Source organism: Myxine glutinosa, chromosome 7, assembly GCF_964187855.1.
Source record: "Myxine glutinosa chromosome 7, kmMyxGlut1.1, whole genome shotgun sequence".
Classification (NCBI taxonomy): domain Eukaryota; kingdom Metazoa; phylum Chordata; class Myxini; order Myxiniformes; family Myxinidae; genus Myxine; species Myxine glutinosa.
Genome location: NC_136267.1, coordinates 82,825,587 through 82,965,695, shown reverse-complemented (window position 1 = coordinate 82,965,695; position 140,109 = coordinate 82,825,587). Strand labels below are relative to the sequence as shown.

General features: G+C 43.2%; 1 protein-coding gene across 1 annotated transcript; it reads left to right on the top strand.

Moving 5' to 3' along the window:
- Nucleotides 1-36,216: 36,216 nt before the first annotated feature.
- LOC137431359 (thyroid hormone receptor beta) lies at nt 36,217-110,716 on the top strand. Its single transcript, XM_078781929.1, has 8 exons — nt 36,217-36,267; nt 38,026-38,223; nt 46,188-46,291; nt 56,273-56,420; nt 72,936-73,141; nt 94,128-94,274; nt 103,196-103,454; nt 108,524-110,716. The coding sequence occupies exons 1-8, from the start codon at nt 36,261-36,263 to the stop codon at nt 108,763-108,765; spliced, it is 1,311 nt and encodes a 436-aa protein (XP_078638055.1). The 5' UTR covers nt 36,217-36,260; the 3' UTR covers nt 108,766-110,716.
- Nucleotides 110,717-140,109: the final 29,393 nt, after the last annotated feature.

Below are 140,109 nucleotides of genomic sequence, written 5' to 3'. Positions count from 1 at the left end.
TCATGTTGGAGGATTTGTGCAAATCTAATGTCCATACCTTAATTTTTCTATGGACAACGGTCATAGAAACTTAGGATGTCGGGTTGCCTCCAAATGTTGTTGTAAAAACAACATTGGTGAGACATGTCTGTGTATCCCTTGGCCCACATGCCACAGGAAGTTTTGATCCCAGTGATGCTGAAGTTTGAGGACTGAAAATATAAAAGGAAACCTGTGTACTCAGGTGCGAAAAACTCAAACTGGAAAATTCAGGCAACTCAGGAAAACTCAACTCAACTCTCAACTTCAGGAAAACTCAACTCAGGAAAACTCAGACCAGAAAACTGTGGAAACTCAGGTGCGGTGCAACCTGTGTGGTGCGATGGGGCACACTTTCTGCTCCTACCCATGAATCTACACCACAAAAATGCGTGAGGGTGCTCAAAAAGTTTAGTAACGAAGGAATCTTACAATCCAGGTGTAGGACTTAGTTGGTTATCATTTTATAAAGCTGTTGGAGCTATATGTTTATCCCATGTTCATGGGGTAACAAGTGCTAAATTGAAGAATACAACATTAAGAACGGCAAAGAATAGCGAGCAATAAGAAAAATTTATGTATACATCCAATTTTCTCCCAATTTCCCCCAGGTGAGTATTAAACAATGCAAGCGACTATTAGGAATGGAAGTATGCATCAAATAAAGGTCATAATTGGGTCATAAAGGTGTTATTTGCAATATTGCACATCACGTCACAATTGAAGCCATGTCTGGGAGAAATCACATACAAGGCACCAAAATAACACTTTGTAAACAATCCATATACAGGGCCTGGTGTTGACTTAGCGGTTAGGGTGCCGGCTTGGGATCCTAGGATCCTGGGTTCGAATCCCGGTCTATCGCTGAATTAACACCAGGGGGGTTGACTCAGCCTGTCATCCTTCTGAGGTCGGCAAATTGAGCACCAGTTCACTGGTAATTCCCTGCGTGTCGCAAGAGGCAACTAACAGGGTTGGCGGCAGGAAGGGCATCCGGCCGTAAAACATTGTTTCAAAAAGGGGACCACGGTGCCCGAAAAAGGCCAACCCCTGCTCTGTGGGGAAAAAAGGCCTCTAAAGGTGGTTGGTAAACAATCCATATACAGTCCACATATAATGTGATGGCTAGAAAAATCGGACAGGCAATGGGATACATCATTCATGCGTAAAGACTCATTTAAGGAACCTTATTAGCTAAAAGACCATTTTGTCCTAACCTACCTAGAGGCCTAGAAAGTCGAGATGGCTCGGGTACGTTAGTGTGCGGGGACACATCAAGCATATAATTCCTCAAAGGATGTCGGGTTGCCTCCAAATTTCTTTCCGTTTAGTGTTAAACAATAGTTGTGAAGGTAATCATACGTTGGACAGAATTTACTGAATCTTTTGTGGTTATAAGAACGTTTTTTTTACATCCAGTATGTATGCTACATGAAATGCCATGATAAGTTAAAATTATACACTTTAACAATAAATTATACACCTTGTTCATCCAAGGTGGAAACCCCCCTTGTGGAGGGGGTGGGTGGGGGAATGATGTCACTACAACTGCAAAAGTCGCAAATGAAGTCGCAAAAGTAGCACATTAAGTCACGTGATCCTTCATCCCCCTGGAAAGTTTGGTTGAGATTGGATAAGTAACGACTGGATGCGTCGCAGTCAGACAGACACCAAATTGCGTACTTTAGTATGATGTCGAGACGTCAAGCATTGCTTATTTGTCTCTTGTTACTTACTGTACTGGGACCTCGTTGGTAAGGACAATTTTAGAAAAGGCCTATGGGGCTTTCCATTGGTCATTGGTCCAGATCCGGCCTGTCAGTGGGATAAAGACCACAGGTGATGTGTAATAATATGGTATCACGTTTGGTTTTGAGTACAGATAAACTACAAGGTTGTGTTGTCTCCCCCATTTTGTTTTCCTTGTGGTGACTGTATACAGGTGGTTTTCCTGTATACAGGTGACTGCTGCAGTTCAAGTCCTAATTAACATATTATCAAATATGCTGATGATACAGTAATTAGTGGGATCCTATTGAATGACAACCATGAATATGTGAGCGAAGTTCAGAAATTTGTAGACTGGTGTCTTTTCTACCACGTTAACTCTCCCCAAGCTCACTTCTTTCCAATTTTCCTGAGTTTGCTTCTGCCATCCATTTTGTCCACCCAATTGTGCTCCCCTCATCCTCCTCCTTTTTCACATCCCTCATCTTCAAAGTCTCTCTCTATTTTGTTCCTCAACCCTGCTGTTGCATGTTTCCATCTCTTCTTCTGCTGTTAGTTTTGTTCTGTTGTGTTCTGATCTGTTCTGTGTTCTCGCTCCTCCACGACCCTTGACTTTGTAGAAAATAAAATAAACTAGAAAGAGCAATCAGAGATTGCAAAACCTCGCCAGGACGTGTTTTCAGTGTTTGTTTTTAAGGCTTTTGTGTTAAAACAAATATGGCGGCCGAACCACATGACCGATGACGTCATCATTTTTTTTTCTCCACCAATTTATTCCTAGACGACGCTCGTCATTAACATATGTTACTCCCGATGGAGAGTTCTTTACAATGAGCGATGTCTCAATTTTTTCTATGCATTGCGTTCGGAGATATAGAGGTGCAAAGTTTTTCGGTGTTTGCAAGATGGCACCCGTACCACGTGACTGATGACGTCATAATTATCATTAAAAAATTATACAGGCGGAGGTGCACCTATGGTGAAAATTTCCTGTCAATAACGGTTGCAGAGAAAATCATATTTATTCTGTGCAGACAAACAAACAGACAAACAGAAAAACGGACTCAAATGCAATACCCTCTCCTCAGGCGAGGGTAATGAAGCAATAAATCCCAAGTGCTGGCCTGCATAGAGCAAACAAAATATTGTAATTTTAAAGGAAATTGAAAGTGTTTCATGTCACTAATTGCTTTCTGGTTCTTTGCTATCAGTCCTTGAGTCAAAGTATTCTTATTTTCAATTTGAAATGTACATTTGGTAATCTGTCAAAAGCGAATGTTATGAAATTGGAAAGATCCAGGAAGATTGCCCAGCATGTCATATGGACAAACATTCCCTCAATTATGAGAAATGTTTTGTGTTGAAGGTTCACAAGATAATGTGGTATCCATCACACCCACTTCATGTTTGTTTTTGCTTTAATTGTTCAGACATGCATCTTTGTGCTCCACTTACATTGTGCTATCATTTGTGCCAAACTCAATTCACATGTTTAATGCTAATGGTAAAAGGATGTGATGCACCCTTTTTGAATTGAATTGGCAGTAGATGAAAAATTTCTGTTTCATGTAGACAATAAAAATAATGGAATATAGTGGAATGGACTGTACTTCAGTGGATGGCCAGCCCAGAAAAATGAATGAATCATTAATGCAGTTTTCTCGTCAGTTCTTCAATAAACACTCATATTTATGTCACACCAAAATATTTAAGTTGCTCAATATTGATAAAATTTTGCAGAGTACGCCTGTCATTGTTTTACCTCCACCACCGAAGGTGGATGGAGGTTATGTTTTCACCTCTGTCTGTTTGTCTGTTTGTGAACAAAATATCTCATTATACATTGTGGACAGATCCAGACGAAATTTGGTGGAGAGGTTGGGTATGTGACAAGGACGAAATGAGTATATTTTGGTGAAGATCCGGAAACCATCTCTTATCTTCCCCCATCCAAAACCTTGAACTTTTCTATGCCCGCTAATTTCACTCCAGATCCACTTATTTGAAATACCAACTTCGTTCCTGGAAGTCCTTGCAGTATCCTTGTGTTTTATACTTCTCCCACCCCCCCCCCCCCTTTCCCACGCCTCCTCCCCCCAAGCCCTCTCCCTCTCACAGATCTCCCGATGTCCCTGCTCTCAAATGTTGTGTTTGTGCTTCCCCTTCTCTCCTCATCTTGTCTACCGCTACCCATATTATATGTTTTGTGTCTCTGTTGGATTTTTTGTGATAAATGTTAGCTCTTTCACGAGCCTCGATCCTGTATACAAAAAAAAAACTAAAAAGAAAACCCCCCAAAAAAACCGGATACTTGAATATTTTAAATGATTAATTCACCGTTGAGAGATTGGACAAAAAATGATATATTGTGGCGGACACAAAAGCCCACTGGCGTGGTGACATCATTCCGCGCACCAAGTGGGCGGTGGCCACGCCCGAGGGGTAGGCGTGGCCTCATGATATACACCGGGCGCGCAGCCCGGAGCGCGCCAGTGTTACAGTGAGCTCCTGAAATAAAGATGCTTATAAGTTACCGCTTGTCCGCTTCCTCCTTGCTCGCAAGCAGCGCGCGTAACGCCGCGCTTTACTGGTGACCTCCTCGACGTTGGATCTGCCGGAGCGATCCTTCCACACGCGACGCCATTGCCATGGCCAACTTCATCAAACTTCCCGAATTTTGGGAGGCTCAGGCCGAAGTCTGGTTCGTCCAGGCCGAAGCCCAATTTCAGCTTCGGCGCCTCACCGGCGATGACACGCGCTATTGTCACGTTGTCGCCTCCCTCGGGCCTGGCACGGCCGCTCGAGTTGTGTCCGTCCTTCGCCACCCACCGGATGGCCACAAGTATGAGGCACTCAAGCGGCTACTCCGAGCCACGTTCGGCCTCACGGACGACGCACGGGCCGACCGCCTCCTGGATCTCCCCGAGCTCGGTGACACGCGCCCGTCGGTCCGAATGGACCATATGCTGTCACTGTTGGGCGACGAAGCCCCCGGTTCTCTATTCCGGGCGCTTTTCCGTCGCCAACTTCCAGCGCAGGTTCGCCTCGCGTTGGCCGGGACCGGGCTAACGGAACCCCGAGCATTGGCAGCCGAGGCGGACAAGTACTTCGCCGCTTCGGACACGCGGGCGAGAGTCGGCGTGGCCGTCATGGCCCTCGTGGCTGATGCTGCTGATGCTGCTGATCCACAGCATCAGCTTATACAGCATACGCAGCATGCTGATACGCACCTCGTGACCGCCGCCACGCCCCGTCCACCGCCGCGGCGAAAACCGCCACCGCGGGGAAACCCGCCAACTCCACCGGCCTGGCGGAGCCAGCCGCGCTCCTCCAGCTCCACCACCTGGTGCTGGTTCCACGCCAAGTTCGGCTACGAAGCTCGGCAGTGTCATCCACCATGCTCCTTCAACAAGTCGGGAAACGCCCCGGCCGGCGCTCAATAGTGGCGATGAGCGCCGGCCGTTCGAGCAGCCTGCTGTTCATAACGGACACCTTCTCCGGGCGCCGTTACCTGTGCGACACGGGAGCGCAGGTGAGTGTCGTTCCCGCCGGCACGTCAGACAAGCACGCCGCGGGTGGGGGCCCCGCGCTGCTTGCCGCGAACGGGACGCCCATCCGTACGTACGGAAAACGCTGCCTCTCTCTGCGGTTCGGAGGGCAGGTTTTCCGATGGACGTTCGTCACCGCCGACGTGCCCATGGCACTGCTTGGCGCGGACTTCCTGTGCGCTAATGGGCTCCTGGTCGACGTCAAGTGCAGACGTCTTGTCCAGGCCGAGACGTTCAGCTCGCTCGCTTGTGCGTTGCCCAGCTCGTCGAGCAGCTCAACGAGCGGCTTGCCAAGCGGCTTGCCGAACGGTTCGGTTCCGGCCACGTTGGTCTGTACGCTTCCGGCAGCGGACGCATTCACCCGCCTCCTCGCCGGCTTCCCGGCCCTCACGCGGCCCACCTTCTCGGTGGGGGCCGTCAAGCACGGGGTGGCCCATCACATCCCCACCGTCGGGCCACCGGTCTACGCCCGGGCACGCCGCCTCGAGCCGACAAAGCTGGCGGTGGCAAAAGCGGCGTTCGCTACCCTGGAGCGACTCGGCATCGTTCGGCGCTCAGAGAGCGCTTGGGCGTCGCCGCTGCACATCGTGCCGAAGCCCGGCGGGGGATGGCGACCGTGCGGGGACTATCGCCGTCTCAATGACGCCACGACTCCCGACCGCTACCCCGTCCCCCACATTCAGGACTTTTCCGCCCGTTTGGCGGGCATGTCCTTCTTCTCGAAGGAGGACCTCATACGCGGCTACCATCAGGTCCCCGTCAGGCCGGAGGACGTCCCGAAGACGGCAGTCATCACGCCATTCGGACTCTTCGAGTTCCTGCGCATGCCCTTCGGTCTGAAGAATGCGGCTCAGGCGTTCCAGCGACTGATGGACAGCGTCCTGCGCGACTTGGATTTTGTCTACGTCTACCTGGACGATATCCTCGTCGCCAGCGCGTCCCGCGAAGAGCACCTACGCCACCTCCGCACGCTCTTCGAACGCCTGGGCCAGCATGGCCTGATTGTGAACCCCGCAAAGTGCCGGTTCGGCGCCACCATAATCGATTTTTTGGGGCACCGTGTCACCAGGCACGGAGCCGTCCCCCTGCCGGCCAAGGTGGAGGCGGTGAAGGGGTTTCCGCGCCCCCGCACGATCAGAGGGCTGCAGGAGTTCCTGGGCATGGTGAACTTTTACCATCGGTTCCTGCCCCGTATCGCCCAGCTCCTGCGCCCCCTGCACGAAGCTCTCCGAGGTAAGCCGGGCAAAGGCGACGTTACCTGGACCGAGCAGATGGACACGGCGTTCACGGGCGCGAAGCTCGCCTTGGCTAACGCCACCATGCTAGCGCACCCGGCGCCCGATGCACCGATCGCCGTCACCACCGATGCCTCGGACTACGCGGTGGGCGCGGTGCACGAGCAATGGGTGCGTGGAGCTTGGCAACCGCTGGCGTTCTTTAGCCGGCAGCTTCGCCTGCCTGAACGCCGTTACAGTACCTTCGACCGCGAGTTGCTCGGGCTTCACTTGGCGGTCAGGCACTTCCGCCATCTGCTCGAGGGCCGTGCGTTCACTGCCTTTGTCGACCACAAGCCGCTGATCTTCGCGATGGGCAAGGTCACCGAGCCGTGGTCGGCCCGGCAGCAGCGTCACCTCTCGGCCGTGTCCGAGTACGCGACGGACATCCAGCACGTCGCGGGGAAGGACAACCCGGTGGCGGATTGCCTTTCCCGGGCCATTGCCCACGCAGTCCACCTCGGCATCGACTATGCCCGGATGGCAGCGGACCAGGCCGCTGACCCCGACGTCCAGGCCTTGCGGACCGCCGTCACAGGCCTCCGCGTCACCGAGGTGCCGTTCGATGGCACCGGCGCGGCCCTCTTGTGCGACGTCTCCCTCGGGCGTCCTCGCCCCATCGTGCCCGCGGGCTGGCAGCGCCAGGTGTTTGACGCCATCCACGGCCTGTCCCACCCGGGCGCGAGGGCCTCCCAAAGGCTGATCGCCGACAAGTTTGTCTGGCATGGCCTCCGTAAGGCCGTCCGCGGCTGGGCCAGGACGTGCCTCGCGTGCCAGCGCGCCAAGGTGCACCGGCACACCCAGGCCCCGTTGGCCCCGTTCATGGTGCCGGAACGCCGGTTTGACCACGTCCATGTGGACCTGGTGGGACCTCTGCCCCCCTCGCGGGGTTTCACCTACGTCCTCACCATGGTGGACCGCACCACCCGGTGGCCGGAGGCCGTGCCCTTGGCGTCGACAACGGCGGCCGATGTCGCGCAGGCTTTCATCGCCACCTGGGTCGCCCGGTTCGGCGCCCCCTCAGACATCTTGGCCGACCGCGGCCCCCAGTTCACCTCGGAGCTCTGGGGGGCGGTCGCGCAGGGGCTCGGGGTCCGGCTGCACCGAACCACGGCCTACCACCCCCAGCCTAACGGCCTGTGTGAGCGATTTCACCGCTCATTGAAGGCCGCGCTCCGGGCCACCCTCCGCAACGGCGGCTGTGTCGACAGGCTCCCCTGGGTCCTGCTGGGCCTCCGGACGGCGCCCAAGGAGGACCTGCGCGCATCCGCGGCGGAGTTGGTCTTCGGGCAACCGCTGCGGGTGAGGGGCGAGTTCCTCCCCGACTCCACGGCACCATGGTCCGCGGCACAGCAGCGCTCCGCTCTACAAGAGACCGCCCAGAGGTTCGCCCCAGTGCCAACGGCATGCCACGGGCACCCACCGACGCACGTCGCCCCGGAGCTTCGCACGGCGGAGTACGTCTTCGTCCGCCACGATGCCCACCGGACACCACTGCGGTCCCCGTACGACGGGCCTTTCCGCGTGCTGGAGACCGGGGCGAAGCACTTCACCCTGGACATCGGCGGTACTCCTGACCGCGTTTCGGTAGACCACCTCAAGCCGGCCCACCTCGACATGGACCATCCACCGCCAGTGGCCCGACCCCCATGTCGGGGCCGCCCCCCTGCGGGCGGACCCCCGCCACCGCCCAGCCCCGCCGCCACGCCGCTCCCCGGTCCTGCACCCATCCCAGGGGCAGCCAGGGGCATCCCACCTGGCATCCCTGCACCCCGGACGCCGCCGATCGCCAGGGGGCGCTTCGGCCGGGTCATTCGTCTGCCCCGCAAACTGGCCCTCCAGGTGCGCGGGAATTCTGGGGGGGCGCGTGTGGCGGACACAAAAGCCCACTGGCTGCGTAACATCATTGCACTGGTAACACTGGCTGGTAACACTGGCTGCGTACCACTGGTAACATCATTCCGCGCACCAAGTGGGCGGTGGCCACGCCCGAGGGGTAGGCGTGGCCTCATGATATACACCGGGCGCGCAGCCCGGAGCGCGCCAGTGTTACAGTGAGCTCCTGAAATAAAGACGCTTATAAGTTACCGCTTGTCCGCTTCCTCCTTGCTCGCAAGCAGCGCGCGTAACGCCGCGCTTTAATATAACGGAATAGCTCAAAAAGTTGTGGATGGATTCAGACGAAACTTGGTGGACATTTTGCCTGTGTGACATGGACGAATTGATTCTATTTTGGTGAAGATTCGAACCGAATCCGGATCCGGATATGAGAGCTTTTAAAAATTCTTAGGTGATTCTTCACCACTGAGAGATGGAGCCAAAAACGAAAAACAGCTTGATATTACAAAACGTTATGGACGGATTATGACAAAACTAAGTGGATGAGTTTGTTAGGCAACAAGAACAAGCCGACTCGATTTTGGTTCAGGTGCGGGTCCAGATCCGGTCTATCAGTGGGATACAAAACATAAACTGTTCAGTCTGGCAGAGGGATGCGCTCTACTGAGTGCTGTTACATTTTATTATTTGATTCACATTATTTGATTCCAATTTTGAAGAGGGAGAGTCAGAGAGAGAGAGCGAGAGAGCGAGAGAGAGAGAGAGTGAGAGAGAGTGAGAGAGAGAGAGAGCGAGAGAGAGCGAGAGAGAGCGAGAGAGAGCGAGAGAGAGAGAGAGAGAGAGTGAGAGCGAGAGAGAGAGAGAGAGTGAGAGCGAGAGAGAGAGAGAGAGAGAGAGAAAGAGAGAGAGAGAGAGAGAGAGAGAGAGAGAGAGTCTGAGAGCGAGAGAGAGAGAGAGTCAGAGTGAGAGTGAGCGAAAGTCAATATCAAGGTGAACTACTGAAAATTCAGCTGGACTAATCTGAACTAAGGTGAACTACTCAACTAATCGAAACAACACATTTTGGTATGAATCAAAACACATTTGGGCATGCACTCGCATTACTTTGTATCAAATCATGAAAAATGCAGAATTTACGATGTCAAGTATTTTTCGACCTTTAAGACCATGTGGTTTCGTGAAAGATCAAGTAGAAAAAATCCACAAATCTACTGGAACGGTTCAGTTGAAAACAATGCGAAGTGAAATGCAGCATCATATGTAAAGGTAGTGGTCGTACAGGTTTTGGTGGTATTGTGCCAGTTCTATTTTTGCTTTATCCCCTACCCTTTCTTAAGAATTACATGCTAATGGAACAAACCTGCAAGTGTGATTTACATGCCCTTAGCACCAGCCCATAGGCATACATTTGCTCAAGAGATACCAAGGAATCTTTAACATTCATAAGAAAGCAAGTAAAAGCAGATGAGACGAGCAATGTAAAATCTCCAATGAATAACAAGTTGTTTGGAGTAGAAAGAGCTAAAAGTTTGTGCTCAAATCTCATCTGATCCTTTAGAACTCAAAACCTCATCTGATCCGTTAGAGCTCAAAAGTTGTCCGATCCTTTTAGAAATGAAATCTCATCTCATCTGTTGAAACTCAAATCTCATCTCATCCTTTAGAGCCCAAAACTCATCTGATCATTTAGAATTGAAATCGCATCTTCTCTAAATCTCAAATGTCATCTCAATTTGAGGTGTAAGAAGTCAGAGGCAAATACAATCATGAACAAATTCATGTCAGTTCTTTCCCTCTGTTCTTCATAATTGTGCATTTTAACTTTGCAAAGCACACAAACCAATGTCTTGCTAAATTTTGCATTTCAGATCAACGAATTGAATTTCAATCACAAAGAGTAAGAGTAATCACAAATTAATTAATAGTGTTAGTCTCATACAGTGTAAGATGTCTTGAAGGTATGCACACTTGCCCTTTAAGCTGTCCAGCCTGGCTTTGAATATTGGCCCAGCTATAAACTCTCATCCTGGTGTTTAGCAGACGGCGTGAGGCATCAATGTGTGTGCTGTGCCGTCCCTCTGTAAGGGGATGTTGGGACTTCCGGATGTGACGGAGGGGTGTGACGCGTTAAAAGTGATTCTTCACCATTGACTAATATGGCCAACCAGGTGGAGGTATGCTCACTACAGAGTGCCGTTCTAGTTGCATTATGGGTTCTTATTGAAAGAAAATATCAATGTGGCTGTTCTATTTCCCAGCACTCCACTGTGGATGTAAACTATCCCAAGTATCTTGTGCATGTCCTTTTGATCAGCAGTACTCCAGAATCCTCTTTGCTGAACCTTTTACTCGCCGCTCGTCATCGCACTCACTCATCTCTATCAGCGTATGGGAAATTATACTGAAAAAAAGGTTTTGCATCTGACAAATGCAGCATCACTTAACTTCCTCTTTATAGTTTAGTGTCCTCTTTCTGGATAGTTGCTTACACTCAGTACCATTTCAATGGGAAACTACATCAACAGGTTTTTCTGGCAAATACTACTATCCTTGCCATTTAATTATTATAAGATAATTTTTTTATTTTACTCCTTCATCAGCTGTTGAAGGATGTGAGGAAGTTTAATATTTTTGAACATAAACAAAATGTTGAAACACTTTTGCCATCAGTGTCCAAAATATAAATGCACCTGGAATCATTGCATGATAACAAGCCTCCACATGTTCAAGTTATCAGTGCAATGATTGTAGTGATGTTAACTCCAACATTCTCCAATGTTATGCTGTATAACTGAATGTTACCAAAAGGCTGCTTAAGGCTCAATTCCACAGACAGTTTGTCCATATGTGCCGTGTATGCTGGAGCCGTTCCACTGCATTTTGTGACTGTGTGAGTACAAGATCATTGCAGAATGTTACATGATTCAGTAAAAATAAGGAGCTGATACTCTAGGTCTCATACCTTTTGGGTGATATGAGGAATAGCTCTGTGTAATATGAACAGTTTTTTAAATATCGTACCTACAAAGCAAGTCACCGAGATGGTTGCCATGGTAATATAATTCAGCCAATCAGAGCCGTGATCGAATGAGGCTGAGATAATGTCATGCGGAATAGTTATCTGCAATATGAAAGCTAAATATTTAACGGTTTTTTAAATATCGTGAACACAAAAGTACATGGACGGATTTATCGGTCACTCGGACGAGGCTTATTTTAATATCTCCCCTCCCTCCACATCCCCTCCAACCCTCCCCCACTACCACCCTCAACTTATGCCCCCCCCACTCCCACCTATCTCCGAACTTGTTGGGGGGGGGGGGGGGGGGAGGGGCAGCAGACAAAAACTCATCCGAGAGTGTGTTATGATTGCAGAGTTACATTTGTGTACATCAGTTATGTATTCACCACTGTTTGTCTGTTTGTCTGTGATCAAGATATCTCAAGTTGTTACTCTGTGAAGTAGTTGGGTGTGTGAAAATAACAATTTATTACAGTTTGGTGAAGATCTGGCCTATCAGTGGGATACAAAACATAAACTGTTCGGCCTGGCAGAGGTATGCGCTCGACCGAGTATGTTCCACGTCTAACGTAATAAATTATGTAAGGATATACAATGATCTTTAACTCATTTCTAGATAATATAAGTACCCTTTCTTCCACTTTTCATGCATGTGATTATGTGTTAAAATGACCAACTAAAATTTTTAGCAGGTATTTCAGGCAAATATTTCATATATCAGAATAATATACATCTCCAGACATGCTGTGAGGGTGGCGTGTACTCACATATCATTAAATAACGTTTTGGGGTTCATCGCAATGTTAAGGCTGGAGTAATGTTACAGCAACGCTGAAGGAACTGTCCTGGCAAGATGGCCTAGAGGTAATGCACACTCGACTCTGAGCCATCTAGCCTGGGTTTACATCCCGAATCAGTTATAAACTGTCATCCTGGTGCTTCCCAGGCAGGGCGAGACATCAATGTGTGCGCAATCCCTCGGATGGACGATAATCTTGGCGTCCTGAAGGATCTTTTACATCCACAAATAAAACAGCTTGATTAAACAACTCTGTGAAAGAATGTAGGTGCTTCAATTCAGCACCTTGTGCTGACGATGCACCAGGCGGTGGATTCAGTGTTTTTATTATTGTTTAACTTCAGTAAGGGGGTGTGGACAGCACCTCTTTTATTGGCAGGATCACAGCAGCCCTATCAAGTCTCCTTAAGGCATTTAAGAGTTAACCGCAAAGTGTGGATTGCTGCCAAGTACAGACCGGGGGACCGGCAAATGAACCCCCTCGTGGAATGTCATTATCGATCAGTCAGAAAGGCAGATAATTTCCAGGATGTTTTTTTTTGATGTTCCAGGATGTTTTCCATCCAGCAATGCCACAGTACTATTTCATTCGTTTTGACCATCATCCACCATTCATGTTTTATAGCTTTCCCCCCAAAAAAACAATTATCAGAGTTGGCTTGAGGAGGCATTTTGTGAAGGGATTCCTATTTTACAATGAACTTCAAATTAATATCTGGAGGCTGCTGCGCTGCTTCATGAGATCTGTCTCCTCCCAATACCATTCCCAATATTTTGTCATACACTGTATCTGAGCAAAATATTACGCTCAAGATAAACATCTACCCTATGAAAATCCCGCAGCTATGTTCAGGCAATTAATTGATAAAATATTTGGTCAATCTTGCACTTCTCCCACCCTCTCGTATATTTTTTATTCAGAATAGCTTAAGCCTTAAAAATTAATAAAAAATAAATAATCTTAAACGACAGACTTGGCATTTAATATGGAATATTTATTTTGTGGGGGTGAACTTACTTTTCAAGATGACTTAGAACCAAAGGTTCATTGGAATTATGTTGAAATTATTCTAGATTTTGTTGATGTGACCTTTTAAAGAAACAAAAACCACATTTGACATTTTGAAGCAAATAAATTGATCCTTGAAAGTGATGTAAACTGATATCGAACTCAATTCATGGACAGTACTGTGTTAAACTTCTGTACGTTTTCCAGAAGTTTCTCTTTATTTTGCAGATTAGCCAAAAAAAATTTCAACAATAACAAAAGCTAAACTAGAACTGCCACTTTAAAACTGCTGGCAGTGATGACCGGTTTACTCGCACCCACTTTTGATGCAACCCCACTGTTGATACAACCCCACTTTCATTGGACATGCTTTGACACAACCCCCTTGGATACAACCCCGACACACACACACACACACACACACACACACACACACACACACACACACACACACACACACACACACACACACACACATCCCCCCTACCCCCTCCCACACACACACCCACACCCCTCCCCCCACATGCACACCCCTCCAAACACACACACACACACACACACACACACACCCACACCCACACATCCCTCCCCCCCCCACACACACACACATCCCTCCCCCCACACACACACACACATCCCCCCTACACACACACACACACACACACACAACACACACACACACACACACACACACACATCCCCCCTACCCCCTCCCACACACACACCCACACCCCTCCCCCCACATGCACACCCCTCCAAACACACACACACACACACACACACACCCACACCCACACATCCCTCCCCCCCCCCCCCACACACACACACATCCCTCCCCCCACACACACACACACATCCCCCCTACACACACACACACACACAACACACACACACACACACACACACACACACACACACCAAGCCCCACCCCCACACACACACACATCACCCCTACACACACACACACACCCCACCCCCAACACACACACACACACACACATATATCCACATGCACACACACACAAACATGCGCACACCCCTCCCCCCACGCGCACACACACATCCCCCCTACACACACACACACACACACACACACACACACACACACACACACACACACACACACACACACACACACACACACACACACACATCCCCCCTACCCCCACCTACACACACACATCCCTCCACCCCCACAAACACACACATCCCCCCTACACACACACACACACACCCCACCCCCAACACACACACACACACATATCCACACACACCCCACCCCCAACATACACACACACACACACATACACACACACACACACACACAAACACGCGCACACCCCTCCCCCCACACGACACGCACACACATATCCAGACAAGCGCGCATCCCCCTCCCCCCAACCCCAAGACACATCCCACACACACATCCCCCGACACACACCCCCATGCCCCCCCCACACACACACACATTCCCCCTACCCCCCACCCACATACACACACATACACACACACAAACACATGCACACGTCCTCCCACCCCCACCCCCAACACACACACACACACACACATATATCCCCCCACCCCGAACACACACACATGCACACATCCCCCCCACCCCCAACACACACACACAAACACACACACATATCCCCCACCCCTAACACACACACAAACACATGCACACATCCCCCCACCCCCCCCCAACCCTAACACACATGCACACACACAAACACCCCCACACCCCTCCCCCCACACGAACACCCCTCCACACATACACCCCTCCACACACACACATATCCACCCGCCCCCTCACACCCACACACACATACACACACACGCACATCCACACATCCACACACACACACACACACACACACACACACACACACACACGCACACATCTCCCCACCCCACTTCCAACACACACACACACACACACACACACACCCCTCCACACATACACACACACACACACACACACACACACACACACACACACACACACACACACACACACATATATCCCCCCCACCCCTAACACACACACATGCACACATCCCCCCCCACCCCCAACACACACATACAAACACACACACATATCCCCCACCCCTAACACACACACAAACACATGCACACATCCCCCCACCCCCCCCCCCCAACCGTAACACATGTGCACACACACAAACACCCCCACACCCCTCCCCCCACACGCACACCCCTCCAAACACACACACACACACACACACACACACACACACACACACACACACACACACACACACACACACACACACATCCCTCCCCCCTCCACACACACACACATCCCTCCCCCCACACACACACACACACATCCCTCCACCCTCACACACACACACATCCCTCCACCCCAACACACACACACATCCCCCCTACACACACACAAGCTTATTTTTCAAGATATGCAGGTTGCAAGGTCAGACATATATATGGTGGCGGCCATCTTGGATTTTGACGTGGCGACCCAATTTTCGATAGCGTTCTTCCTTGTGCCTAGATACACCCACACACCAAATTAGAAGTTGCTACTTCGTTTATTTTTCAAGATATGCAGGTTGCAAGGTTCAGACATACATGGTGGCGGCCATCTTGGATTTTGCCGTGGCGACCCAATTTTCAATAGCTGGCGCATGCGCAGATGGGTTGCACTGCGATGCCACTGAAAAGCGACTGAAAAAACCGCGCATGCGCACATCGCGGACATGATTCATTTCGATTTCTATCTTTATTTAATTTCCGAAAAGACGTCTGCATTCGAAAATCGCGTGATGACGTCACGATGTAAATGCATTTCTTCATATAACTTCAGATCGGCTGGATGGATTGTAACGAAATAAACGGCATCGTGTAGGGCATTTATTTGCGCAAATTTCAAGACCAATTACGACCATGACAGCCATTTCCTTCTCGCACAGCACCTTACGTAATATGTGGATGGATGTTTGCATATGCGCAAATGGGCCACTGTATTTTCGTGTATTACGTACGCGCCTTGATGGGCTTACTTTCAGTGAAATACGATCGAGTTAAAAATAGTCAGAATTTGAGCAAATCTGTTTCATTCGTTTGTTAATATGCCTCATCTATTGACAAATCTGCGATTATAATTTTTTTTGAAGTTCAAATGACCGCGGGAGATCGCGTTATCTTGAGCACGTTCTGGAAAGACAAAATGGTGTGTTTCTTCTTCTTTCAACAATAAAGACTTATAGCTTCGCGACCGTACATCCAATCATCTTGAAATTTTGCACGCTTGTTTCTCTTCATGACTTCTACTACAGTATGAAGTTTCACGTCGATCAATAAAGCGAATCAAGAGATATCCATTTAAAAAAAAATATTTTCGTTTAATTAACGATATCTGCCAAACCACGTGACCTATTGCAAATTCTAAAATGACATTTTAGTAGACTGACATGCTGAACAGACCTGTGAATTTTCTCCTCGATTGGATCAAAAATGAGGGAGGAGCTAGGTTTTAAAGGTTTATGCTTAAAAACGTCATAACTCTGAAACCATGTGTCGGATGATGTCGTGCTCGCTGACTTTTTTGTTCGTCATTAGTATGCGATGCCGCTTGCAAAGTTTGGCCTCGATCTGTTCAGCCGTTGCAGAGAAAAAGCGGTTTTCGTGTTTTCACGAAAAACAATATGGCTGCCGAACCACGTGACCTACGACGTCATATTTACCATTAAAATATTCTACAGACCGAGTCCCTCCTATGGTGAAAATTTTATCTCAATCGGCCCTATTATTGCAGAGAAAATGTTTTTTAAAGGAAATTAAAACTTAAAATGGCAATAGCACTCACTGTGAGACGTGGCCTGGCAGGACAAAATGGTGTGTTTCTTCTTCTTTCAACAATAAAGACTTATAGCTTCGCGACCGTACATCCAATCATCTTGAAATTTTGCACACTTGTTACTCTTCATGACTTCTACTACAGTATGAAGTTTCACGTCGATCAATAAAGCGAATCAAGAGATATCCATTAAATAAAAAAAATCGTTTAATTAACGATATCTGCCAAACCACGTGACCTATCGCAAATTCTAAAATGACATTTTAGTAGACTGACATGCTGAACAGATCTGTGAATTTTCTCCTCGATTGGATCAAAAATGAGAGAGGAGCTAGGTTTTAAAGGTTCATGCTTAAAAACGTCATAACTCTGAAACGATGTGTCGGATGATGTCTTGCTCGCTGACGTTTTTGTTCGTCATGGGTATGCGATTCTGCTTGCAAAGTTTGGCCTCGATCTGTTCAGCCATTGCAGAGAAAAAGGGATTTTCGTGTTTTCACGAAAAACAAGATGGCGGCCGAACCACGTGACCTGCGACGTCATAATTACCATTAAAATATTCTACAGACCGAGTCCCTCCTATGGTGAAAATTTTATCTCAATCGGCCCTATTATTGCAGAGAAAATGTTTTTTAAAGGAAATTAAAACTGAAAATGGCAAAAGCACTGGGAGATGTGGCCTGGGAGGACAAAATGGTGTGTTTCTTCTTCTTTCAACAATAAAGACTTTAGCTTCGCGACCGTACATCCAATCATCTTGAAATTTTGCACACTTGTTCCACCCGATGAGAGCTACATTGTATTAAAAATTCAAGTCGATCCATGCAGTGGTTCAAGAGTTACAAGCTTTTTAAAATTTAACTTCCATTATTTATTGCGGCCAAACCATGTGACTTATCAAAACGTCTCAAGTAACGATGAAACATCCCCCCATGTGGAACATTTGTGTAAAGTTTCCACTCGATATCCCCACAAATTATGGAGGTGATTCCATTTCTAGCTTGAAATTTTAAAACGTCATAACTCTGAAACCACGTGTCGGATGACGTCGTGCTCGCTGCCTTTTTTGTTCGTCATGGGTATCCGAATATGCATGCCAAGTTTGGGCTCGATCCGTTCAGCCGTTGCGGAGAAAAAGGGTTTTTTGTGTTTTTTCACGGAAAACAAGATGGCGGCCGAACCATGTGACGTATGACTTCGAAAATTTTCGCATTCTGAGTTTTCTTTAACTAAGCATCTGGGGAAAAAATCTCATTTTCGGGGGAGAAAAACTGTTTGACGAATTCTAACCTCTTATCGTTAGCATTTTTGATATACTCAATACACATGTTATTTTTCCATTGAGCCGTTTCGGAGATACAGAGGGGCAAAGTTGAAGGTGTTTTACAAGATGGCGCCCATACCACGTGACCTATGACGTCATCATTAGCATTAAAAAATTATTCGAGCCTAGCCGATCATTTGATGAAAATTTCCTGTCAATCCGACCAGCGGTTGCTGAGAAACTTAATTATGAAGTTTTCGGAGGTGCAAAATAGGGTGGAAGAATAATAATAATAATAAGAAAAACTCTAGCAGTAATAATAGGTTTCTCTCCATTTCATGGAGAGTAAACCTAATTATGACTGGGATTACGGACAGTAAAATTACAGTTCAGTACTTCGTGTAACCCCCACGAGCATTCAGGAGAGAACGTACACGTCGAGGCATGCTGTTCACGAGATTTGCCAAGGTTTGGACAGGAATCGCTTGCCATGCAGTGACAATAGTCTGCTGCAACTCACGCACAGAGGTAGGCTGCTGGTCCAAGTTGTCGATTTGACGCGTTAATTCTGCCCACAAGTTCTCTATTGGATTCATATCCGGGGACATGGCAGGCCACTCCATATGCTCTACACCACGGTCAGCAAGAAAGTGTTGGATCATGCGAGCACGATGAGGCCGTGCATTGTCATCTTGGAAGACAAAGTTTCCTCGAAAGGCTGCACGAGCAAATGGAGGCAATGTTTCTTCCAGAATGGCCCTGTACTTGAACTGGTTCAGGTTTCCATTCAGAACAACCAGGTCAGTTTTGCCCCTTGCATGAAAAGCAGCCCAAACGGTCACACCACCACCTCCAGCTTGGACTCTTAGCACTATACAATCTTCGTTGTGGGCTTCATGCACTTGTCTGCGCACTCGGACACGGCCATCTTGACGATAGACCAGAAATCTAGCCGTCACTGAAGGTCACGTGATTCCAGTGTCCTGGCTGCCATTGACGGTGCTCTCCGGCCCACTGAAATTGGCGCTGGCTGTGTTGTCTGGTCAGGCATGGCTTTCTCAGGGGATGCCTGGCACGATAGCCTGCTTGAACCAGTCATTGGTTGACTAGCCTTCTGGATACAGGCACATTTGTCAGTTGCTGCCACTCAGCCCTAAGCCGATTAGCTGACTTGGTACGGCCATTGCAGACTAACCGGTGCAGCTGGCGATCATCTCTCCTTGTGGTTCTACGTGGACGTCCTGGCCTCGGTATTGGAGTAGCGACACCCCTCTGAGCATTTCGTTTCAGGATCTTTGACACCTGACCTTGAGTGATGCCATACTGCCGAGCAATAGCACGCTGTTTCATGCCAGAATTTCGTAAAGCCACCACTCCATGACAAACAGCATTGTCAAGTTGACGGACCATCTCCAGAGGAAGCGGCAATAACTTTTGTAGATGTGCAGCAGTTGTTTTCCACTAATACAGAACGCAACAACCCTTATATACCCGATTGTGAAGCCAATCGTCAAATGTACCTGTCCTTACATTTTGTCACGCCACCTGTGATATAATCCTGTTATTGACTTCTTGCTGCGAAAGGCAATCAGTTACACGGTTCTTTTAACAAAGACATCACTGAAGGGTAAAATAAACTCACCAGATTGATATACTGAGTTCAGAAAGTAAACCCAAGTCAAGAAAAAAAAAATATTCCATATTAAATGCCAAGTCTGTATATTGTTTAGAAACTATATTGCGTGGGCCAATATGTATGTTATGCACAATTGTCAAACACCTTTATAGGCCAAGTTTTAATGTCCATCTTTTTTTTTAAATCACGCGTGTTCTCTCAATAGCCCCAAAAAGTTCAACTCGTACAAGGATTTTGGAATCCAGACAAGGTACTGACTACAAGATCTGTGTTTTAATATATACAATGCAGTGGGTCTTCAACTCCCATGTTGTAGACAAAACAGCAGCAGGATGATGAACAATTACGCATTACTAGAACTGCCATCTGGCACTACACCATAAGCCAATTTTAGTTAGATCTGATCCTACAGGGAATGAAACAGAGCTTAAAATTATCTAAATTGCTTTCAGTTGAATTGTATTACCAATTACCTGGATGGCACTTCGTATGTTTTAGTATGTGGTTGTAGTGGGTCTGTGAAGTATGCATTGCTGCCCTTCCATCTGTTTACATCCTCTATTGTTGTTTGACACTTGTTGCATAACCCAAGGTGTGAGGGGTTAGGGTTGCGGGAGTGGTCAGGTCGGATGTGAGAAAAACAATCTGTGGTATTTGATCTATGACCTGTGCAGTGGCTCATAAAGTGCAAACCACACTTGTTGATAATTCATGGTAAGACAGCTTTTATACAAGTAATGGTTTCATAATGCACAATTAAAGCATTGCAGGGAATTACTGTATCACTATCTTTATGAACCATCCACAGATTTGTGAATGTTTCAGTACATCATGCAATATTGCTGCCAAACATTATTGGTGCTTTATTCTCAAATGACTTCCAAACTTGTTCGGATTCACCTTGCCATAGATAGCAATTTTCTTTCAATGCCACTATAATTTGATCCAATTTTGTTTCCAAATCAGCTCTTCCTGAGTGATTGCTTATCTGTGTCTCCAATTTTGGGCCGTAATAGGGCATTTTAAAGGCTACGTCCTTGGGCGACTCGACACATCTTCCACTGTCTATCAACTCGCTGATGAATCTGAATTCTGAAGCCAATGCTTCATTCCAAGTGAATATGGCAGACTTATTAGCCAATCGTGAGACTTTGTGGAGTCGACTCACACCCAGATCTTTGGGCACCCATGGGGTCTGTGTTTAGCTACTGCCAGTAGCATATGCTAAAGTTGGGCCTTGACCCTTGGCCTCAATTGCATGTTACCAGCACATCGAGCAACTTGAGCTGCTGTTTTGTAATTGCATCAGCAAGTCACTTTCAGGCAAGCCGTGTGCTAGCTCCTGAATGCGCAGGATAACCCAGCTGCTCTCCACTTGCCCAAGTTGATCAGGGTTCCACTGAACTAGGGCTTCGAATATGGTCTCAAGCAAATGAGATTAACGTGCCTAGTCTCAAGTCAACAATATTTGTATTTGACCTCATGTAAGATGTATTTGCTTATCGACTGTGACACGTGACATCGTAAGTCCAAGCAAAAATATATTTGTTTGATTGCTTTGAATCTAACCAAAGATTAAAAAGATGTCAGATTCAAAAGTTATTTGCAAATTTGATATTTAATATTTTGCTGAAGGTTTATCAAAGGTTTTATTTGCATTATAAAATACAAAAATACAACAAGTCAGGAGACGACGATGGTTCACGAGCAAGCGGTATTCAATGACAAAGGCTGCTGTTACCCCCATTCTGAAAAAACCTGGACTCAACCCTGACACCCTAAATAACTTCAGACCCATCTCCAACCTACCCTTTCTGTCAAAGGTTTTGGAACGTGCTGTAACCACTCAACTCAAACATCACCTCTCTGCCAATAACCTGTATGAAACATTCCAATCCGGATTCCGCTCCAACCACAGTACTGAAACTGGTCTCCTCAAAATCACCAACGACCTTCTCCTCTCCTCTGACGCTGGCAACCTCAACATTCTCATCCTCCTCGACCTCAGCGCCGCCTTTGACACCATCAATCACACCATCCTCCTCACCCGACTTGAAACCACCTTTAACATTACCGGCACTGCCCTCTCTTGGATCAAATCATACCTCTCTGACAGACGCCAGTTCATCTCCATCAATAACTGCAAATCCCCCACTGCTCCCCTCCCCCAAGGTGTCCCCCAAGGTTCAGTTCTTGGCCCCCTCCTCTTCATCCTGTACCTGTCCCCCCTTGGTCACTTAATCCGCCGTCATGGTCTCCAATTCCACTGCTTCGCCGATGACATCCAGCTTTTCATCTCCACCAAGTCCATCTCCACCGCCACCCACTCAATCCTGACAAACTGCATCACTGAAATAAAATCCTGGCTTCAAATCAACTTCCTCAAACTTAACTATGATAAATCTGAAATAATCATCATTGGCCCAAAAACGCTCACCAAATCCACCCATAACTTTGCCCTCAACATCGATGGTTTCCCAGTATCCACCTCCCCTCACATCCGGAATCTTGGCATCATCTTTGACCAAACCCTCTCCTTCGACAAATACACTATACAGATCACAAAGACAGCCTTCTTTCACCTGAAAAACATTGCCCGTCTCCGTCCATCCCTCTCCTCCACGGCTGCAGAAACCCTCATCCACACCTTCATCACCTCCCGTCTGGACTACTGCAACAGCCTCCTCTATGGTTCACCCTCAATAATCACCAATAAACTCCAATACATTCAGAACTCCGCTGCCCGTCTACTCACCCATTCCCGGACCCGTGACCACATCACCCCCGTCCTTTACAAGCTTCACTGGCTCCCCATCCCCCAGAGAATCCAGTACAAAATCCTCCTCTTGACCTACAAAGCCCTCCATAACCTGGCCCCATCCTACCTGGCTGACCTCATCTTCAGACACACTCACAACCTCCGCTCTGCTGGTACCAACCTCCTGACCCCCCCCCCCCCCACCCCATCCGGACCAAATTCAGATCCTGGGGGGACAGGGCCTTCTCCATCGCTGCTCCCACCCTCTGGAACTCACTACCTCACACCATCAGAGACTCCTCCTCAGTCACCACATTCAAAACATCACTCAAGACCCACATGTTCAACACTGCATTTAACATTTAACCCACACCATTTAACCCCTGACTATCTCTTCTCCTTCTCCTTCCTTTTGCTTTGATTATTTACCTATTGATTTTTTTCTTTTTGCACTTGTTTTTTGTACTCTGTCAAAGCGTCTTTGGGCTTCTTGAAAAGCGCTATATAAAATAAATGTATTATTATTATTATTATTATTATTAAAGCACGGACTATAACCGAAACAGGCCCGGACAGGCCAGGCCCGGAAATGTCAAAACGAAGGTTACTGACCTTGAAATGAGATAGAAAATAATGTATAATCAGTTATGAGGTTAGTTAGCTGCACAATACCGAAAATTCGGTGAAAAATGAAATGAAAAATATAAATAAATGAAAAATGGAGCTCCGTGGGGCTATACTCATGACATTGGCCTAACCAAATATCGAAACGCCTGTCAGATTCCACAAAACCCCTCGGAGAAGATGTAGCTTGAACTTGATTATCCCCCTAAAAAGACATCTTTTTCGGGCGTGGCTCCGCCCACAATGGCCGCAATACGCCTCCTCTCGACAGAACACAACTAGATCATGATATCAACCTCCCACCCAAGTTTCATCAAGATCAGATGATATCATCGGGTAGTTATGCTGCAGACAGACACACACACAGACACACGCACACACATGACAAATATCGTGGTCACTTGATAACTCGTGAACCAAAAATGCCGTCAGTCCTGAATGTTAACCTCCCATTCTGGTTCCATATTTGTGATTGATATCTTTCATATTCAAATAAACGAATTGCCAAGGCCTCACTATTTCATGCAGCTGTAAATTGTTGTTATGTGGCTTTAAAATGGAAATGTGGCATGATTTTTAAAAAGTCATTCACATTACCAATTAACTGCTGGTGCACCAGCTCTTCTAGGGTGGATAAAACAAGTATTTACAAGGAGTCGCCAGTCAAAGATGGATGATTGGCCTTAAATAATGCGAATAAATCATTTCACTCATAAATTTGTAGTTGTGTCACAGTGTGGCTGCTATACGTTATTATATATTGTTAATTATCCTCTCGGAGTCAGAGGAGCTAGTATGTATATAACATTCAGAAGAATGACAGTAGTACACATATTGGATATGTAGTGCATGGTGCTTGAATCTTATTTCTTTGAAAGTTTTTCTTTGAAACTCGTTTTGTGGTACCGGTATGTAACTATGGCACATCAAACGTGCTTAACCTAATCTTGCTTACACCTGCTGAAAGGAATATTTATTCACTGGACTTAACTTTCATCAAAATCATTTTACCGTGAAAAGCATGAAAGTTAAATCCACGTGAAAGATAAGTACTTTATAGTATATTCTCAGATTGGAATGCCTAATAGGCCAACCCAGAATTTGCAACAATTAACAAGATAAAAAAAAAAATTATACTGACCACTTTTAACGATCCTCTTTTTTTCCTTTGTTGTCTCTGCGATACATTCAGTTATGGCACTGTTTACCCTTTCGTAATGACAATGAATACATTCTCCAACTCAATCCATGCAATTTTCCCTATATTTTGGAAGGCCTTGATTCCTGAAAGAAGAAAGCTTATGTGGCCACTTTTAGCACCTGTAAGTTGTCTAGTCTTTTGTATACTAGTACACCTGCTCACTTCGAGAGTGGCAGGAAAGGTCATTCCTCTTTGGGTTTGTAGATTACAGTCGATCTATGGTCGGATCTCAAGAACATTGGGTGTGTGTTCATTTACCAAGTTTGTTGTTGAGAGATCGCCAAGTGGTTTAAGCATTTGAGCGAGCATTGCATTCAAAACCGTTAAGGAACGGCTGGCTTGGCAAGCGCCAGCTATCTGCTTGGAAAATGTAGCACAACCCGAGCTTCTCCCTTTCAGTTTCGTATCAAACAGCAGGAGCGAGTTTCAAAAGTTCGCTACGAAAAATGCCACGGTAGTGGCAGAAAGGGCCATGTTATTAACCCAACATGTGTGGGTTATATAGAGTATAGCAGATCTTCGCTCAGTTCTGTAAGTAAACCTTACTTCACTGATGTCGGGATTCCTCCAAATTTCTTCATTTTGTGTTATAAAGAGCATTAGTGACTGTTTAAAAAGTTAAGCATACGTGTTTGTTGTTTATAATATTTTTACTTCCTGTAGAAGCCGTTGCTCCCACGGAAACGCCATTATAACTATAAGCTGTTTATACACTTTATCACTGCAGTGCAGGAAAAACGCCTTGGGGAAGCGGGACATTATTAGTATTAATATTGTTTTGTAATAACATTAACACTATGCGATTATCATTAATTTTGTTATTGAAAGTGTCTTTGGAAAAGCGCCACGATAAATCTTCTTCTTTGGAGAAAACGCCATGATAAAGCTAATTTAATATTGATAGACACCTCAACATGCAACAATTTTGATGGCAATTGTGGCGAAAACCTGCTCGGGGGAGAAAACTCCCTTGGGGAGGGGGGAAAATGAATGCGCTACAACCTTAATTACCTTCAACCTTCAATTACGCTACAAACAACCTTCATTATGTAACCCTTTGTCATCCTGTCAAGTATGGTTGAGATTGGATAAGTAACGACGGAATGTATTGGCATCAAAAATTCATCAGACAGACAGAAAGACATGAAATGGTGTATTTTAGTGTGATTATAAGCAAATGATTTTGATGTCTCCATAATTTAATCTGGAGAATGTTTTGCATGCTTCGAATATTTTAATTTTAGCTGCTCTTAATCAATGACCGTACCCTTAGGTTAATCTCCGATTATGATGTAGTCTTCTATCGCCATGTAATGTTTACTTCCATGATTACTCTCAACATACTGCTGTTCTTCACATCTCAAACTCATGATTTAGTCAATGTTAAAAGTTTTATAATCAATAAAATGAATGATTTTGATTTACATCACTTCTGGTACTTGATTAAATAATAGATGCTTGTTTTTAGTTTAAAAAATCTGATATTTTGTTACAAAAATTAAAATTTTGGTTATAAGGAATACACAGTACAATCCAAAATCCAATTGCATCCATACTCTTTACAGCTCGTCATTCTGTAAAAAGGTCCTTTATGCTAGGTCAGGAATGTGGAATTTGGCCAGGGTATCGATGCGCAATGATATACACTTATAAAACTGCAGATAGTGATATTTAATGTGCGTCATCAAATGCTTACAGTCACATAAAAAAGTAAGTACACCCCAGGTGCACCTGATTCTAATTTTAGGTATTTGAAGTAGTGATAAATGTAGGGGTGTACTTACTTTTTCCACATGCGACATTTGCATTTATGTTTATTTAAACTATACAATGGACTACAAAATGTAAATGTTTCATGATATTTGTTATATTATATCACCTTTTTCTATCAATATTGTTGAAATGAAGATCAAATAGCTGTATGTTGAAATATGTTGAAAAAATCAAAACTTTACATGGGGTGTACTTACTTTTTCACGTGACTGTATAGTACACGGGATACCCAGAGTAATGTTCCGCAAAAGGATAGCTCACTCATTTATGGAATTTCCTTGTTTGCAAAGCACCCGGCCAATAGCTTATGGTCGATCACTAATAGAACCCAGATCAAACAGCTATAAGGTGATATTTACCCTCATCATCCCAACACTAACAGCAGTTGAAAATATCCCATTCGAAGTCTATTTGTATGCTGCTTATAATATGTTTATCAAATGCATATTTGACCACAATTTAATTATGAATCTGGTTTACTGATTGCATCAATCAATACTTGTCTAATTTTTCCGCAAACTTAGCATTATGCCTGACATAACCTTCATTTAAATTATCTGTTTACAGATAATTACAAAAGATCACGGTTATATATGAGGATGGACATCATATTGTCACAAACATAGGTCCAGTCGGTATATGGGTACCACAATTATTTGGTTGTTAGAATGTATGTGATTATACACTTTGCAGCCAAATCACTGTTACCAGTGTTTGTAGCAAGATGTGTTTGAGGTGCTCTCAAGGCATGCACCAGATAAAAGGAATTGATATTACCAATAGCACCTTAGCAAGACATTCACCTCAAGACATATCAACACACATTTTGCATGAAGCCTTTCAAATAATGCTTGCCAAATCATGGCAGGAGGACAAAGACAATAACACACTCTACTTACATTAAATAATTTTATATTTGACGATTTCCACCCCATGCACAGCAACGGTTGCATTCACTTTGCAAAAGCAAGATTTAAGTGAGACTTTTAACAACCTAACTCTGAGACCACCCCAAGTTCCCCCTTATAACACAGTTTGTCAAATAATTACTCATAGGAAGGAAGTCAACATGCACTTCAGATAACGTCTAAGGTTCAGTTCACAGCTATCCTTTAGTCAAGCAAAAAGAGAATAAATTTGCTTGATGAAAACATAACCTGAACCAAAACGTCAGAAGCAGAATGTCCATGTGACAAATTTATTTAAAATTGACTTGTTCTATGAATGACCGTACGGTTCACGAATGTGTAGGCGTGAATCACTTATGACGTTTGAACTCAATCACTGCCCTGTTTGGTGCTGGCTGAGTGTAAAGCAAGACGTTCTGGTGGAAGTGGGCACAAAGTTTCCCATCTGAAACAGTGCTATTGTTAGGACACAAAAAATGGAACAAAGCACAAATGTCAGAAGCCGAAGACATCTGTTGAGGGTCAAGTTACCGTGTCCGCTTACAATAATTATACTCGCCATGCTTAGAGACGGACAGAAGCCGGCCGGAGTATTAATGCAGCGAGCAGCTATTGATCTCTGCCCTTGTAAACAGGTCATGGCGGTCAGATTTTGCACCAGTGCTGCACACTTATAACTTAGAGCACATAGAGTAGAGAGGCTCCAAAGACATCAGCAGAAAGGGTTGTTGCAACATTGACCCCAATCCCAAATTTTGGACCCAATACCTTTATAAAAATGGACCCAGGCCTTTTATCCTCTGTCAGTGTGTCAAAGTATTTCTGTTCCATTATGATCAGCATTCTCTTCTTCATCTTGCCACTATTTTGGGGCTCAGAAACCAGCCCAAACCATTTACTGGATGAGTTGAAATTGATTACATCATCTTCATTCCCATGGGAGGAAGATTTCCACTCTAAAAATCAAAGGTGCTGTTTTGCACTCAAAAACATGAACCACCCTGAAAAAGATGGCTGATAACAATCTGATAAAATAACACAGACATATAGGCATCCTTACTTTCTCATAAAATGTCGTAGAAATCATATCCCCAGGATAATAATGGGATTTTTGAAATGTCAAAGAAAAAAATGGAGAATAGAGAAAGATTGAAACCCTCAGTCAGAAGACAAAGCAGTGGCGTTGCGGAAAAAGTCTGATTTTTGGGAGATTGACAAGTGGGAGATTAGAAAATTAATGTGTGTGACCAGCTGCAGCAGGGGAGAGGTGAATGGCTCACAAAGTGTGGAGTGGGGGGCATGTTTGCACCACGATAAGAGACGGTAGATTTTAAGAGACACCATTTTGTCTGTAGCAGGTGCGGAATGAGTCATGTTATTGAAGCTATTGTGCAAATTACACTTCACCACTTATACGAGTGCAAGATAGATTGCTATGTTCCTGGCTCACACTTAGGTGCAACACTCATTTGAATTTTGTATAAATTAATCATATTCTTTGAATGTTTTTGGTATGCCAAACATTTACCTGGGATAAAGTATAACGATAGCCATTGTCTAGGGCTCATTGGAGTTAAGTTTGAAATGTGGTCTCCCCAGATAGGGAAGTGCAGAAAGAAACTCCATTGTCGAGGTTGATCATATAAGATGGGGATCCAAGCAAGGAAAGATAAGGATTTATATTGAATGCCGAGTAAAAGACAGGAAATATTTTTAACGCGATGGTTGGACATCAATTCTGGAGGAGGAGAGGTGTAAATTGGAAACAACTTTTACCTCTTAGGTGTAAAAATGTGTAAATAGGTTTGCACTTCATTAAAATGAGGTAAAAGAAGCAGCTTCTCATGAACAGATGCAAAGGAAAGAATGTTTTTGAACTGATGAAAGCAATTAATAACAACAATAATTCCTCTACACCAGATTCACAATTTGCTTATATGATGATCCTTTAATTTTTATGTTCTCATGCATGGATTAAGCCAATTCGCTTTTGATAAAAAATACGGGAAAAGACTTGCACCAAGTAGGGTGTTAGTTGTATTAGGTTAGTTTAAATTAACTGATAATCCTCCTAAAGCTCAAAAACAATGTAATTACATAAGTTTATGTGTTTATTTTATTTTCTACAAAGTCAAGGGTCGTGGAGGAGCGAGAACACAGAACAGATCAGAACGCAACAGAACAAAACGAACAGCAGAAGAAGAGACGGAAACATGCAACAGCAGGGTTGAGGGACAAAATGGAGAGAGACTTTGAGGATGATGGATGTGAAAAAGTATGAGGATGAGGGGAGCACAATTGGGTGGATAAAATTGATGGCAGAAGCAAACTCAGGAAAATTGGAAAGAGATGAGCTTGGGGAGAGTTAACATGGTGGAAAAGTTCATGGTTTTGGATTGAGGACGATCTGAGATGGTGGTGAACAGCTGTCTTGAAGCCATGGAGGGAAGAATGAGATTGAGGAGAATGTGGGAGTTGGTTCTACAGGCAGGAAAAAGAGGAACAAATGAGTGGAGGTGAACAGTGATTCTGGATTTAAGGAGGTTTAACAGAATGGGGTTATTGGCAGACCTTGTATGTCCTGCAGAAACATGGCAGGGACAGAGCAAGGAAAGAGCAGAGGGTGCAAGACCAAAAAGGTGGCAGTAAAAGACAGAGATCACAGACCTCTCTGCGATGTGAAAGTGAAAAACTCATAGACTCAGCTTCATCATGGGAGATTCCATTGATCTTGAAGGTCTTGGTTTCCATGCTGTCAAGCTGAACAAGGTGTGAGGCAGGAACATCACCCCAACGGGGAGACCAGTATTCCACCAAGCTGTGGATGAAAGCCTTGCAGGTGGATAAGAGCTCAGGTGTGTCAAAGAAGGACTTTGCATGGTGGAGGATGCCCAGTTGGCAAATGGCTTTGGAGGCCCATTTGGAGGTGTGCGTTGACCAAGAAACATCATGGCTGATAGTCAAACCCAAAAGTTTGAGTGAGTGAACCTTTTCAAGAGGATTGTTAACCCTTGGATGCAGTGATTGGGCCTTGGAGGCTCACAAGGTTGTTTTTTTGTTGCAAAAACTATGCTGTACAATTTTTTTTTGGAATGATTTTCACCGACTAATTTTCACCGACTTTCATGTTGTTACACAAAATTCAGTGACATAAATAAATAAAAAATTCATTCAGGCTCGTGGGAAAATCTTCATTCTCCACTTATAACCCGAAAATCCGACACAAATGCAGGCCTGGGGCCTTGGAGGCCCCGCATAAATGTTGTTGTACTACTATGTTATATCATTATTTTCTTGATATGAGCCTCAGTATATGCTCATATAACTTGGTTACAAATAATTCAGTGACAAAAATATGAAAATTTCATTCAGGTTAATGGGAACATTTGTGGGGCCTCCGAGGCCCAATGACTACATTGGTGTAGGATTTTTGACAGTTGTCATCATATACATTCGAAATAAAAGGATCGGTGAATCATATTTTTTGAGCAAATACTCCTCCAATACAAAAAAATGTATGCAAAAAAAAAAAAAGGTTCATTACTTGTATGAGATTCTTCCAAATAATAGGATCAATGATTCACATTTTCCGAGCAAATACACATCCATGAGCAGCAACTTGGATTGAAAAAGGATATGAAAGAAAAAAAATCTATAAAAAAACAAAACAAAATAAAACTACAGAATACATCCGTTGGGCCTCCGAGGCCCAATAGCTGCGTTTATGTAGGATTTTTACGCCTGCATCTAAGGGTTAAGAACATGTAAGAACATGTTAAGAACATCTGATTGAACCGGGGCGGATCCGGGGATGTTGGGGGGGGTGGGACGCGGGACCTGGCACGTGCCCTCTCTATACCCCTAGGTGCACACCCAGTACATGGCCTCCCTAAACCTCTCCCCTCCCTTCAAAAGCGATTGATTCTTTTCATATCTATTGAAGAAGAGGAAGAATATTATTGACGTGTACATAACCGAAGATGTGGTCTGGGAATGTCGGAAGCTGTAACATGCAGTAAATCTTTCTTAAAATTTCCACTGTAAAGACTGAATATATAATAAGGTAGGTAAGTCTACTTAATATTGCATCGCGTTTCAAAAATTTTAACGTAAAATCTGCAATGATTATATTTAAGAAAATGCTTAAAGGGTTTAATTATGTTTACGTTTTGAAGTGTACTAATACAAAATGTTTTGCCAAAAAACAGGATCTGGTAGCTACTAAACATTGTTGAAAATATGAAAAAGATAAAAAAAAAGAGGGTATTTTCAGTGTAGTTTCTGTTATTATCATTTTAATCTCCTGGTTGAACAATCAACAATAACAACAACAACAATGGCCAATTCAATGCTTTAGTGTTGGTTTATGTGCATTAATATATCGAAAGGGTAGTGGACATGTGTACAAGAAAAAATCCCTGAAAAAAGTTATTCATGAATCTTCTGTCTGATCCAATAGATTTCATCAGACAATCGCAGTGATTTCACACATCAACTTTAATGGCCTAACAGTTATTATCATTGCAGTTTACATAGGAACAATTGATTTGTTTTGATCATTATGTCATTAGCTCCTCCACCAAAGGTAGATGGAGGTTATGTTTTCACCCCTGTCTGTTTGTCTGTTTGTCCGTTTGTTTGTGAACAAAATATCTCAAAAAGTTGTGGACGGATTCGGACGAAATTTGGTAGAGATGTAGCGTGTGTCACAAGGACGAAATGATTAGATTTTGGTGAAGATTCGGATCCGGATACTATCATTTTAAAAAATGATTCTTCACTATTAGGAGATGGGGCCAAAAATGATACATAGCAGGATATCTGAAAAAGTTATGGATGGATTTGGACGAAACCTGGTGGACCGGTTGGGTGTCTGACAATGACGTTTCGATTTTGGTGAAGATCTGAATATGGATTCGGATATGATAATTATTTAATTTTTATAAGTGTTTCTTCACCATTGGTGAGTTTGAGGTGAAGGTGGGAGTGCATCAGGGGTCGGTACTAAGTCCACTACTATTTGTAGCTGTGATGGAGGTGCTGGCTCAGAACGTAAAGGAGGGTTTACCGTGACTGGCAGTGTCCATATCTTTTATAACTCTCCCACCGCCCCCTTCCCACGCCCCCCCCCCCCCCCAAAGCCCTCGCCCTCTCTCAGATCTCTCGATGTCTCCATGTCTCTCGGTCCCTGCTCTCAAATGTTGTGTTTGTGTCCTTCCCCCTCTCTCCCCATCTTGTCTACCGCTCCCTATGTTATATGTTTTATGTGTCGGTTTGTCTTTCTGTGATTAATGTTCGCTCTTTCACGAGCCTCGATCTTGTATACAAAAAACAAACAAACAAAAAAAAAACCATGGGAGTTGTTGTATGCAGATGATCTGGTGTTGATTGCGGAAAGTATGGATGGACTGAAGGAAAAGATGAACAAGTGGAAGGAATGTATGGAGACAAAAGGTCTGAAGGTGAATATCGGAAAGACAAAGGTGATGGCAAGTGGTAAAGCATGTGGTGAGGTGGAAAGAACTGGGAAGTGGCCGTGTGCTGTGTGCAGGAAGGGTGTCGGAGTGAACTCCATTCAATGTACAATGTGTGCTGAGTGGGTTCATCAAAAATGTAGTGGTCTGAGAGGGTCATTAACCAGTGTGGCAGCTACATTCAAAAGTAAGGTGTGCACAGAGGGAGCTGCAGATGGAGGAAATGTTGAGTTGGATCTTGGAGACGGCGTGAAGCTGGAAGGTGTGAAAACATTTTGCTACCTCGGAGACATGCTGAATGGAGAAGGTGGATCAGACTCGGCAACGGTTGCTCGAGTGAGATGTGCATGGAAGAAGTTTCGGGAACTGAGTGGCGTGCTGATGAGGAGGAGAGTGTCGCTGAAGCTGAAGGGAAAGGTGTATGCTGCATGTGTGAGAAGTGTTATGATTTATGGGAGCGAGACATGGGTAATGAACGTAGAGCAGCAACGAAGGCTGGAAAGGGTGGAAATGCGAATGGTTCGATGGATGTGCGGAGTATCGTTGAGAGAGAGGAAGACAAATGATGAATTGCGAAAGATGATGGGAATATTGCCTGTGATTGATGCTGTGAAGAGGAACAGGTTGAGATGGTTTGGTCATGTATTGAGGAAGGATGAAAGTGACTGGTTGAGAAGAGTGATGGAAGTTAATGTAGAAGGAAGTAGAGGACGGGGAAGACCGAGAAAGACTTGGCTAAAGATGGTGGAAGAAGAAATGCGGGCAAGGGGGTTAACAAGGAGAGATGCAGAAAATAGGGCAAAATGGAGAAGCTTGTCATGGGGACCGCAAGGCTAACCCCCGCTCTAGCAGGGAACATGGCCTTAAAATGCATGTTGTTGTTGTGTTGTTGTTTTCTTCACCACTGGGAGATGGGGCCAAAAACGATACATAGCAAGATATCTCAAAATGTTATGGACGGATTTGGACAAAACTTGGTGGAGAGGTTGTGTGTGTGACAAGGAAGAATCGATTCAATTTTGGTGAAGATCTGAATATGGATTCGGATATGAGAATTTTTTTTTTTTAAAGTGATTCTTCACCATTGAGCTATAGGGCTAAAATCGATATAAGGCAGGATGTCTCAAAAAGTTGCGGCTGGATGATTTTGATTAAATGTGATTCTGTAATGTGATTTTATGGTCTACACTAGGATACAAAACGTAAACTGTTCACCTGGCGGAGGTATGCTCTCTACTGAGTGCCGTTCTAGTTTGTTTCTTCATATGCAATATTTGCTTTTCATTCAATTGGATTTCGATGCTGAGGCAATAATTAAAATAAATGTTGCGTTTTGAGCAAAAGTTTTTTCATGAGAGTATTATTACCTCGGCCACCAAAGGTGGATGGAGGTTATGTTTTCACCCCTGTCTGTCTGTCTGTTTGTTTGTTTTCAAGTGGATTAGAGTGTTCTTTGTCTATGTTTAGAATAGTTTTTAGAATTTATTACAAAAAGAAACACCCACAAAAAATGTTCACCTCGCTCTGCTCAGCGAAACTATCTTTCTCGGTGCAATGTAAAATTTTGCACCTCCCTTATCCTAAATCATGGAGCCGCACCTGACAGATGGGAGGGTTTGACAGACGGTCCTATTGGAGAGAAAGAGTGAGTGCGTGGAGTTTTCATGATTGAAAAACATATTCAGTGTGGTTGATCAGGACATTGATCCAAAGCACAAAGCTGAAGCCACACTAGAGTGGATGAATACGCAAGAAAATAAATGTTCTTGAGTGGCTCAGTCAAAGTTCTGAGTTGAACCCACTTGAACATTTATGGCAAGACTTAAAGATTGCCATAAAAGATTGTTCCCCATAAAACTCACTTCAACAATGGGCAAATATTTCACCATCTCTATGTGCAAAGCTGGTAGAGACCGACCCAAAAAGATCACAGCAGTCGTTGCTGCAAAAGGTGCTTCCTCCAAGTACTGACCTAAGGAGTTGAATAGTTTTGCAACCAGTGAATTTTGATTTGGACATGTTTTTTTTCGGTGTTCCTGACATGTAACCTCCTTCAACTGTAAAAGTGCTTAGTTTGTTCTCTTCAGTTATGAATAAAAAAGGTTGTTTGACAAAATTGTTCCTACATAATTCACAATTCGTCTAAATGTGCCATTATTGGTAGGGGGTGAATACCTTTGCAGGCCACTGTATATGATCAGATGACAGATGAACCAATTGGAACAGAGCAAGAGGATTAGCTAAATCCATAGGGAGGATTTGCCATTAACAGAAATCTGGGTCGGAAGGTTTACAGATTCCTAGTCAGTCCCATGGTGTCAAGAAGTCCTTCGCTGAAGTCTCATGGATTGTGGCAGAGGTACCGACACCCAAAGCATTTGCCAGTGAGCAACTATGCAATGGACAAAATCATGACTTTTTAATTTATTTGTCGGTTTTTTCTAATTAAGTGTCAGTTTCTCGAAGCAAGTGAATTTTTAGGCAGAATTCCCTTCTAACGTTCTTCTTAAGCTGTCCTTAAGTCCTGAGGATTGTCAACCACACAAGATATCATATTCATATGTAAATGAGATAAGACATGGTTGCTGGGTTACGTCTCATTTAAGGTTATTCATGACCCATCTTGGCTTTTTCTAATAATTCAGTCGTGATATAGGAATTCCCGAACTTCATGTCAATAAATTTAGAATCTAAATCCTTAATGCTACTAGTTTTATCTGTATTTGAACTGACAACTTCTGTGTGCACAGGGCTCCCTCCAGCATCATCACCACCTGCCCACTATCATACTTATAATGCACGTGATTAACGCATTTGTTAAATGAATTATCTACACGTATCATATAAAGTGCAGACCTTTATCTGTGAAGCATCCAACTTGAACCCCCACCAAATAGGTGCTCCATTGATGTGATGAGCGAGCGTGTGGTTAAAGTCTAGGTATGCACTTAGAGTGCTGCCTTGGTGATGGTAACTCGGACTTTGGATGCTTCTTTTGCCATTACTCCATCAAAACAAACTCATTCCTTTTATAATTAATAATTCATTACTGTATTTAAATAATTGCTAACTGATGCATTTGAATCATTCTGGATTGATGCATTGCAACCTGTTGCAGGTTACCAGTGAAAATAAATAAATAATAATGTGTGTATCTTCGAACCACAAGAACCCTTGCTTAATTAACCATCCTTATAATCTTCAAAAGATGACGATCATCAATTACTTTTTAATAAAATCTACTTTTGATATCCTCACAAACTCCACCAACAATTCACCAAAAAATTATGATGAAGGTCTTACTTGTTTTGTTTTTTCTTGACTTCTGAAAATGAGATATATTTTCAGGTAGGTTTACGAGTATTCTGTACTACTACATAAGGAGATGCCATTAGATAAGTGTGACCCAAACACAAATGCAGTATCTTTGGCACTAACGCAAAGGGGTGGCACTTTTTGGTTTTCTTTAGTAATATAAATTACGTTTGTTTCTTTCTTTCCAGAATGCATCATCTGAAAATGAGACCTCCACATTAAGCCCGATGTGATGGCAGGTACGCATGTAAATTCCTGTTATTACCTCCGCCACCAAAGGTGGATGGAGGTTATGTTTTCACCCCTGTCTGTCTGTGTCTGTTTGTGAACAGGATATTTAAAAAAAAAGATGTGGACTAATATGGCCGAAATTGGGTAGAGATGTTGGTTATGTGACAAGGACGAAATTATTAGATTTTGGTGAAGATACAAATCTGAATCTGACCTATCAGTGGGATACAAAACGTAAACTGTTCATCAGGCGGAGGTATGCTCTCTACCGAGTGCCGTTCTTGTTGTGCTATGTTATTAAAGCCATCTTTAATTTCACAAAATATATTAAATGAGGATACCATAATGTCTGAAGCCTGAAAATTCATTGGCAAAAAGGAAGAGAAATTACTGAGTGTGGTCATTGATGTATTGTGGATGGGAGGATTTAATGGAATTTACACCTCAAGTCAATGATTGGCCAATAGGACAACTAAAATTAACTGCATGACCTCCACATTATCTTAATGTTTTGCTTGAATGTGTTTTTAGCTTATCTGGAATTGGAATTCCAGATAAGGTATTGTCATTGTGCATCGTCGGTCCATCCATCCATCTGTCCATCCATTGTCTGTTTTGACTTTTCCGGCCAAACTTCTGGACCGATCTGATTGAAATTTGGCAGCAGGGTTCCACTCTTGACTGTTAACGTGGATTGCAAAGCTCGTTCTTGTCACTTCACCAGAATTGTCAAAATGGCAGACTTAGTAAATTCCATCAAAAATCTTTTTTCCCACACCCACCAGTCAGAATGTTACCAAATTTGGGTTACAACATTAGGCCAGGGTAGGGATGTTAAATTGCGGAGGTCATGCTGATCATGTGACCTGAAGTGTGTCAAAATGGTCGACAAAGTCAATTTTTGGGAAAATCACGTAAATTCCTTCAAAAATCTTCTTCTCCAGACCTACCAGTCAGAATGCTATCAAATTTGGGTTACAACATTAGGGCAGGGTCGGGATGCCAAATTGTTGAGGTTATGCCAATCATGTGACCGGAAGTGTCTCCAAATGGCCGACTTGGTCAATTGTTTGGAAAATCACGTAAATTCCTTCAAAAGCATCTTCTCCAGATTGCCAGTCTGAACGTTACCAAATGTGGGTTACAACATTAGGACAGGGCCCATTTAAACTACAGGTCTAATTATCCTATTTTTCTTTCTCTAATTGGCCTAATTGGATGGTTGTATAATATATGTTCCCTTACAAGTAATTTTCATGCAGGAGGAGGCCATTAAGCCCATCAAAGCCTGTGCTATGTTTGCTAACATATGGTTATTTTTCCATGCTCTATCCTTTTTAAATGCTGGGGGGTCAAGCAAGGAAGCAGCACGTATAATTTTTAAAAGTCTTTGGTATGAATCTGGCCTGGTTCAAACTGCTGTCCTCCCAGAGCAGACGTTCTAACCATAACACCACCGAGTCTGGATGTAGAATACATTTCCATTGTACCCAACTCTCCTTTGTAATAACATGCCCAGCTGGCAGCCGCTTGCCTTAGACTCTGAAAGCTACTATCAAGCAGATATTGCAATATAGAACTTGTTAAAAACTAGCGGGTTAGTAAGGATTTGTTTCTGCATATTGAAATAATATACATACTCAATATAGGCAATGGAAAGATAACTTGGTGCAATTTTATTTAATTAAATAGTTGGTCCACAGAAAATGTACCATTGAATATTTTGCCCGACTACTGTCGATTTGACTTGCTCATCATGATGGCAGGTTCCCTGCCCGTGCGTGCCGGGCGAACGAGGGGACGTGCCAAGCCACCCCCAGAGGACAATGTGACCGACTCAAGTGAGGGGGCTCCTAGCTGGTCTCCGAGCTCTGCTGGAGATGGTAGCGGCAGCTATGGAAGCCCCACTGGAGAAGCACTACGATCTGATGAAAAGCTACCACCTGGAGTCAGAAAGATAAAGGGTACATGTGTGTTATTGTGAGTTTCGAATGAGCTCTGTTAGGTTGTTTCTCTGTGAATGGCATAGCAATTTCTTTTGAACAGAAATACTGATGTGATTGTGCACACTTTTGAGCTTTTGCAGTGCAAGTTGTCTATGCTGATGTCCTTTCTGGATGTACCATCTGACAAGACGGTGCAGAGCTAGTCCATTTATCTTTGAGCTTTTTAGAATGGGTTAGATTATCCAGCCTGACAATAAACTGTCAGATTGGTGCACTTTCCAGACAGGCCGACAATGCAAGAATGAGTGCACTGTCGCTCGGTTGGATATTAAACTGAGGAATTGTCTGCTTGCATTTGTTTGTGGATGTTAAGGATTCCGCAGTGTCTTTTTGACGAACAGTAGGCAAGTTATCTGCTGTACCAAGTGGCAAATTCCAAATGATTGACCCAACATACAGGGGGCACTGCATTAACAGTGCACTTGTTTCTAGAAATGATAACCTGGAGCCATTTTCTGCACACAAAAAAAGTAATCAAACAAATGTGGCGTCATGAGATACATTAGGCAGAATGATCTAGCAGGTTGTACTTATTAAAATTTGCATTCATTTATTCTTTTATAATAATAATAATAATAATAATACATTTATTTTATATAGCGCTTTTCAAGAAGCCCAAAGACGCTTTGACAGAGTACAAAAAACAAGTGCAAAAAGACAAAAATCAATCGGTAAATAATCAAAGCAAAAGGAAGGAGAAGAGATAGTCAGGGGTTAAATGGTGTGGGTTAAATGTTGAATGCAGTGTTGAACAGGTGGGTCTTGAGTGATGTTTTGAATGTGGTGAGTGAGGAGGAGTCTCTGATGGTGTGAGGTAGTGAGTTCCAGAGGGTGGGAGCAGCGATGGAGAAGGCCCTGTCCCCCCAGGATCTGAATTTGGTCCGGATGGGGGGGGGGGGGGGTCAGGAGGCTGGTACCAGCAGAGCGGAGGTTGCGGGTGGGAGTGTGTCTGGAGAGGAGGTCAGTCAGGTAGGATGGGGCCAGGTTATGGAGGGCTTTGTAGGTCAAGAGGAGGATTTTGTACTGGACGGGGAAAAATGCGGGGAAAATGCTTTGCGGGGAAAAATGGCCTCTAAAGGTGTTTAAAAAAAATATTATTCTCTGGGGGATGGGGAGCCAGTGAAGCTTGTAAAGGACGGGGGTGATGTGGTCACGGGTCCGGGAATGGGTGTGTAGACGGGCAGCGGAGTTCTGAATGTATTGGAGTTTATTGGTGATTATTGAGGGTGAACCATAGAGGAGGCTGTTGCAGTAGTCCAGACGGGTAGTGATGAAGGCGTGGATGAGGGTTTCTGCAGCCGTGGAGGAGAGGGATGGACAGAGACGGGCGATGTTTTTCAGGTGAAAGAAGGCTGTCTTTGTGATGTGTTTGTGATGTCCAAATGTTTTCGAAGACAAATGGGTTTGTTGTTTGTGGATCAGGAATGGCCGATTTTGCTCATTACATGCAGAAAACAATTTTACTCTGGAAAAAAAAAATGCACGGATTTACACTGGGTCTCGTGATGAGGATAAACTGGATTTACCTTCCACTAAGCATTTTATGGTGGACGTTAAAGATCCCAATATGCACTTTCACAGGTGTTTATGTCAATTGTGCAGCAGTACCTTGGCCAAGTTCAAAATTCCTGCCCTAAATTCCAACACCTGTGACTAAATGGCGATCTGCCCAGGGTTGATTCTTAGCTAGCAACATTTATTTATTGTCTTGAGAGCGCTGATTCTCTGTGAAGAGTATTGGCCTACCATAACCTTAATGTTGACATACACATGACTGTAGTATCTGCACACAAACACACACACACTCGTGATTGTACATGCACATGAATCATGATTATATATACAGCCACGTGAAAAAGTAAGTACACCCCATGTAAAGTTTTGACTTTTTCAACATATTTCAACATCCAGCTATTTGATCTTCATTTCAACAATATTGATAGATAAAGGTGATATAATATAACAAATATCATGAAACATTTACATTTTGTAGTCCATTGTATAAGTTAAATAAACATAAATGCAAATTTTGCATGTGGAAAAAGTAAGTACACCCTTGGCTCTAATAGGTGGTATTGCCCCCTTTGGCAGAAACAACCTCAACTAGGCGTTTATTATAACTGTCTACCAGTCTCTGACATCGACTGGGAGAAATTTTTGCCCACTCCTCCATGCAGAATTCTTTCAGCTGTGCGATGTTTGAGGGGTTTCTTGCATGCACAGCTCGTTTCAAATCCTCCCACAACATCTCGATGGGATTTAGATCCGGGCTTTGACTTGGCCATTCCAGAACCCTCCATTTCTTTCTTTTCAGCCATTCCTTGGTGGATTTACTGGTATTTTTAGGGTCATTGTGATGTTGCAAGGTCCACCTTCGGTTGAGCTTCAACTTTCCGACAGATGGCCTCACATTATCCTCAAGCACCCTCTGGTACAATGAAGAATTCATAGTGGATTATATGATGGTGAGCTGCCCAGGCCCTGATGCAGCAAAGCTGCCCCAAACCATAATATTTCCACCACCATGCTTTACAGTTGGTATCAGGTTCTTGTGGTCAAATGCTGTCTTTGGTTTTCGCCAAACATGTCTTCTGGTACTGTAGCCAAATAGCACTACCTTTAACTCATCTGTCCAGAGCACATTGTTCCAGAAGTGCTGGTCTTTGCCTAGGTGTTCATTGGCAAACTTTGGTCTTGCCCTGATGTTCTTTCTGGACAGCAAAGGTTTCCTCCTGGCACACCTCCCATGTAGATCAAATTTGTGCAGCCTCTTTCTAATGGTAGACTCGTGCACTTTGACATCAACTGTGGCAAGAGCTACCTGTAGGTCCCGTGATGACATTCTGGGGTTCTTCGAGACTTCTTTCAGCATCTTGCAGTCTGCTCACGGGCTGAATTTGCTGGGGTGGCCTGGCCTGAACAAGTTGGCAGTTGTTTGGAATCTTCTCCACGAGTAGATGATCTTCCGGACAGTCGAATGATTGATTTTAAATTGTTTGGAGATCTTATTAAATCCCTTCCCAGACTCGTAGGCATCTATAGCCTTCTTTCTGAATGCCTCAGAGAGCTCTTTTGATCTCGGCATGGTGACGCCGCACACTTCAACAACAAAGAGCAAACCAAACGAAATGTCTGAGGTTTAAATAAGACAGGTTCCTCCAAGATCCTCTCTAACGATGTTCTAATCATTTGCACCTGAGCTGGTGCACCTGTTTCTAATTTTAGGTATTTGAAGTAGTGATAAATGTAGGGGTGTACTTACTTTTTCCACATGTGAAATTTGCATTTATGTTTATTTAAATTTCACAATGGACTACAAAATGTAAATGTTTCATGATATTTGTTATATTATATCACCTTTATCTGTCAATATTGTTGAAATGAAGATCAAATAGCTGTATGTTGAAATATGTTGAAAAAGTCAAAACTTTACATGGGGTGTACTTACTTTTTCACGTGACTGTATATTATATGACATTATATTCACAAATATTGATATGTCATTATACATATTATCACGGATCTTATGGGCATCGCCTCTGGATAACTCTGAGAGAACGTCATGTCTACAAGATCCTAGAAGCCATTTGCAACTATCAACTCTGGCCGGATCCTTCCGCCCGAGGTCGGTTTACCTTACCGGTGAGTTAATCGAGGCAAATGGGGATCATCCTGGTGGTTAGGTAACATACCCTAGTCAGTCGGCCGAGCGAAACCAACGTCACATAGCCAAAGTGAAAGGCAAAGTGAAAGGAGAAATAAATAAATAATGTGAGCAGACCGGTAAAGTGAAAGGAATGATAGAGGGAAGGAAGCAAAAGAAGGAAACCTGAGAGAAGGACGAGAGTAGACTCACGCTGTGTAAGTAATAAAAATAATCAATCGAGCCCCAAACAAAATCTGTAATCGCTTCAAGTCACAAAACTTTTAATACACATTTCTCTTTCCCTTCATTTCTGATATTTCTTCACACAGCACCCCTATATAACGCTTCAAATTTCCTCACCCTTTGCTTCGCACCACCTCTCATTTATTGGCGGGGCAGCTCTCTTGTCGCGATTTTCTTCGGAAAGCACTCATGAAACATGCCAGATAATAGCCCTCAGGGTATTAGCGAGGATATTCAGTTTCGAGTATGTGAATATCAAATTAACTGTTGTCAGAGCCACTTGTGAAGTAGTTTTGGGGGGCTGCGGGAATAATGTGTTCGTGGTTGAGGAAAATATTTGGCAGACAGCCTGCAAAAAGAAATGTGGAAGAATAAAAAATTATATTTGAGGTTTTTTACTACACAATCGCAATGCAGATCTATCAGCATAGACTTTAGACAGATAAACTAAACAATATGACTCTGAAATAACTGCTTAACTATGGGAGGATTAATTTGGAACTCATAACCTCAACACTGGAGGATTTGTTTGGTTCTCATCACCACATATCATATTGATATGTGATTTTAGATATATTATATGTGACATATTATACATACTGTATACACACATATTACACACACACACACACACACACACACACACACACACACACACACACATTATGAAACCCGAATGTGGAGATAACAACCAACAACAACACACACACACACACACACACACACACACACCCATCAATGTAAACATCCAATATAATTTATCTTGTGTCCTCAGAAACAAACAAACACTACACACATATCTGACGTTTGTCACAGAAGTTCGGTCATCCCACTTTTAACGTTCTATTACATGTGTGGTAAAGTCATGGTGATCACAAAACTACATGAATTCTGTCTCATTCTATTTACTGATATATCTGATAAATATCCAGTTTCTCACACTATTTGTTGTGTTACAGGAATTAAAATAACGACATCTAGTACCAAGAAAGTGACATGACAGAAAGCTGCAGTAAAGAGTACATCCAAACTCATGTTAAGTTCATGTTGATGCAGGAGAAAAATACATTAGAAATACACCAACAAATTTCAAAATAAACTAAAAATCCACCACGTTTTGTGGGAACATGTTTTGCATTTGCCCTAGAGGTTAATAGAATCGTTTCCACTGCAATAAGGGCCCTCCGAGGGAAGGGAAGGCTTCCTTGTTGGAATAAAAAGCCATTGTTTTACCACTGGACGAAGTTCATTGAAGAGGATAGAGATTATGTCGAATAACGGGTACTATGCTTACTATGGCGGTGTGGAGATGTAACTTTTGGGATGACATTTGTGTATTATAATTGTGGTGCACCACGGTTAATGGTGATACAGTCTCAATGTCAGAATTGCAGCTCTAAGTGGAAAATGTGTTTCATAAATCTTCACATTTACTATATATTTCTACAGTTGAAGATATTCGACTTTTGAATTGATGTATGAATGCTAAATGAGGCCTTTTGCACATGTGCTGTGTGTGTGTGTGTGTGTGTGTTTTACTGACTCAGTTTGGCTCACCGGGCACTTTTAACCTGCCGTTACTTTTACTTTGGCCTTGCACTGGCCTACAAGGTCGGGAGTTTATAGTATGATCAGGTGCCCATTCATTGACTTGACAAAGTTCTCCAGGTCTTTTGTTGGGCAGAAGAACAGTTTTTCTCTTATGTTTTATTTTCAGCTTCTTTCAGAAGCTTGGTGAGCCATTCCAGGAAACAATCCTTATCCCGGACACACAATACATTTTGTTTTGCCCAAAATTCTTCAGCTTCCTGGGGTTTCTGCGCACGCACTGAACAAATGTGGAATATCATACTAATATATGCAATTTGGTGTCTGTCTGATGATTTTTGACTAAGATACATTTGGTCATTACTTATCTAATCTCAACCAAACTTGACAGGGAGACACAAGGGTCACACGATTGAGGTTGTAGCGATTTAACTCTCTCCCCCTCTCCCCAAGGAGATTTTCACTGTCAAGGGGCTCGAGGTGTATATAGCTGTGTTAAGATAGCTTTATAATGATGTTTTTCCAAAGCCACTTCTAATAACAAAAGTAATAAAAATTCTAATGATAATACTATAATGTTAATACAAAACAAAATTAATACTAATAATATCCCACCTCACCAAGGGATGTTTCCACCTTGAACAAATGCAATGTTAACGTTTCTAAATAGCTTCTTTATAAATAACATATCCTGGTGTTTCATGAATGCAACGGCCGCTACTAGAAGTAAAAATATTATAATCCACAAACATGTATGATTACGTTTTAAACACTCGCGAATGCTGTTAACACTAAACTGAAAGAAATTGGCAGGAATCCCGACATCTGTGAGGCAATCTATGCTTATCACGTCGACGATCCCACCGATTTGTAGATCTACTGTAGTCCAAATACCTCACAAGGGTTAATAACATGACCCTTCCTGCTGCTAATGTGGCGTTTTTCCAAGGCTGCTGCTATTAACAAAAGTAACTAGAATGGCACTCAGTAGAGAGCATACCTCCACCAGGTGAACAGTTTACGTTTTGTATCCCAGAGTAGACGAGAAAATCACAATACAGAATCACATTTAATCAAAATCATCCGTCCACAACTTTTTGAGATATCCTGCTTTGTATCGTTTTTGGCCCTATCTCCCACTGGTGAAGAATCAATAAAAAAAATCTACTAGCCGGATCCAGATCTTCACCAAAATTGAATCGATTCTTCCTTGTCACACACACAACCTGTCACCACGGTTCGTCCAAATCCGTCCATAACTTTTTGAGATATTCTGCTATGTATAGTTTTTGTCCCTATCTCCCAATGGTGAAGAATCACTTTAAAAATTGAATAATTCTCGTATCCGAATCCGTATTCAGATCTTCACCAAAATTGAATCGAATCGTCCTCGTCACACACACACCTGTCCCAAAGTTTCGTCTAAATCCATACATAACATTTTTAGATATCCTGCAATGTATCGTTTTTGGCCAAATCTCCCTATGGCGACGAATCACTTTTAAAAAATTTTAGTAGCCGGATCTGAATCCGGATCTTCACCAAAATCTAATCATTTCGTTCTTGTCACACACACCACATCTCTGCCAAATTTCGTACGAATCCATCAACAACTTTTTGAGATATCTTGTTCACAAACAAATAGACAAACAGACAGACCGGGGTGAAAACATAACCTCCACCACCTGACAACACCAATGATAATAGCATAATATTAATGCTATTTATTGCACAACAATATCTCTCCTGCCCAAGGGGTTTTGTGACTCGCAATATCCCTCCTCCACCTCCGACACCCTCACGGAAGATCGAAGTACATTTTATTATAGGGAGTAGAATGGTGAGGGGCAGTATGATCTTTTCAATCACCTGATCTAACATAAGTAATAGTAATAATAATTTGCAATAATAATAAGGATAACAACATGACTCTCCCTGCCACTCCCGTAGTGAGCGGGTGTACTAGTATTATAATTGTGCAAATTGTAGATGGAATCGCCTTGTCACATATAATGCATGAATGACCGTTTCCATTTCTCATAATATAATCCCCAAAGATTAATAATTACAGTATATTGCAAGTAACTACAGTATATTAATGTACTCATTGCAACTCTTCCGTCTCTGTGCAAAAGCAAAGCATGTGTAGTATGTGCAACGCAATATAATTGAAAGTATTTTTTGGATTATTTTCAAATCACGAGAATGAAAACGGTGCAGATGGATTAGGTGTAGGAGTGTACTTTGTTTCAAGAAGACACCGAGATGAAAAGCTCTACAATGTGATAATTGCTCTTATCTGCTTTGACGGCACCTGGGGAAACAAAGCATTTTCGTGTTATTTTTCGATGCCTTGGTGTGAATGGAAGAGGCTTGGTGTAATCTGTTCATTTCTCTTTTCATCATCTCATCACAATCCTTCCCTATTATGCTCCATATTCCCTGTTGGATATCTCACACGTTCGCTTTCTTTGCATTGTTGCAGGTGGTTACGTCCCCAGCTACCTGGAGAAGGATGAGCCATGCGTCGTGTGTGGAGACCGTGCAACTGGGTACCACTACCGATGCATCACGTGTGAAGGTTGCAAGGTGAGATTGTGTGCTCCAGACGAATTTGTATATATATGACCTCCACATTTAAATTTGTATCGAATAATTCATCATCACAGAGCAACAAAAATTATGAAAATGTGAACAAATAAATTTGCTTGAAAATGTAATCGCATTTATCGGTGAATACATATAAATACTATGTAATTATTTTTTTTTCTATATAAGATCGAGGCTCGTGAAAGAGCTAACATTAATCACACAAAAAGTCAAACCGACACAAAAAACACAAAATAAGGGGAGCGGTAGACAAGATGGGGATAGAGGGGGGGGAGGACACAAACACAACATTTGAGAGCAGGGACATTGGGAGATCTGTGGGAGGGAGAGGGCTTGGGGGGAGGTGGGAGAGGTATAAAACACATGGACACTGCTCGGACTTCCAGGAAAGAAGTTGGAATTTCAAAAAAGTGGATCTGGGGTGAATTAACGAGGGTAGAAAAGATCAAGGTTTTGGATGGAGGAAGATAAGAGATGGTGGTGAACAGCTGTTTTAAAGACCTGGAGGGTGGAGTGGGATTGAAGGGAGTGGAGGAGTTTGTTCCATAGGCAGTAGAAAAGAGGAATGAAAAAGTGAAGGTGAGCAGAGAGTCTTGATTTTGGCAGTTTAACCATAAGAGGGTTGCAGGCAGATCTTGTGCGACCTGTAGGAATATTTTGGGGACAGAGTACAGAGAGAGCTGGGGGAGCAAGGCCGGAGAGGAGTCTGTAGAAGACAGATGTATTGATGTATGATATGATAAAATAAATCTTGATGTATGATACAGACAGATGTATGATAAAATAGTATTGAAATCTTGGGATCATTTTATTGAAAGAATAGCTAACTCACAATGACAACATTTATTTAGGCTAGTGGAGTTAATTTCAGCAGTTTAGGTGCAGCCGATGACCTAATATATGCAGCTGATGACCACTCGGTAAATGGTATACCTCTGCGAGGCTGAACAGTTTATGTTTTGTATCCCACTGATAGGCCGGATCTGGATTCGGGATCAAGATCATCAAGAATCATGTGATATTTGAAAGGAAGTTTGTATCATTAGAATGCCTGATACGAATGCAGATAAACAGTTTCAAGGAAAGGTGACAATAAACAAATGAGAAATGCAGGTTGGCAAACAATGGCATATAGAGGGAATAATACCAGATTTTTGTTTAAAAAAACAAAAAACAGAAAGAGTCTGTTCAGTATGATGTGCAAATTTATTCTTATCTCCGCTGCTGGAGGCGCCTGAGGCATTATGTTTTTGGGTTGCCCGTCCTGCGAGCGTCTGTGCGTGGTGATTTTGTTCCTGGGATAACTTGTGAATCGCTGAAGGGATTTATTTCACCAAACTTCAGTACTTTGATACAAAGATGAAATGCTAGGATTTTGAGGTCATAGGTCAAAGGTCATTGACCTATTTTTGAGATATCTTGGGATATCTAATCACTTCGTCCTTGTCACATACGCTACATCTCTGCCAAATTTCGTCTGAATCCGTCCACAAAGTTTTGGGATATCTTGTTCACAAACAGACAGACAAACGGACAGACAATTGAAAAATCGGTCAGAGACCGAGGACTTGCCGGAATGTACTTTTTATCGGCCATTTTGGATCATTAAAAGTAAATAATGACCTCTGCCAAAGTTCAAACTACGTGGGTTTAAACTCTACATGAGAGAATTCCACATAGCTATTTGGGCGGTGTATAAGCCAACAGATCGCTGTCTCCATCGATCTTGCCAAGGCCGTAACACCTATCGGCTCAAAATCCTTTTAACTGTTGACTTGGTAGTTTTTTACAATGAAGGAAACACGTATCGGGAGTACATACGACATAGCGATTGTGAATGTGACAGCTCTGAGGCGTCTTTCGCTTCGCATCGCAGTGACGGCGAGCACCAACATGGCGGCTGTAAGATTAAAATTTGGCTTCAAGCCCCCTCACCACCAAAAATCTATTCCGGCGAATCTATTCCGGCAAGTAATAAACCAACCAACCAACATACTTGCCGTAATCTATTCCGGCAAGTAACAAACGGACAAACAGACAGGGGTGAAAACATGACCTCCACCTTTGGTGGCGTAGGTAACGAAATCAGGATGAAGGTCCCAATGAAAATCCGCTTCATTGCGGCTTCATTTAAACCGTTGAATCCTTTCGCTGTATAACTCCGCCTCGCTCCGGCCTTACGCTGCGGTGACGATTTTCACGTTTTGGGTGACCTTGAGCTTTGGGTGACTTTGAGAGTTAACAGTGGAGCATCCTTTTGACCTCAAAAATAATTAGTGGTTGAATTCAGTGACCTGATATGCAAACCGTCTTCAAAGTTTCAGTTAATCGGATGAAAATTGACAATTTTATAAATTCGGCCTATGCTGACCTTTTGGCCTATGTTGATCTCAAAAATTGTTGGTGGTTGCTATCAGTAAGAATAATAAATGAATGAATGATCGTTTTAAGGCCATTTTCCCTGCTAGAGCGGAGGTTAGCCTTGCGGGCTCCATGACAATCATGGTTCCCTGTTTGAGGCAATGTTTTTATGGCCGGATGCCCTTCCTGACGCCAACCCTTGGTCACGCTCTTACGATGCGCAGGGATACGGTGTGCCTATTCTAAGTCGGGGTACACACCGTGATCATTCATCCCAGCAAGCTGGTACTCAATTTGCCGACCTCGGAAGGATGACAGACTGAGTCAACCCCCCTGGCGTTAATTCAGCGATCGACTGGGATTCAAACCCAAGATCCTAGGATCCCAAGCCGGCACCCTGACCGCTAAGCCAACACCAGGCCTTTTTACAAGACCAGGTTGCTATCAGTAAGGTGATATGAAAATCCTTTTCAAATTTCAAGTCAATCGGATGAAAATTGAGGATTTTACAAATTTGAAGAAATTGGTTGACCTTTGGCCTATGTTGACCTTTTGGCCTAAGCTAATCTTAAAAATAGTTGGTGGTTGAATTCAGTTAGCCGACATGCAAATCCTCTTAAAATTTCAAGTCAATCGGATGAAAATTGAGGATTTTAGAAATTCAAAAAAAGTGGTTGACCTTTGGCCTATGTTGACCTTTTGGCCTATGTTGATCTCAAAAATAGTTGGTGGTTGAATTCACGTTGCTGATATGTAAATCCCATTCAAATTTCAAGTGAATCGGAAGAAAATTGAGGATTTTAGAAATTTGAAATTATCGTTGACCTTTGGACTTTGTTGACCCTTTGGCCTATCCCGATCTCAAAAATAGTTGGTGGTTGAATTCACTTTGCTGATATGTAAATCCCATTCAAATCTCAAGTGACTCGGATGAAAATTGAGGATTTTAGAAATTAAAAAAAAAGTGGGTGACCTTTGGCCTATGTTGACCTTTTGGCCTATGCTGATCTCAAAAATAGTTGGTAGTTGAATTTAATTCGCCGACATGTATATCCTATTCAAATGTCAAGTCAATCGGATGAAAATTGAGGATTTTAGAAATTTGAAATAAAGTGGTTGATCTTTGGCCTATGTTGACCTTTTGGCCTAGGTTGATCTCAAAAATACTTGGTGGTTGAATTCAGTTTGCCGATATGTATATCTTATTCAAATTTCAAGTCAATCGGATGAAAATTGAGGATTTTAGAAATTTGAAAAAAGTGGTTGACCTTTTGCCTATGTTGACCTTTTGACCCCAAAAATATATACGATTATGTCGGACCACGAACTCTACCATTTGGTAAAGTTTCGTGAAGATCGGTTTAAAATTGTGACCTGTAGGCAAGTATAAGTGAGCAGACAGACAACCAAACAAACACAAACACACAAACACACAAACAGGAGTGATCAACATACTTGCAAAATATATAATTTTTTTGGCCAAGTAACAGACAGACAGACAAACCAACCAACCAACATACTTGCTGGAATCTTTTCCGGCAAGTAACAAACAGACAGACAGACAGGGGTGAAAACATAACCACCATCCACCTTTGGTGGCGGAGGTAATGCACTGATTAAATTTTGGGTTAAAATGGTCAAAGACCTGAGGTCAAGTGGCCTTTTCATTGAAAATCTATGTTACTTATTTGTTGCTGCAATAACTTGTGAAGCACTCTAGAGATTTCAACCATACTTGAAATACCTATGCACTGTAATGCAAAGATGAACTGATTCAATTTCAGATTGAATCGGTCAAAGGTCAAAGGTCATGTGCCCTTTGAAAATCATTTTGCAGACCATAATTTGAGATAGAAGCATCTGATGTTGTCTCTCTTCTACTTATCTGTCTTTTCTCTCTTAGGCTGACCTTTAATATTTCCTGTGACCTTTAAAGGGGAACCCAAACACTCAGACCACCTCAACAATAATCTATCCCTTGATACCTTACAGCCTACACGATAGATATGATGGGTCGTTTTCCGATTTGCAATTTATAAAGTAGGTTATTTTGAGATTAAAAGTCAAAATCTTCTTCTTCAAGCCTGGCCATGACGTCACAATCGGGAGTAGACCGCCATTTCGTATTGTCTACGGTTACATCGCCCGAATTTTTGAATAATTTTGGATTTTCCTAATTTGCCTTTTTTGATTTGCATTCGCAGGAACAGTGGCAGACAAGCTTTCGTTCCTTGTGGATTACTTGTTTTTTTCCTTATGATATGTAATCCATGGCGTTTTCTCACCATTAAAGCCAGGAGGTACTGTTTTCATTTTAATGACGATCATGGTCATCATTGGTTACATATTTATATGGTATGCCGTCTTGACGAGAACAAATATGCTCTTGTAAGGGCGGAATGGTGTTGAAGTCGTGGGAACTTACTTCTCTGGAGGCGGGGCCCAATTGTATGACCATGCATTCTGGCCATTCGGGGTTAGTATGTGTGTGGTTGATTGATGATGTGCTTCAGTCTTTGGGCTGAGGTGCATGTTTATGCTCATGGGACAATCTTGTTAGATTGTGTGCTATGGCCATAGGGTACATGTCCCAAGTTGTGTTTAAATGTTTTGATTTGTTTACCTTGTTATATAAAACTTGCCTTCAAAAGAGGCAAATAAGCCTGAAATCAATACAACATGTTGTCGAAGTCATGGGGACTCATTCTTATGCTGCAGGGATTGAATTGTCTGACCGTGCATTCTGGCCTTTCGGGGATAGAATGTGTGTGTTTTATTGACCATGTGCTTCAGCCTTAGAGTCGGGGACATGTGTATGCTTGTGGGATATTCTTGTTGAACTGTGTGCCTTGGCCGTGTGGTCAAGGTGCACGTCCCAAGATGTTTAAATGTTTGATTTGTTTACCTTTTTCAAATAAAAAGGCACCTTCAAAAGAGGCAATGCCTGGTGTTGGCTTAGCGGTTAAGGTGCAGGCTTGGGATCCTAGGATCCTGGGTTCGAATCCCGGTCGATCGCTAAATTAACACCAGGGGGGTTGACTCAGCCTGTCATCTTTCTGAGGTCGGCAAATTGAGTGCCAGCTTGCTGGGATGACTGATCCCTGTGTGTTCCCCGATTTAGAATAGGTACACCGTATCCCTGCGCATCGTAAGAGGCGACTAAGGGTTGGCGTCAGGAAGGGCATCCGGCCATAAAAAAACATTGCCTCAAACAGGGAACCATGATTGTCATGGGACCCGCAAGGCTAACCCCCGCTCTAGCGGGGAAAATGGCCTTAAAACGATCATTCATTCATTCATTCTTCAAAAGAGGCAAATAGATCTGGAATCTGGATCGGTGGCTCCGTTAGATGTTTGTTGAATGACGGCCATAAATAAGCTGTCTTTTGACATGAGTGGCCAGTCGGAGGTGACGTCATGGTTGGGACTTATGTCCATTGGAAATCGGAGGAGCGCTTGTCATGCTCCACATGTTTTGATATATGTATATATATATATATATATATATATATATATATATATATATATATATATATATATATATATATATATATATATATATATATATATATATATATCATAGGCATAGTTTGACTTCTCTATTTGGAGGGGCAAGGGCTTAATATTAATAATGGGAAGCTAGTTCTGACTTCCAAAATTACCGTTTGTTAGTGTAGTTACAGTGTACGAGAAATCACAAATACAGTTTACGTTCATTATTGTTACTCACGTTTAAATATGGGATGTTTTTATCTTAATTGTAAACTACTGAAAAAAAATAAAGGTGGGCGCAAGCCACCCCCCCCCCCCCCCAAATACCACCGGTGATATTAGTGGGGCGGCTTAGCCCAAATATTCAAAAGAATTGTGCATTTTGTGATACAAGCACCAAATTTGGCACACTAGTAGACTATCATATTATGAAAAGATCTGGATATTGGGCCATCTCAGATTCAGAGATTTGATTTTTGCAAGATTTGCAGATTTTGCAAGCTGAGATTGCAACGCCAGGGACGGCCGACTCCTTCCTACGAGCTGCCCACGTCACCCGCACAAGAAGAGCTCATCAAATCACTGCAGCGGCACTGCACATCCTGCAACACCGTGCGTATGAACGCCACTGTATGACATATGCTGATGATGCAGAAGACCTGCCTGAGTTTGAAGACTGTGTCACCAGAGAGGAGAAGACATTCCCAACTTTCAGTACTGGGCAACTGTGCTGGAACTAGAGATGTTGATGCTGGTCTACGTGCGTTCTCTGCGGCAGGCTTCATTCACGACGTACCTTGATGCCCTGACGGAACTGGTCCCGTGGTTCCATGCCTTAGACCACACACACTATGCCAGGTGGGTCCCTGTTCACCTGAGGGACACGGTTGCACTCCCAATGAAGCACCCAGATGTAGCCAGAGAATTCAGGGCTGGCAACTTCACTGTACAGAAGACGAAGAAGGTGTTCTCTTTGATCCCAATCGAATCGAAATCTTGCAAAAATCAAATCTCTGAATCTGAGATGGCCCAATATCCAGATCTTTTCATAATATGATAGTCTACTAGTGTACCAAATTTGGTGCTTGTATCACAAAATGCACAACAGGTTTGCTATGCTGCTACACTATATATATATTTGTAGACCACCGGTCCACTCCAGAGGGGAAACATCCACATTGTGGAGCAGTAGCTGGTGTGGCACTTGCTTCCTGGTACATACTATGGTGATGAGATCATATATATATATATATAAGTGGCCCTTACTTGCATCCGGGCTGCAAACCTCCTAATTGTTGATGAGCAGGCAGAGACAATGTGTCAGCATGGCAAGCGACACTTGTTGCTAACAGGTTTTGCAGCAATTACTGGGGTGAGACTCAATCTGTGCCTTGCTTCCTAGTCAGGTTAGGGGGTTCAATCTGTGTATATATATATATATGACTGTACAGTGCATTCAGAAAGTATTCAGACCCCTTCACTTTTTTCACATTTTGTTATGTTGCAGCTTTATGCTGAAATCGTTTAAATTCATTTTTCCCCTCATCAATCTACACTCAATACCCCATAATGACAAAGAGAAAACAGGATTTTAGAAAGTTTTGCAGATTTATTAAAAAGAAAAAACTGAAATATCACATTGACATAAGTATTCATACCCTTTGCTATGACACGTGAAATTTTGCTCAAGTGCCTCCCATTTCTCTTGATCATCTTTGAGATGTTTCTACACCTTGATTGGAGTCCACCTGTGGTAAATTAAAATGATTGGACATGATTTGGAAAGGCACACACCTGTCTATATAAGGTCTCACAGCTGACAATGCATATCAGAGCAAAAACCAAGCCATGAGGTCGAAGGAACTGCCTGCAGAGCTCAGAGACAGGATTGTGTGGAGGCACAGATTTGGGGAAGCCTACAAAAAAATTTCTGCTGCATTCAAGGTTCCCAAGAGCACAGTGGCCTCCATAATTCTTAAATGGAAGAAGTTTGGAACAACCAAGACTCTTCCTAGAGCTGGCCGTCCGGCCAAACTGAGCAATGGGGGAGAAGGGCCTTGGTAAGAGAGGTGACCAAGAACCCGATGGTCACTCTGGCTGAGCTCCAGAGATCCTGTGTGGAGATGGGAGAAACTTCCAGATGGACAACCATCACTGCAACACTCCAACGATCTGGGCATTATGGCAGAGTGGCCAGACGGAAGCTTCTCCTCAGTGAAAGACACATGAAAGCCCGCTTGGAGTTTGCAAAAAAGCACCTAAAGGACTCTCAGACTGTGAGAAACAACATTATGTGGTCTGATGAAACCAAGATTGAACTGTTTGGATTGAATTGAAGATTACTTCAATTCAATTTTTATAAACAGGAATTAAATTTCTGCAATGGGCTAAGTGTGAAAAAATTCTGACTCAATGCGGGGCTCGAACCACGGACCTCCATTGATGTCGCGTCAACAGCCCACTGCGCTATTGATCCAGCCGCAATCTCCTCAGAATCTATGTATATATATATATATATGAGTTGGAATTCCACATAGTTGAGAAAAAAGGGCACTTCCAACTAATAAATAGGAATGAGATCTATCTTGCCAGTCAAGTACTAAACAAGCGAGGGCATATCCAGTCCCATGACGTTTCATCTACTTCCCAACAGACTAAATCAGGGAAATAGACATACATACATACATACATACATACATACATATTTGATGTACCATACTCTTTGCAGAGCATTAATGTTGCCAAAGCAGTTTCTTGGCAAGGAGGTATAATGGGTGGTTTGCCATTGCCTTGCCCAGTGTCGTTTGCCCATGCTCTATCTCTTTATGTGCTGAGCATCAAGGAATGCAGCAGTACATACCGTTTTTTAGACCTTATTATGGCTCAGCCTGGAGTTTGAACCAACGAACCCCCAGACATAGAGTGGACACTCTAATCATTACGCCACCGAGTCTGTCTGGTTATTGCTGCAGGATTTGTCTTTTGGCTGAGTATAGCAGAGTCAGTAGGAGACAATTTTGTTGTTGGGAAGGAAGAAGATTAAAATCTGTTCTCCAACCTAGCGCAACTGTGTGACGTCACCATCATTATGTGCTATACTGCGACCCCTGGAGGGTGTCTCACAGCATGCATCAAGTTTAAGGGCAAGGGTTCATTAGGCCTCAAGCAGAGAAAATAGCATAGCTGCAGACATGTTTCTCCCTTATTAAAGCTCATCAGTACAGCATAACGCTTCAAATTTGTCTGCTGTGCCCTGTGGTCTGAACATCTTTTCGGACTTGTAGTTGGGAAAATACGATTGTTTTGGCTAACTATACACAGTTGGGTGAGGGGGGTCATTTGCCCCAAAATATTGAGAATGCAATCTTTTCTTACATTTACCACTGCAGTTCAACCTATAGTATATAGAGAGAGGAACATACCTTCACCATCCTGCACAAAGATTTTTTCAATGTGCGATTGCCTGACTGCCTCTCCAGATCTGCTTGTGTGGAAAACAGACAGGACGGTGTGTGAAAACACATTCCTTTGGTCAGAAGCCATGTGGTCAGCTGGTGTGGCACATGGTTCCTCATCCCACAAAAAAATGAAGCAGTTTATCTCTCTTGGTGTTACTTATATAGTAAATCAAAAGTATATAACATTACAATGCGAGTATGTCTATAAAGTATGTACAGTACGATTAGAAAGTGAGTACATACGTCTATAAAATACATACTATAAGACCACAACACAACACAAGTCCAGGCGAGGGTATGCAATATTTGATTGCTCGTTCTATTTTAGTTTTGGTTTTGCTTCAGCAAAAAAGCATGGTCCAAAAATAATTATATCAGATTATAAAATACATACAAGTAAATTATTTTGAAACTATATTGACAACAGCAGCATTAAAAAACATTCTGAGAACAAAGCTAAAAGTGTTGCTGCCATGGAAGCAAATGTAGAAATTTAAATGTGAAGAAGGAAAGGGTGAATTATTTCTCTCGACCCTCTTATGGTCGTTAATAATATTGTTTTATCAACTTCTCTTCCAACCCTTCAGCCTCCTTTCAACCCTTCAATTGTCCAAATCACTGCTAAGTTTGTGTCTCATTTCCCCCACAGGGCTTCTTTCGGCGAACGATTCAAAAGAACTTGCACCCGTCGTATGCATGCAAGTACGATCACAGCTGTTCTGTGGACAAGGTCACACGCAATCAGTGCCAAGAGTGCCGTTTCAAGAAGTGCATGGCTGTTGGCATGGCCAAAGACCGTAAGGAAGACCACTGGACCTCATACGCCACAACATTTGGACACTGCACTACGCTTGTTAACCACAGCGATACATATTATGCCACAAACAAATGTCTTTGCAACTTTTCATTGGACAAAAATTAACGTATGAAAATAGCATTTAATAATAATAATAATAATTCATTTATTTTGTATAGCGCTTTTCATGAAGCCCAAAGGCGCTTTGACAGAGTGCAAAACATAATGCATAACAAAATATGAAAACAACAATTGCAAAAAGACAAGAATCAATAGGGAAATATTTAAAGCAAAAGGAGGGAGAAGGAGAAGAGATAGTCAGGGGTTAAATGCTGTGGGTTGAATGTTGAATGCAGTGCTGAACAGGTGGGTCTTGAGTGATGTTTTGAATGTGGTGAGTGAGGAGGAGTCTCTGATGGTGTGAGGTAGTGAGTTCCAGAGGGTGGGAGCAGTGATGGAGAAGGCCCTGTCCCCCCAGGATCTGAATTTGGTCCAGATGGGGGGGCGGGGGGGGGGGTCAGGAGGTTGGTACCAGCAGAGCGGAGGTTGCGGGTGGGAGTGTGTCTGGAGAGGAGGTCAGCCAGGTAGGATGGGGCCAGGTTATGGAGGGCTTTGTAGGTCAAGAGGAGGATTTTGTACTGGATTCTCTGGGAGATGGGGAGCCAGTGAAGCTTGTAAAGGACGGGGGTGATGTGGTCGCGGGTCCGGGAATGGGTGAGTAGACGGGCAGCGGAGTTCTGAATGTATTGGAGTTTATTGGTGATTGTTGAGGGTGAACCATAGAGGAGGCTATTGCAGTAGTCCAGACGGGGGGTGATGAAGGCGTGGATGAGGGTTTCTGCAGCCGTGGAGGAGAGGGATGAGCGGAGACGGGCGATGTTTTTCAGGTGAAAGAAGGCTGTCTTTGTGATCTGTTTAGTGTATTTGTCGAAGGAGAGGGTTTGGTCAAAGATGACGCCAAGATTCCGGATTAGAGGGGAGGTGGATACTGGGATACCGTCGATGTTGAGGGCAAAGTTATGGGTGGATTTTGTGAGCGTTTTTGGGCCAATGATGATTATTTCAGATTTATCACAGTTAAGTTTGAGGAAGTTGATTTGAAGCCAGGAAGCCATTTGTAAACTAATGAGTCCTGGTAATCTTATTTGTGGGCAACTCCTCTGTAATTCTTTACAAAGCAGAGATTTAAGACTGACCACTGATCGGCCTTGGGAAAATAACAGCACTCCATATTTGTCGTGCGGGCTTTGATGCCAGGGCACTTCTCTGTAATCTTACTTGATTCTGTGATTTTAAATGAGAGAATTGACAGTCGTTTAATCTGCCAGAATGATTGGAGTTTCCTTCCAAGAACTCTGAGCTGACAGCAAGTTCTTATTAGTTTCAACCTCTAAAGTCTCACTTCTCTGGCATCAAATATATGAATAATAAATTGTTCTCAAAAACTGTGGAAACAGTAACGGCACTTGGTAGAGCACAAACCTCCACCAGGCTGAACAGTTTACGTTTTGCATCCTACTAATAGGCCGGATCTGCATACACACCTTAACCAAAATCAAATGGGCTTGTTATTGTCACATAACCAACTCGTCCACCAAGTTTTGTCATAACTCGTCCACAACTATTTTAGATATCATGCTATATTCGCTTTTTGCCCTATCTCTCAAATGTGAAGAATCACTTTAAAAATTATAGTATCTGGATCCAGAAGCAGATCCTCACCAAAATCTAATCAATTTTTCCTTGTCACACACCCAACACATCCGTCAGGTTTTGTCCAAATCCATCCACAATGTTTTGAAATATCATGTTACATATAGTTTTGGCCCCATCTCTCAATGGTGAAGAACCCTACTATATTAAACAAGCATTCTGAGTATTGCGCTGCAATACATGTCCCCTACCGGCAGTCTGTCGTCTGGAAAACTGTTGGGGAAATTACCAAGGGTTATTTACCCACAGGTTCTGAATCGTTCCCAATTGCTAATTACCTCAGGACGGGCTCACCTGTGATTCGCACTCGGGACTTCGATTTATACACCTTGCAGACAGGTCAGCAGAAGCACGACAAAATAAGTTGTTGATAAAGAACCTTTCGAGTCGCTAAATATCAGTAATTTATTATATTTTCTGGTTCACGATGAATGATCGATGTGTATATATATATATATATGTTGCTCGGCTTGGCTCCGCCCCTCCCAAAAGCACGCGCTGTGTCACGCTTTTGACGTTCGCAGACGAGGCTGAGGGCGCGCAGTGTGGCTTGAGGAGAACTCTAGAATAAACAAGAGATATCCATTAAAAAAAAAAAATTTCCGTTTAATTAACGATATCTGCCAAACCACGTGCCCTATCACAAATTCCAAAAGAACATTTTAGTCGACCAACATGCTGAACAGATCTGTGAAGTTTCCCCTCAATTGGATCAAAAATGAGGGAGCGGCTCGGTTTTAAAGGTTCATGCTTAAAAACGCCATAACTCTGAAACTATGTGATGCATGACGTCATCCTCGCTAACTTTTTTGTTTGTCATGGGTATGCGATTCTGCCTGCAAAGCTTGGCCTCGATCTGTTCAGCCGTTGCAGAGAAAAAGGGGTTTTCGTGTTTTCACGAAAAACAATATGGCGGCCGAACCACGTGACCTGTGACGTCATAATTACCATTAAAATATTCTACAGACCAAGTCCCCCCTACGGTGAAAATTTGATCTCAATCGGTTCTATTATTGCAGAGAAAATCTTTTTTAAAGGAAATTAAAACTTTAAATGGCACTGAGTTAAGGATCATCAGAATTATCAGAATTCCCAAAGTTCAAAGTGCCATAACTTTGTCAAAAATGATCGAAACGTCGTGAAGTTCGAACTTGACCTGTAACTTATCATGAGGAAACCATGTGCAAAGATTGAAGTCATTAGCATTAAGAGTTTATAATAAAAGTCCGGAAAACTGTTCTTTGTGTGACGGACTGACGGACGGACAGACTGACGGACTGACAGACGGACAGACGGAGGGACGGCGTGCAAACCTATAGTCCCCTCCGGTGTACACCGGTAGGGGACTAACTATGACGGCATTCAGTAGAGAGCATACCTCCACCTGGTTGGCCATATCACTCAATGGTGAAGAATCACTTTCAAAATTCTACGAGCTGGATCCGGATCCGGATTTTCACCAAAATTGAATCGATTCTTCCTTGTCACACACACAACCTGTCCAACAATTTTCATCCAAATCCATCATAACTTTTTCAGATATCCTGCTATGTATCGTTTTTAGCCCGATCTCTCAATGGTGAAGAATCACTTAAAAATGAAATAATTATCATATCCCAATCCATATTCAGATCTTCACCAAAATCGAATCGAATTGTCCTTGTCAGACACCCAAATGGTCCACCAAGTTTCTTCGAAATCCGTCTACAATTATTTGAGATATCCTGCTATGTATCGTTTTTGGCCCTATCTTCCAATGGTGAAGAATCACTTAAAAAATTATAGTAGCCGGATCCGAATCCGGATCTTCACCAAAATGTAATTATTTCTTCGGTGTCACATACAATACATCTCTGCCAAAGTTCGTCTGAATCCGTCCACAACTTTTTGAGATATTTTGGTCGTAAACGGACAAACAGACAGGGGTGAAAACATAACCTCCATCTACCTTTGGTCGTGGAGGTAATAAAGCAATTCTCTGTATGTATGTCTGAAGATCATAGAAAGAAACAGAGCTGCGCTGATCTCCACCAAATTTGGCATACGTGTTGCCCAGGATCAGGTTATGGGCACAAATAAAAATCCCTTCCCTTTGGAGGGTAGGGTAGGGGGAGACGACTGACGATTTTGTATGTACACATGCCACTGTGCAAGTGGTTTACTGATCTCTGCTGCCGACAGGAGGGATTATTAGCCACGGCACAAAATATATTTGACGCACCTTCTCTAATTCACCACAGGCCGTGGAGTGGGTGTTTCTAGTCACTTCAAAAATTAAAAACTATCCGATCTGGATCTTCTTCAAAATCTAATCAATTTGTCCATGTCACAAACCCAACCTGTCCACCAAGTTTAGTCAGAATCCATCCATAACCTTTTGATATGTCCTGCTCACAAACAAACATACAGACAAACAAACAGGGAGGACAATATAACCTCTGTCCATCTTCGTCCGTCTTTGATGCACCAAAAGTGGATAATGAGTCGTATAAATACGAACTAGGTTTGCATGTATTTGTTTACAAAAAAAAATCTTCAACCACTTTAACAGCCACAAAATCATCTCACCTTCTTGTGGGATCAGCCTTGCTGGGTATTTGTGCCAAGTCTTTTCATGAACTGGCTGGCCCGGACTGCGTTTTCACTGGGGGTGGTTTGGGAAAGAACTTTTAATTAATTCAGGATGCTGGCAATCACTCACCTATTCTTTACGAATGAGACAGGGGGATATTTAATGTCAACCAAGTAATGCTAGTAGACAGGACATCCAGCTCAACATCCATCTGATGGATGGTGGAGCTTGTGATGCAACCCCATGATTGCAAAGCACCAAACCGACAGTTTGTATTTGGGCTGAGAATCGATCTTTGACTACACTGATCAACGGTCTATATTACTTGGGCAGTAGACTGTCGGACGTACAAATTAAAATTTTTATTTATTTATTTCCTCACTGATTATATGTATTTACCTATTGAAGAATGTAAACTTTGGTCTGTCAGATTATTGTGAGTATCTTATTCATTTAACTTTTTGATTGCCCTCTTATCTTGGTTAATAGTGATTATATTGAAAATACAGTCACGGCCAAAAATATTGGCACCCTTGCCCTTTTTTTCAAATAATGCACCATTATTTCCAGAAAATTGTTGAAATAAAATAATATTTTGGTATCCACATATGTATTTCTTTGGTTTGCAATGGAACAAAACAAAAAAAGCTGAAAATTTACTAAATCTTAGCTTATTCCACATAGAAATCCTAAAATGGCCCGGACAATATTATTGGCACCTTTTAGATGTTGTTAGAAATAAATAGATTTCAAGCAGGTGATTCTCCTTTATTTTGAAATTGGAGACACCATTTGAAAAAATGTGAAAAATATATATATATATATACGAGGGGCAGTCAATAAGTAACCTAAAAATATTTTTCACAACTTGTTTATTGCATGTACGTGTGAAACAACTGTGTATTTTCAACATAATCTCCATTGCATTCAATGCATCTTTCCAGCGCTTTACTAAGGCCTGGATTCCTCTCGAGAAAAATGTTTTGGCTGCTTGTGTAGCCATTCGTGCACCGCCTATTGGACCTCTTCCTCTGATCAGAAAGTGGTTCCACCAAGGGCCTCTTTAAGTGGCCCAACGATGTGGTAATCTGAAGATGCGAGGTCTGGCGAGTATGGTGGATGAGGAAGACACTCAAAATGCAGGTCCTCGATTGTTGCAGCTGTAGCGCGGGCAGTATGGGGCCAAGCATTGTCATGCTGCAGCAAAACACCGGTAGTGAGTAGTCCATGACGTTTTGATCCGATTGCTGGTTTCAGATTATTTTTAAGGAGGTCGCAGTATGATGCACTGGTGACTGTAGTCCCTCTGGGTATGTAATGCTCTACAAGTGGGCCTCGGCTATCCTATAAGAGCATCAGCATCACTTTCCAGCAGATGGCTGTGTGCGGAATTTTTTCGGCTTCGGTGAAGTTGAATGGCGCCACTCTTTGCTTGCCCCCATCGTTTCTGGCTGAAAGTAGTGGACCCAGCTTTCATCCCCAGTCACTACGCGCTGTAAGAAAGCGTCACATTCTGTTTCGTAACGTCGAAGAAGTTATTCACAAGCGTCCACTCGCCGTTCTTTCAGTTTGGGTGTGAGTTGTCTAGGCACCCACCTTTCAGACACTTTGCAGAACCCCAGCATGTTGTGATTGACATGGTGTGCTGAACCATGGCTAATGTTCAATTCGGAGACCACTTCATCCAGCGTAATGCGGCAGTTTTCCCTTAGCACGCGCTCAACTCCTGAAACCATTTCTGGTGTGTCGGGCAGTGTGAAGCCGGCCCGAGCGAGCAGCGTCTGCCACACTGGACACTCCACTTTTAAACTTCCTGTGCCAGTCGTACACCTGCTGCAGCGATAAACATGCGTCACCTTATTGCATCTTCATTCTGCGATGGATTTCACTGGGATTCACACCCTCACTTCCCAAGAAACGGATGACAGAACGTTGCCCCTCCCTGGTGCATGCTTCTAATGGAGCCGCTGTCTTGGAACTGCTCTAGTGCTCTACTGACGTCACACACTCAATATTGCCAGATCTAAAACAGGCAAAACATGACTCTTACCCATAGATATAATATACGTCGTCTACAACGACACACATTGCATTCTCAAATTTATATCACCATTTTAAGGTTAATTATTGACTGGCCCTCATATATAAGTATACATTTATATATATATATTTATAATCATATTATTATTTATTATTATATATTGCATATATATATTATATTATTTATATATTTATGTATTCATTATATTGGTCCTATAGTTTGTATTTTTTTATTAATTTTTAAAAAATAATTATAATTTTAATATATATATATTTTTCTACATTGGCTAAGGCTCGTAAAAGAGCTGACACACACACACACACACACACCACACACACACACACACACACACACATATGAGACAAACACTTAACACAGCCACTGAGCTTGGGGGAAGTGCTATCCATCACTTCCCTGGATACTCTGGGTACCAGTGACGTCATAACAATAGCGCCGCTTTTCTCACCGTACTCAGCGGGGCATTTCTTGATGAGGAATTTCCTCCTTCCCATGGATGCCATCGGATAGGGATTGTCCATGCTCTATCCTTTTCAAGCAAGGAAGCAGCACATACCATTTTTGAAGTCTTTGGTATGGCTTGAACCGGTCCAAACTAGATGGGTGTTTTTAGGAGACACCACCTCCTTACTGGATGGCCGTTGGCTCTCTACGGGAGCTCATCCACCCGTGCTCATTGCAGTGACTGTAGCAATTAAGCACTATACATACAGTGTACATGTAAGCATCTTAAATGATCCTTTTTTATGGAAACATTTCAATTGAAGTTGCAGCTTTGAGTTTACTTGATGCCATAATTTTTTGCCCGATGTTTAAAGAGGAAAAAAAATTATATTGCCTAATTACAGGGACTTTTGATGCTACAGAGTGCTTGATTATTGTAATATCTATAAATTAACCATTTCTTAGCTCTATCCATTTCCTCTTATAATTACAAAGCACTTTATAAGCAAAGAAGAGTTAAGAAAGGTAAAAAAAAAAAGAAGAAAAAAAAAAAGCAACTGTATGAGGATGAGATTTTGGAGACTTAAAAATTGTAACTGTTAAGTGTGAGTTTTAGAAAGCAGAGTTGCACAGTTGAACAGCGTATCTGAAGAATGCTCCATTGGAAAAAGTCGTTATTAATGAAATGTAATTGATGAATGTAATTAATGAAATGTGTTGAGCACGTGTTTGGAAAGATCTATTCTTCCCCGCCCCAGTGTTTGTGTGATATGGAATTATCCCAGTTTGCCCGCCAATCAAACATAGCCTGACAGGCTGCTTCAGCCAATTGGTGCACACCGTGTGTGGTGTGACATGCCTCGTGGAACATTATAAAAGGCATACACTGTGTCGGTGTGGGGTTCCCTTGATTGTTCGTACAGTTGGCTCTTCCGTCTGGATCCCTGCTACTCATGGTTGGTTGCTCGCCCCTGCTGCTTCTCAGTACCTGCACGCTTTGAAGTGTTTTCCCCCAGCCTGCTGTTCCTACGCTTTGGGTACATGGTGAGCTGCAATGTGGTTGGACCACCTCGCAAGGATGGCATGCAAGGACGGTAGAGACGGCACTGGACTGATCTGCTGTGCACATGGAGAAAAGACCCACGATGTGTGTGCGAGCATCATGCATGGAGCAGGTTTCCTTTCTCTCTACCTCATCTTCTTGTCTCTCCACCTGAGTGTTATTGCCATATTAATTGTAGCTGACGTGGATCTGAGGCGAACTGATTTTATTTAGTATGTATTTATTTGGTACAGTCTCTATAAATGTATAGGAGTGCGAATGGTGTGAAGTGGGTGTGTGAGGTGAGTGAAGAGGGAGTACAAACCCACTCCTCATCTCTTGGGACGAATTCCCATTTTTGAGATAGGTAGATAAGGAGGATTCCATTGTTTTGGAACATTGAAGCTAAGATGGTGCTGGTGCTGTGTAAATTCAAGAAATTGGCTGCAAATGTGTGGTTAAGAGCTGGGAGTGTGGCCTGACTGTGAGGCAGAACTTGTTGAGGATGCATTCTGGGCCTTGAGCGCATTGAGCGGCAGAGGTCGCATTATTCAAAAAAGGCATGGGTGTTTCTAAATTTTGTTGTATTAGGCTCGTGTACCCAGGAAAGGACCAGATACAGTGAATGCAAGAGAGCACATGGTAAGGGGGTGCCATTGCATGTCTCGGAATTCTGATGGAGTGTAGTGTGGTGGCCTCAGGAGCATTGGATGCTGGATTGCGGAGCAGGTAGGGAGCCTGCAGAAGGGCACACTGCCCAGCCACGAGATTGTACTGGAGCACAAGAAGCAAAATTGAGGGCAAGGCCCAAATTGAAGAGTGGCATTAGCATGCGGCGCAGCAGGTGGAATTGCTTATTCGTCCACAATAGATGAGGGATTAAAAGAAGGAATGAATAAAATGTTTTTGAAAGTACTAGGTAGAGTATAAATTCATCCCCTCCACACCATTCAATGTCTGTGGGCTGGAAAAAAGAGGAGGGGGTCAATTGCATTTTGGAAGGGCCCATTGAGTCCCAAATTGTTAGTTCGGGGTAAGTACACCCCCATCAGGCCCACTCCACCATCGAGCCAAGTAACGTCGCGCAACTTCAGCTTTTAATTCCTGCATATACAAGTGCTTCTTCCCAGGAGGGAAGTACATAAATTTGGCAGATAGAGCTTAGAGAGATTAGTGGGGCAGGTTAGAATTTGTCTAGGAATAGCTTAGGATGAAGCCAGTCATCCTGCCTGCTGTCACTTGAATGACAACACCTGCCTGCCTCCTGTCAATTACCTGCCTGCCTACTACTTGCCTGCCTGACATTATGAACACAGTGAGCAATTATTATTATGGCCAATGTGCCGAGGAACAATGAATTGGGGAGCTTGTGGGATGGGTGCAAACTTGAATAAGAAATGTGCTGCCCCTCCTTGGAGCCCCCTGCCTCATTCTAAATAGTTGTTATTGAATATTTTTGGGATCGAGCAAAAGTGCTGTGTGTAGTGTGTGGATGGACAGGAAAGCTTATCGACATTTAGACTAGGGAAATTAAATTTTTGATGCAAAGCATTGGGTTAGATGAGGAGGGGAGTTGTGTGTTTGGATGCTGTCCCTTTCACGGATTTAGGATGAGTCCGGAGAGAGGGGGGGGGGGGGGGGATGTTACAGATCTGCCCTATGTGATACAATGGGGGATACATTAGAATAGTTATTTTATAGTACATGTTAAAATAAGTGTGATGTGATTCCTGTAACTAATTAAACTAGAACACCCAGGGGCGTCGAGGTGGGGGAATCGAGAGGGGTCTCTGCCTCGGGGCCCGGGGTTTTGTTGAGGGGCCTGAGCTTCTCATGTAATTTTTTTTAAACAGTACAGTGAAATCCCTCATCGGCTCATCCTCATTTCCTCATCATTACATTTAAACCCAGAAGCTGATTTTGCTTGCCTTGCCAGCTTTCCTGCCGGAAACAAAATAACATTTACCGCTGTTAATGGTACAGTTTCAAACTTTAAAGAAAATGGTTATTAACCAGAAATATGCATTATAATGAAATGGGTTTGTATCTCTTTGTCCAAAAAAATTATTAACAATCTTCTCACGTATTTTTTTGCCAATCTTATGGAGAAATAGTGTTCAACGGTCGAGGGTGCGAATTGACTCAATCGGTCCAAACGTCCCGCTATCTCTTTTATTTTCGATCATACGGGTAAATAAAAGTGACCATTTGTTTTTTTAAGTTTTTTGTTTTTTATTAAAGAAAGTTCCTTAAAAAGTTATAAAAGAGAGAAAGGGTGGGGTTGGGGCCCCGAGGTTATTTGCCCCAGGGCCGTGCTAGCTCTCGACGCCCCTGAGTACACCCGCTCACTACGGGAGCAGCAGGAGGGGTCATGATATTTTTGTTGTGCTATGGCTATTGTTTTGCCATCATTTATCGTCATGTGAGCTTTCTGAGCCTTCCTTGACAGTGCAATTTTCCATTTTCTGTGGACAATAAACATTATTATTATCTATCCTCTATGTGGTATATACAGTAGATTGCAGAATATCTAGGCTCATATAATGCCTCAACAACGTCGGGTTTCCTTCCTTTCAGTTTAGTGTTGAACAGCAGAAGCAACTGTTTAAAAAGGTAATCACACATATTTGTGGTTTATAATATTTTCTACTTCTGACAGGAGTCCCCCGACGAAATGCCAAGATAAGCTATTTATGCACGTTGACTTGGCACTTGTCCGAGGAGGAAAACCCTCTTGCAGAGGGGGAATATTATTAGTACTAATATTGCCTAGTAATATCATTAATATTATGCTATTTATCATTAGTGTTGTTATTAGCCCATCCCCTGTTTAGTGGAAGACTGGGTTTTGCAATAACTTCTGTGTGTGTGTCTGTCCGGGCCATAACTGTTTTACCATTTGAGTTTTGTCATCAAATTTTCAACAAAGCTTTATTATGAGAATATGGAGAAGACAGATTAATTATTTTATCAAAAGGTCAAAGGTCAGCATCACATAAAATCGTCAATTTACATCCGATTGACCTGAAATTAAAAAATGTGCATATTGGGTCACAGAATTGGTTCACCAATCAAAAGCTAGAAGCTGATTGTTTTATTTATATCAAAAGGTCAAAGGTCAAGGCTGTATAAAATTGTCAATTTTCATTCAATTGACCTGAAATTTTATGAATCTGCATATTGCGACACTGAATTGGTTGACCAATCAAAAGCTAGAAGCCAATTGTTTTTTTAGATCAAAAGGTCAAAGGTCAAGGTTGCACAAAATCTGCAACATGAATCCATAAAATGCATAAAATCAGGTTGCATAAAATTTATATGACTGTACCTGGCGAATGCATATGGCTCAGTGCAGCATCACCTGATTGCCAAGGATTTTTTCTGGGTTCCCAACAAAGTGAGGAAGGGGATTGTCCAATATTACAATACCTTTTTTTTTTTTACATTTTCTACACCTAAGTATACAAACAAATGGCAGGCAGTTGAAGTAGGCATACCAATCGTGTGTGATTTCACTATTGCTGTTTCTTATGTCTATGGAAGTAATTATCCATGGGGCAAAATGAATAGCAACTGGTACAGTTTGTGATGTGGAAAAATCCACATCCACCAATAAGAGCCTTTATGGATGACATCACCATTCTGTCTCTTGAGTTGGAAACAGCTAAAATGGGGTTGAAGCAACTAGAACAGCAAATTACATGGAGCAGGATGGACTTTAAGCCAAAGAAGAGCAGGAGTCTTTCAATGAGGATAGGTAAAGCGAAAGAGCTTTATTTTGTGGTGGCTGGGGATAGAATCCCCACATTGAATTAACAGCCAGTTAAGGCTCTGGTACGATGGTATGCACAACCATTAACAGATGAACATCGAGGAATCCAGGTGTAGAAGCAACTTGTGCAAGGTCTGTCTACAATTGATGGTTGAAGCTTTCCAGGGAGGGATAGGATATGGTGCTATCAATTTGGGTTGTTGCCTCGTGTCTTATGGCCTCTCCAAATATGAGATCACTCTAACAAGAGTGGAGGATAGAGAATACCACCAATTAATATATTCGGAAATGGTTGGGTTTGTCAAAAATGTTAGCTAGTTTGGTTTTATACAGCAGAACTTCAAAGGTAAAGCTGCCATTTAGGTCGCTAGCTGAAGAATACGAGGTTGGGAAAGACAGATTCCAAATGGTGCTTTAATTCAAAAGATCCAGTGATCAGTGAACTTGAGCTAAATATACGAATGGGAACTAAGTGGAACATTCAGAGCATGGTTGAAGATGTGGAGAGTAGATTGCAAATGAAGGAAATCATCGGGGCAGTTCAGCAAAATAAGAAAGGATTTGGTTGGAAAGCACAGAAACGGTGGCCACGAGTGAGTGTAGGTGGGAGACGAGAGATGGTTATCGAAGGGATTAAATGTATGGATTGTCTTCATTTGGGTCGTCTTCAGACTTTGCGGAGTTCACTGGATTTTAATTCTTAATCATCATCATCATTATCATCATGTTAAAAGTTGCGTGTGTTAAATAAAAAAAAAAGTTAAATAAAAATTTGCAACAGTACATGATCATGTTGTTGTTGTTTTTTTTTTTTAGTTTCACGGCACGTTATGATTAAACACTTTTAATAAACTGTAAGCACATTCCTTCAATAAATTGGAAATGGTACCTGGTGTTGTTTTTTTTTTTTTTTTTTTGTATTTTCTATGAAACTGTAATCATGTGCATTTACGGTCGAAGACATTTTAAACTTAAAAAAATTTCCCCTATGTATCAGGAACCACCAGACACCAAAACCCTATCCCCATTGAAACAATTTTCCCCAAATGATAGATATATATATATATATATATATATATATATATATATATATATATATATATATATATATATATATACGTATGTATGTATATATATATATATATATATATATATATATATATATATATATATATATATATATATATATATATATTGTTACGGTTTTTAGAACCTTCACCGCTAAATTTTAGAAACGTTTCCCTTATAAATGTTCCCCTGTAAATATCCCCATCAATTGGTTTGTTAAAGATCGCACCATAGTTAGTCCATGTACAACACGTAGCGAACCATAGGACCTCTCCGTAGTTATTTCATTATTATGTGTTTCAGTTAAGGATCTGTTCCCATTAGTTGAATCTGCGTTGCATTAATCAAATAAGATAGGCCCTATTCCGTTCATTTTGCGACGTCCCTCTCCAACCAATTGTGGTACGCGCCTCTGCCAGCCGCAGCCGCCTCAGCGCTCGCCCCAGCCGCCATTAGCCATGCGGTCAAGCCAAGGAAGAAGGGGGCGGAGCCGCCAGATCACGGGCGTGGCACGCCGACACACCACCTGAGGCGGGGCCAGCGAGCCCCCACCAGCCAACCAGGGCTGACGAAAGACCATCGCGGGCGTGGCTCTATGGAGCGCACATTGATTCCAACACGAGCAATAAAAGCGGCTACAAGGGACTGCTTGGACAGTTGGGTGGGAAGGTACGAGTTGGGTGAGAAGGTACGAGTTGAGTGAGAGGGTTCAAGAGTTGCGGGAGAGAGACGCGTGAGAAGACGGAGCATCCCAGTCCCATCGCTATATGCAACGTCCGCTCGCGGTGAACGATACGCGCTCGCTGCCTGCGAGGGTTTTCCTGCCATGACGCGAGTCGACTCCTGGAGCCGGACATCGACGCCTACCATCTGCCTGGGCCTTCTCATCCCTTCTTCCAGTCATTCCTGCCTGCTATTCCCTTTCATGTAAGTCTATTTGTCTGTCCTGTTTGTTGTCCTGGGGAATAATATAAGACTGCTTCAGGCTGCCCTGTGTCTTCTTCTTCTTCTGTATATTACTTTCGTTTCTTCTTTGGTTCTTTGGTTTTGTACATAATTAATAAATGTCTGGTATTCCTTACTTTGGTTTCTTCTTTCCCCCGATCGCTTTAGTCCCTTCTTTCGATTGAGTACCTGTGGCACGATTCGGCCAACCGCAATAGTCGGGTTTAGTCCTTTGTTAACGGCTTGAATCGCGGATTGCTAAACCGCTCGGAAAATACCATCTTGTCCGTGGTTCGAGCGGTACTTGTCTCCCTGTTTTGCGGGGGGATTGGTAAAGGTATTCGGGAGAACACCTTGACCAATAACCCTGACCAATTTCACCCCACAAAAGAGCATTGTAAGTGCCAGGACTAGAGGCGGCCAGCTTAACAGGCCAAGGGGATTAACCCCCCCTTGTTAAGGGGAGTGCCGTCTCTGAGATCCGTAACTATATATATATATATATATATATATATATATATATATATATATATATATATATATATATATATATATATATATATATATATATATATATACAGACTTGGCATTTAATATGGAATATTTTTTTTTTTCTTGACTTGGGTTTACTTTCTGAACTCGGTATATCAATCTGGTGAGTTTCTTTTACGCTTCGGTGATTTCTTTGTTAAAAGAACCATGTCACTGATTATCTGTTGCAGCAAGAAGTCAACAACAGGATTATATCACAGGTGGCGTGACAAAATGTATGGACAGGTACATTTGACGATTGGCTTCATAATCGGGTATATAAGGGTTGTTGCATTCTGTATTAGTGGAAAACAACTGCTACATGTCTACAAAAGTTATTGCCGCTTCCCCTGGAGATGGTCCGTCAACTCGACAATGCTGTTTGTCATTTAGTGGTGGCTTTACGAAATTCCGGCATGAAACAGCGTGCTATTGCTCGGCAGTATGGCATCACTCAAGGTCAGGTGTCAAAGATCCTGAAACGAAATGCTCAGAGGGGTGTCCCTACTCCAATACCGAGGCCAGGACGTCCCCGCAGAACCACAACGAGGGATGATCGCCAGCTGCACCGGTTAGTCCGCAATGGCCATACCAAGTCAGCTAATCGGCTTAGAGCTGAGTGGCAGCAACTGACATATGTGCCTGTATCCAGGAGGCTAGTCAACCAACGACTGGTTCAAGCAGGCTATCGTGCCAGGCGTCCCCTGAGAAAGCCACGCCTGACCAGACAACACAGCCAGTGCCGATTGCAGTGGGCCAGAGAGCACCGTCAATGGCAGCCAGGACACTGGAATCACGTGATCTTCAGTGACGAGTCTAGATTTCTGGTCTATCGTCAAGATGGCCGCGTCCGAGTGCACAGACAAGTGCATGATGCCTACAACGAAGATTGTTTAGTGCCAAGAGTCCAAGCTGGTGGTGGTGGGGTGACCGTGTGGGCTGCTTTTCATGCAGGGGGCAAAACTGACCTGGTTGTTCTGAATGGAAACCTGAAGCAGTTCAAGCACAGGGCCATTCTGGAAGAAACATTGCTTCCATTTGTTCGTGCAGCCTTTTGAGGAAACTTTGTCTTCCAAGATGACAATGCATGGCCTCATCATGCTCGCATGATCCAACACTTTCTTGCTGACCGTGGTGTAGAGCATATGGAGTGGCCTGCCATGTCCCCGGATATGAATCCGATAGAGAACTTGTGGGCAGAATTAACGCGTCAAATCGACAACTTGGACCAGCAGCCTGCCTCTGTGCATGAATTGCAGCAGGCTATTGTAACTGCATGGCAAGCTATTCCTGTCCAAACCTTGGCAAATCTCGTGAACAGCATGCCTCAACGTGTACGTACTCTCCTGAATGCTCGTGGGGGTTACACGGCGTACTGAACTGTAATTTTACTGTCCGTAGTCCCAGTCGTAATGTAACTTTTGTTTTTGTTAAAAAAATTTTTGGCTAATGTGCAAAATAAAGAGATACTTCTGGAAAACGCACAGAAGTTTAACACAGCACTGTCCATGAATTGAGTTCGATATCAGTTTACATCACTTTCAAGGATCAATTTATTTGCTTCGAAATGTCAAATGTGGTTTTTGTTTCTTTTAAAGGTCACATTAACAAAATCTAGAATAATTTCAACATAATTCCAATGAACTTTTGGTTCTAAGTCATCTTGAAAAGTAAGTTCACCCCCACAAAAAAAAAATTCCATATTAAATGCCAAGTCTGTATATATATATTAAAAAGTATTAAATTATTACTATTGTAAATTATTATTATTATTATTATTATTAATAATATTAATAATAATATTAATATATTATATTAATATTAATATAATATTATTATTATTATTTTATTATATTATAATATTATTATATTATTATTATTAATATTAATTATTATTATTAATTATTATTATTTTTAATTATTATTATTATTATGTAAATGATTATTACAATATACATATATATATTAAATTGAATATTGAATAATAAAATTGGTGAATTCTCATGTTTTTACACCAGATTTTCATGATAATGATAAACTCTGCTGCAAATAGAGACAGTAATTCGTAAGTTAGGGCTTATAACTTACTCCATCCATTAGTAACTGTTAACTGCACACCATCACAAATTTCTTACAGTTCCATACTGTAAATGGCACAAATAACGCAGACATTTCTCAAAGCATGTGTCCTGGTTTCTGGATTGCACACAATTTTGGACATCTGGCAATGCAGATGTGAACTTGGTAGCGTTTTAATCTGCTTTAGATCATTTGTTAATGCATAAAGAATGATGCTGTCTGTGTATATAATGAGATAATTCATTGGGAGTCCCATTAATCTGACCCCATCTTTTATCGTAATCCTGCCAGTGGTTCTTGACGAACAGAAGCGGCAAGCCAAGCGACATCTTATTGCCGAAAATCGTGAGCGTCGTAAACGTCACGAACTGCAGCGTGACATGGAAGCTCCAACAGAACCATCAGCTGAAGAGTGGCAGCTGATTGCCTTGGCGACGGCAGCGCACCGTGCCACCAATGCACAGGGTAGCCAGTGGAAGCAACGCCGACGTTTTCTGGTGAGTTTTATGTGGAACCCTGCTCCGAACCATAATTTGGTAGCTTGTCTTTGATGGTGATTTACATCTTCATCTGCCTTCTACAAAATATCACTTCAATATATTTGGTCTGGATGGTTACTCTGTATGGTGCAGTAGTGTAATTCGATGGTGTGTGTTTTCGTTTCTTCACTTAAATATGTATTGTGTGCACTTTGTATTATAAGCACACATTCCATTTGTATTAAAAACCTCATGTTTGACTGAGGATTTATTGATGAGGTACTTAGACCAGTGAAGATGTTTACATGTATTAATTTGTGTAGAGATTTGTGGGTGAGTGCTTGCAGCAGGGTAACACAGGCAGTCCTTTTGGAGAGAGAGGGAGTGAGAGTGTCACATTTGACAGGTATATTATTAAATTTATATATTATTATACAGAATATTATTATTTTATATTGAAAGATATATTCCAAGTGTGACCAGCTTGTGATTATAGCAAGGTCTGAATAGAGGAAAGAGGTTGCTGTCTGCCTATATAAAGGATGAGGGATGTCACAGCAGAGGGTGGAGTCGTCAGCAAATAGATAAAGGAGACTTTTCAAGAGAATCAGAGAGATCATTGGTGAAGATTAGGAATGGGACAAAACACTGCCTAGGGGCACTCCAGCCTTGACAGGGAGACGAGATTAAAGGATTCCTTTGAGAGCCAAACATTTGCTACGAGAGTAGAAGAAGTCAGTAAGACATGTGTGGAGTTAGCTTTGGATGCCATCAGCAGATTTTTGAAGAGCAACGCAGGAAGCCAAACTATATCAAAAGCTTCAGATACATAGAGAGATGGCCATGAACTCATGTCTAACATTGAGGGCCTCCATCCATTGTTGGGAGAGGATAAGTAGCATGTTCAAGGTAAAATGACATGGTCTGAATCCAAATTCATGTTCAGGCCATTCGAGAGAAGGAATAATTTGATGTGAACTGTGATGATGGATTCCACGACCTTGCTGATTGGAAGCAAGATAATAGCCAATAGTTCTGTGGTTAAGGGGATCTGTTTTTGCACCTTGTTTATGTAACGTGGTGATAATGTCTGATTTCCAAAAAGAGGTCAGATGACCTAGAGCAAGTGATAGGGTGAAAAGGGCAGTGAGAGGATGTGCAAGGGTAACAGAGCAGGTTGTTAGGACACCTGAGCTCATGCCTTCCGGTCCAGTTGCAGAAACAGAGTCGAGGGTTGCCAGGAACTTATCCACCTTCCCAGGTACAAAAGACACAGAGTACAGGAGCAGTTGGGTGCAACTGACTAGGGTGGGTACAGAGAGTCAGTTTGTTACACATCATCATCACCAACTAAGGCAAGAAATTTTTTTTTTTTTATTTCTTTCTTAATTCCAGCTCTGAAACCTGCTTTATTATTGGTCAAGTGTTAATGACATTTACTCATTCTTTATTGAACAAGTACATATATATATATATATATATATATATATATATATATGCAGTTCAAATATGTTGTTATTTTTCAAACATCAATGCTTTTTTCATCATAAATAATTGACAGATGTATTTGAGTTACAGGTCCAAGGAGTTACTTTTATTTTTTTAGTACTGCTAAGCCCAGAGACCATGCAAGGAACAGGTTTGCTCACATGGCATTTGCTTTTCGCTCGGACCCAGCTGGATAGCAGTACGGGCTTGGTCTTGTTATACAGTCACGTGAAAAGTAAGCACACCCCATGTAAAGTATTGACTTTTTCAACATATTTCAACATACAGCTATTTGATCTTCATTTAAACAATATTGACAGATAAAGGTGATATAATACAACAAATATCATGAAACATTTACATTTTGTAGGCCATTGTATAATTTAAATAAACATAAATGCAAATTTCGCATGTGGAAAAAGTAAGTACACCCTTGGCTCTAATAGGAGGTATTGCCCCCTTTGGCAGAAACAACCTCAAGTAGGCGTTTATTATAACTGTCTACCAGTCTCTGACATCGACTGGGAGAAATTTTTGCCCACTCCTCCATGCAGAATTCTTTCAGCTGTGCGATGTTTGAGGGGTTTCTTGCATGCACAGCTCATTTCAAATCCCCCCACAACATCTCGATGGGATATAGATCCGGGCTTGACTTGGCCATTCCAGAACCCTCCATTTCTTTCTTTTCAGCCATTCCTTGGTGGACTTATTGGTATGTTTAGGATCATTGTCATGATACAAGGTCCACCTTCGGTTGAGCTTCAACTTTCCGACAGATGGCCTCACATTATCCTCAAGCACCCTCTGGTGCAATGAAGAATTAATAGTGGATTATATGATGGCAAGCTGCCCAGGTCCTGATGCAGCAAAGCTGCCCCAAACCATAATATTTCCACCACCATGCTTTACAGTTGGTATGAGGTTCTTGTGGTCAAATGCTGTCTTTGGTTTTCGCCAAACATGTCTTCTGGTACTGTGGCCAAATAGCTCTACCTTTGACTCATCTGTCCAGAGCACATTGTTCCAGAAGTGTTGATCTTTCCCTAGGTGTTCATTGACAAACTTTAGTCATGCCCTGATGTTCTTTCTGGACAGCAAAGGTTTCCTCCTGGCACACCTCCCATGTAGATCAAATTTGTGCAGCCTCTTTCTAATGGTAGATGATTATTCCAGATAGAATTAAAGGAAGATGGAAAAGATGTATGGAAATTCTGTTGAATACAGAGAATGAATGGGATGGCAACATAGAGAGTAACCCAGTTTTAGGACCGGCAGAGAAGATAACTGAGAAGGAAGTTGAGGAAGCGATAAAAGCAATGAAGAGTAGAAAAGTGGGAGGGCCGACGGGAGTTGTGGGAGATATGTTGAAGGCAGCAGGAAGTTGGGGTGTGAAGAGAATGACAGAGATCTGTAATCTGGTGGTGAAAGAAGGCCGCATTCCAGTGGATTGGGAACTGAGTACTCTCGTCCCTCTATACAAGGGGAAAGGTGACCCTCTGGAGTGTGGCTCGTACCGATCGATAAAGTTATTGGAGCATGGAATGAAGGTATTGGAAAGGGTGTTGGAGAGGAGGATAAGGAAAAAAGTGAAGATCGACGAAATGCAGTCTGGATTTATGCCAGGAAGAGGAACGACAGACGCGCTTTTTATTGTGAGGCAGTTGCAGGAGAAGTACATGGAGAAGAGGAAGAAGTTGTTTCTTGGGTTTGTTGATCTGGAGAAGCATTCGATAGGGTTCCACGCAAAGTATTGACATGGGCATTGAGGAAGTTAGGAGTGGAGGAATGGTTGATCGGAGTAGTGATGGCAATGTACAAAAGAGCGCGCACAGCTGTAAGGACGAAGGACGGGAACAGTGGTGAGTTTGAGGTGAAGGTGGGAGTGCATCAGGGGTCGGTACTAAGTCCACTACTATTTGTAGCTGTGATGGAGGTGCTGGCTCAGAACGTAAAGGAGGGTTTACCCTGGGAGTTGTTGTATGCAGATGATCTGGTGTTGATTGCGGAAAGTATGGATGGACTGAAGGAAAAGATGAACAAGTGGAAGGAATGTATGGAGACAAAAGGTCTGAAGGTGAATATCGGAAAGACGAAGGTGATGGCAAGTGGTAAAGCATGTGGTGAGGTGGAAAGAACTGGGAAGTGGCCCTGTGCTCTGTGCAGGAAGGGTGTCGGAGTGAACTCCATTCAATGTACAATGTGTGCTGAGTGGGTTCATCAAAAATGTAGTGGTCTGAGAGGGTCATTAACCAGTGTGGCAGCTACATTCAAATGTGAGGTGTGCACAGAGGGAGCTGCAGATGGAGGAAATGTTGAGTTGGATCTTGGAGACGGCTTGAAGCTGGAAGGTGTGAAAACATTTTGCTACCTCAGAGACATGCTGAATGGAGAAGATGGATCAGACTCAGCAACGGTTGCTAGAGTGAGATGTGCATGGAATACGTTTCGGGAACTGAGTGGCGTGCTGATGAGGAGGGGAGTGTCGTTGAAGCTGAAGGGAAAGGTGTATGCTGCATGTGTGAGAAATGTTATGATTTATGAGAGCGAGACATGGGTAATGAGCGTAGAGCGGCAACGGAGGTTGGGAAAGGGTGGAAATGCGAATGGCTCGATGGATGTGTGGAGTATCGTTGAGAGAGAGGAAGACAAATGATGAATTGCGAAAGATGATGGGAATAGAGCCTGTGATTGATGCTGTGAAGAGGAACAGGTTTAGATGGTTTGGTCACGTGTTGAGGAAGGATGAAAGTGACTTGTTCAGAAGAGTGATGGAAATGAATGTAGAAGGAAGTAGAGGACGGGGAAGACCGAGAAAGACTTGGCTAAAGATGGTGGAAGAAGAAATGCGGGCAAGGGGGTTAACAAGGAGAGATGAAGAAAATAGGGCAAGATGGAGAAGATTGTCATGGGGACCGCAAGGCTAACCCCCGCTCTAGCAGGGAAAATGGCCTTAAAATGCATGTTGTGTTGTTGTTTCTAATGGTAGACTCGTGCACTTTGACATCAACAGTGGCAAGAGCTATCTGTAGGTCCCGTGATGGCATTCTGCGGTTCTTCGAGACTTCTTTCAGCATCTTGCGGTCTGCTCTCAGGCTGAACTTGCTGGTGCGGCCTGGCCTGAACAAGTTGGAAGTTGTTTGGAATCTTCTCCACTTGTAGATGATCTTCCGGACAGTCGAATGATTGATTTCAAATTGTTTGGAGAGCTTTTTAAATCCCTCCCAGACTCGTAGGCATCTATAACCTTCTTTCTGAAGGCCTCAGAGAGCTCTTTTGATCCAGGCATGGTGACGCCGCACACTTCAACAACAAAGAGCAAACCAAACTAAATGTCTGAGGTTTAAATAAGACAGGTTCCTCCAAGATTATCTCCAATGATGTTCTAATCATTTGCACCTGAGCTGGTGCACCTGATTCTAATTTCAGGTATTTGAAGTTGTGATAAATGTAGGGGTGTACTTACTTTTTCCACATGCGAAATTTGCATTTATGTTTATTTAAATTATACAATGGACTACAAAATGTAAATGTTTCATGATATTTGTTGTATTATATCACCTTTATCTATCAATATTGTTGAAATGAAGATCAAATAGCTGTATGTTGAAATATGTTGAAAAAGTCAAAACTTTACATGGGGTGTACTTACTTTTTCACGTGACTGTACGTCACCCAGCCCATTGAATAAAACAGTTGAAAATAGCCACATAAATCAGTAAAATTAATTATTGTCATTTGTCGACTGGAAAACAAACAAGCACCGGAGTACCAGGAGAGTTTAATTATGCAAACATGGTTTTCTGGAAGATATTATTTGTCCTTCTCTTTGGCTGTCCATCCTTTTCTTCATCCCTGAGTTTACGATCCCATTTTTACAATATGTTGCCTGCCTTGAAAAGTAGTAGACTCCCTTTTGAACAAGGAATAGTGCATTTTTTTCGTCGTATCTTATTATACATATACATATAACCCGCTTCCGGTCCGGTCCGGAGGGGACGCTGGCGTCGCTTGCTCGCCGCTTCTCCGACTGGGCCATTGTCTTTCGCTTGCTTCTCTGGTGGTCGTGGCGGATTTTTGGCCATTGAGTCTGCCCTCTGCATGGTCCCGGCTCTGCTCCTGGCTTCACCTGCCCGGCTCCTTCGCTGTTTCCTCGTGACCGCTCCCATGGGTTGTGACCATTGTTTCGCCTCCTCAACCTTGGCCTCGTGCTCGTCTCTTCGCTCCTGCCTGGCATGGCTCTGCGGTACTCTGCCGCAAGGCTTCTTCTGCTTAATACTCGCTCCACCCCATCATGCATCTCTGCAATCAAATCCAATGGACTCCTGCGACGACCCAGGTACATTCACCGTGGCTCCGGTCGTAAGTTTGTTCATTTACAATCAGGTCACTCCATCCCCGTCCTCTGGTCGGCTCAGCGCACTCCCACTCATCGTCCCAGCGCACCTGGTCACAGCAACGCACACAATCGCACATCCTGTCTGCGAACCCTGGCCAAATCACCTGAGTTCATCCCCGCCGTAAAAAACAACATCAAGCTCACCCTGTTCAATACCTGGTCCCTCAACAACAAATCCCTCATCCTCAACGACCTCATCCTGGAAAATAAACTGGACTTTCTCTGTTTCACTGAAACCTGGCAACAACCTCTGGACTACTTCACACTCAACCTCACCACACCCAATGGATATTCCTACATCAATAAACCACGCTCGGAGGGCCGAGGTGGTGGAATTGCCGTTATTCACCGACAAGACATCAGGACCAGCCTCATCTCCATCGCATCTGCTCCATCATTTGAACACCTGGCTTTTAAACTCTCTGGTCACACACAGTCAGTCATGGCTGTTGTCTACCACCCTCCCAAACCACACCCATCATTCCTGTCTGACTTCTCCTACTTTCTGACCCAGCTATGTTCCCTCTCCCCCTCAATCCTCCTCCTTGGTGATTTCAATATCCACATGGACTCCACTGACTCCACGATAACCACTGACTTCACTGATTTACTCACTCAACATGTCAACTTTCCTACCCATAACCGTGGTCACATTTTGGACCTTGTCTGCTTTACTGGATTAATCTTGCACCATCTCTCTGGCTCCGACCTCACCCTCTCTGACCACTTAGCCATCACTATGACCATCAACATCCCCGCCCCAACACCAAGGCATTATCGCACTATCAACTTCCGTAAGCTAAACGTTCTTTCACCTACCTCATTCTCATCCACCCTCTCTGAAAAAATGTCCACTTCTCCCTTCGTTGACCTCCACAACCCTTCTGATCTCACTGACTACTACAACCACACTCTCTCCTCCTGCCTTGACCAACTTGCGCCTATAAAAACCAAAACAGTTTCTTTCACCCATTCTGCTCCCTGGTTTACCCCTGAACTCCGCCTGATGAAAATTCGTGCTCGCCAACTTGAAAGACTCCGCAATAAAACAGGTCTCACAATTCACTCCCAAGCCTACAAGGATCACCTACAACACTACAAAGATGCCCTCTCCCGCGCCCGCTCCGCCTACTACTCTCAAATTATCCACTCTGGCTCCGGAAACCAAAAAGCACTCTTCTCTACAATAAACAAACTCCTCAGCCCCCTGAACACCACCACCCAGTCATTCACAGTAGACAACTGCATCTCCTTCCTTTCATTCTTCCAACGCAAAGTTGAAAACATCTACAACAGCTTGACCACCGCCGCACCCGCTCCCCCTCAAACCACCTGCCCCCCCTTATCCTGCCATCCCCTGTCTCAATTCTCCCCAATCTCCCCTGCTGACCTCTCTGAACTCCTCATAGGAATGAAAACTGCCACCTGCACTCTTGACCCATCCCCTCCAGCTTTGTCAAGGCCTCCCTTCCTGCTCTCTCTCCACTTATCATTGCAACAATAAACTCCTTCCTGTCTACAGGCATCGTCCCACCATCCCTCAAAATTGCTGCTGTTACCCCCATTCTGAAAAAACCTGGACTAAACCCTGACACCCTAAACAACTTCAGACCCATCTCCAACCTACCCTTTCTGTCGAAAGTTTTGGAACGCGCGCTGTAGCCGCTCAACTCAAACATCACCTCTCTGCAAATAACCCGTATGAAACATTCCAATCCGGATTCCGCTCCAACCACAGTACTGAAACTGCTCTCCTCAAAATCACCAACGACCTTCTCCTCTCCTCTGACGCTGGCAACCTCAACATTCTCATCCTCCTCGACCTCAGCGCCGCCTTTGACACCATCGATCACACCATCCTCCTCACCCGACTTGAAACCACCTTTAACGTTACTGGCACTGCCCTCTCTTGGATTAAATCATACCTCTCTGACAGACGCCAGTTCATCTCCATCAATAACTGCAAATCCCCCACTGCTCCCCTCCCCCAAGGTGTCCCTCAAGGTTCAGTTCTTGGCCCCCTCCTCTTCATCCTTTACCTGTCCCCCCTCGGTCACTTAATCCGCCGTCATGGTCTCCAATTCCACTGCTTCGCCGATGACATCCAGCTTTTCATCTCCACCAAGTCCATCTCCACCGCCACCCACTCTATCCTGACAAACTGCATCACTGAAATAAAATCCTGGCTTCAAATTAACTTCCTCAAACTTAACTATGATAAATCTGAAATAATCATCATTGGCCCAAAAACGCTCACCAAATCCACCCATAACTTTGCCCTCAACATCGACGGTATCCCAGTATCCACCTCCCCTCACATCCGGAATATTGGCATCATCTTTGACCAAACCCTCTCCTTCGACAAATACACTAAACAGATCACAAAGACAGACTTCTTTCACCTGAAAAACATCGCCCGTCTCTGTCCATCCCTCTCCTCCATGGCTGCAGAAACCCTCATCCACGCCTTCATCACCTCCCGTCTGGACTACTGCAATAGCCTCCTCTATGGTTCACCCTCAACAATCACCAATAAACTCCAATACATTCAGAACTCTGCTGCCCGTCTACTCACCCATTCCCGGACCTGTAACCACATCACCCCCGTCCTTTACAAGCTTCACTGGCTCCCCATCTCCCAGAGAATCCAGTACAAAATCCTCCTCTTGACCTATAAAGCCCTCCATAACCTGGCCCCATCCTACCTGGCTGACCTCCTCTCCAGACACACTCCCAACCGCAACCTCCGCTCTGCTGGTACCAACCTCCTGACCCCCCTCCATCCGGACCAAATTCAGATCCTGGGGGGACAGGGCCTTCTCCATCACTGCTCCCACCCTCTGGAACTCACTACATCACACCATCAGAGACTCCTCCTCACTCACCACATTCAAAACATCACTCAAGACCCACCTGTTCAACACTGCATTCAACATTTAACCCACAGCATTTAACCCCTGACTATCTCTTCTCCTTCTCCCTCCTTTTTGCTTTTAATATTTCCCTATTGATTCTTGTTTTTTTTGCAATTGTTTTTATATTTTGCTATGCATTATGTTTTGCACTCTGTCAAAGCATCTTTGGGCTCCCTGAAAAGCGCTATCTATCTATAATTCCAGTAATCTCTGTGTGTTTGTTTGTACGTTTGTACGTTTGTACGTTTGTTTGTTTGTCTGTGACCGCTGTTTCTCGACAACCACGGGTCCGATATACTTGCAACTTGCCAGGTATATTGCTGGGGACCCGAGGATGTGCCTTTTCAAGGTTTGAAATTAATCAGACAAGTACTTACCGAGCTATGGCGATTTAGCCGTTCGCCGTTCGCTTTGGCGTTGCGAATGGACCAAACCATTGCATGTAAATAGAGGGGGGGGGGTTCTGTGGTCGTTGCGAATGGACCAAACCATTCATGTAAATAGAGGGGGGGGGGGGTTCTGTGGTCGTTACTGCCACGTGGTTTCAAAGTTTTTTTTTGTTGTTGTTGTTTGCACGCATGTTTTTTTGCACCCACGTACGGGCACGCCCTAGGATGTTTACACACACACACCCCTACACAAATTTTTTTATTTATTTTTTTTTGGCAAGGAACGGGCACCCACGTACGGGCACGTCCTAGCTTATATATAGTACGGGCATGCCCTAGTATAAAATAAATGCATTATTATTATTATTATATATATTGTTACGGCCCGCGGATAAGGATGTTGGTTTGCCGAGCGGATGGCACCGCGGCCTAACAGGCACCGCGGCCTAAGAGTTACCCCGACTAACCCGATTCCTGAACGTTGGCCGGATCGCGCCACAGCTATTCAATATGGAAAAGACAAAAGCGACACGGATGTGAAGAAGAAGGAGGAGACGAAAAGGTTGGCAAATACTACTAAATTTATTTACTATTTACAGGCTCAAAATAACCAAGGAGAAGGAAAGATAAGAAAATAATATACAGAAGATTTTAGAGACACAGTGAAAATTGCTAGCTTATCTAAACAGACTTAATTAATACCCAGGACAAACAAACGAAGACGACTCACACGGGGAATGATGATAGGAATGGCGGAGGTGGATGGCTTGGAGGGGGGGGGGGGGGGAGGCCGGTCCAAGGGGTCCTGCAGCACGATTAGCAGCCGCCATTCCTTCGCGGCCCTGCTCAAAACCGCCGTCCAGGCCCCAAGCGGCTGTTGAGTGTTGTTGCTGCTGTGGCCGCCGCTGCTGCTGCTGCTGTGGACGTCGCGTGCTTTGCCAGGACTACAACAGGCTTTGTGCTTCCCTGGATGATAATCTCCTTGGATGATCTCTATGTTCTCTTAGTCCAACAACTCTTTCTCTTTCTTGGTCCGACCACTCCTCACCATCGACAACCCAACGCAACCAACGCAACCACTGACCACCACAACGCAACCCACGCACTTCTTGCGCGCGCCTTTATAGCGCCTCCGGCGATTAAGCCGCCGGCCTTCAGGACACGCCCATCGGTGTGCTCACCTCGGCCATGGTTGGTCGCGCGACCCTCTGGCTCCGCCCTTGATGACGACGGGCGGGCACGCCTTTCTTCCCCGACCCGAGCACATGTTCAATGGTGGTTTTGGAGGGGATGTAATTGGCAAATTGAGGCTTGGCCATGACGAAAGGGGAAATGGAGGTTTTTGGGAATGGGAATGAAGAATGAAGGGAATCTATCTTATTTCACTTGGTGCAATGGAGTGTCATTTTAATGGAAGACAAAGCCTTAACCTAATACACAGAATAAGGAAATAAACTACTGAACAGGGATATTATAGTGTCCTTCAATGTATGCTTTATGGAATTAACTACCGGAACGCCCTTTGACCTTTATACAACAGACTGGAGGCAGGAAGGCGATATTTTACAACAATTTACTATACAATAAAAACACAATAAGAAAAAAACTCAATCCTCATATCCGCAACAATATAAATAGGAATTATATAAATATATATATATAGTATTATACAGTTCCAAAAACCTGAAAAGATATTTATTTATTTCCCCCAAACTCCCCCAGTGAAAATATATCTCACAACTTCGCTGAAAATTAGCATGGAAATATTGTTTGTATTTGTACTGAGATTGTGGGACATTTTGCATTTTTCACTTTTATACAGATGGATGAAAACAGCTGACTTTATACAATTAGCATTCTCCGATGACTATCAAAATACACGCTGTCCTACCAAATGTCATGGGTTGCCCTTTCACAATTGTGAGGCTTGCACACATGTGCATCTCCTTTGCAAAACAATAAAACGTCTCGAGAAATACAACACAACTCATTAGAGAACAATCTCATTGCTCAGTTTTAGTACACTGTATCCTCGATGAAGAAATTAGGAGATTTCCAATGAGGAATGATAATTAGCTGAGAGAATAGGTTTCTCCATCAATACTATTTCAACCATCCTAGCTGTTCCTAAATTAGCTGATGAGAATGTTATCATCAAGTGGAAGACTAAAAGCAACACCAACCCGGTCTATATTGATGCTAGACCATCGGAAATCTTCTCAAAAGGGAAGAGAACACTCCGATGGATTGTTGAACGAAAGAGCAACATTTTCTCAGGTCAAACCTCCACGACAGGACAAATGATTTCACGGGATCATTCCAATGTCAGGCAAGCCTTGCATTCTGTGGAATACCAAGAAAGAGCAGCTGCATATAAGTGTTTCGGCATTGCAGTAATTGCCGGTGTCATGTAGCGTGGTGCAAAGAATAAGCATCTTCGACCTTGAAATGTAGAAACAAGTTTTGTGGAGTGATTAGTTTTGTCAGGGTCTGTTGTAAATGTTTTAATACCATTGGAAGGGTTTCTCAATACAGATACAAAAAATGGGGTGTGCATTTTTTTTTTTTAAGCCTGGAGAATTCCTCCTCACTTCCATCAAAAAGTAATACTGGTGGTATTCATTTAACAGTTTGGTGAAGGCTTTTGAGAACTTGTAGTCCTTCTGGGATGTTCGATCACGATTCTTTCGTTGAGGTGGGTTTTTTTTATTTCTTTGCAGAGAAACACTCCTGGAAATGAGGGAGTGGGGTACGGGGTGCGGTTGTGTGTAAAATTATCAGAAATCTTATTACATAATATTTGGTGTCCCTTTGGAATATTGTCCTTTTGGGGTGTCTTCCACTATGTTGATGCATTTACCACCAAATTTTCTGTACAAATTTTGCATTCATTTCTGAAATGACCATTTGTTGTAATTCCCTACATTTGATTTCCATAAATGTATTGGTTTCTATGTACACAAAAGCTCTTTTTGTTTTGTATACAAAATCTGCAATATCTGAGATGACCAAGCATCTTTCAATCTTTCATGTCTCAATCTTATGTTAGCTTCATCAAGATTTTGTTTACATCTTCTCATGTTGACATGCATTTCCTTTGTCTTGCTGTCTAACAAGCCAAGCTCGATTTCCCGGTGCTATGCATGAAAGTGCTGTGTTGGCTCCAGGCAGCACTCAAAATATTATTGGTATAACTGTGTTGTTTTCATAATATGAGCAAATGTCCGAAGATTGCAGAGTAAGCTAAGATGCACTATACCTCCCTGGCCCTTATTGAAACTTATGTACACTGCAGAGCAGAAAGGACTTATTAAAGAAACAGCGTGAAATGACGTTCAAAATATCATGCTTACTGACCCAGATTCATCTTTTTTCATAGATTACATCAATTTAACTGCGGTCTACAATAATGGGATGTTGCTGAAATTAGCAGCATCAATGCAAGATTTGAAGAGTCCCTCAACAGCCAAGAGCCCCAAAGCCTGGTGTTAGCTTAGCGGTTAGGATGCCGGCTTGGGATCCTAGGATCCTGGGTTTGAATCCCGGTCAATCGCTGAATTAACGCCAGGGGGGTTGACTCAGCCTCTCATCCTTCCGAGGTCGGCAAATTGAGTACCAGTTCACTGGTAATTCCCTGTGTGTCGCAAGAGGCGACTAACAGGGTTGGCGGCAGGAAGGGCCGTAAAACATTGCTCCAAAAAGGGGGCTATGGTGCCCAAACAAGGCCAACCCCCGGTCTGCGGGGAAAATGGCCTCAAAATGTGGTTCTTCTTAGCAGCAAAGATTATAAAGAAGGAAATGGGGATGATTTGAGAGGGTTATGCACCAATCAGTTGGATAGAAAGAGCACTTAGCCTATTCAAAACACAGGAGCATGAATTAAATACTAGATAGAGGATACATGATAAATCAAACAGAAAACAAGATTTCTTGACATTTTGGTTTAAAAAAAATAAAAATGAAATTGAACTAGGCCGGACATGTAGCTCGAAGAACAGACAATAATTACAAACTAGCAACATTGAGAGAACGTTGGAAGAAGCAGAGGTCGACCAAAGATTAGATTTTAAGATGAGATTGAAAAGAACGATCAATTAGCATTGAATAAAACAGAATGAACTATTTTGAGGGAGGCCTTCATCTTAAAGTGGACTCCATGAGCTGGTCGGGCCATGTCAAGTTGCGGATGTGTATTATGAATCCCTGGATGTATGTCGAACATTTCCAGGAAGTTCTGAACATATTCCTAATGAAGTTGTGAATATACCTTGATGAAGACTAAGGAACCAATTACAGACTTGGCATTTAATATGGAATATTTTTTTTGTGGGGGTGAACTTACTTTTCAAGACGACTTAGAATCAAAAGTTCATTGGAATTATGTTGAAATTATTCTAGATTTTGTTAATGTGACCTTTAAAAGAAACAAAAACCACATTTGACATTTCGAAGCAAATAAATTGATCCTTGAAAGTGATGTAAACTGATATCGAACTCAATTCACGGACAGTACTGTGTTAAACTTCTGTACGTTTTCCAGAAGTATTTCTTTATTTTGCACATTAGCCAAAAATTTTTTAAACAAAAACAAAAGCTAAATTATGACTGGGATTACGGACAGTAAAATTACAGTTCAGTACTTCGTGTAACCCCCACGAGCATTCAGGAGAGCACGTACACGTTGGGGCATGCTGTTTACGAGATTTGCCTTGGTTTGGACAGGAATCGCTTGCCAAGCAGTGACAATAGTCTGCTGCAATTCACGCACAGAGGTCGGCTGCTGGTCCAAGCTGTCGATTTGACGCGTTAATTCTGCCCACAAGTTCTCCATCGGATTCATATCCGGGGACATGGCAGGCCACTCCATATGCTCTACACCACGGTCAGCAAGAAAGTGTTGGATCATGCGAGCACGATGAGGCCATGCATTGTCATCTTGGAAGACAAAGTTTCCTCGAAAGGCTACACGAGCAAATGGAAGCAATGTTTCTTCCAGAATGGCCCTGTACTTGAACTGGTTCAGGTTTCCATTCAGAACAACCAGGTCAGTTTTGCCCCCTGCATGAAAAGCAGCCCAAACGGTCACCCCACCACCTCCAGCTTGGACTCTTGGCACTATACAATCTTCGTTGCAGGCTTCATGCACTTGTCTGCATTCTCGGACGTGGCCATCTTGATGATAGACCAGAAATCTAGACTCGTCACTGAAGATCACGTGATTCCAGTGTCCTGGCTGCCATTGACGGTGCTCTCTGGCCCACTGCAATCGGCGCTGGCGGTGTTGTCTTGTCAGGCGTGGCTTTCTCAGGGGACGCCTGGCACGATAGCCTGCTTGAACCAGTCGTTGGTTGACTAGCCTTCTGGATACAGACACATTTGTCAGTTGCTGCCACTCAGCCCTAAGCCGATTAGCTGACTTGGTATGGCCATTGCGGACTAACCGGTGTAGCTGGCGATCATCCCTCCTTGTGGTTCTGCGGGGACGTCCTGGCCTCGGTATTGGAGTAGGGACACCCCTCTGAGCATTTCCTTTCAGGATCTTAGACACCTGACCTTGAGTGATGCCCTACTGCCGAGCAATAGCACGCTGTTTCATGCCAGAATTTCGTAAAGCCACCACTCCATGACAAACAGCATTGTCAAGTTGACGGACCATCTCCAGAGGAAGCGGCAATAACTTTTATAGACGTGCAGCAGTTGTTTTCCACTAATACAGAATGCAACAACCCTTATATACCCGATTGTGAAGCCAATCGTCAAATGTACCTGTCCGTATATTTTGTCACGCCACCTGTGATATAATCTTGTTAATGACTTCTTGCTGCGACAGAAAATCAGTGACATGGTTCTTTTAACAAAGAAATCACCGAAGCATAAAATAAACTCACCAGATTGATATTCTGAGTTCAGAAAGGAAACCCAAGTCAAGAAAAAAAAAATATTCCATATTAAATGCCAAGTCTGTATGTTGCCAAATATTATGTACTAGCAGAAGTACCCGGCGTTGCCGGGCGGGGGGAGTGGAGGGGAACGGGGGGGGGGGAAGGGGGAGGGGAGGGGAATGGGGGAAGGGGAGGAGAGTGGGGGAGAGGGAGGGGGAAGGGGAGGGGGGAATGGGGAGGGAGGGGGAAGGGTGGGGAGAGGGGGAAGGGGAGCAGTCAGAAGTGGAGGTTCTTTTACAGAGAATTTATATCTTAAAGGGGAGGGGAAGGGAGGGGGGGAAAGGGAGAAGGAGGGGAGGGGGAGGTGAGGAGAGGGGAGGGGGGGAAGGAGGGAGGAAGGGTGGGGAGAGGAGGGGAGGGGGAGGGGAGTGGGGGAAGGGGAGGGGAGGAGGGAGGCAGGAGAGGAAGGGGAGTGGCTCACGTTTCTGAGTGAATGTGGCTCACGTTTCTGAGTTAAGTGTGATGCCGATCAGGAAGAAGAAGCCATACTACCAAATTTGTTCACTTCCGGAATTGTTTGATTTATTTGTATCCAAATGTCTGGTAATTGTTTTGTATTTATTTATGCGAATGTGTACTTGTATATAACTGTCATTCATTTAAAAAGGCTTCGGCACTATCGAGCGATTTAATTTAATTTTTTTTTTTTAACTCCAAAAAAACGAACCTTTTTTTTTCAATTTTTTTTGTTTGTTTGTTTGTTTTGCCTAAAACACTCCCAGGCACTCACTGATGAACCTCTGAAAGTTTGATGAAGATCTGTTCAGCCATCTCTGAATAAAACGAGGACACACAGACAAATCGCGTTTATTTATTTATATATATATATATATATATATATATATCGGGATTTACATTTAATTCAAAAATTTATCCAAACGTCTATTCTCTTTCAAACATTCAAACCGACAGAGGTAGTTATTTATCACAGTATCTGTAGAATTTTCACCCTTTTACTCAACTCCGTTTCGCTGTTATTTGGTGGAGCAAAAAGTCAACTGAGCTTTATAGATATTTAGATGTACGGATGAAGGAGTGGGAGGAGGGAGGGGAAGTTCTGAAAGTGGAAAAATAAATTGAGAAAAAGGAAAGGAAGGAAAGATGATTGGAGAGAGATTAAAGTAGGAAATCGTGGGAAGGGAAGAGAAAAGTTTGGGAGGGGGATTGGAGTGAGAAGTGGTGTAAACAGAGATGGATTACGACATAATAAATATATGTAGCCCCGAATACAAAAGCGAATTGACATAAACCAATGTTAAGAGTGAACTAAACGAATGTAACTGCTCTACATTAAATAAGTTCATGTTAACTGATCAGGCCTTTTTGTACACGAGTTTTCAGACAAACATTACTTTGTTCCTCATTCAAAGGTTGGCAGGTCTCATTTATGAGTTATATCTCCACTGCCAAAACTCCAACTCCAAGGCCAATGCCATCGAGCTTCCTGCCACAGTTCTGTGCTAGCTAACCATCTTCTTATTTTGATTGGGCCTGAGGTCCTTTCAGGGGTCCTTTCAGAGGATGGGGAGGTTTTCTTAGACACATCCATATGTATTCTCTAATCCCCTGCATTGTTGTCATAAATATATATGGTTTATTGTAACCTAGTTTTAAATTTAGTCCAGCACATGAATGTCTGAAGGTCTCAGCTTTTTGGGTTTAATTTCATGGGAAGGAAAACAACTCTTTTTAAAGCTGAAGCTGCAGGACATCTTTGTAAGGTAATAGAAAATCATGTAATAAATTGCATAGGTTTTGTTTCTCTTTAACGACCACAATTATCCCACTTTATGGGGTCGGCCGGGGGAAACTTGGCCCAAGTCATTCACGAACCGGTTGGCCAGGCCTGATGTTCGACTAGTTCGGGGAGGAATTTGGAATTTGGCCATGGTGCCAGCAATACTTGCCTACTCTTTGTGAAGGACAACATGGGATCTTTAACGTCCAACAACCCATGCTGGCAGACAGGACTCCCAGTTTAATGTCCATCTGAAGAACGGCACACACGCATTGATGAATCACCCTGACTGTGAAACACCAAACTGACAGTTTATAGCTGGGTCGGGATTCAAACAGCCCTTCGGATCTATAAGTTTATTTCGTTTTATTTTTGAATTTGTTTTGTTTTTGAAAGTTCTTGAGAGGGGGTTTGTAAACTTTTGGAATTTCAACAAGATCTGCTCAACATTCTCTGGGAACTCTGTGCGCCTCACCGAGCCCACGGAATTTGGATCACACTGGACGAGTGTAACAAACAAATGATGATAATATGTTAAAAGTCGTAGATTGGCTTGTTTGGCCAATCGATGTGGGATTTTTAATTTTCCAAAAAGGATTTTCCACTCGATGATGGCTTCACCATTACCCTGTTGCATTCATTCTGTTGTGAGTAATACTATAGTATGGCAGATTTCATTTGCTTGCAGCTGCTTTTGAGTTGAAATGGCAGAGAGGGCTGAGGAGCACGCCAAGGTTGCAAGCACTCGAGGGAATGTTGTTATTCGTCCATTCGAGTATTTTGTATGCGGCAAAGTATGCAGCGATTTCCTGAGGCCTCCACTGCATCTGCGACGACGGATGTGATGGCCAGTAGTTGGTGAAATTGCATTATTCCTTATTTAAGCAAAGTGGTTGAAAATTGAAAAACACTTTTGTTTACAAAATACCCAATCGGGGAAAGTGTGACTGTAAAATGTGAAAATGACGCAACAAAATCTGCTTCAGCGATTAAGGTTCGATATTATATCCCTGGTGGTGGGCTAGCGGCTAGGGTGCCAGCTTTAGGATCCTAGGATCCTGGGTTTGAATCCCGGTCGATTGCTGAATTAACGCCAGGGGGGTTGACTCAGCCTGTTCATACCTTCCGAGGTCGGCAAATTGAGTACCAGTACACTGGTAATTCCCTGCTTGTCGTAAAAGGTGACAAACAGGGTTGGCGGCAGGAAGGGCATCCGGCTGTAAAACATTGCTTCAAAAAGGGGACCAACAAAAAAACAACAACAACCACGGTGCCCGAAAAAGGCCAACCCCCGCTTTGCGGGGAAAAATGGCCTCTAAAGGTGGTTATTTTATTTATATATGTATATATATATAAGTGTTACTCAAGTCTGGATCATGGGCGTAACAGGACAGCCTTGCAGATAGCTCTTAAACAAGCTTATCATTGGCACAGAGCATTTGAAAAGTCACAGTTCATAAAAAAAGGAGCAAATGGAAGTTACCTAATAAAAAAGTGTCTGTATTCCACATTCGGCAATCTCTGACTTTGTGGACCCCATTGTAAACCGAGGTCTTGTGATGCAATTGATCTCTGGTTCTTTGATGAGGTAACATTGTTGAAACTGCACTCACATGTCTGACTTTGAACTGTGTGCAAAATCAACACACTGCTGAGCAAGCAACAGGGTGGGTCAATGTGTGCAAACCCATGATGGCATGCAACAGTGATGTACTGAGTATTTCTAAGTGGAACACAAGGAAGTATTTTGAAATAGGGCAATAAATAGTAAATGTTAGTTCTTGTTATCAGTCGATTTGGGTGTCTTGATTGCCTTGGAGACCCTGGGTCCTCATCATCTTTCTTTTTACCTTTACCGGAATGTGTATGTGGGCACCACTGCTTTATGTGTAGCATTTGACGTGCATCCTCGGATGCTTTGGGAAGTAAAGATTCATTTTAAATGGTTGATATCTGTCTGGGAACAGATGTTCAATGACGGTGTTTGGTGGAGAATTTGCAAGCTTCAGCAGTTATGAAGGCGTAATAATACATTAACAATTTGGATGTTGTGGGACTTGAGTTGGAATCTGGAAAGTTTATTGTTCCAGGAAAAAGGCCATTTTTGCCTATCTTTATGGTATATGACTTATGGATACGGGGAGGTACTGTTGGAAAATGGAAAGGTGAGTTGCTGCAATGCATTATGATGCAGGATAGTAAACATTTCAGCCACAGAAAGTTGGTGAACGTGTGATTTACCGGCATAGGACATTAGAATCCTAGTCGGAGCCATCGCCAAATTTGGAACACAAATATGGCGGAATTTCTGACCAAATGCTGTTTTTTGCTAAAAAAAAACAAAACAAAAAACAATTAAAGAAAAACTGCAAAAAAATTTGCTAAATTAATATTTGGCTAAATGCAAGGAAGCATATGCTTCTTCTCCATTACCCTGCTGATTCCATGCCTAAGGCATGCTCACAAATGCTCTACTTACTGCGACCGTCTCTGGAACAAAATCCAAGCCATGGTACATCAGTAGCACATCATCAGCTGGTTGAACATGCTTTACACATCACCTGGATGATCTCAACCCTTCTGTAGTCGCATCAACTAAGAATGTGTCACAGATCGATGCAGGAAATCTGTGAATTTCAATGTCTCGGACAGCGTAATGACGTCTGCCTTGTGATTGTTTTTTTTATGTGGACATCGAGCTTCCCTGGAACTCATCCTTGATTCAGCAAAATGTATTACACCAATGATGTTTCTGTTAGCACAAACCAAGTTTGTTGAAGAAGCGGCCACAAACACGGCTGATGTGGCTGGAACACAAAGGAGAAGGAAAACAAGTCCACAGTGACAACAAGCAACAAACACCCAAAGTAACACACAATTACATGATCGTATTTCCCTTTTCCCCATGTGAAGGCCTAAAGTTTTTGGGAAAGAAATACTTTGGGTGGTCATCAGAAGAAGGCTTAAGTGCAGATCTTTGAAATGAGCCTCAGATGTCTGAAATGGAGTCAAATGCATTGCCAAATAGAAACTAGAGATGAAGAAGTCTTCACAATGGATTCCTGGAGATGATGGGACAATAGTTTTTACCTGGCATGAGGTCCAAGTAGGCCACCTTCTGTTGTGCAGTGCATAACACAACTACAGAAGAATCATCTTTGTTGTCTGGAGGAGTAACTGGTGGGTCTTATTTTTCCATGTGAGATTGTCAATGTGGAAATATGAAAAGTTAGAATCAATGGAAAGAGTGTTCAGAAGATTTTGTCCCAAGCTTTCGAAAGATGTGATCGTTTCATGCTTTGTAAGGCTCCACTTCTCGGGAACCTGGTTTGCTGCTACCTTGGGAGGCCTGCGGCACTTGAGGGTGGAAGCAGAAATATCCACCTCACCAGTCAAAGGTTGCAGGTACAGATAACCTGCCACCACACCAACAGGAAAGAGGATCAACCGGGAGCACAAATGAGGGTTATGTTCGCAAAAAAACAAGTTTATTCAAGAAGTGGTTACAAACAGGGCCAAGGCAGCCGGAACATGAAGAGGAGAGCGAAAACGCCCACAGCTACACCAAGCGGCAAACACCCAAGCTGAAATAAAATGGCGCCGTGCTTGTGCCTAGCTCACACTCCTGGACTTCCGTATACTGCAGAGGGTGTTGATTATGCAGCGAATATCAATGGGAGAATTTGGTTAGGGTATGGTACACAATGACCTACTCTTTTCGAGATAGGTCGGGTTCTATAATGTCCACAGCCTAAATGTAAATAAGACAACCAGCCATACATACACATCCACAGGTCAGCATACATACATTTGCTTATGGAGATGCAGCCCCTTATTTTAGCAACCACTGTATCACTAGAGCAGTTGGTAGTTGAGTCTGGCTCTGTTGAATATTGACCCTGAGCAGCGCTATGGTAAGCTCACTACCAACCGAGCTGTCCCTCTTGCTGATTTTATGATAGTAACTAAAATGTTATTTTAACTTTGTCTTGACAATTACGATGTAATTTTGAAAAAGAAATTGAAAACAGGTTTTTGGAAAGTATCAAATTGGCAGTTTGAAGATCTAAGAAAATAGGAAAGAAACAGTGTTAGTGTTCTTATCCTTCCTTCCATCTTGTTCTCGGCCTTGTTAGTCGGAGGAGATCGGGCAAGTTGCACGAGGTTCTTCGGAGGATGACGACCCTGTGGACCTTGAAGCATTCAGCCACTTTACCCGCATTATCACTTCGGCCATCACGCGTGTCGTAGACTTCGCCAAGAAGCTTCCCAGGTTCACGGAGGTAAAATAAATCACCCTTTGATTTTGTTTTAAAAAATGTTTGCAATTTAAAGTTTAGAGTCTTGTCTGTGCGTGCTACTTGATGTGAGTCTATTTTGGAGAGGGCTTGCAGCATGCTGGTCCGAACAGGTATACCTGTTGACATTATGAACAAAATGACTATTTATTTCTTGGAAGGTTTTCTTTTTTTTTAAAGATCTACTTATTATCAGCAGTAAAGTAAGTGAAGTGCATAATTGCACAGTACTTTCAATGAAGGAAAATACAAAGAGCATATTTTTAATACAAGGTTAAGGATCTTAATGGAGCTGCAACACACACACACACACACACACACACACACACACACAAACTCACACACATGCAGACACATACACACACACATACACACGCATACACAAACACACACACACATAAACACACACATATACACACACACATACACAAACACACATACACACACACATATACACAAACACATACACACACACGTACACAAACAGACACATACACAAACACACACATACACACACACACATACACAAACACACACATACACACACACAAACATATACACATGGACACACAAACCACACACATGCATCCACAAACACACACATGCATACACAGACACATACACACACACACACACACACACACATATACACAAAAACATACACACACACGTACACAAACAGACACATACACAAACACACACATACACACACACATACACAAACACACACATACACACACACAAACATATACACATGGACACACAAACCACACACATGCATTCACAAACACACACATGCATACACAGACACATACACACACACATGCGTACACAAACACACACACATACACAAACACACACACACACACACACACACACACACACGTATTGAGGAGACAAACACAGCCACTGAGCTTGGGGGAAGTGCCGTCACATCCCGGGATACTTTGAGTTACAGCGACGTCATAATAATGACGTCGGTTCATTTTCTCACCGCACTGAGCAGGATATTTCCTCAGGAGGGATTCCTTATCCCATGGATGCCAACTGATGGGGATTGTCTTTGCTATATCATACTAAAATACGCGATTTTGTGTCTGTCTGTCCGACGATTTTTGACTGCGATGCATTCGGTCGTTACTTATCCAATCTCAACCAAACTTGACAGGAGGACCAAAGGTCACACAATGAAAGTTGTAACGAATTAATTTGCCCTCCTTACTAAGGGGATTTTCCCCACCAATAGGGTTGTGCGTTCAGGTGTATATCCCTGGTGATAGCTTTATCGTGTCGTTTTTCCAAAGATGTTTCTAATAAAATAAAAAAACCTAATGATAATAGATAACATAATATTAATGTTATTACAAAACAACTTTTGTTGCTCTATAACGGCCACTATTATCCCACCTTGTGGGGTTGGCCAGGGAAGCTTGGACCAAGTCTTTCACGAACCGGTTGGCCAGGCACCTTTAACGTCCAACAACCCATGCTGGGAGACCTGACTCCCAGTTTATCGTCCATCCGAGGGACCGCACACACATTGATGAATCGCCCTGCCTGTGAAACACCGAACTGACAGTTTATAGCTGGGTCGGGATTCGAACCCAGGCTACACAGCTTAGAGGCGAGATTACAAACCAATATTAATCCTAATAATATCCCACCTCCCCAAGGGTTTTACCTCCTTGGACAGACGCCGTATTGACGTGTATACACAGCTTATTGTGCTGTTTTCGTTGGAGCACCGGTCCCTACCAGAAGAAAAATATTATAAACCACAAACACGTATGATTACCTTTTTAAACAGACACTAATGCTGTTTAACTCCAAACTGAAATACATTTGGAGAAATCCCGACATCAGTGAGTCAATCTATGCTTATCACGTACATCTACTGTATTGCATATACCCCACAAGGGTTAATAACATGACAAAATCCTACCGCTTCAATGACGTTTTTCCAAGGCCGCTTCTTTTTTTCTTTTTTTCTTTTCTTTTTTTGTATACAAGATCGAGGCTCGTGTAAGACCTAACATTAATCACAAAAAGACAAACTGACACATAAAACATAAGATAAAGGGAGCGGGAGACAAGATGGGGAGAGAGGAGGAAGCACACCAGTACAACATTTGAGAGCAGCGACATCGGGAGATCTGTGGGAGGGAGAGGGCTTGGGGGGAGGAGGCATGGGAATGGGGGGCGTGGGGGTGGGAGAGGTATAAAACACATGGCCGTGCTAGGACTTCCAGGAAAGAAGTCGGAATTTCAAAAAAGTGGATTTGGGGTGAAATTAGCGGGGGTAGAAAATATCAAGGTTTTGGATGGGGGAACACAAGAGATGGTGGTGAACAGCTGTTTTAAAGACCTGGAGGGAGGAGTGGGATTGAATAGAGTGAGGGAGTTTGTTCCAGAGGCGGGAGGAAAAAGGAATGAAAGAGTGAAGTGATAACAACAAAAAAATTCTAATAACAAAAGTAACTAGAACGCCACTCAGTAGAGCGCATACTCCCGCCGTGGGTCAAGTTGGAATAGTACGATTTCACAAAAGTTTGAGGGAGTAGTTCAGTGACAACACAACACAACACAAGACAAGACAAGACAAGACAGACACTGCACAGATATATATTTAGAATATATAGAAGATAATGTAAAAAAAAAAAATGAGCCCTATCTTCCAATGGTAAACAATCCTTCAAAAACTTCCTGGATCCGGAATAATATCCTGAGCTTCACCAAAAACTAATCAATTCTTCCTTATCCCAAGGGCAATCATCCCACCAACTTTCATCCAAATCCGTTCAGAACTTTTCCAGATATCTTGTTCACAAACACACGAACACACACACACACACACACACACACACACACACACACACACGGACACTATCAAATGCATTACTCCCTGGCGGGAGTAATAACAATATTGATGGTAGCATAATATTAATGTTATTACACAACAATATCCCCCTCCCCAAGGGGTTTTGTGACTAAAGATATTTCTCGCTCCCCCCCCCCCCCCCCCCTCGCACCACCACCATTGCACTAAAAAAGAGCATTATGCGATTTCAAATCAATGGAAAAATAGTGAACAAAAGTATTTTCATAATAAAAAAATAGATTGGACGTGGTTTCAAAGTTATGCAATATTATTACCTCTGCCACCGAAGATGGATGGAGGTTATGTCATCACCCCTGTCTGCCTGTCTGTTTGTTTGTTTCTTTGTGAACAGGATATCTCAAAAAGTTGTGACGGATTTGGCCACAATTTTGTGGTGAGGTTGGGTATGTGATACAGACAAAATGATTACTTTTGGAGAAGACTCAAATCCGGATCCAGATCACAGAATTTTTAAAGTGATATTGTTGTGTTGAAGAAGGGACACAACCGCATAGATGAGTTTCGAACGGACTCCTTTAATCAAGCACACAACCTCTGGCAAGCACGACAGGTATTTCACCATTGAGAGATAGGGCTAAAACTGACTAAAAAAAAGAACTACAACAAGAACGGCACTCGGTAGAGAGCAGACCTCCGCCTGGTTGGCCATATCACTCAATGGTGAAGAATCGTGTAAAAATTCTACCAGCTGGATCCGGATCTTCATTAAATTGAATCGATTCTTCCCTATCACACACACAACCTGTCCAACAAGTTTCGTCCAAATCCGTCCACAACTTTTTGAGATATCCTGCTATGTATCGTTTTTGGCCCGATCTCCCAATGGTGAAGAATCACTTTTAAAATTCTAGTAGCCGGATCCGAATTCGGATCTTCACCAAAATCTAATCATTTCGTCCTTGTCACATACGCTACATCTCTGCCAAATTTAGTCCGAATCCGTCCGCAACATTTTGAGATATTTTGTTCGCAAACGGACAGACAAACGGACAGACAGGGGTGAAAACATAACCTCCATCCACCTTTGATGGCGGAGGTAGTCAGGTTCACTATGTTTTTTCGTTCAAAATTTTGGTAGATTAGCAAAACTATACATTTTTGGAATATTCAGAGCATGAGGAATCCAAAAATTAATGTTGACATTTGCGTAGACACCTTTGCGAAAATGGCACTCAGGACAGTGATGAAGATCTGTAAAAGCATATTCCTGAACGGTATAGACCTCGTAGATCCTGTGTATAGGACTTATAGTTCAATCTGATACTACCTATAACTTCCTATAACAACCTATAACTTCAAAGGACTTACAATATCATGTATTATGTAATACAGTTATATCACAAATATAAAGACAATGGTTTTCAATTACCTTTGTTTGTTGCTTTTCTATAATCCTGAGCACTAGTTTGAGGCCTTTATTGGATTCCTTGACCCAGAAAACATAGGATTAGCATATTTAATTAAGTCTCTAGGTTGACTAGAAGCCGAGATCGCGCAAAATATGTATTTTATGGCGGCCATTTTGAAAATCCAAAATGGCGGCCATGCAGGTGTCTGTGCAAATGCCAACATTGATTTTCAGATTCTCCATGCTCTGAATATTCCAAAAATGTACAGGTTTGCTAATCCCAAAATTTTGAACGAAATTATATTTGTTAACATAGTGAACCTGACTAAGGTAACAAAACTAAAAAAAAAAAGAGATAGGGAACAAACCGGTAGGGTCAGATAGGATAGAAAAGTGCTTATGGGAATGCAACGTGCAGGATTGAGCATGCACCTTCAAAAGACATTCTTTAGTACAATCTTTCGTGTACAATTTTGCAACCTGATTATGCCAAAGGGGAATATAATGGCGGAGCTGGTCATTACTTTGGATTATGAAGAACAAAAGAATGTGTAGGATAAAAACAAACTTTTAATTGGATTTTATCTTGCTTTTTTTCAACGTATTCCTGGAATCAAATTGGGTACTCTCATACCTTTCCACATGTACATTGTTTAGTTAGAGCAGATGAAGTTGCCCATAAGATGTGATCAGACTTGTGTGTGATAATTTGTAGCTGGAAGATGCTCTTTAATTCACCATAAACACAGGAAAAGCCCATTTGGGCCTTCATGCTTGTGCTACATACCCCATGAACCTGTTATCCCATCTCTTATCCAGAACACAGGTAGAGCGTTCACCTGCAAATTTCAGAACTCCGTATGGCACATAAGTGGTAAAAAAAAATGTCATCGCGATTTTGTGCCAGGTGTTGTGTTGTTGGTATCACTGAAGGTTGCAGTTGTATTTGTAGCGGATTAGCGTGTAATTGTATAAGCTTTGTTTGGAAGTGGCAGGGTGAGGCCTACTTGTTTGTCGCTCCAAGTCGAGCGGTTAAGTAAGTTGCAAATATGGTTGGGAAAATGAATAATAGCAAGTGAGATAATATGGAAATAAGGAGAAGATAAGAACTATTACAAATGGTGTGATTGATGCTTGATGTGGGCCACATCAGGGATAGTGGAATAAGAGGGTAGACAGTGTTGTAGGAAGTGGGGTGAGATAGATAGCTCACATGCAGATAGTTATTGCTGGGTTGAAGAACAAATAAATACTTTACAGCAGGAATCAGAATGTGAAAATTTGTAGAGAAAAGTTGATAACGTTTGTGAAGTGGGTTTGTAGTGGACATTGACAATGATGTGTCTGTGTAGTGAATTATAGCATTGGTGAGGGTGTAGCAAGTGCAGGCAGGTGTGAGGATGTACCAAGAGCAGGCAGGGGTGAGGGTGCAGCAAGAGCAGGCAGGGGTGAGGGTGTAGCAAGTGCAGGCAGAGTGAGGGTGTAGCAAGTGCAGGCAGGGGTGAGGGTGTAGCAAGTGCAGGCAGAGGTGAGGGTGTAGCAAGTGCAGGCAGGGGTGAGGGTGTAGCAAGTGCAGGCAGGGGTGAGGGTGTAGCAAGTGCAGCCAGGGGTGAGTGTGTAGCAAGTGTAGGCAGAGGTGAGGGTGTAGCAAGTGCAGGCAGGGGTGCGGATGTAGCAAGTGCAGGCAGGGGTGAGGGTGTAACAAGAGCAGGCAGGGGTGAGGGTGTAGCAAATGCAGGCAGGGGTGAGGGTGTAGCAAGAGCAGGCAGGGGTGAGGGTGTAGCAAGTGCAGGCAGGGGTGGGGGTGTAGCAAGAGCAGGCAGGGGTGAGGGTGCAGCAAGTGCAGGCAGGGGTGAGGGTGTAGCAAGTGCAGGCAGAGGTAAGGGTGTAGCAAGTGAAGGCAGGGGTGAGGGTGTAGCAAGAGCAGGCAGGGGTGAGGGTGCAGCAAGTGCAGACAGGGGTGAGGGTGTAGATTTGTGCAGGCAGGGGTGAGGGTGTAGCAAGTGCAGGCAGGGGTGAGGGTGTAGCAAGTGCATGCAGGGGTGAGGGTGTAGCAAGTGCAGGCAGGAGTGAGGGTGTAGAACAGGTGAGGACAAGTGTGGGCCCATTGAGGAATAGCACAGGAAGAATGGTTATTGATGAAAAGGTTGGCAGGCTTATTAAACAGGTACTTTGCTTCAACATTTACACAAGAACAGTCATGGGAATTGTCAATAGTTGAGAATATTCATCACGGAGGTGAGGAAGGACTTTTACTGAAGACCCAAGTCTGAGTGGAGGAAGTAAAGGAACATCTAGGAAATCTAGAAGTAGATAAATAAACGGGGCAGATAATATGCACCCGAGAATATGAGGGAGGAGGAATGAGCATGTAAGCGAGATTATAATGGATATCTTTAATATCTCACTGGAGTCAGGACATGTACCGGGGTCCGGAGGATTGGAGAGCAGCAAATGTAACTTCGTTATTTAAGAAAGGATCCAGAGAAAAATTGGGGAACTATAGACTTGTTAGTTTAACTTCAGTTGTAGGAAAGGTGGTGGAGACGTTAATTTGTGACCAGATGATGGATCATATAAATAAATACATACGAATTAAAGGCAGTCAGTATGGGTTTACCAAAGGGAGGTCTTGTTTAATCTCTACAAATCCATTGGAGTTCTATGAAGCAATTTCTGATTGGGTGGTGAGTGAATGGCAGAGGACATATTACATCTAGAATTTCAGAAGGCATTTGATAAGGTACCACATATAATAATTTCTTAATCAATTGGCTAATAGCATACCTCAACCACCATTGTTTCATCCGAAGCTGTAACTTTTTGAAAATTAAACAAGTCATTTTTTTGGAAAAAAAAATCAATAATAAATTGATTAATTAATAAATAATAAATCGATTAATTGATTATTCAATAAATCAAAAATATCATTTATATCCAGATCATTTGGTCACTGTCATGTCCGAATATCAGCTTCCTTGCTCAAAAGGTACCTGAGATATTGCCCAGATGAGAAAGAAAATAAATAAGTGATTAAAAACAGAAATAAATAAATAATTATCGTAAAATAATTAAATTATTAATCATTTGGCTAAGTGAATACCTAAACCACCACTGTTTCATCCGAATCTGTAACTTAAAAAAAATTAATCAAATAAGTAATTAATCGGATAATTAAATAATTAATCGATTAATTGAGTAATCAATAATTCAAAAATAGCATTTACAGACAAATCACTTGGTCATTGTTGTGTCCAAATATCAGCTTCCTAGCTAAAAAGGTGCCTGAGATATTGCCCAGAAGAGAAAGGAAATAAATAAGTACTTAATTAATCGTTTGACCAAAAAAAACCAAAAAAAAAAAACCACCTTTAGAGGCCATTTTTCCCCACAAAGCGGGGGTTGGCCTTTTTCGGGCACCGTGGTTGTTGTTGTTTTTTGGTCCCCTTTTTGAAGCAATGTTTTGCGGCCGGATGCCCTTCCTGCCGCCAACCCTGTTTGTCGCCTTTTACGACAAACAGGGAATTACCAGGTGAACTGGTACTCAATTAGCCGACCTCGGAAGGATGACAGGCTGAGTCAACCCCCCTGGCGTTAATTCAGCGATCGACCGGGATTCGAACCCAGAATCCTAGGATCCTAAGCCGGTACCCTGACCGCTAAGCCAACACCAGGCTTGTGTCCGATTTTAATCGATTAGTTGAGTAATCAATAATTCAAAAATAGCGTTTACAGACAAATCACTTGGTCATTGTTGTGTCCAAATATCAGCTTTCTAGCTAAAAAGGTGCCTGAGATATTGCCCAGAAGAGAAAGGAAATAAATAAGTACTTAATTAATCGTTTGACAGATCGATAATAATTAAGTAATTAATAAATTAATTGATTAATCAAAAAACAAAACGTACAGTTTTTGCCAAAGAACTTGCTCACTATTCTGCCCAAATTTCAGCTTTTTAGCTCAAAGGATGGCTGAGATATCGCCCGGACAAATAAAGAAACCGGTGTGAAAACTGAGTACTGTACTTCCTTTCAGCACGTGTCATCGCCAGGCCCCCTTCAGTGCCCGGCGATGACGTCATGCAGCGCCTGGAGATGGCATAGGAAAGGAACGGGTGAACAATAGGGAATACATGATGCAAGGGCAATTTTGGAGCATGTCACACAGGAGAAGGATCTGGGGGTGGTAATAGATTATTTCAGGGGGTGGGTGGGAAGGGGGGTGTTGAGCAGGACAATGCCAGCAAGAGCTATAGATAAAGCATATAGATTTTTATGATGTATTTGTAGAAGGATAAATCGTAAATTTAAAGAAGCTGTTTTGACACTGTACAGGAATTTAGCGAGGCCTCATCTAGAATATTCTGTGCAGTTTTAGTCACCACAGCTCACGAAGTATCTAGCTGCCATGGAGAGGGTTCAGCGCAGGGCTACAGAAGGACACAGGACTTTGCACATTAGAAAGGAGGCGGTTGTGAGGGGATATAAAAAAGATGTTCAAGATAATGAAATCTTGAAAGGTAGAAACAAAATAATGCAGAAGACTTCTTCAGCAGATTAGACAGAGATAGGACTTCACTATCTATGCCATCTACTTCAAATTCAACGCCAAAGTGATGACTTGTATCATTAACTGTGGAATGGTTTCCTCATCCTCCAGTTGCCGTGTGAAGATCAGATCGTGCTCCTAAAGGGTTGCTGCATGGAGATCATGTCGCTCCGTGCAGCTGTGCGCTACGACGCCGACAGTGACACTCTCACTCTCAATGGTGAGGTGGCGGTCAAACAGGAGCAACTGAAGAACGGTGGACTGGGAATTGTCTCAGATGCCATCTTTGACTTGGGTCGCTCACTCGCTGCCTTCGGTCTAGATGATACCGAAGTGGCTCTTCTGCAAGCGGTGCTCCTCATGTGTTCAGGTGACATTTTCTCAACTATTTGACCCTCTTTATAATTATTATTGCACCTGGAATCTTCCAGTTGGTTGTTGTTCACTTGGAATTGTCTAGTGAAAATATTTCATGATCGCAAGCTGAGATTTTCTGTATTTGAGTTCTCTGAAACATTTAAATCAATATCCTGTAGTCTGTTTATTTTATAGTTTGCTGTGAAATGCTCACATGTTCCATACATGATGAAGAATGTTCTTCACAAATCCGTAATACAACAGAATACAGTACTGTATTGCAAAGAGATATAATTTATTGAAAATGCAGACTCGGTCACCTTGTCACAAACAAACAAACATCATCCACAACAAATCATTCCGAGAGAAGATTGGACATTGGATCAAAACATACATTACAATCCCACAATCCCGTCACCAATGCCAACATTGTCAGAAGTCAAATTGTTTTGGTGTATCAACCACTGCCGTTGACAAGACACAAGATCATTTGACAATGGCCTGATTGTCAATACGAGAGGTGGACTGATTTATCGTATGTACAGGAAGGGGATTCCTACTACACTTTGTTAGATGATGGACATTTAAATATTTAAGCGGATATTACAGTGTGGTAATGCCCAGAGGAACGTTATCAAGGTGTGTGTGGTGTGTGTGTCATACAACTCTAAACCAGGCATCATTATTGTAAGAGAATGTTCATGCCAATAGTTGATGTACACACAATCTATAGCTATTGTCTCATTTAGAGAAGCACACTTCGACCAGTGCACCTGTATCAAGAGGTGAGAATGCTGGTGAGGCAGCAGCAATGATGCAATATTTGCCACAGACACAACCCTCTGGCCTTAAAGGAGAACGGACACGACCAAAACAACTTTGCAGATTTCGAAACATAAACATATCTTAAACACTTCTATTGAGTTCATTTCACAAATATCTTCGCGGTTTTATTAGAATTTGTCAAAATATCGCCGAACAAGCAAAATCAGTTTTGTCAAAACCGCAAACCGGAAATGACGTTTGCGAAGTAACCCAGTTTTTCGTTCTTTATTTCACAAACAAATCAAACGGACAAACAAAATATATAAAAAGAGTGAGTGGTAGAAAAGATGGGGAGAGAAGGGGAAGCACACAAACAACATTTGAGAGCAGGGACATCGGGAGATGTGTGGGGGGGAGGAGGCGTGGGAAGGGGTGGGGGGGTGGGAGAAGTATAAAACACAAGGACTTCCAGGACAGCTTCGTGACGATCAGAACATTGCTTTGTTTTCATTACGATCAGTTGGAATCATGCCCAGTCGTTGTGTGGCTGCTGCTAGTGCGTGCCCGTACGTGCGGGGAGGTAAGTACATGGACATACGTACGTTGACGTACGTACCAAAAATAATGCCTCACTGTCCGGAGGTTCGCATATCGCAGTTACGATTAATCGCAAATTAGTTTTAATGGCCAAGTATTCAATTTTCAAACCGCGAGGCAGAAACAACAAACACACGCGGTTCCTTCGCTGTAGCTTGACCGTACGTGCAAAGAAAAATTAAAACTTGCATCGTTCCTTCGGTCTTCGCTCTCGTCCTTCGCCGTTCCTTCGCTCTCATCCTTCGCTGTTCCTTCGTTCACGTACAAAACGTATGTGTTTGCTAAATAAATGGCCATAACTTGGTAACCACTTGTCTGATTAATAGCAAACCTTGAAAAGGCACATCCTCAGGTCCCCAGCAATATACCTGGCAAGTTTCACTTAGATCGGACCAGTGGTTGTCGAGAAACAGCGGTCACAGACATACACACAGACAGACACACAGACACACAGAGATTGCTTGCATTATAGAAAGTGCTATAATGATACAATTACAACTGATACACCTGCAGTGCTGCACTAAGTCAATAAAGTCATATTTCGTTTCTGTGTTTCTATCCATTTCTTGCCTCACGGCACCGAACATTAATTAAATATTAGTTATGTATTCCATTGACCAGAAAAAGAAACTTTTTCAATTAAAAAAGAGACATAAAAATGAATACCATTCAGTATTTTGGAGGCGCTGGAGATCAAAATCGATCGCCATTGTGTCTGTGTCCGACGATTTCTCTTCTTCACTCTCTGGACGGTATGGTTCGAATCTGTATGGGAGAATCGAGTGCGATTCCCCAAGATTATTAACTTTCTCTTCATTTTCCGCATCAGATTGGTCAGAAATATCGCTGATATCCAGACTTACGCAACTATCGGAGTCGGTGTCTGCCATTGTTTACTATTGCGCAGTCACATCAGCTTCCTCCGATGACGTCACATGATGATGATGATAGTCATCATCAGATGCTGGCCGGCGCGAGAGAAATCGTCTGCTATTGGCATTTTAAAACTCGGATATCTCACGATTCACGCATGCTAGAGCAACAATTTTTGTGCCAAACTTAATCTTTTTTGTTGCTACAATTAATTAATCTTAAGCATTTGATGTCTATACTCATGTCCGTTCCCCTTTAACTGCTAAGATTGCTGATCTGAACCCCTTTAACTCTATTGCCTTTGGCTTGAGTACAAATTGAGAAAATGGACTCCACTAGTGCAAAATATTACTTCCTCTCTTTTCTCGATGTTATGTTTTACGAAATTCTTTCTTTTTCTCTGATGTTGTTTTCTTAGTGGAAATATTTATCATGGGCAATGTGCGAGGACCATCTCATCCTTAGAGACAGGTACCATTTGATAGACCTGGCTCACTTCCTGGTGTGATTGTATCCCACCCCTCCGACAAGGTCCGTCCAACCAATCATTCGACTGACCAACTGACCATCCATCCATGTACTTTTGTGCATGCGATATTTAAAAAACTAGAACAATGCGACTGTGTTGCCAATATGCCTCCGCATACTCCCACAATGAGTAGATGCCATCACTCTGCATATGTATGGGTAGTGGATCACGTTTGTGAAGTTTCGTGTTGATTGGATAAGGTTAGTTTTTCTATCCAAGATGGCTGCCAAACCACGTGACCTATGACATAATCATTTCCAAACTATATGCAACAGTGCTGTTCGATGATATTTGTAAAATTTCGAATAGATAGGGTGAGCGGTTTCAGAGATATAATTATTTAATATTTTCCTTCAATCCAAAATGTCTGCCAAAACCATGTGACCTATGATGTCATAAATTTAATATTTCAATACAAATGGGTCATAGATCATGTACATGCAATTTCAGATTTCTAGGATAAGGAATATGAAATGAATGAATGATCGTTTTAAGGCCATTTTCCCCGCTAGAGGGGGGTTAGCCTTGCGGGCCCAATGATAATCATGGTTCCCTGTTTGAGGCAATGTTTTTATGGCCGGATGCCCTTCCTGATGCCAACCCTTAGTCGCCTCTTATGATGCGCAGGGATACGGTGTACCTATTCTAAACCGGGGTACACACCGGGAAGGAATTCTAGGATAAGGAATTCGATTAAAACATTTTTGGCTGGTATACCACTTCACCTATGATATCATCATTATCATGCTTTTGTTCCCCATTGGGAGTACTTGACAATGTGGCAAGTTAAAAAAAATTCCATTCAGTGGTTTCCGAGAAATATATTTTTAATTATTTACTTTTAATCCAAGATGGCTGCCATACCACGTGACCTATGATGTCACAATTATCATAAAAACATTCTACAAGGGTGTCACTCCTACCCTGAAAGTTTCATCTCAATCGGACATATGGTTGCTGAGAAAAACGAGGTTTAGCCCGTACGGACAGACAGACAGAAGGATGGACAGATGGACAACCCGAAAACACAATGCCTCCGGCGACTTTGTCGGCATATGTATGGCATAGAATGAACATTCTCCGGCGACTTTGTGGGCGGAGGCATAAAAACATTAAACATTTAGCTTTCCTATTGCATATATCTCTTCCTCATGATATTATCTCAACCTGATTGGATCACGTGATTGCCTGATTTATGTTGCCATTGTTACAATCTCGGTAACCTGGCTTGTGTACACGATATTTAAAAAACCGTTCAAGATTTAGCTTTCATATTACACAATTCTATTCCTCATACCACCCAAAATATTGGGGGCCTAGAGTATCAGGTCCATGTCATTTTACAAATACACCAACATTTTAAACCTTAAACTGCATATTAAAGATAAAGTCGAGTTGTGAAAGAAAGCCACTGAGAAAGTGTTGTTGCTGTCTCTGTTTTGCTACCAGAATAATGTCATAGTTTTGCTGGGAATTTTTATTTCAAAGACTTTGGCCTTAGGCGATTTAATCTATATAATAATAGCGTAAGGACTCGACTTTGTTATCCCTTTTACGACGCACCCAGTGACCCGATGCCCACGCACTAATGGATTTACGATCTACGAACCGCGCTCTTTGTTTATCACGTACAGCCATACTCGCAAAATCTGAATTAGCCGACGTTGGGGCCCAAAAGCATCCGATTAACTGCCGATACGACGCCATCTTACGACGCCATCGTATTGGCGTCTGCTGGGCGAAGGCGAAGCAAGCCGTCCGCTGATTGAACAGGCGAAGGCGAAAGCAAGCCGTCCACTGAGTGGACAATCCAGAGCATGCATTTGTGCCGGTGTCGGCGATCGTTGTTCATATACGCACTCTTCATTCTCATCTTTCTTCCTAACTCTTACTCGGACAAGCAAATCCCCTATGCCATCCATAATGGTACACTCTATCCATACACCACATCCTCCCTTCCGTGGATGTTCCACGGGTTTCGGCTAGTAATGTAATAATTGGCTGCTTGATTTATCGTCTTACCTCAAGGAAGTATTGAGGGATGGGGTTAGGGCTATTGTAGCAATTTCACAAAAATGTGGTGGTGAGGAAGGGGATGGTTATAGCCCCTCTTGTCCCAATGGTTGTTCTGTGCCTGCTTTTCACTGCAGCAATCAACATCATGTTGTACGTTCAACATTGTCACAAATGTTCTACAACACTTAATTGACAACAAAAAAGTGAAAAACATTGGAATTTAACTTTTTCTAACACTATTCCTGTTCCTCCCAATCTCCTCACCTTGACCCTCGATTTTTTTTCATGGCATCGGAAAACAGACAGACCTGGCCTTTCATGCATGGACGATGTGGAGAAGATCCAAGAAGCGTACCTACTTGCCTTTGAGCACTACATCAACCACCGCAAGCACCAGATGCCCCACTTCTGGCCCAAACTCCTAATGAAAGTCACGGACCTGCGACTCATTGGCGCTTGCCACTCCAACCGTATCCTGCACATGAAGGTGGCTTGCCCATCAGAACTTTTTCCTCCACTCTTCCTGGAAGTTTTTGAGGACTGATCAACTCACGTGGCATGCCGCTTTTGCCATCCTGGCTCACTTGAAGGGAGATCGCCACCCATGGCGGTGTGGTCAGATTCCATTAGCCTTCTGTAGAGTGAGGGCATCAAACGGTTTACCTCTCAATGACCTCAGTTTCTTGTGACATAAAACGTTTTATTTTTTATTATGGACAGCATCTACTTGAGTCACATGCAACAATAATTATTCAGGTTCCTTGGCAGCCATCACACTGAAAGACATGTAAGCAGTTTACCGTTGAATCGTTGATTCTTTTATTTTTAACATTATAATAATTTGTAGTTTAATTTTTCAGAACTACATTTTTGCAGCTAAACAAACTGATTTTTTTTTTTTCAGTGTTCTGTGCCAAAGACCATAATTGTGTTCCACTCTCATTAACCTCACCTCATGAAGCCTCATCTAAAAATCTTAACTTGAATTTACATTCTGCACCATCTTTGGATGATGCTTGATGCAATTCCTCTACTTTTGTTTTTCCTTTTTTCTCAGTTTAACAACGGGTTTCTTATCCAGTTAATATACTGGCCCTGGAGGATGGGATTAAATAGGCCTCACACAGATGACATAATCCTTAAAAAAACTCATCCCATATTTTGCAAGACAGCATGCCACCCTCGGAAAAATGAGTTGAAATCATCGCTACATCATTTTACCACCAGGTGTAGTGTTACCCCATTTTCATCAATCTTTACTTATCTCCCACTTGTATTTTACAAGCACAAAATTATCACTTAGTAATCAAGACAATGATAATCCTTTCACTTACAAGGCCTCCTTTTTTTTAAATCATCATTGCCAGTAGAAGGAATGATTCTTGAAATTGGGGGTACCTGCAAGTAAATACCAAAAACGTTTCTCAGTTTGCTTAATGCAGCAGATCGGAGATTATTTTGGTTTCTTATAAGAACCACAAAAAATTCCCAAACTCATGCCACCTGGGCGGCCTTTGTCTGCACTTTCCACGGGTTATTTGGTGAGATGCGCTCTATTCTCGCATCCCCGAAACATCTCAAGGTTAATCAAAGCACTGAGCCTTTGTAATGCATTTTAATGACAATAACTGTGTGAATAATTTTTCTTTTAAATCTTCGAGGATACAAGCCACCCACAGAAATAATGGTGCTACCTTTCGGGCTGCGCGCTGTGGCGAAGCGTGCAGCTCGGACTATGTCAGTAGAAGTAGTGTGTGTTATGTTGTATGTTTGTGTGTGTGTGTGTGTGTGTGTTTGTTTTGTGAACACGTCACTCATGTCACTTTATCCAATGGCAGCAGGGGTGAAAATGTTCCATAACTCTTTCATTAAAAAACTGGCATCACTTCTCTAATCAGTAGAAACATTAAGCACATGTTTGAAAGTTTCTAGCTGACTGTTGTACTGTTATTAACTTCTTTCTTGTGTACGAAAATGACGTGTAGCAAAGCAGGAAGCTCTTACTTTCTTTCACAATGAAACTTTCATGAAAGTTTTTTTACGTTTGATATGCAAGCGCTTGTCAAGCCAATTCATTATGGTAGTTTTAACTACACACGTGGTTTCGAGCCAGCTGTACTGTGACACTCGACACCATCGGACAATCGGTAGGACCGAACAGGATTGCCTGTAGAGAATCCCATCGAAAAGCTTATGAAGCTTAGGAGGTTTCCATTCGGGCTGATAGAAAAAAAAAAAAGTCTGTGTTCAGTCCTTTTGAAAGTACATATTTTGACCTTCCTGATTTTAATCAATTTAGATGGATGAAATGTAAAACACCTGTAAATAAACAAAGTTTGTATAACAGTGTACTGTGAAAGCCAAGCTTAAATGAGATGAGTTAAAATATCTAGCAATTTTTTTTTTTAAACTTTTTTTTGGAGGATGGTGACTTTATCACATTAATAACAAACATGTCAAAATGACGTGCATGTAACATGTTTGATGAAACTCAACTTGTGTTTATATATTTGTCTTCACTGTTGGAATGCAGTTTGACTTTTCTCAAAAGAATGCGAGTAAAACACACATTTCCATGAATAAGTAAGGTTTACAGTAAGGATAAAATGCACAATTGGTGTAAGAACAAAATTGTCTAAGTCCTTGCAATCATTTGCCACAGTTACTTAACATTTGCCACTGCATTTATTTATCAATAGTTTCTTCCTAAATAATTCAACCAAGCACATGGGCTTCTAAAATTCTGAACTTCAATAGTATTCTTTATGCATGGAAATGAACCTGAAGGAATTATATGCAGCATTCACGAGTGTCACGCACCGATCTATAATCTTCTTTTGTCAGAAACATAACTGCATAGCTCCAGTGCAGTCCAATGTTCCATTGATTGGGGCACAGGGCTGGTATCAATATTTGATGATTAATATAATTTTCTAATCTCCATTAAAAAATACTTTAAGTATATACAGGAATAATATATTTGAGATTGATTTCCAGTAGTAGTTAGCCTATTGCCTTTGCTGCTTGTAGCCAAGTGACAAGTACAATTTATTCCGCTCATTACAAACTGTGAGTATAAGGTTGAGAATAAAATGAAACTTTCCTTTCCACAAACAGGGCATATAATAATTTTTTAAAATCGTGATATCATGCTCAGACCCAGCTTTTATTACAGAACAACACTCGTGTGTTGCATCAATAGATTTTGATACAATATTATCAACAGCATTATATTCTGCCTATATACGCACAAATTAGTGTTTGCCAGATTAATCGCAAGCTTCTTTTTATTTTATTTTTTACAATGTTGCTACAATGGATGCTCTATAATGTTTTTGGCTATTTCTAATTTGCAAATACACTCAGAGGTTTGCTTGGGGAGGGAGACGTGGGGAGCCCAGATTAAAGGGTTATCCTTGGGCTAAAGCGTTGCTGTTCTTTTATGTGAATCAATATTAGATATATGAAAGGTCAGCAGCCAATATTCACAGTGCCCTAGCAATTAATTGCTGATTACAGGTCTATACTTCAATATTTTTAGGCTCTCAATACATGGGAGATCTAAAGTTCTACAACCAAGATACTCATAAGAGTCCAAGACAAAGTCAACATTTATTTTTATTTTTTTATTATATAAGTGTATATAAAGAGTAATAAAAAATATTTCGCAACCACACATACTTTTATATTTTAAAATAAACAATGTTGGGATGTCTTGGAATATGTGAGTATATAGTTTCAAAATTCCCCCATAATTCTGCCTACTTCTTAAGTGCCAGTAGATTTAATACCGCTTCTCTCAAATGTTACAGATTTTTCCTTCCCGATAGGTGACATTGTAACCCATTTAAACTTGTGCTGTGATCATGAATTACATGCCTGGTCTTACAAAGCACAAGAGATGGTTTACCTGAGTTATAATTAATATCATGTATAAACTATTACTTGGAAGTTTGCAAATCAACAATGCAAGTTTGATCTAAAGTCAATTTTACCATGGAAAATGAGCATGAATTACAAGGCGATGTCCTTATTAATTTGCATACTGACTTCCATGAGGTGTGCAGTATATCATTAGTAAGAGGGGATTGGAATAAAAAATAATCTAAAAATTGAAATAGTATTGCTCATTTTCAGATCCATCAGCTAGTTTTCAATTTTAAATCCTAACAAAAATTGTCAAACATGATCTCACCCCCGATATACAGTAGAAAGTCTACACCCCCTTTCAAAAATTTTACCTTTTGTTGCCTTATAGCCTGCAATTAAATTCCATTAAATCAGACTTTTTCCACCTTTATTTACACATCGTAACCCACAACTTCCAAGTGAAAAACTAATTCTACAAATTTCAGAAAATTAATTACAAATACAAAACTAGAATATCTTGGTTGGATAAGTGTCCATCCCCTTATAATAGAAATTGTAATTAGCTCAGGTGTAACCAATCACCTTCAAAATCACACACCAAGTTAATTGGCCTCCACCTGTGTTAAATTGAAGTGAATCTGATTATTTCAGAATAAAATCAGCTGTTCCTGTAGGTTTCCTCTGCTGGGTAGTGCATTTCACAGCAAAAGACTCAACCATGAGAACCAAGGAGCTTTCAAAAGACATCCGGGATAAAGTTGCGGAAAGGCACAATATTAAAATTGCATGGGTATAAAATGTTTCAAAGGCCTTGAATATCCCTTGAAACACAGTCAAGACAATCATTAAGAAGTGGAAGGTGTATGGTACCACCAAAACCCTGCATATATCAGGCCGTCCTTCCAAACTGGATGACCAAGCAAGGACGAGACTTATCAGGGGCCAACAAGAAGCCAATGGCAACTTTGAAAGAGCTACAGGCTTTTATGACAAAGACTGGTCACTGTGTGCATGTGACAACAATATCCCAAGCACTCCACAAGTCTGGCCGATACAGTAGGGTGGCAAGAAGGAAGCCAGTACTCAAAAAATCCCACCTTGAGTCCCGTTTGAGGTACTGGAGATTCGGAAGCCATGTGGCAAAAAGTTTTATGGTCCGACGAAACCAAGATGGAACTTTTTTACAAAATGCAAATCAGCCTAAAAATAATGGGTTTTTCAAAATTAACAGTGCACTGAACAAAATACATGTATGTATGTACATATATTCTGTAGCGATTCAGCTTCACAATTTAGTTGCTGCTGGTTGTATCATTTAAAATTAGGTGCCTATCAACAGTGAAGTAGCACCAAACTATGCTTTAACAGCAAATGTGGTGAATTTTAAAAAGACACTTGCAATATTTATATTAGGCAGGCAGAGGAGGCAGATTATTCTTGATTTATTAATTCGGTTTCAGTGATCTTTTCTTGGCAATAAGTTGTTGCAATTTTTTTTTCATTTTTAAGGGAAAACATGTCCATATTATGTAAAACCATAACCTTGAAAATATTAGACAGAACGACTTTTCCACATAAATTATATTGATTCTTATAAGTTTAGAAAAAAGAACACTGGTTTCTTCATTGCGTACAAACTTATAATGAAAGTCAACATAGTACAAAACAATCACGATTATCTGAGTTGAACAAAATAACCTACCTGCATTTCTCATCATATCTCTTGGAGACTCACACATACCTGTTTGATAAAGGAAGCATTATTTTATTTTCTAAACTTTCAGGTGCCTTTGTTTGTTCATTTTTCATCGGAGGTAAATGAAAAACACTACAAGGAACAGCAGAGTATTGGGAAATAGTGTAAAACACGTTATCAATTTCTATCCTAAGTTGACTTACACAGCCTTTTTTTGACGTGTGTTGGACCATAATTAGAATACTGCTCAAAGTGTTCACAGCACTTGAAGTGCACTAGTGATGTGGGCAGTGGGTATTGAAAACAAATCCCACTTGATGCATAATCTCTGCCAACACAGCAACAAAATTCTTTACTGTTTGTGACAAATTTATTTATTTTTCCCCCTTTTGCAATCGCAGTAAAATTATATGGCAATTTCTCGCGACGAGATATTCCTTATTCTTATACAATTCTAGGAAATATATTTCTGTACAGATCATTTGTTAAGCTGATAATCGTTTCTATTTTAGTAGTTGTATATTGTATTTATGCAATAAAAAAACTTTCTGAAGTTTATTCCATGGTTATTTGCATTTTATGTTGATTTGTGTGCATGATAACAGACTTAAATATTTTGTGTGTATGATAATATATTTGATAATTTAATCAGCTGCTAGATGAAAGACAATAGAGCCCTAAAGAATGTAACAACAAAACTGTGGTTAATTTTGCCAAAGTAGATCAAATAATTTAAATGGTCTACCTATGAGGAATCTTCAACTTGCCTGTATTCTAATGAGTTCAGTAAATAAGCCGAAACTAAATTTTTATTTACCATCAAAATTTCCTTTAAGCCAGACAATTGCTTTTTCATACAATGGTCTAGGCTCTAGGCTTACACCCTTTAAGACACTTTACACCTCTTAGACCCTTTACACACATTAGAAGCATTTTGCCCTTTCCACCCCTTTGATCCCCTTCGACATCTTTCGACCATTTACACCCCTTTGATCCCTTTCGACCATTTAGACCCCTGAGACCTTTTAAACCCTTTAGAGATCAGATCCTGTCATACCCATTTCGACCCTTCTGAGACAAATAAACCTTCTTCAACACTTTTCAGACCGATTGACTTTTTGAGACGCTTTGGCTAATTTAAGACCCTTTGGACACTTTTGACCCTTTTGATCTTTCATCCTTAGACTCCTTTAGACCCCATTTGGCCCTTTTAAGAGCCTTAATTCTTAAAAGACTTAAGACCCCTTTGATAATTGAAAAAAAAAATTCCTCCAAAAATCAGTTTTGCCAACCTTTTCCCTGCACTATTTGTGTCGCATCACAAGTTGCAATGACGAATCTAAACTGATATCTCAAAGTGAAACTGATATTGAAACGTGAAAGTGAAACTACTGATATATGGATCATGGAATGAGAAACCAGAATGAAATGTTGTGGGAAATTGCTGAAAGCAAAGCTATGGGGAGTATAGAGAGAGGGAGAGAGTCGGGAACTGAAGAAAAAATGTGGAGAGGGATAGGTGCCTGAAGGTGGTCGGTTGGTATGGAAAGAACTTTGGTGATCTTCCGTCAGGAGGTAGGCCCAAAACATGCCTAAACCCATTTCCCAGCAAAGCTTTCATAATATCACCTTCATTCCCGAGCAGTACTTCGGAGGTACAACAAGTATGGATTGGAAATCTTAGCTGATGAAATGGAACGAGGTTGTGGAGGTTACCAGCTCCACCCATTGCGACATCTGCTCACTGAATATTTACACTGAAATCCCGTTTCTACCAATACACACTCCAAAGATGAAGATGCAATATGGTGACAAATGTTTATTGCTGCTGCAGGTGTAAGACTGGGACAGGAAGTTTAAAAGTGGAGGGTCCAGTGTGGCAGACGCTGCTCGCTCGGGCCAGCCTCACACAGCCGACACACCAGAAATGGTTGCAGGGGACGAGCGCGTGCTAAAGGAAAACCATCGCATTAGGCTGGATGAAGTGGTCTCCGAATTAAACATTAGCCATGGTTCAGCACGCCATATCATTCACAACATGCTGGGGGTCTGCAAGGTGGGTGCCCAATCCCATACAACTCACACCCGAACTGAAAGAACGGCGAGTGGATGCATGTGAAGAACTTCTGCGACATTATGAAACAGAAGGCGACGCTTTGTTACAGCGCGTAGTGACTGGGGATGAAGCTGAGTCCACTACTTTCAGCCAGAAACGAAGAGGGCAAGCAAAGTGTGGAGCCATTCAACTTCACCGAATCCCAAAAAATTCCGCACACAGCCGTCCGCTGGAAAAGTGATGCTGATGCTCTTTCGGGATAGCCGTGGCCTACTTGTAGAGCATTACATGCCCAGAGGGACCACAATCATCAGTGCATCATACTGCGACCTCCTTATAAATCATCTGAAACCAGCAATCAGGTCAAAACTTTGTGGATTACTCACTACCAGTGTTTTGCTGCAGCATGACAATGCTTGGCCCGATACTGCCCGTGCTACAGCTGCAACAATCGAGGAACTGCATTTTTAGCGTCTTCCTCATCCAACCTACTCGCCACACCTCGCCCCTTCGGATTACCACATCTTTTTTTTTTTTTTGGGATACAAGACCGAGGCTCGTGTAAGAGCTAACATTAATCACACAAAAAAAACGTACACACAAAACATACAATAAAGGGAGCGGGAGACGAGATGAGGAGAGAGAGGGAAGCACACAAGTACAACAGCAGAGAACATGGACATCGGGCGATCTGTGGGAGGGAGAGGGCTTATGGGGAGGAGGCATGGGAAAGGGGGTGAGGGGTGGGAGAGGTATAAAACAAATGGACACTGCTAGGACACCCAGGAAAGAAATTGGTATTTCAAAAAAATGGATCTGGGGTGAATTGAATGAAAGAATTAACGTGAATTAACGGGGGTAGAAAAGCTCAAGATTTTGAAATGAGGGAAGATAAGTGATTTTTTTTTTTTGTATACTGAATCGAGGCTCGTGAAAGAGCTGACAACCGCGAGGGAAAGACAGCACAGGGGGACCGTGAGGGAAAGACAGTATAGGGGGACCGCGAGGGAAAGACAGTACAGGGGGACCCGCGAGGGAAAGACAGCACAGGGGGACTGCGAGGGAAAGACAGCACAGGGGGACCGTGAGGGAAAGACAGCACAGGGGGACCGCGAGGGAAAGACAGCACAGGGGGACCGCGAGAGAAAGACAGCACAGGGGGACCGCGAGGGAAAGACAATACAGGGGGACCGTGAGGGAAAGACAGCACAGGGGGACTGCGAGGGAAAGACAGCACAGGGGGACTGCAAGGGAAAGACAGTACAGGGGGACCGCGAGGGAAAGACAGCACAGGGGGACCACGGGGGAAAGACAGCACAGGGGGACCGCGAGGGAAAGACAGCACAGGGGGACCGCGAGGGAAAGACAGCACAGGGGGACCACGAGGTAAAGACAGTACAGGGGGACCGCGAGGGAAAGACAGTACAGGTGATGATGGTGAACAGCTGTTTTAAACACCTGGAGGGAGGAGTGGGATTGAAGAGAGTGAGGGACTTTGTTCCAGAGGTGGGAGTAAAGAGGAATGAAAGAGTGAAGGTGAGCAGAGAGTCTTCATTTTGACAATGTCACCAGAAGGGGGTTGCTGGCAGATCTTGTGTGACCTGTAGGAATATTTGGGGGACAGAGCACAGATAGAGTTGCGGGAGCTAGGCTGGAGAGGAGTCGGTAGAAGAAAGAAAGACCACCAACCTGCCTGTAGTGAGTGAGTGAAAGGCCCTTGGAGATAGCTTCATCGCAGGAGATTCCAATGATTCTGAAAGCTTTGGTTTCAACAGCGTGAAGCCGAGCTAGGTGTGAGGCAGGAGCACCGGCCCAGAGGGGAGAGCAGTATTCCTTTGAGCTGCGGATGAAGGCTTGTATAGGGTGAGGATCTCAGGTGTGCCAAGGAAGGACTTCGCACGATGGAGGATGCCCATTCGGCGACTGGCTTTGGAGACCAGCTTGGAAATGCGGTTTTCCCAGGAAAGATCATGGCAGATAGTGAGACCCAAAAGCTTGAGCGACAGAACTTCTTGCACACTTTAATAATTATTTCCCATCAATTTCAGAGGTCAGAAAATAAACACCATGATTGTTCATTTTTAAGCTAATGATGCAAAAAATAACATTCGTTTTTTGAAAATTTCATGCCAGTGTCACAAATCAAATTTGTTTAAATGTCCAATTTTTTTAAATCTTGCTAATTTACTTTTCCTTTTCAATCAAAAACTTTGCACATGCCCCTCAAACAAAAATTGCTCTTTCTTCTAGTTCGCAATAATATTAAAGTGTTTGTGGAAGAAACTGACAGTCAAGAAATAAACCATTGATACACAAAATACGGAAAGTTTCTGGTCATTAAAATGTGTTTAAGTTCGGCAATAATCACGGTGACAAAATAAAGTTTGATAATTTATTTTTTGCCAATGTTCTTTCAATGGCATAATACTTTATATAAAAAGCCACATAGAATACAAAAAAAAAACTGCATATAAAACTAAGGCTCATGGAAAAGCTAGGTAACTGAGAGAAAAAGCACGGTATTGGAAGTATGGCAGTGCAGGAGCCACAGATGGATGCAATAAATAAGGGATGAATGAACAGGAAAAGAGAGGAGAGGAGGAAATAGAAACCTGCAAGTGAGATGGTTTACTTGAATAGAGTTCATGGGAGTAGAAAAGCTCACAGGTAGGGATGGGTGTACCACCAATTTGAAGCTCTGGAGTTCGAAAGAGTGGGAGTGAACCATCTCCTCAAAGCAGTTCTCCAAACTAACTATATTCCCGCACGTAACATACGCAACCCCGTGTTTTCAGCACGTTTATTCATATATTACACTGTACACACAATTAACAATCTCGTTCTTCTCAAATACAACACTTAATGAGTGTAGCAGGCAGTATAGCAGACAGTGTAGCGGGCGGTGTAGCAAGATGTATCATGCGTGGTGTAGCATTAGTTTTAATGCTGCACCCATGGTGGCACACACCCAAAGGCCAGACTTGAAACGCATTGAGAATCTGTGGAAAGACTTGAAGCTTGCTGTTCACCAATGCTCCACATCCAACTTGAGCTTGAGCAAATCTGCATGGAAGAATGGGAGAAACTCCCCAAATCCGGATGTGCAAAGCTGATACAGACATACCCAAGAAGAGTCGAAGCTGTAATTGCTGCCAAAGGTGCTTCGAAGAAGTATTGATTCAGGGGGTTGAATACTTATGTAAATTAGATATTTCTGTATTGTACACTGCACCTTTCCTATGCCATCTCCAGGCGCTGCATAACGTCATTGCCGGGCACCGAAGGGGACTCGGCAATGACGCACGCTGAAAGAGAGTACTCAGTTTTCACTCTGGTTGTTTGTTTGTTTGTTTTCTTGCTTTCTTGTTTCATTTTTAATTATTTAGTATTTCTTTCTAAAAAAAAATAAAAAAATCCAGTTTGACATTATGGGGCATGACGTGATCAGTGAGAAAAAAATCTCAATTGAATCCATTTTAAATTTAGGCTATAACACTCTCTGAAGGCACTGTATGTATGTATGTATGTATGTATGTATGTATGTATGTATGTATGTATAAATATATATATGTATGTATGTATATATATATATATGTGTGTGTGTGTGTATATATAATTTTATATATATATATATATCTATAAATATAAAAAAGTTTTTGTTTGTTACTTACAAAATCGAAGATTTTTCAAGTATATTGGTCGGTTGCGTTTATGGTTCTGTCTGTCTGTTTGTTTGTCACCGGCCTACAGGTCACAATTCCAAACCGATCGTCACGAAACTCGCAAGACTGCGAGACGCCTCCCAATTGAGAAGGCTATTGTTTTTGGGGTCAAAATGGTCAAAAGTTTACATCCGGGGCCTTCGCTCAAACCTGATTGATCTCTCCATTCAGGTTGCTTCTGAAAATCCAGACTTGATCTGCTTAACAGAAACTTTCCTCCTTCAAGATGTCTCTGATTCCTTAATATCTCTTCCTGGTTACTCCCTCCTCCGGTACGATAGACCTGAGCCTCGTCCTGGTGGTGGGGTGGCTATCTTTATCAAAAACTCTCTTCCTCACTCTCCCTGCACTGCCCTCTCTCCACCCCACCCACAGGAGTACCTCTGGCTACGGCTTCCTCTCCGCTCCCACCTTTTGTTCATATGTGTTCTGTACCGTCCTCCAAACAGTGATGACTCCATTTACATTTCTCTGTCGGACAACATGGACCAACTTCTATCAACTCATCCAAACTCTCTCTTCCTCATATGTGGCGACTTCAACTGTCATCATGCCAGCTGGCTGGGTGTGGGTTCATCTCTCACCAGCCATGGCACCTCAGCAAAGGACTTCTGCGACTCATTGGGACTGACACAATCTGTCAATTTCCCGACCCGGATCTCAGTCAATGGAGTATCTTCTCTTCTGGACTTGGTTATGACTAACTTCCCTGCAAATGTCTGCTGCTCTTCTTCTGCTCCAATCGGTTCTTCTGATCATGTGCTTGTTAAAGTGGACATCTCTCTGGCCATTCTCAGAGAGCCTCCTCAGCGTCGACGAGTCTGGCATTTCACTCAGGCCGACTGGCACGGTCTGCAAGCAGCCATCAATCAACTGGACTGGTCTCCCATCTCTAATGCCTCTGACATCAATTCTTCCTGGGAATTCTTCCAAAGCAAACTGCTTTCTCTCATGCACAGATTTATCCCATCTCGTCTTCAGTTGTCTTACCCTTCCTCCCGTCCATGGTACACTGAATCTTGTGGTGAGGCAGTTGCCCTGAAACAACTTGCCTTTGCATCTTGGAAGGCAAATCCAACTGAAGGCAATCTCAGTTCCTTCCACCAAGCTCGAAACAAGTGTGTTTCTACCCTCAGGAGTGCCAGGAAGCACTATCTCTCCACACTCAAGATTGAACTCTCAAACCTGTCTCCTTCCTCCAAATCCTGGTGGCGTCTGGTCAAATCCGTTTCTGGTGTTTGTTCCCCCTCCATCCCCTCCCTTACCTCAAATGGCTACACAGTTGACACCGCACGTGACAAAGCCGAATGCCTCAACTCTGTGTTTGCCTCAAAATCTTGTGTCCCAAACCCATCTCTCTCTGTTCCCACCTTTCCCAGTCGAACCCAACTGCTCCTGGACTCTGTATCCTACTCTCCTGACAAGGTGGAGAAGTTTTTATCAAACCTCGACGCTGATTCTGCAACTGGACCAGATGGCATCAGCCCTCGGGTCCTAAAATCCTGCTCTGCCGCTCTATCTCACCCTCTCTCTGTTCTTTTCACCCTCTCTTTTGCTCAAGGTCATCTGCCAGCATCTTGGAAATCAGCAAACATTACCGCTTTACACAAAAAAGGTGCAAAAACAGATCCTTGCAACTACAGACCAATCAGCCTGCTCCCAATTATCAGCAAAGTCATGGAATCCATCATTGCTTCAGATATCAAATCCTTCCTCTTCTCCAATGGCTTGATCTCTGATCATCAATTTGGATTCAGACCAGGTCATTCTACTCTGGACATGTTGCTTCTGCTGTCTCAACAATGGATGGAGGTCCTCAATGCCAAACAGGAAATCAGAGCTGTCTCACTTGACATATCACGTGCCTTCGATACGGTCTGGCACCCAGCTCTGCTCACCAAACTCACCTCCTATGGTATTCAGGGAAATCTCCACTCATGGCTTGCGGATTTCCTCTCTGGTCGTAGGCAACGTGTGGCCCTGAATGGATTTCTCTCATCTTCCCTTCCTGTTCTGGCTGGAGTTCCCCAAGGTAGTGTTCTGGGCCCTGTGCTATTTCTGGTCTTCATCAATGATCTCTCCGACTCTCTGGAAAATCCTCTCTATCTCTTTGCTGATGACTCCACTATCTGCCGCTCCATTCCTCATCCCTCAGATCGGCAGTCTGCAGCGTCCTCACTCTCTGCAGACCTGGACAAAATCACAGACTGGTCAAACAAGTGGAACATGTCTTTCAATCCTGACAAATCTCACCCTCTTACAATGTCTCTCCGAAAGGACCGACTGGACAACCCTCCCATCTACTTTCTCAACAATCCTCTCCAAGAAGTTCTGTCGCTCAAGCTTTTGGGTCTCACTATCTGCCATGATCTTTCTTGGGAAAACCACATTTCCAAGCTGGCCTCCAAAGCCAGTCGCCGACTGGGCATCCTCCGTCGTACGAAGTCCTTCCTTGGCACACCTGAGCTCCTCACCACATACAAGGCTTTCATCCGCAGCTCAATGGAATACTGTTCCCCCCTCTGGGCTGGTGCTCCTGCCTCACACCTTGCTCGGCTTCACGCTGTTGAGGCCAAAGCTTTCAGAATCATTGGAATCTCCTGCGATGTCGTCAACTCCGAGGGCCTTTCACTCACTCACCGCAGGCAGGTTGGTGGTCTTTCTGTCTTCTACCGACTCCTCTCCGGCCTTGCTCCCCCAGCTCTCTCTGTGCTCTGTCCCCCCAATATTCCTTCAGGTCGCACAAGATCTGCCTGCAACCCTCTTATGGTTAAACTGCCAAAGTCTAGGCTCTCTGCTCACCTTCACTCTTTCATTCCCCTTTTCTCCCGCCTCTGGAACAAACTCCCCCACTCCCTTCAATCCCACTCCTCCCTCCAGGTCTTTAAAACAGCTGTTCACCACCATCTCTTATCTTCCCCCATCGAAAACCTTGATCTTTTCTACCCCCGGTAATTCACCCCAGAGTCCTTGCAGTGTTCATATGTTTTATTCCTCTCCCACCTCCCCCCAAGTCCTCCCGATGTCCCTGCTCTCAAATGTTGTGTTTGTGTCCTTCCCCCTCTCTCCCCATCTTGTCTGCCGCTCCCCTTGTTTTTTGTGTTTTGTGTGTCGGTTTGTCTTTTTGTGTGATTAATGTTAGCTCTTTCACGAGCCTCGATCTTGTATACAAAAAAATAAAAAATAAAAAATAAATAAAATAAAAGGTCAACGTAGGTCACCAACATTGCCAAATTTCTAAAATCCTCAATTTTCATCCGATTGACTTGAAATTTGAAGAGGACTTGCATATCTGGTCACTGAATTCAACCACCAAGTATATTTGAGGTCAACATAGGCCAAAAGGTCAACATAGGCCAAATTTCTAAAATCCTCAATTTTAATCCGATTGACTTGAAATTTTAAGAGGACTTGCATATCTGGTCACTGAATTCAACCACAAATTGTATTTTAGGTGAACATAGGCCAAAAGGTCAACATAGGCCGAATTTCTAAAATCACCAATTTCCATTTGATTGACTTGAAATTCTAAAAGGATTTACATATATGGTCACTGAATTCAACCACCAACTATTTTTGAGGTCAACATAGGCCAAAAGGTCAACATAGGCCAAATTTTTTTAATCCTCAATTTTCATCCGATTGACTTGAAAATTGAACAGCATTTGCACATTACAACAACAACAACATGCATTTTAACGGCCATTTTCCCTACTAGAGCGGGGGTTCGCCTTGTGGTCCCCATGACAATCTTCTCCATTTTGCCCTATTTTCTGCATCTCTCCTTGTTAACCCCCTTGCCTGCATTTCTTCTTCCACCATCTTTAGCCAAGTCTTTCTCGGTCTTCCCCGTCCTCTACCTCCTTCTACATTCATTTCCATCACTGTTCTAAACCAGTCACTTTCATCCTTCCTCAACACATGACCAAACCATCTCAACCTGTTCCTCTTCACAGCATCAATCACAGGCTCTATTCCCATCATCTTTCGCAATTCATCATTTGTCTTCCTCTCTCTCAACGATACTCCACACATCCGTCGAACCATTCGCATTTCCACCCTTTCCAACCTTCGTTGCTGCTCTACGTTCATTACCCATGTCTCACTCCCATAAATCATAACACTTCTCACACATGCAGCATACACCTTTCCCTTCAGCTTCAACGACCCTCCCCTCATCATCAGCACGCCACTCAGTTCCCGAAACTTCTTCCATGCACATCTCACTCTAGCAACCGTTGCCGCGTCTGATCCACCTTCTCCATTCAGCATGTCTCCGAGGTAGCAAAATGTTTTCACACCTTCCAGCTTCACGCCGTCTCCAAGATCCAACTCAACATTTCCTCCATCTGCAGCTCCCTCTGTGCACACCTCACATTTGAATGTATCTGCCACACTGGTTAATGACCCTCTCAGACCACTACATTTTTGATGAACCCACTCAGCGCACATTGTACATTGAATGGAGTTCACTCCGACACCCTTCCTACACACAGCACAGGGCCACTTCCCAGTTCTTTCCACCTCACCACATGCTTTACCACTTGCCGTCACCTTCGTCTTTCCGATATTCACCTTCAGACCTTTTGTCTCCATACATTCCTTCCACTTGTTCATCTTTTCCTTCAGTCCATCCATACTTTCCGCAATCAACACCAGATCATCTACATACACCAACTCCCACGGTAATCCCTCCTTTACATTCTGAGCCAGCACCTCCATCACAGCTACAAATAGTAGTGGACTTAGTACCGACCCCTGATGCACTCCCACCTTCACCTCAAACTCACCACTGTTCCCTTCCTTCGTCCTTACAGCTGTGCGCGCTCTTTTTGTACATTGCCATCACTACTCTGATCAACCATTCCTCCACTCCTAATCTTCCTCAATGCCTATGTCAATACTTTGCGTGGAACCCTATCGAATGCTTTCTCCAGATCAATAAACCCAAGAAACAACTTCTTCCTCTTCTCCATGTACTTCTCCTGCAACTGCCTCACAATGAAAAGCACGTCTGTCGTTCCTCTTCCTGGCATAAATCCAAACTGCATTTCGTCGATCTTCACTTTCTTCCTTATCCTCCTCTCCAACACCCTTTCCAATACCTTCATTCCATGCTCCAATAACTTTATCGCTCGGTACGAGCCACACTCCAGAGGGTCACCTTTCCCCTTCTATAGAGGGACGAAGGTACTCAGTTCCCAATCCACTGGAATGCGGCCTTCTTTCACCACCAGATTACAGATCCCTGTCATTCTCTTCACACCCCAACTTCCTGCTGCCTTCAACATATCTCCCACAACTCCCGTCGGCCCTCCCGCTTTTCTACCCTTCATTGCTTTTATCGCTTCCTCAACTCCCTTCTCAGTTATCTTCTCTGCCGGTCCTAAAACTGGGTTACTCTCTATGTTGCCATCCCATTCATTCTCTGTATTCAACAGCATTTCCATATATCTTTTCCATCTTCCTTTAATTCCATCTGGGTCGATGTTTTGCACATTGAGTCACTAAATAGAGAAACGAACTATTTTTGAGGTCAAAAGGTCAAAGGACAACTCAAGGTCAACCTTACAAAATCATAATTTTTCATCTGAAAAATCGTCACTTTTCTTCCTGTTAACCCGAGCTTTGATCAAGATTGTCAATTTTAATCTTGATGAAATGGTCAATTTGCTGTATCAATGGAATTTTTTTTCTTGGGGGTGGGGGGCTGGAAGGCTGGAAGGTACTGTGGCCATTTTGCAAGTATCGTGCTCCGCATGACGTCTTCTTGTTTGTTTGTTTGTCTGCATGGGCTAATCTCCTGAACGGTGAAAGATAGGAGGAAACCTCGAAAACAAAAAATGTTGGGACGGGCCCAGGTAAAGATATAGGCTCGGTGGCGAGGCCGGTCGAGGCAGCCTCGGCCGGGCTGGGCCCATTTCGCAATTAAAAGCTGAGCTGAATTATAGTAGTCATTCTTCTACGGCCGTGACTAAAAGCTGAATTATAGTAGTAAATTCATTCAAAAAGAACCCGGGCAACGCCGGGTGCATTCGGCTAGTATATACAGTCATGTGAAACAGTAAGTACACCCCATGTAAAGTTTTGACTTTTTCAACATATTTCAACATACAGCTACTTGATCTTCATTTCAACAATATTGATAGATAAAGGTGATATAATGTAACAAATATCATGAAGCATTTACATTTTGTAGTCCATTGTATAATTTAAATAAACATAAATGCAAATTTCGCATGTGGAAAAAGTAAGTACACCCTTGGCTACAATAGGTGGTATTTCCCCCTTTGGCAGAAACAACCTCAATTAGGCATTTCTTATAACTGTCTACCAGTCTCTGACATCGACTGGGAGAATTTTTGCCCACTCCTCCATGCAGAATTCTTTCAGCTGTGCGATGTTTGAGGGGTTTCTTGCATGCACAGCTCGTTTCAAATCCCCCCACAACATCTCGATGGGATTTAGATCCGGGCTTTGACTTGGCCATTCCAGAACCCTCCATTTCTTTCTTTTCAGCCATTCCTTGGTGGATTTACTGGTATGTTTAGGGTCATTGTCATGTTGCAAGGCCCACCTTTGGTTGAGCTTCAACTTTCCGACAGACGGCCTCACATTATCCTCAAGCACCCTCTGGTACAATGAAGAATTCATAGTGGATTCTAAAATGGTGAGCTGCCCAGACCCTGATGCAGCAAAGCTGCCCCAAACCATAATATTTCCACCATCATGCTTTACACAGTTGGTATCAGGTTCTTGTGGTCAAATGCTGTCTTTGGTTTTCGCCAAACATGTCTTCTGGTACTGTGGCCAAATAGCTCTACCTTTGACTCATCTGTCCAGAGCACATTGTTCCAGAAGTGCTGGTCTTTGCCTCGGTGTTAATTGGCAAACTTTAGTCTTGCCCTGATGTTCTTTCTGGACAGCAAAGGTTTACTCCTGTCACACCTCCTATGTAGATTAAATTTGTGCAGCCTCTTTCTTATGGTAGACTCGTGCACTTTGACATCAACAGTGGCAAGAGCTACCTGTAGGTCCCATGAAACATTCTGGGGTTCTTAGAGACTTCTTTCAGCATCTTGCGGTCTGCTCTCGGGCTGAACTTGCTGGGGCGGCCGGGCCTGAAAAAGTTGGCAGTTGTTTGGAAACTTCTCCACTTGTAAATGATCTTCCGGACAGTCGAATGATTGGTTTCAAATTGTTTGAAGATCTTTTTAAATCCCTTCTCAGACTCGTAGGCATCTATAACCTTCTTTCTGAAGGCCACAGAGAGCTCTTTTGATCTTGGCATGGTGACGCCGCACACTTCAACAACAAAGAGCAAACCAAACTAAATGTCTGAGGTTTAAATAAGACAGGTTCCTCCAAGATCCTCTCTAACGATGTTCTAATCATTTGCACCTGAGCTGGTGCACCTGATTCTAATTTTAGGTATTTGAAGTAGTGATAAATGTAGGGGTGTACCTACTTTCTCCACATGCGAAATTTGCATTTATGTTTATTTAAATTATACAATGGACTACAAAATGTAAATGTTTCATGATATTTGTTATATTATATCACCTTTATCTATCAATATTGTTGAAATGAAGATCAAATAGCTGTATGTTGAAATATGTTGAAAAAGTCAAAACTTTACATGGGGTGTACTTACTTTTTCACATGACTGTTTTTATATACATTTAGATATAGGAATATGATACTTTGAATATGATACTATGAATACTATGATACTATGATATATGATACTATGATAATATGAATATGATACTATATGAATATGAATACGATATGAATATGAATATGATACTACAATATTCATCAGCTACTGGACTTTCTCAAGGCTGGTTTCTGCACTGGTGGACATTTTGAATGTTGATTCGAAGTTAACAGATATACCAAGTTACCAACCATTATGAGGAGCAAAGTAAAGCTGACGGTTTGACCTTTACCCGTTGTCTGAACAAAAGATGGTTTACTTTCGAATCAAGCTCACCAATGACCTCTCCTTCTTTGGATTGGTTTGTATCATTGGTAAAAACATAGTGAAGGGGTTCTTCATTTTGTTGAAATGCAGTTTGTGTGCAGCATTTACGTTTGGCATGTTATGAGTGAGAACATGTCATCCCATTCTCACCTTGTATGGCGTAATGCAGGGAAAACAAAGATTACAGGTCTGACCCAGAATTGCCCAGGTAAACACTGCGTGTTTCTGCAGTTTTAGGAGTTTTAGAAAGAAAACACTGCAGTTTTAGGAAGGCAATAACGTGCATCAGCACCAGAGGGCAATCTCTGTACATGACCATGGGAGTTAGAATTGTTTTATTGGTATTATTATTAAACGTATGATTATTCAACCATACGTCATTAAGTCAGATTATTGAAACCCTGATGAGTAAAATTGTGTGAAGTACATTAAGATAACCTGAACATTTTGCATTCTGGGAATTGTTGGTTTTGTTTCTTGTTGACGTTTTTGAAATGACATCAACACAGCTCACTATGACAACATGAATAATGAAAACAAAAACGAGCAGTCAAAAAGAAAAATTGCCAAAAGAGGTTATTTCCTGGATTCACATTTAGTGAGTCAGTCTTTTATAAAAAAACAAGACCGAAAGTCGAACAATGGCGTAGCCAGGCTTATTTGATACTTTATTTGAAGAGAATGGTATGACCTTGGTGGGGATACCAATTAGCAAATAATGTAAGTATTAAAAATTTTGCATTGAGGCACTTGTTTATGCTATATCTCGAGTCAACAATGAACCAACCATACACCGCTTCAATCTAGAAACTTTTCAATTACGACAAAGGGTTGCAGTGTAATGATTATATTTGCTATGTTATGAGTATTAACGCGATTATTATTATTACGAAAACAATACTGCTGCACAAAAATAATACAACAACAGGCATTTTAAGGCCATTTTCCCTGCTAGAGTGGGGGTTAGCCTTGCAGTCCCCATGACAATCTTCTCCATTTTGCCCTATTTTCTGCATCTCCCCTTGTTAACCCCCTTGCCCGCATTTCTTCTTCCACCACCTTTAGCCAAGTCTTTCTTGGTCTTCCCCGTCCTCTACTTCCTTCTACATTCATTTCCATCATTCTTCTCAACCAGTCACTTTCATCCTTCCTCAACACATGACCAAACCATCTCAACCTGTTTCTCTTCACAGCATCCATCACAGGCTCTATTCCCATCATCTTTTGCAATTTATCATTTGTCTTCCTCTCTCTCAACGATACTCCACACATCCACCGAACCATTCGCATTTCAACCCTTTCCAGCCTTCGTTGCTGCTCTACATTCATTACCCATGTCTCGCTCCCATAAATCATAACACTTCTCACACATGCAGCATACAACTTTCCCTTCAGCTTCAATGACACTCCCCTCCTTGTCAGCACGCCACTCAGTTCCCGAAACTTCTTCCATGCACATCTCACTCGAGCAACCGTTGCCGAATCTGAACCACCTTCTCCATTCAGCATGTCTCCTAGGTAGCAAAATGTTTTCACACCTTCCAGCTTCATGCTGTCTCCAAGATCCAACTCAACATTTCCCCCATCTGCAGCTCCTTCTGTACACACCTTACACTTGAATGTAGCTGCCACACTGGTTAATGACCCTCTCAAACCACTACATTTTTGATGAACCCACTCAGCGCACATTGTACATTGAATGGAGTTCACTCCGACACCCTTCCTGCACACAGCACACGGCCACTTCCCAGTTCTTTCCACCTCACCACATGCTTTACCATTTGCCATCACCTTCGTCTTTCTGATATTCACCTTCAGACCTTTTGTCTCCATACATTCCTTCCACTTGTTCATCTTCTCCTTCAGTCCATCCATACTTTCCACAACCAACACCAGATCATCTGCATACAACAACTCCCACGGTAAACCCTCCTTTACATTCCGAGGCAGCACCTCCATCACAGCTACAAATAGTAGTGGACTTAGTACCGACCCCTGATGCACTCCCACCTTCACCTCAAACTCACCACTGTTCCCGTCTTTCATCCTTAAAGCTGTGCACGCTCTCTCATGCATTGCCATCATTACTCTGATCAACCATTCCTCCACTCCTAACTTCCTCAATGCCCATGTCACTACTTTGCGTGGAACCCTATCGAATGCTTTATTCAGATCAAAAAACCCAAGAAACAACTTTTTACTCTTCTCCATGTACTTCCCCTGCAACTGCCTTACAATAAAAAGCGCGTCTGTCGTTCCTCTTCCTGGCATGAATCCAAACTGCATTTTGTCGATCTTCACTTTCTTCCTTATCCTCCTCGCCAACACCCTTTCCAATACCTTCATTCCATGCTCCAATAACTTTATCGCTCGATACTAGCCACAGTCCTTCAGGGTCACCTTTCCCCTTGTATAGAGGGACGAGGGTACTCAGTTCCCAATCCAATGGAATGCGGCCTTCTTTCACCACCAGATTACAGATCTCTGTCAATCTCTTCACACCCCAACTTCCTGCTGCCTTCAACATATCTCCCACAACTCCCGTCGGCCCTCCCGCTTTTCTACTCTTCTTTGCTTTTATCACTTCCTCAACTTCCTTCTCAGTTATCTTCTGTGCCGGTCCCAAAACTGGGGGACTCTATGTTGCCATCCCATTCATTCTCTGCATTCAACAACATTTCCATATATCTCTTCCAGCTTCCTTTAATTCCATCTGGGTCCACAACGATTTGTCCTCCTTCATCCTTCAAGCAACTCACCCCCATCACATCACACCTCTCTTTCGCTATCTGCTTTGCAATCGTGAATACCGCTCACTGACCCTCTTCCGAATCCAAGCGTTCTCTGAACATTTTCCTATATGCCTCCGGTGCCTTTGCTACCTCTTTCTTCGCAGCCTTCTTGTCTGCCTTATAACTTTCAAGCTCTACCTTTTCTGCCCCCTTACCCTTCGCCTTCTGCCACTCCTTGAACTTCTTCCCCTACTCGTCAATCCTCTTTCCAACTTCATCATCCCACCACCATGTTTCCGAGTGCCTCGGTGGTCCTTTTGTCCATCCACATACCTCACGAACGGCTCCCAACAGACTATCTTTCACTGACTTCCAACCACTTTCAAGCTCAACCACATCATCCTCTACCATACTTAGCCTCTCTTTTAATGCCTCCCTCACCGTCGCCTCTTTCAACCTTCACACCTTCATTCGCGGTTGGTACTTCACCCGCCGGGCTCTCCTCACATGAATTTTAACCAGACCGAAGCAGCCATGGAGGCTGCGACATTGACCGTCTCCCCGACCTCCATCCCACAACTCTGGCGATGTCCACAACGTTTGCGCAGAAAAACACAGAGAAGTCCCATGCACACGAAGCAGAGAACACCATGGTCCACATGCAGACAATGCAGCGGGCGGAGGGGCGGGCAGGAACGAGCACCGTCTTGGGCCCGATGGCGAGCACCTTAAGTCATGAGCAGAGGGAGGGCAGCCATGGCAGGAAGGGAGTGCCCCTCTGTGATGGCAAGGCAGTCTATCCAAAACGTCACCGACAAAACCAAGGAGAATGCAACACAGAGACAGAGATGTGCAGCCAGGGGCCAAATCCGTCAAAATCCAGGGTAGTTCCCGTCTAGCCAGCAGCCCAAGCACAGCACGGGCACCAAAGAAAAATGCAGACTCAAGAATATGGCACCTCTCCCCCTTTCCCTTCCCCTACTCCTTTCCCTTCCCCTCCCCCTACCCCTTTCCCTTCCCCCTTGCCTCCCCTCCTCGCTCCCCATTCCCTCCCCCTTCCCTCTCCTCACCCCTGCACTTGATACCGAGGAGAAGAAGAAGACGTCCCGATGTGTGCCGGACGCGCAGCGACTCGAGAAGCATGCTACGCCTTTTAATACAAATATAAATGCGATCATAAATGTAAAGGGGATACTTACCAGTAACCACATTATAAGAGACAATACTGCAGTTGAATACAAAGCGATATTCAGGATATCCGACAGAATGAATGTTGGAGCCAACCAACACAATTATTTTGAAAGGAAGCGGAAAAGGAAGAGGAAGGGCAAGTTAGTTTGTATGAACATAAACACTATTTATGCCCGTGATTTTCACGGGTTACCGCTAGTATACATATATATATGTATATATACAGTGCAGTCAGAAAGTATTCAGACCCCTTCACTTTCACATTTTGTTATGTTGCAGCCTTGTGCTGAAATCGTTTAAATTCATTTTTTCCCTCATCAATCTACACTCAATACCCCATAATGACAAAGAGAAAACAGGATTTTAAAAAGTTTTGCAAATTTATTAAAAAGATAAAACTGAAATATCACATTGACATAAGTATTCATACCCTTTGCTATGACACTTGAAATTTAGCTCAGGTGCCTCCAATTTCTCTTGATCATCTTTGAGATGTTTCTACACCTTGATTGGAGTCCACGTGCGGTAAATTCAATTGATTGGACATGATTTGGAAAGGCACACACCTGTCTAAATAAGGTCTCACAGCTGACAATGCATATCAGAGCAAAAACTAAGCCATGAGGTCGAAGGAACTGCCTGCAGAGCTCAGAGACAGGATTGTGTCGAGGCACAGATCTGGGGAAGCCTACAAAAAATTATGCTGCATTGAAGGTTCCCAAGAGCACAGTGGCCTCCATAATTCTTAAATGGAAGAAGTTTGGAAGAACCAGGACTCTTCCTAGAGCTGGCCGCCTGGCCAAACTGAGCAATTGGGGGAGAAGGGCCTTGGTAAGAGAGGTGACCAAGAACCCGATGGTCACTGGCTGAGCTCCAGAGATCCTGTGTGGAGATGGGAGAAACTTCCAGAAGGACAACCATCACTGCAACACTCCACCGATCTGGGCTTTATGGCAGAGTGGCCAGACGGAAGCCTCTCCTCAGTGAAAGACACATGAAAGCCCGCTTGGAGTTTGCAAAAAAGCACCAAAAGGACTCTCAGACTGTGAGAAACAAGATTCTGTGGTCTGATGAAACCAAGATTGAACTTTTTGGCTTCCGTCTGATTCCATCAACCACGTGACCGATGACATCATAATTATCATTGAAAAATTATACAGGTGGAGTTGCACCTATGGTGAAAACTTCCTGTCAATCAGACCAACGGTTGCAGAGAAAATCATGTTTATTCTGTGCGGACAAACAGACAGACAGACAGACAAACAAACGGACCCAAATGCAATACCCTCTCCTCTGGTGAGGGTAACTAGTCATTGTTTTGGATATATACACAAAGAATTAAGTTAAGCACCCCCCCCCGTTTTTTTACAACCTCGCACATTACAAGTTTGTTGTCGTCAAAACAGTGTAATATACCCATGATATTGCTATATTTTCTGGAGAAGTGATATTATGGTCACATAAAAATATAACAATCATGCCGTTTTCAATATTTTATTCTGAATAATTTAAGGTGAAAATTTTTGGGAATTTTAGGCATATTTTCACCTCAATTTAAGTATGGAGCTATAGGTCCATCACGGACAGTGTGGATGACGTTTATGTTTTCTAACGTACAGTCATTGTTCTGAGAAGACCTCTAGCGATCTTTGCGTCAATAACGTGTGTAGGACCCACGTGATCGGATCACTGACTCAACCCTACGTCTCATAGACCCTGTAAGCCGTCGTATGCGTTGCTGTGGCAGGTTGAACCCCCTCGAGCACGTTTGGGACATGTTGGGACGACAAATTGCGAAGATGGTCCCTCCAATAGCCAATCTGGATGAATTGGAACGTGCATTACATCGGGAATGGAACAACCTGCCACAGCAACGCATACGACGGCTTACAGGGTCTATGAGACGTAGGGTTGAGTCAGTGATCCGATCACGTGGGTCCTACACACGTTATTGACGCAAAGATCGCTAGAGGTCTTCTCAGAACAATGACTGTACGTTAGAAAACATAAACGTCATCCACACTGTCCGTGATGGACCTATAGCTCCATACTTAAATTGAGGTGAAAATATGCCTAAAATTCCCAAAAAATTTCACCTTAAATTATTCAGAATAAAATATTGAAAACGGCATGATTGTTATGTTTTTATGTGACCATAATATCACTTCTCCAGAAAATATAGCAATAACATGGGTATATTACACTGTTTTGACAACAACAAACTTGTAATGTGCGAGGTTGTAAAAAAACGGGGGGGGGGGGGGGGGTGCTTAACTTAATTCTTTGTGTATATCTGGGTGCTCTTTTTGAAAGCTTTGTTTAAAGCTTCAGCATTGCAGAGTAGTTTCTTGCTCACCTCAAGAACATACTGATGCTTTGCAGAAGGCTTAGGTTCAGCTAGTTCATACCTCCGCCTCATGTCTGCATAACGCTGGGCTCTGTTCTTCGTGTGACATGTCCGAGCACACTTTAGAATAGACTTGGCCTTCTTTAGATAGAGTGCACGACGAGTAGCTAGTTCTTTATGTCTGTGCGTACTGTAGTACACATGACGAATAGCTTTTATTATATTGCTTTGAGCAATGTAGTGTCTTTTAAAAAGCAGCTTTGAGCACGTCTCTGTGAGCACTATTGTACTCACTACAAGCAGCTTTGCTCTCGTCTCTGTGAGCACTATTGTATTTATTGAAAGCAGCTTTGGGGTTTACAGAACCGACTGCATAGCTAGCTTTAGAGGCAGCCTTTTTCTCCTCACTTTCATCGAGGTACTTGTCACGTGCCCGTGATAAAATCATCTGCTTGTTATTTGCATAATATTTTCTATTTTGAGCTCTTTTCTTTTGCTGAGCAGAAGGCATATTGGAGGTAGCTACTGTAGCGGTTCTTTCCCTTTGATAGACCAGATAACATCCGTTCGCTCCTCGAATGTAACTGGTGTGGTTTGAAGGTTCCCCTCCAACCAATAAGGTGGGGACAGAGGGGATTGGCGAAGCCTCTCGGGAGGAATTTATGCACGGCCGGACGTGAAAGACACTCTTGTAGCGGTTACCGGTAGCATGACACAATTACCCTGCACCGGCCGATGACGCAACCGGCGAGTGGTCACGTGTCCGGACTCGCCCGGGCGTGTTGAGACTTGCCTTTACCGGGCGAACGCTTGCCTTGCATACCACGCCCCGTTGAGAGGTGTGGCTTATCTATTTGCATACGATGCCCCGCCTGAGAGGCGTGGCTTTTGTGTGTTGAGTTTCTGATATATATTGCCGCCCATTCGATGGGCTGATTCAGTGCTTTTGAGTTCGTTTGAGTGAGCTGGGAATAAATAGCTCAGAGAAACCCAATTCCTGGCGTCGTCCATTTTGTCCGATTTTATCGTGCGAGCACAGCTCCCACACTCTCGTGGTTTTTACTGTTTTCCTTGTAGTGAAAATGTATCATGTGCTGCATTGTATCAAAGTTGAACCCAGGTGTGATGCTCACTTTAACCGCTGAGAGGCATCTATAAGACCTCGGACGTCCACGACTCGGGGCCACTCCTGAGACATTATACTATGACATGTAGACTTGAATGGTACGTACCCGCACATATTCTAGGCTTGCTTGCATTGACTAATATTTATCGATCCTTCCTATTTGATGCCAAGATCCTGATATATATTGCATTATTGTATTTTGCAGGATGATGCCAGAGATCTGATTGATATTAAACCTACCTATGGGACAAAGTTGTGGACTTGGTTAATTTTCACAACACTTAATATCAATCAAGATCTGCGGAAATGGCAGGACACAAGACTTGCGATGGCCGGGTGATCGCAGATCCCAGATGAGCGTTTCCCGACTTTCTCCATGCTCCTGCGATGCCCACCTCGGAGAGGAATGCCCAGCAGAGGACCCGTCGAGCTAGCTCCAGCCACGGAGCTCCGACTACTCTCGCTGCCGGTCTGCCACGAAGGGATCGGATGCATCGGAACCTCGCAAGCATTTTGTTCCGGAACCGCGTCGTCAAATCACGAACTGCTCTCCCGAGGACCGAACGCCGGAGCAGGCATGACGAACTCCAGCAAGACGCCTGGAGAACGATGCTACTGGGAAACGTCCTGCGGCTGAAACCCTGTCAGGTCGACGGACGTGCTTGGAGCCGAAGGTACGAGTCTAGCCTCGGTTGCGGGAAACGCTAACTGCTTCGTCTGAGAGAATCATCTTAAATTTGCGTGCCTCGGCCTGAGATGAGATTTCCACGCGAGTGTTCATGACTCCCATGTCTGTCATGCCTCACTCGGCCGGCCTACCAGACCGATCGCTGCTCGTCGGAATCACCTCCTACGCACGAATCGCGCGCGCTGCACCCATTGCGGGCACTACTCTGTGAGGCCGGCGATTCCGATCGCTGCTCGTCGGAATCACCTCCTACGCGAAGCCGCACGTTGCACCCATCGCGGGATGGAACCCCTCTTACGCACGAATTGCGCGCGCTGCACTATCGCTGGATGGAACCTCTTCTATGCGCAAATCGCGCGCGCTGCACCATTGCTGGATGGAATCCCTTCTATGCACATTGCATGCGCTGCACCATTGCTTGATGGAATCCCTTCTATGCACGACGCGCACGCTGCACCATCGCTGGATGGAATCCCACCTACGCGTGGCTACTCAACGAGGCCGTCGAACTCCGCTGCCCGGAGTCGCCTAACGCATGAGGCTCGTTTGGCACCACTCGAGGACTCGCCACAGCACGGATGTTCGGCTTGTCGGCGCCATCATCTCTGTCCCGATTAACGGACAGGCAGCGAGCCTCGTCTGGCGGCAGTTTCTAAGGACGTCGAGCGGGATCTTCATAGACTTTCACGGCACTAGGACACTGCAGGGGAATGTCGTATCAAGCTAGATGATCATATACCATAGCACGTTGTATTCAGATGACTAGATGATCATATACCATAGCACGATGTATTCGGATGATCGCCTACATGGCGATGGGTCTCGCCCACCATCCTCTTTGCTCGGGTGATAGCGGAATGGCTACCGCACTGTTGACGCTATTCCCCGCGTCTAACTCCGGACAAACACGGCCCGAAAACTATCAAACGAGACGCTACTTCAGGACGTGCAATTTATCGCTGCCCAGCGTGCTCACCCACTCGACTCGGCGTGCCGCGCTGGTTCGACAGGCCAAGTTCGACTTTCGGTTTTCCCTCGAATGCAGTGCGCCCTAGCTAATACAATCCACTCGTTGACCGGGTAGGTATTCAGTACCCCAATCTCGAGCCCGCTCGTTTGCTCTGTGCGGGGATACCGCTCAGCTGGAACTCCGCACCAGGAATCCGAGGACTGGGCGAATCGCCGTCAAACCCGCCCGCACGCGCCCGAACCAATTGATGAGGTCACCGACTAATCACGCGTTTGCCCTACGACGCCATTAACGTAATTGCATGCTTCACGCGCTGTCGTCATCGGGGTTCATCTACTCGAGTTTCCATGTACCTCAGTAACTCCACAGATAGCGGAAATACTCAACCTGATCGCCCCAGCACAAACGTGCATGTCATAACGTGGCGGTACCTAGAGGTCGCGCCGACGCCACGTCTAGCACTCAATGGGGACTCATGCCGTTATTCGCTGAGACCATAGGCCATCGGGGCGTCTAGCCAACAACGAGGACTTATGCCGTTATTCGCTGAGACCATAGGCCTTCGGGGCGCCTAGCACTCAACGGGGACTCATGCCGTTATTCGATAGGACCATTGGGCATTTGGGGGTGCATTTGGGAGTACCTCATGAAATGGTAACATTGAGCGTGGCGCCCGACTCCCTTGTCTCCTGAGCAGGCCACGGAGGCACCGTCCCGCCTGTTCGCCCTTGACTCTGGGCTTGTTGTTTCTAGGACAGAGCTCTTGGCTCATTTCCACGACATGTTTCAAGACTGCGAGACGCCTCGCCCGGCCGCTGCCTGTTTCCATTTCCCTCTGACCCAGACTGTGAAGGTCGCTCGACTTCGGTACGCAGTGCGCAGCTGCAATCTCGGAAGGGTGGGGGGGGGGGATGGATGAGTGAGGGGAGTCTCTCGGTTTGTCGATAGGAAAATCCATGGATGGACAATCCATCCGGGACATTGCGGTACTCCATGTCGTCGGTGCATGGAGCGATCCAGCTAGATCCGAGCCATTCAATGGCGGCATTGAATGGATGGGAGAACATTAGAACATTCTCTCAGTTTGTCGATAGGAAAATCCATGGATGGACAATCCATCCGGGACATTGCGGTACTCCATGTCGTCGGTGCATGGATCGATCCAGCTAGATCCGAGCCATTCAATGACAGCATCGAATGGATGGGAGAACATTAGAACATTCTCTCAGTGAACAATCCATCCGGGACATTGTGGTACTCCATGTCGTCGGTGCATGGAGCGATCCAGCTAGATCCGAGCCATTCAATGGCAGCATTGAACGGATGGATGATCCGGCTAGATCTGAGCCATTCGTTGAATGGATGGATGTTTGGCAAATCCGGTATAGCCGATCTTCTTCGTTCCGCCGAGCTTTACCTCTAACTAAGGTACCGGAAGGACAATTTAGGTTCGGGTACACGTGACATCGCATCCGTGCGATATGCCGTCTATCGGGACGGGACGAGATATGCCGTCTGCGTTTCGAGATGAAAGAAAGGAGGAGTATGAATCGCGGAGGTTCTTCGCGCTTTGCACGACACTAAGTAACGTCCTGGGGAGGCGCGTTTCGATCACTTTCGCCGGGTCGGCGAACGACCGGTTTACAACCCTTCCATGGGGACGCTGGTCAGGGCTACTGGACCATGGGAGCGATGGGCGATGGATTTCAAAAGGGCCGCTGCCGGTATCGGGTAACTCTCGTTATGGCTCCGAATGGCTCTCATCAATTCTCTCTCCCTCGATGTGTACCCCTGACCTCGCTATTATTCCATGACATGGACCTAACATGGATCGACCATGAACCCTTGGGAGCCTAGTCAGGTACAGGCCGACGTGGAGGCTTACTGTAATGTGCTGTTTACACATCTTACACATCTTACACATCGGCACATCTTACTGTAATGTGCTGCATTGCGACAAATGGCAATTCGCTCTTCGACAAGGTAAACACATTATCCAATCTAGCTACTGTGCCGACGACCCCACTGTAAGACTATTGCGACCCACGGGCTCAACGTCTTCACCCTAGGATGAACACTGCTTGCTTGTTCGATATCTTCTTGTTTGGGATTTCCTCCTCGGTACATCTATATCTGGGAAATGATTGCTAACCAGGCTACGAGTGCGCCTAGGGAACATCTGCCGTCCCTCCCTTCGCAAGATACACCCCTGCCTGAAGGCACTGAGGTGCCCCTTCCGACACCTGCCTCCAGCGGCTACTCCGAAGCAGGGGACTCCGAGCTTGGGGACGTCGTACCCGGTAGTTTCCGAACCCATGCTGGCAGGGTAATTCGCCACCCTGACCGCTACGGATGGATCGACTGACATGGAATGACATCCCCAATCAATTAATGCTGACGCACGCTTGCTTCCTGCCTAGCGGCAGTGTAGTTCTAACGGCGGGGAGAATGTAGTGAAAATGTATCATGTGCTGCATTGTATCAAAGTTGAACCCAGGTGTGATGCTCACTTAAACCGCTGAGAGGCGTCTATAAGACCTCGGACGTCCGCGACTCGGGGCCACTCCTGCGACATTATACTATGACATGTAGACTTGAATGGTACATACCCGCACATATTCTAGGCTTGCTTGCATTGACTAATATTATCGATCCTTCCTATTTGATGCCAAGATCCTGATATATATTGCATGATTGTATTTTGCAAGATGATGCCAGAGATCTGATTGATATTAAACCTACCTATGGGACAAAGTTGTGGACTTGGTTAATTTTCACAACAATACACACACATTTGAAGTGTCAATAAAACATATACAGTCGAGAGTGCCAGCACACTCTCTGATAATAGTTTTGTAAAATTAACTTCAATGAAGAACTTTATCAAAATAAGATAAAAAGTACTTATCTGTAGTATCCAAATCCTGGTTCTGAGAAATCAGAAGACCTCGGTAATAGCTGACTAGATTCTCGCCAGACAAATAGAAATACAGTCACGATAAATCATCAGAAAGACGTTAGTCAAACACACTGTACATGACACGCTTTCTTATCTGCGCATGCGCATAGCAAGGTTCAGGGTTGAGCGAGTAGGGAAACTAGGATATTTATATTTAAGCATCAATTAATTGACCATTGACCAAAACAAAGATGAAACTGTTCTGTACGAAGGCCTCAGTGATGCGCTGACATAGCGAATCTGCCGCTGAGAACCCGTGACTGGAGGGTTCGTGATCACGTGTCCCGTGTGCGGTGTATAGCACTGGTACCTCACTATTATTTTATTTTCATAAACGTAACAATGAAAAACAAGGCATTTCCCGAGACATGATATTTCTGCTGATATTATTTGATGCACATAACATTATCACGCAAAACGCCGACACTGAGGCAAATGTGTCTGGCGGCTCCACCCCCATCAAGTTGATTGACAGTCATAGCCACGCCTACCCCAGTCCTATTCTTTCACAAAAGAATGTAGTTTTCCATAATTTTTGTGGAAT

What these genes read in the sequence shown, in the direction of transcription:
- LOC137431359 (XM_078781929.1), top strand. An exon ending in TGGAGTCAGAAAGATAAAGG is followed by an intron (nt 38,224 to 46,187) that starts GTACATGTGTGT and finishes GCATTGTTGCAG; the next exon opens with GTGGTTACGTCCCCAGCTAC. An exon ending in AGCTTCCCAGGTTCACGGAG is followed by an intron (nt 94,275 to 103,195) that starts GTAAAATAAATC and finishes CTCATCCTCCAG; the next exon opens with TTGCCGTGTGAAGATCAGAT.